The sequence below is a fragment of the Euleptes europaea genome, chromosome 19 (assembly GCF_029931775.1).
Source record: "Euleptes europaea isolate rEulEur1 chromosome 19, rEulEur1.hap1, whole genome shotgun sequence".
NCBI lineage: Eukaryota > Metazoa > Chordata > Lepidosauria > Squamata > Sphaerodactylidae > Euleptes > Euleptes europaea.
The window spans coordinates 18,782,878-18,925,986 of record NC_079330.1 but is presented as its reverse complement, the minus strand read 5'-3'; the positions used below and the strand labels follow the sequence as shown (position 1 = coordinate 18,925,986).

At 48.4% G+C, this 143,109-nt stretch overlaps 3 protein-coding genes across 3 annotated transcripts in view; 1 reads left to right on the top strand and 2 right to left on the bottom strand.

The window, feature by feature from the left end:
* The window catches only part of GAS2L2 (growth arrest specific 2 like 2), a 15,655-nt gene extending 2,317 nt beyond the window's left edge, over positions 1-13,338 (top strand). The window contains exons 3-6 of the mRNA XM_056864984.1: positions 479-586; positions 5,458-5,554; positions 9,282-9,588; positions 11,526-13,338. Coding sequence (XP_056720962.1) covers positions 479-586; positions 5,458-5,554; positions 9,282-9,588; positions 11,526-13,338 — 2,325 coding nt within the window. The remainder of the gene's footprint in view (positions 1-478; positions 587-5,457; positions 5,555-9,281; positions 9,589-11,525) is intronic.
* A 15,448-nt stretch (positions 13,339-28,786) lies between these two features.
* On the bottom strand, positions 28,787-52,020 carry RASL10B (RAS like family 10 member B). The gene is made up of 4 exons (XM_056864846.1): positions 51,896-52,020; positions 41,075-41,446; positions 30,540-30,664; positions 28,787-29,071 (listed from the first exon to the last, which is right to left on the bottom strand). The coding sequence occupies exons 2-4, from the start codon at positions 41,288-41,290 to the stop codon at positions 28,801-28,803; spliced, it is 612 nt and encodes a 203-aa protein (XP_056720824.1). The 5' UTR covers positions 41,291-41,446; positions 51,896-52,020; the 3' UTR covers positions 28,787-28,800.
* Positions 52,021-62,420: 10,400 nt separating this feature from the next.
* AP2B1 (adaptor related protein complex 2 subunit beta 1) lies at positions 62,421-142,675 on the bottom strand. Its single transcript, XM_056864842.1, has 21 exons — positions 142,619-142,675; positions 138,379-138,484; positions 135,334-135,469; positions 134,883-135,128; positions 123,850-124,040; positions 122,200-122,421; positions 121,840-121,960; positions 120,984-121,079; positions 120,615-120,730; positions 119,164-119,329; positions 117,575-117,673; positions 109,983-110,242; positions 104,638-104,830; positions 91,137-91,178; positions 86,620-86,766; positions 85,586-85,731; positions 84,609-84,738; positions 75,900-75,984; positions 74,671-74,757; positions 63,265-63,419; positions 62,421-62,511 (listed from the first exon to the last, which is right to left on the bottom strand). The coding sequence occupies exons 1-21, from the start codon at positions 142,653-142,655 to the stop codon at positions 62,437-62,439; spliced, it is 2,856 nt and encodes a 951-aa protein (XP_056720820.1). The 5' UTR covers positions 142,656-142,675; the 3' UTR covers positions 62,421-62,436.
* Between the last annotated feature and the right edge of the window lie 434 nt (positions 142,676-143,109).

Sequence of the window (143,109 nt, the reverse complement as noted above, 5' to 3'; positions counted from 1 at the left end):
TGTCTGGGCAGAACTGTGAATACCATGGCAAACCCAGAGATACTGGCCATCCCATATTTATTTATTTAAAATATTTACATCGTGCATTTTGGGGGAGGGGTGCATTTGCAAGGAAGAACAGAAGAACAGGATAATGTGCTTCTGTCTTCTCACCGAAATCCTTCAACCACTGGCAGGAGGTTTTTGGGATGGAGCCAGAGGAGGGCTGGGTTTGGGGAAGCGAGAGACTTAAATGCCATTTGCCAAAGCAGGCATTTTCTTCAGGGGAACTGATCTCTATCAGCTGGAGATCAGTTGTAATAGCAGGAGATCTCCAGCTAGTACCTGGAGGTTGGCAACCCTGTCACCTGACCTTGCTGAAGCCATATACTGTTGGCACCTCGAGAAACCCTCTCTTTCCCCCGTGCTTCCTGCAGCAGCCTGTTGCTGCTCTTTCCTCCATCTCGGGCCGATCTTAATTTTTCTACTCTCTGCAAAGGTGCAGCACCTGGTCAGCCGCTGTACGTGTCCGGTCCAGTTCTCCATGATCAAAGTGTCCGAGGGGAAGTATCGCGTGGGCGACTCCAACACTCTCATTTTTGTCAGGGTGAGTCTGGCTGAAAGGTACCTTTTTGTGCTGATGGAGCGCTTGGGTGGAAGATGGAAAATCAGGAGAGGACCACCACTGAACTTACAGGGGGATTTCTCAGTGAGCCTCTGACCTGGCAGGCGTTTGGTGGCTGCAGTGCCGGATTTACGTATAAGCTAAACAAGCTATAGCTTAGGGCCCCACTCTCTTGGAGGCCCCTAAAAAATTTAAAGGAAAAAAAAACTGGATGTACATTTCCAAAATATAAGATAAAAAACAAAATAAAACCTACATACAGCAACAGTGCTTTGTGTTGTGTAGGCTCCTATGATGTAAGTAATGGGCCCCGCCTGCTAGCCTGCTCCCTAAAATATCACTGGTTTGCTCATTTCTATATATAGGGTGCCTACATTCTGCATGGACTGGTTGCATGGCCACATGTAGCATGCAGCTGCAGACTGCAGTGTAGCACCGTTGAATGTAGGTCAAGCTGTTGTACCTGTTATCTGGACGTATAAAAGGCCCCATTACCTTCAATAGCTTAGGGCCTCATCAAACCTAAATCCGGCGCTGGGTGGCTGTCTAACTTTTAGCATCACAGTCAGGGGCCATGCAGGGTGGCTTGACCCAGGCCTATATTGCCTGCTCCAGCAGAAAGATCCAGCTAGAAATAAAGGATCTAGAAAGCATTAGAGCAGGCGTGTTGAACTCAGTTATTACGAGGGCTGGATAAGACATACATGTCACTTGGTCGGGCCATGCCTTGCCAGCCCAGATTGAGAGTGGGGGTGTGCGTGGCTGCCTCGGCTGGCTTGCGGGCCGGATAAGAGCTCTCAAGGGGTTGGATCCGGCCCGTGGGCCTTATGTTTGACACCCCTGCATTAGAGTGCTGGTACTGTGTTGGCTGGGGAGATGGTATCGAGGGTCCGCGTGGCAGGGCATTTGCTGTGGCCCACAGGCAGGCAAAGGCCCCACTGCGGTTCAGAGATGCTTGCTTCACCATCCCGAACTGGAAGGGGCAACTGTTCCAGAGGCTCCTGTGATGTTCCTCAGGCCTCTGGGTGGGTTCATCTACTACTTTCAGGTGGGAGTGGAAGCTGGAGGAAAACAATGTTTTCCACTTTTTTTGGGACCCTTCCAGCATTGGTAAAAGTGTTGTACTCCGCTGCCTTCTCCAGAATGGTGTAGAGAGCCATCACGGTGTAGTGGTTAGAATGCCAGACTCGGATCTGGGGGACTCCAGTTCAAATCGACTGCCCCACCCCCGAGTACTGGGTTGCCAGCCCTGCTCTGTCGAAAAATGCTGGGAAATTTGGGGGGGCGGGCAGTGCCTGGGGAGGGGGGCGTTTCTGGGGAGGTGACATCACATCCTCCATGACACTCTAAGGAATCTTCCTTAGCTCTATGGTAAAGATCAGATAGATTGTAGGGATTCCTAAACCATCACCCAGACATGATGTCACATTCTTCAGCCCTCCACCCAGGAGTTACGTCACTTCCAGGTGACTCTCTAGGAATCACCATCCTTGAGCGTCATCAGCCGCATGATTCTTTTTCTCTCAATTCCCCCCCCCCCCCATCCCTCAAATTATTTATGGCAGGGGATTGGGGCTGAGGGCAGGAGTTGGCAAGCCTAGATCTGTACAAAAAGACATTACACAGTCCTTCACTTCCAACAGTTCCTTTCCTTTTATTTCAAGCTCATCTGACCAAAGATCTTGAGTGCAACATACATAAGATAAAAACAAAATTTACAACAATTCCTGGTCATAGTGTTTGGAGGCACTTGCTGCATCAGACAAAATGTGCACATTCATTTTATTTTCACAGCAATGCTCCCCCTACATTAGCTACAAGAACTTCTAACTTCTCTACATGCATAGGGTTGCCAATTTCCAGGTGGTGTGCTAAACAAAGGTTAGCGTGCTGTGGGATGCTCAGCAAACTAGAAACAGCACTTCACACAGCTAGACACAATGATTATATAGTAGTGGTATTTAATAACATTTCTACCACTGATAGTGTGTAGGCAAAAACATGTGTTGTTAATTATTGCCTTAAAAGTATCGCCAAAAAGAGGACTATGCCTTGTTACAAACAAATAACAACATTATAGGTAAGTCCATGAAAGGGGTGCCAACCTCCACAGATATGCTTCTTGAGAGTAGTAATTCAGTAGTACAGTTGTTCTCAACAGAAGCCCGGTGATCTTTCTTGGCCAACGCAGAGATTGTTAATAACAGCCAGCGTTGGTCCCTGAAGAAGGTGTCAATCGCCGAAACAGAAAGATCACCGGGCTTCTGTTGAGAACAACTGTACTACTGAATTACTACTCTCAAGAAGCATATCTGTGGAAGAAAGGGAGGTTGGCACCCCCTTTCATGGACTTACCTACGTTGTTGTTATTTGTTTGTAACAAGGCATAGTCCTCTTTTCGGCGTTACTTTTAAGGCAATAATTAACAACACATGTTTTTGCCTACACACTATCAGTGGTGGAAATGTTATTAAATACCACTACTATATAATCATTGTGTCTAGCTTCGTGAAGTGCTGTTTCTAGTTTGCTGAATTTCCAGGTGGTGGCTGGAGATCAGATTACAACTGATCTCCAGGTGACAGAGATCAGTTCACCTGGAGAAAAGGGCTGCTTTGGAAGGTGGCATTATAGCCTATTGAAATTGCTCCTCAAACCTACCCTCCTCGGGTTCCACCCCCCAAATCTCCAGGTATTTCCCAAAATAGAGCTGGCAACCTGATACATGCAAGGTTTGTAGTGATAGTGAGCAAACTCCATGGAAGTCTTGCCACAAAACCAAACCAAAAAACAACAAAAATGTTACTGTCAAAACATTATCACCGTGCGTTTCAGCAAGCACATTTTCCGTAATTACATACAATACATACAATCCAGCCAGAATGAAACATGTTTAGAGCTGCTGTAAAGCACGCCCAACCAGAAATTGTTTGACGTGTTTTAACTGCTGTAATAGATGCTTTCACGGAGTTATGTTTTGAAGTGCCAATGTTGACCCATTTTGATGGCTGCCAGGGAAGTCAAATTGATCAAGAAGCAGGATATATTTTTGTTTTCCACCCCCCACCCCCAAATACATAAATAGGGAGGGCAGCTCACAAGCCAGGGATGAAACGGACAACCTTCTTTTTGGATGACAGAGGTAAACTGCTTCAGACCATGGAGGCCCCGTTTAGATATGACGTGTAGGATGGCCAGGTCCTGGTTGGGAAATTCCTGGAGATTTTGGTGGTGGTGGGGTTTTGGGAGGGAAAGGACTTCAATGGGGTATAATGCAGTAGAGTCCACCTTCCAAAGCGGCCATTTTCTCCAGGTGAACTGATCTCTATTGCCTGGAGATCAATTGTAATAGTGGGAGATCTCCAGCCACCACCTAGAGGTTGGCAGTCCTAATGTTGTCCAATAACTATTCTCCAAGAATTGATCCTAATCCTTTTAGAAAGCCATCTGTTATCTACATATGGAGAAGGAGGAGGCTGGAACTTCCGGAAGTGGTAGATTGTGTTTATGAATACTTCCAAGGAAGGTATTCTTAATATAGTTACATCAAGCATAAGCAGGGAGTTGTTCCAAATTGTCCTTCCTGGGATGCTTAGAAAGCTCACTATTCACAGTCACTCAAATGCACTTGGGTTTCTACAAGAGGGATATAGGAATTCCCATGTGCTATGAAGACATCACAATCAGGAGGGTATATTTAGATAGGAAATAAGGTGGTAGTAAAGAGGAACTGTTCAGTAAAATGGAATTGTTCAAGAGTGCTCATTTTATAAAAGAAATAGGATGAAAGTTTCATTAGATATTTTTCTCCCCCTTTGTACTTTTTTTCTTGGATGGATCATATTGTTTTTATTTCGTTGTTCCCTAACGTCATGTTGTATCGCACTGTTTGTTGTATGTCTTTATTGCACCGTTTCCAGATTACAGAGATCAGCTCCCCTAAAGAAAATGGGTGATTTGGACAGAGGCGTCTACGGCGTTTTATACCCCACTGAGCTCCCTCCTCACGTTCCACCCTTCAAATCTCCAGGAATTTCCCAACCCCGAGTTGGCAACCCTACCTGGGGTGGGGAAGGTTAGGGTTGCCAGGTCCCTCTTTGCCATCGGCAGGAGATTTTTGGGCGGAGCCTGAGGAGGGCGGGGTTTGGGGAGGGGAGGGATTTCAATGCCATAGAGTCCAATGGCCAGGGGCATTTTCTCCAGGTGAACTGATATCTATCGGCTGCAGATCAGTTGTAATAGCAGGAGATCTCCAGCCACCACCTGGAGGATATATTCAAAATGACACTTCTGTGTGTAACAGAACGTAGTACAGAATTGTACACAGAAACCAATATGCACAATGGGTATAACAAAATGCAAAAGAGTATTATATGACAAAGGGCAAAAATATTGCCAACTATGTACAAAGACTAAGATATAATATATATGAAAGTCCCCTGTCTGTCACTCTCTCCCCAATATTCTTGTTATGTAGGTGCTGTTTAGAGACTTTTTCAATAAGATATATTTTGGTGTGACCCCATAATCAGGGAGGAAGAGGAAAATTAGGGGGTCACACCAGAATACATCTAGTTGAAAAAGTCTCTAAACTGCACCTACATAACAAGAATATTGGAGAGAGAGTGCAGACAGGGGACTTTCATATATATTATATCTTAGTCTTTGTATATAGTTGGCAATATTTTTGCCCTTTGTCATATAATTCACTTTTGCATTTTGTTATACCCATTGTGCATTTTGTTATACTCATTGTGCATGTTGGTTTCTGTGTACAATTCTGTACTACCACCTGGAGTATGGCAACCCTAGGGAAGGTACTTTTTCACACTGGTGTGTTTTGCTTGCTCTAGATCCTGCGGAATCATGTGATGGTGCGTGTGGGTGGCGGCTGGGACACCCTGGAGCATTACCTGGACAAGCATGACCCCTGCCGTTGCACCTCACTGTGTATGTCTCCTTGTACCTCTTAATGTAAAGTAAGACTGCGTCTGCCTCTCTCGAGCCAAAGAACCATTCCCCTATTTAATCCCATGATCACTTCTAGAACCCACAGTGTGTGGAATGGAAATAATTTAATTTGATACTTAAAGAGTTAACCCAAACTGCTCATTTCCCCAAGAGGTGGCTCATAGTGTCTCTGCATGGGTTTGTGCTCTGGCGTGGCAATCTTCCAATCCGACTGACGGAAGATGGTAATTCTTCTGTGTCTCCCTCTCAGGGAGCGATGATTCATACAGAGATGCCACAGGCAGGCTCTGCTCTGGGCAAGTAATTCTACTGCTTATCTGAATCAGGGGGTAACTGATCCTATAATGTTCAAAGCAGAGAGACAGCAGAAATAGTGTAGAAATCACACTGCCTAACCTACCTCACAGGGCTGTTGTGAAGATAAAATAGAGGAAAGGAGAATGATGTAAACCGCTTTGGGTCCCCAATGAGAGAAAGGCAGGGGCAGAAGTGAAATAAATAAATACAATAAATCCTTCTTGGAGGCTGCCTGTAGCACAGGGGTGGGGAGCCTTTTTTCCGCCAAGGGCCATTTGGATATTTATAACATCATTTGCAGGCCATACAAAAGTACCAACTTAAAATTAGCCGACCAAGCCCCAAGCAGGCAGCTGCCCCAGATGACCCCCCGCTGCCACTTCTGCCCACAGCCCTCTTGTAGTACAGAGGGAATACGTTTCTCCATGGCCCGGGTGGGAAAGGGTTAACACAGTTTCTTGGGCGGTCCTAGCAGCTCCATAGCTAATGACTCTTCTGCAAGGGGGAAAAAAGGTTCCTTTTCTCGGCGAAACAAACTCACATCCGCCTTGAATAGAGGCTATTACTGTTTGCAGGAGTGGGTGGATCACCAGTCTTAGAGCCTTCTGAGCTAGAGATCTGCCAGGACCCACAAAGGCCTTAAACTGCCCCCCCCCCGGGCCTGACGCTCCCCACCCCTGCTGTAGCATCTATACGACACCCTCTTCTCTTGGCTTCTCTTTTTAAATTAGAAGGCACATTTAACTAGAGACACTCATGCAGAAGCACAGGGAGTTCATTCCTGAGAGGCCACACAGATCTTTTGCACACAGCCTCTGGGACGTGAGCCCATTTTAATTCAGAAAAAAAATGTGTTATGGCTATGAGAAATTTAACCTACCGTAGGACTGGAAGGTGATGGATTATTTGCCATCTTGCTGAAGCTGAGCAGGGCAGAATGTAGTCAGTGCCAATATAAGAGACCTCTGGGGACATTTTGTAGGCTGCCCTGAGTTCCATGATGTATAGGGTTGCCAGGTCCCTCTTCGCTATCGGCAGGAGGGCGGGGTTTGGGGAAGGGAGGGACTTCAATGCCATAGAGTCCAATTGCCAAAGCGGCCATTGTCTCCAGGCGAACTGATCTCTATCGGCTTAAGATCAGTTGTAATAGCAGGAGATCTTCTGCTACTACCTGGAGGTTGGCAACCCTAATGATGTAATAAACAAAGATGTAGCTGACCTCACAGGGTTGTGAAAATAAAACTGAGGAGGGGAATAACATGCCTATCATGTTGAGCTTCCTGTATGATGGGTAGGATAAAAAGGTGATAGGTATTTATATATTTGTTTTATTAACATTATTTATAGTCCACTTTTCTCACTGAGGACAGATTGCATAATAGAAGTCAAAGACGATTAACAGGACGGGCCTCCAATAAACAGTGCAATATGATTTGTATTGTAGAAATCTGAAAACTAGCAAAAAGAAGGGAGTGTAGAGAGAGCTGCTGTGAAACTTTATGTTGCTTCTTTGCGTATGGCTTTAAGGGACAGATCCTGCCCTTTTCCTCCACTAAGCCTACATCTGGCATTAACAGCTTACCTGGGGTGTTGAGCTCAATTATTATGAGGGCTGGATATGACATAAATGTCACTCAATCGGGCCAGGCCATGCCTCGCCAGCCCGGATCGAGAGTGGGAAGGTGGTGGCTGCCTCGGCCGGCTCGCGGGCCGAATAAGAGCATTCAAGGGGCCGGATCCGACCCCCGGGCCTTATGTTTGACCCCCTTGGCTTAGTCCAATAGATCAAGCACCCAGCAGTAGACTGCGTTTGCCCATTGTTTCCGGCACGCATTGCGAAAGAAATTATCTGGTCCTTCGAAAAGCGCCGGGGGACGGGGAGCTGGACTGAGAAAAGAGAGTAAGTTTAGAAGCGGGGAGGCTTGCTAGCTTTGCAACCGATCCCTTTCCCAGAGCCTCCGACAGATGTTTGATCGGTGGCAATTAGCAAAGGATAATATTGGCCTCCAAGTCGGAGCCCTGCTTCCTAGCAAAGTGATGATAAGGCAGGCTGCTTTCTGCAAAGGCGCGCCCGTGGCCACCGGAGGGCAGGCCTGTTCTGCAGATGGAGAGAAACAGGGTCTGTAGGGAGGACTCAGTTCTGTTCCGTATTTGGAGAACCCGAACAGGATGGGTTGAGAAAGCAGCCGAGCTGAGCAAACTCTGCCTCACAGGGGCAGCTCGGCTCAGAACCTGACCCCGGGAGTCATAACGGTGCAAAAATGCTTGCCTCTGTCCTGCTACCAATCTCCTCCTGTCCTGCTACCAACTGGGTCTGAGCTAGGGTTGCCCACCTCCAGGTACTAGCTGGAGATCTCCTGCTATTACAACTGATCTCCAGCCGATACCGATCAGTTCACCGGGAGAAAAATGACCGCTTGGGCCATTGGACTCTATGGCATTGAAGTCCCTCCCCAAACCCCGGCCTCCTCACGCTCCGCCACAAAAATCCCCCGCCAGTGACGAAGAGGGACCTGGCGACCCTGGTCTGAGCTAGGACTGTCATCTCCCGTTTGGGAAATACCTGGAGATTTTTTGGGTGGAGGGACTTCAATGCCATAGTCCAATTGCCAAAGTGGCTATTTTCTCCAGGTGAACGGAGCTCTGTCGGCTGGCAATCAGTTGTAATAGCAGGAGATCTCCAGCTAGTACCCAGAGGTTGGCAACCCTACTCCCAGCTGGGGTAGGGAAAGGGGCAGTGGCTTGGCCAGCTGGTGGGAGAGGCTGAAGAACTATGATAAAGGTGTGGTGCAGGAGGTGGGAATGATGCAGGTAAAAGTAACACCTCGGTAGAATCGCTACCTGCTATGGTTTATGACTCTGCACCTTGAACAGCTGCTGAGCGGCAGGAACATCTACAGGGAAAGTTTGTCTTGGCACCATTAGCAAAAGCTTCACCAGTTGGTTTTTCTGCCATTTGTGCAGATGTTGGAAGCACCGAGCCTGGGGGTGGGAGCATAGAATCATAGAATTATAGAGTTGGAAGGGACAACCAGGGTCATCTAGTCCAAGCCCCTGCACAATGTAGGAAATTCACAACTATCTCCCCCCCACACCCCCAGTGACCCCCCAGAAGACAGCCAAGATGCCCTCCCTCATATCATCTGCTTATACCTTAGGGTTGCCAACCTCCAAGTACTGGCTGGAGATCTTCCGCTATTACAACTGATCTCCAGCCAATAGAGATCAGTTCACCTGGAGAAAATGACCGCTTTGGCAATTGGACTCTATGGCATTGAAGTCCCTCCCCTCCCCAAACCCCACTCTCTTCAGGCTCCGACCCCAAAATCTCCAGGCATTTCCCAACCTGTAGCTGGCAACCCTACTACCCTTGCTGCGTGAACACTGACCTCCAAATTAATTTCTGCAGCTCACAAGCAGTGCTTGAAGTCAACCAGCCTTCCACGAACACAAGGCACACCGGTCCAGCATGAAATCACAGCCCGCCTCACGCCCAGGACAGCCAACCCCAACAAGCCTCAGCCCGCTTTAATCGTGAGCAGATCCCAAAGCCCGCTGCCCCCGGTAGAGTGGAGGACCTACACGGCCCACGGTCTCGGCACTGGCCGGAAGGGTCTGTCAGCTTCGCCCCCAGGCCACGGTGGAAGCATCAAGAAGACTCCAGGAGTCCAGATGTCCCGGGACCACTCGGAACCCAGGAGGGTTCCATCAGCCAGGTGATGGAGGATAATCTGTGACAGTCATAGAATCATAGAGTTGGAAGGGACCACCAGGGTCATCTGGTCCAACCCCCTGCACAATGCAGGACATTCCAAACTACCTCCCCCCCATACCCCTAGTGACCCATACTCCATGCCCAGAAGATGGCCAAGATGCCCTCCCTCTCATCATCTGCCTAAGGTCATAGAATCAGCATTGCTGACAGATGGCCATCTAGCCTCTGCTTAAAAACCTCCAGGGGAGGAGAGCTTACCACCTCCCGAGGAAGCCTGTTCCACTGAGGAACCGCTCTGTTAGAAAATCCTTCCTAATGTCTAGACAGAAACTGTTTTGATTTAATTGCAGCCCGTTGGTTCTGATCCGACCTTCTGGAGCAACAGAAAACAACTCCGCACCATCCTCTATATGACAGCCCTTCAAGTACTTGAAGATGGTTATCATATCACCTCTCAATCTTCTCCTGCTTTGATTCCTCATGCACAAACCCTTTTCACGCACTCTTAATTTCTGGGCAAACCGAGTGCACTATGGGGAAGTGGAGAAAAATGGGATGGTTTCATGCACGAATGAACAGGTTGCTTGAATGCCATTGGTATTCCTACAAGGAATTTGCAACACCTCCGGAGAAAGTTAGACCAAGCGTCTTTCCATATGGAGGTGTTCCTATGGATTGGGTACTGACCTGCGGCAGTTTTTCATGTGCTTGTTCATCATTTGTTGCCCTTCCACTTTTTCCTCGTTTTCCCGTGCTTTCTCAAACCACCTTTGATCTGATTTGAGAAAGCACGGAGAACTGAAGAAGAAAGGACAGAAGGAAAATAAACGGAAAAAAGGACATGAGGAAACAAAGAGGGGGGAAAATCATGCAGGTCAGCACCCAATCCATGGGGAAACCTCCATATGAAAAGACCCACTGAGAGATGGTAATTTCTTGAAGACCCACTTTAAGGCTGCGCTGAAAGCCAAATCCAGTCATATTCTAATGACGAATGTTGGACATGAAAATAAAATGGAACCTCCATGGTTAAGAGCATTATACCTGCAAATTTTGGTTGGCAAATTACAGGGAAGGCTGTGGGAAAGCCTGGGGATGTGCAGAGTGCCCCCTAAGCTGGCTGTTCTTACTCTAACTCAATACCTAGAATCTTAAAAATCCATAAGCTGCCTCCATTCAAGCAGTTCACTGGGTGGATGAAGTCACCTAAAAACCACCATTTTTGAGATGAAAGGCTTCCAGTGACATCCATTCAATCCTCTTAGGAAAACAGTGAGCTCCAATATTAACTGGGGTGCGAATATTGTAGGCGTGACTAGAATAGTACATGTGGGCAGGTGGAATATTATTGTGAAAGTCCAGGCGCAGAACGATAATGAGACATTTTAAAGGATTTAATGTAGAAGAAAATTTGCACAGCATGTCCAGGTGGGGGGGGGGGGGGAAACCTTCTAAAAACTGGCAAAGACAGGCCAAAATAGAAAAATGGACTTTACCGTGCTGAATTTTACCAGATATAAATCCAAGACCTACCACATATAAATCCAAGACCATCTGTCAGCAATTCTGATTCTATGACCTTAGGTAGATCATGAGAGGGAGGGCACCTTGGCCATATTCTGGGCATGAAGTATAGGTCACTGGGGGTGTGCTGGGGGGGGGAGGTAGTTCGGAATGTCCTGCATTTTGCAGGGGGTTAGACTAGATGACTCTGGTGGTCCCTTCCAACTCTATGATTCTATGATTCTATGACCTACAAGCATCATCCTTTTTTCTAGACTATTTTCAAGCTGGGAAAAACCCAAGAAACAGGCCACTGCCGGTTGTTTGTGGGCTAAACAGGGCAATAATTTGACTCTGTAGAAGGCAATTTAATAAGTTGTCTATTTATGTCATGTTTCCCACCTTCATATTTTTGATATTTTTTTTCTCTTGCAGGGTGAGAGAACGGTCTGCCACTCCTTCTTCAAGGCTGCTGGCCCCTGCAGAGAAGCCGGCATCCAACCAGCATGCTCAGAGTGGAAGAGAGACATGGCAAGATCAGTTCTCCTGCCGGCAGAACGGAAGCGCAACCTCACATCCTTCAAAAGCCCTTCCAGAACCACTGCGAGGAAGAGAGACCAAGAGAATCCAAACGGCGGCTCTGCAGAAGGAGAAAGTCGAACAGTTGCCGCCATCTGTTACAGCTATGCCGAGGGACCGATCGTCTCATTTGCCGGGAAGTGTCCATCAGGAAGCAAAGGGCGGGGCCCCGCAGCTCCGTCCTTCCAGCCCGTCCAAGCAATTGCAGCCCCCCACCCAACTGGCTTCCAAGACCCAAGCAGAAAGCTCGAAGGGGCTGGGAGAAGGAGTGATGGGGTCACAAGAGTGGAGGAAGCCCCCCCTAACCAAGCGACCACCCTCCCCAGCAAAACAAGCACACCGGGTTCCCAAAGAGGACAGCAGCATGAAGACCGCAGAGAAAGCCAGACCGACTTACTGTAGGTCCCCGATTCCTAGTAAGAGCTACCAAAGGGAGGTCTGCTTCGGAAACAGGGATAACGCCATGCCTAGAGACCTCTTGCAAAGGGAACCAGCCACAAGAGATGTGGTCAGTCTTGAATTGGGATGGGGCAAGATGGGCAATCTGAAGTTCTCTCCTGGTAGACAAAGAATAAAGGATACTCTAGCATCGTTGAGGGAGGAGGAAGCCCCCAAAGGTCCTTGTGAAGACAGCAAAGGGGGTCATGGATATCCTGAGGAGAAGGAACGAGTCTACACCCCGTTACCCATTGACTTGGCTGAAGAACAAGCTCTCTACCAGAGTCTAGAGGAGGAGATTTTGTCCAATATCAAGGCGCTGGAGGTAGGTTCTGATGGCAATCCCCATCACAAAGAGAACCAAATGAGAGATTTTAGGACATATTGTGGTCTGGGGAAGGAGACCCTGGCCGTTGGTTGCAATGGCCCGAGGTTGTCCACGCGCACCCTATCCTGTTTGCCAAGTGCCAAGAAGGCCTTGGGCTATGGTGAAGCCGTGCCTCGGAGTGGAGTCTATGTGCCAGGCTGCGATGCAAGATGGCCGCCAGCGGGACTTCATTATGACAGCGTCATCCAAGAGCTCTCCAGGACATTACGTAGGGAGCCTGTGGAGGCTGAGAGAAATTCGCCTCAGTTAAGGCCCTCGCTGGTTAACGGAGACCAGGCTGCTGAGATGGTTCTGGAGGACGTCACCGTTCATGAGAAGAAGTGTGGGGCTATTGAATCAGAAGCCAATGAACCATCTCACCACCCCTGTGAAAGACATGTGGAAGTCAACAAAAATGGTGATGCCTTTGAGCCTGAGGTGATATCTCACAAAGCCGCTAGTTCTCTAGCAAGCTCACCAGAGAACGCAAAACTGCCTCAGAATAGACCGAGAAGGTCTCTGAGGAAACCAGAGCGAGTGCCGTCTATTTACAAGCTCAAGTTACGTACCAAGATCCGACCACGCAGGGACAGCAGGCCCGGGAAGAGGCCTTCGAAGATCCCCAAACCAGTGGTGTACAGGCACTCCCAAAGAGCATCCAGTGCCAAAGCCCAGGCAAAGACCCCCAGCTCTGAACGCCCAACCCAGAACTGTCTCACTTACACGAGGCAAAACACCGCACCGGATGGAGGGTGTGTAGAAGAGGTCCCTCAGCACAGCCCAAACGGCAGGCATTCTGGGAAGAAAATAGTCACACCAAAGGGGAAAACAGGGCTTGCAGATGAGGACGAATCCTGGGTGTGACATCAGATGCTAGTTTTGACTCTTCAGAAGCTAAGGTGCCGCCATCCTTGATGGGACAACATCAAGGGCCAGAGTCTCCACTCCGTTTCAGAAGGATGCAGGAGGACACTCAGTTTCTTCACACAATGCATAGTAAAATTGTGGAACTCTCTGCCCCAGGATGTGGTGGTGGCTGCCAACTTGGAGTGGACGTGTTCATGGAGAAGAGGGGTATCCACGGCTAGTCAAAATAAATACTAGTCATAATACATACCTATTCTCTCCAGGATCAGAGGAGCAGGCCTATTCTGTTGGGTGCCGTGGAACACAGGCAGGATGGTGCTGCTGCAGTCGTCTTGTTTGTGGGCTTCCTAGAGGCACCTGGTTGGCCACTGTGTAAACAGGCTGCTGGACTTGATGGGCCTGGGTCTGATCCAGCAGGGCCTTTCTTATGTTCTTATGTTCTTATGGCATCTGCTGAGTAGCTGGAAATTTCTGACGAATATTATGGATGTGTTCTGTGAAGGACTTGAGTCCAGCTTAGTGATTCCTGATTCCAGGGATGCAATATCACACACTCAGATTTCATTCATTTTACCACAGGTCCAAGAAACCAACTGTTTAATGAGTTAACTTCAGTTTCACTCCATTGTAGGGTTGTCAACTGCCAGGTAGTAGCTGGAGATCTCCCGCTATTACAACTGATCTCCAGCCGGTAGAGATCAGTTCACCTGGAGAAAAATGGCTGCTTTGGCAATTGAACTCTATGGCATTGAAGTCCCTCCCCTCCCCAAACCCTGCCCTCCTCAGGCTCTGCCCCAAAAACCTCCCGCTGGTGGCGAAGAGGGACCTGGCAACCCTACTCCATAGGGAGAAACCGTCTCAATTTTAACTTATTATCTTGCAGACTGCTTCCACATGGGGATGATTCCTTGTTGTACGCTTGTTGCAGCTGTGAATGCAGGGCATCCTCTCTGGTGACAAAATGCCCACAGAGGGGCTCCACTGTATATTCCTTGGTACTTCCTCATTGCCCACCAGTTCCCCTACTGCATAGCCTCGAAGGTAGGGTTGCCAACCTCCAGGTACTAGCTGGAGATCTGCTATTACAATCACCTTCCCTTCCCATCCCCACAACAGACACCCTGTGAGGTAGGTGGCGCTGAGAGAGCTCTAAGAGAACTGTGACTATTTCAAGGTTACCCAGCAGGCTTCATGTGTAGGAGTGGGAAAACAAATCCAGTTCACCAGATTAGCCTCCGCCTCTCATGTGGAGGAGTGAGGAATCGAACCCGGTTCTCCTGATCAGAGTCCACCACTCTAAACCACCACTCTGGAGAGAGTGATGTTTTATAATTTTGCTAGAATCCCCGGCTAGCCTGATATAATCAGATCTCAGAAGCTAAGCAGGATTGGCCCTGGTTGGATGGGAGACCACCAAGGAATTCCAGACTCACTACCCAGAGGCAGGCAATGGCAAACCATCTCTGTTAGTCTCTTGCCTTGAAAACCCTATGGGGTCACCATAAGTTAGTTGCGACTTGACCGCACTTTCCACCACCACCAATGACAGACAATGGGTGGCTCACAACACCAGCGTGGCGTAGTGGTTAAGAGCGGTGGTTTGGAGCAGTGGACTCTGATCTGGAGAACCAGGTTTGATTCCCCACTCCTCCACAGGAGCGGCGGAGGCTGATCTGGTGAACTAGGTGTGTTTCCCCACTCCTACACATGAAGCCAGCTGGGTGACCTTGGGCAAGTTACAGCTCTGTTAGAGCTCTCTCATCTCCACCTACCTCACTGGGGATCTGTTGTGGGGAGGGGAAGGGAAGGTGATTGTAAACCAGTTTGACTCTTCCTTAAATGGTAGAGAAAGTCGGCATCTAAAAACCAAGTCTTCTTCTTCAGCCTCCCATTGAAAACCAGCTATCAGCCACCTTTCTAAATTGGGCTGATGCCCTCCTGGAAACTTAAGTTCTGAGGTGTGAAATTCTGAGACCACACCTGGTCAATTTGGACGCATGGGGAGTACATGGACTTAACTTGGGGTCTGAAATGGCTCTAAGCTGGGGCGGGGTAAGGCAAGGGTGAAAAATTACCTGGTCATGGCATGTTCCCTACTCTCATCCTTAGCTGGCCAAAACAAATTGAGATGGAAATCTGCATGATTTGCAAGAACAGTTGTGTTGCAGAAATGCACATGTGTGTGTGTGTGTGTGCAAAATATAAAAGGCCTTGACGTGGAGCAAGGTCAGCGGAAAGAAACATGCCAGGTCCTAGAAGCCCCTGGGCTGCATTTTCTCATTCAATGAGTTTCCTCATTTGTCAATAAAACACCTTCTCTGTATGAAATACACCTGTACGACAGGCATGAAAATCCATTTTGTACGTGATATGACTCTCCCCCTGAAAGCTGAGCGCACACACCTTTGTGAAGAACTGACGTTTATATATGGGGAAGTTCCAAAGAGTATTTTAAAAGGGGGACATGGTTCAGAGATGGTCAGAAGGATCCCGTGGTCTGAAGTGGGAGGGGCTGTGGCTCAGCGGTAGAGCCTCTGCTTGGCGTGCAGAAGGTCCCAGGTTCAATCCCCAGCATCTCCAGTTAAAGGGACTAGGCAAGTAGGTAATGTGAAAGACCTCTGCCTGAGACCCTGGAGAGCCATGGAGAGGGGCTGTGGCTTAGTGGTAGAGCTTCTGCTTGGCATGCAGAATGTCCCAGGTTCAATCCCCGGCATCTCCAGTTAAAGGGACCAGGCAAGCAGGTGATGTGAAAGACTTCTGCCTGAGACCCTGGAGAGCTGCTGCCGGTCTGAGTAGACCTTACTGACTTTGGTGGACCAAAGGTCTGATTGAGTAGAAGGCAGCTTCATGTGTTCACGTGTTCATGTGAGGCACAGAATCCAATCACGGTTGGTAGTCATGGGGGTCTCTGTGCTTTTCTGGGATGCTGACCTCGGGCTTTCCCCTGCCATCAACATGGATGACGGCACTTAACACACACACACAGTAGGTGATGTGAAAGACCTCCGTCTGAGACCCTGGAGAGCTGTTGCTAGTCAGAGTACTTTGACAGATACCGACTCTGGTAGACCAAAGTCTGATAAGGCAGCTTTGTGTGCATTCACAAGGTTGCCAACTCCAGGTTGGGAAAATCCTGGAGATTAAGGGGTGAAGCCTGGGGAGGGCAGGTTTGGGAAAATCCTGGAGATTAAGGGGTGAAGCCTGGGAGGGCAGGTTTGGGACAGAGAGGGACCTCAACCGGGTATAACGCCATAGAGTCCACCCTCCAAAACAGCCATTTTCTCCAGGGGAACTCACCTACGTCACTTGGAGATCCATTGTAATTCTGAAAGATCTCCAGGTCCCACCCGGAGGCTGGCAACCCTATAAGCATTCGCTGTACAAAGCCCTGTTGTGTGGGGACCATACGCTCTAAATTTCTTCAGTGAGGGAGGCAGAAGAAAGAAGGCGAGGGGCAGCAGGGGAGTTTGCCTGAACGTAGCGAGATGTGAAGTCCTTCGTTCCGGATTGACGATGACGGAGTGATTCAGCTGACAACATCAGGAAAAAAGGTAGGTCTTGAAGAGAGGTATGAAGCAAGAGAAAGTGGCAGCAGCATCCAGGAAATGCAGGAGAGACTTCCTGGGAGAGGAGGCAGCAAAGAGGAAGAGCATCATTCCTTGAATGTGGGCCTGGCAATCCTGAGCAAAATTGCACCTTTCCCAACCTATTGACTTCAATAGACCTAGAAGAATACAACTGTGCTTAGGATAGCACTGTAAACCTTGCCTTTTTCTTTTCTGCACAGGACAGCAAATTCTTCCGTCAGCATTTTTAAAAAGCCGGCTCCGGTTCCCCTGTCGTTTTCTATAATTTCTGCTGAAGTGTGTCTTCAGATTGAGAATTCGGAAAGCGGGTAATTCTTTTCCGTGAGTCATCGCCCAATTCTTCTTAAGCTTGCTTTCCCTCCTCCTCCTCCTCCTCCTCCTCCTCCAGAAAGTGTAGCAGCCTCTCTCAACAGGGAGTACTTGTAAGCAATAATTTCAGGATTGTTGTAAGTGGAAAGGCAAGGAAGAGGCTCTGGACTGTGACGCTGGAAGCAGGGAACTGACTGAGTCAGAAGCAGATGTGGGGACGCTGCCGGAAACTCAGAGAAGCAGGATTTGAAGGCAGGATTTGGATTTCACCCAAGTCGGGCCCCAAATGGGGGTACCGTTGCGTTGTGTGTCATCAGAATGCCAGATAAGGGTGCTTGTGAATGGGTAGCCAGAAGTGCCACATTAATTTGTTAAATCCTGGCCTCTTCCAATCTTCTCCACGGGAGACTGTGTGTGTGCGCGCCTGGTATGAAATGGGAAGGCAACCCTTTGCTGGCCCTGTGCTGGAAAAAAAAATGCATCAACCACTCCCTCAAAGTTTTTCTCCCAATTCTGGTCACAGCTGAGAGAGAGAGCGACAGCAGATGACACAAACACAATCCCACATGCTGAATAATGCACTTTCAATCCACTTTCAATGCACTTTAGAGATGGTTTGCAATTGGATTTTGCCGTTTCGCAGAGTAAAATCCAGCTGCAAAGTGCATTGAAAGTGGATTATTCAACATGTGTGAAAGAGCCCTCGACAGTCTCTTGGTTGATGTTCTGAGCCACAGAAGGAATTAGCAGAGAAACAATAGGGAAGCATAGTTAAAGTGTGGGGACTCCCTGCCCCAGGATATGGTGATGGCTGCAAACTTGGAAGACTTGAAGAGGGGAGTGGACATGTTCACATAGGAGAGGGCTATCCATGGCTACTAGTAAAAATTGCTGCTAGTCATGATGCATACCTATTCTCTCCAGTACCAGAGGACCATGCCTGTTATGTTAGGTACTGTGGAACACAGGCAGGATAATGCTGCTGCATTGTCTTGTGAGCTTCCTAAAAGCACCTGGTTGGCTACTGTGTGAACAAACTGCTGGACTTGATGGACCTTGGTCTGATCCAACATGGCCTTTCTTATGTTCTTAATTTTCATTTTTTTTTATATATAACAAAACCCTTATGAACTAAGCAAATTTGTACTTTCAACCAGGTCTCTAGGAACTTTGGCAATATTAGGATTCCCAAAGAAGCTGTCCAGGCAGATGCTGGAAACACAGGCTCAAGATGTTGCCCATCCTTGGGCTAATGCACGGAATAAAACAGCTAGCTGGAACTGAAGAAGTAGGCTTAGCAGCTGAGGTTAGAGGACTAAATTCATGATGCTCTACATGTATATTTGTGAATAAAGGAAATAATACAAAGAGACCAGCATATATCTTACCGTTCCACTCCGGACCGGCCTCACCACTAGGCAAACCTAGGTGATTGCCTAGGGTGTCAAATTTTGAGGGGCAATTAAAAAAGTGAGTGGAGACTCCTCTATTGGCTTGAAGGGACACTTGGCATTTACTGGCTTCTAGAATCTCCACATCTGTTGACTCTTGTCTTCTACAACTGTCACAATGGAACATGGAGGGCTTTTGGAAGAACTTACCTATTCTTATTTTTTTGTACATTGTTCATTCTGAATGCCCAGTAAGCAAAACATTCATTCTAGAGACTTCTCATTTTGCTTTCTATTGAATGGGGAGGGGGGGGGGCAAAGTCATAGTTCACCTAGAGGTGGGCAGTGCCATCAAGTCCCAGCTGATTTATGACGACCTCATAGGGTTTTCATGGCAAGAGACTGATAGAGGTGGTTTGCCAGTGCCTTCCTCTGCATAGCAACCCTGGACTTCCTTGGCTGCCTCCCATCCAAGTCCTATGAGGAAAGGTTGAAGGATCTGGGTATGTTTAGCCTGAAGAGGAGAAGACAGAGGGGATATGATAACCATCTTCAAGTACTTGAAGGGCTGTCATATAGAGGATGGTGCTGAGTTGTTTTCTGTTGCCCCAGAAGGTCGGATCGGAACCAACGGGTTGAAATTAAATCAAAAGAGTTTCTGTGTAGACATTAGGAAGAATTTTCTAACAGATCAGTTCCTCTTCCTTGGGAGGTGGTAAGCTCTCCTTCCCTGGTGGTTTTTAAGCAGAGGCTAGATAGCCATCTGTCAGCCATGTTTCTATGACCTTAGGCAGATCATGAGAGGGAGGGCATCTTGGCCATCTTCTGGGCATGGAGTAAGGGTCACTGGGGATGTGTGGGGGAGGTAGTTTGGAATTTCCTGCATTGTGCAGGGGGTTGGGCTAGATGACCCTGGTGGTCCCTTCCAACTCTATGATTCTACGATACTATGATTCTACCAGCAAGGGCTGACCTGCTTAGCTTCCAAGAACTGATGAGATCAAGTTGGCCCTAGGTTGCCCCTCAAAAAACTTGGGCTGACCCTGACTTTGCTCAGCAAAATCTGAAGCCTTCCTTCAATGTTAAGGGGCTCTATCTTAAGCCACTGAAGAAGGCTTACTAAGCTGGAGGAAGATTTCAACCTTTGCTGAAGGGAGCAGTGGAATACAAGCAGACATATGTTTTTGATATGCTCCCTCCTAATGGCGCAGAGTGTTAAAGCTGCAGTACTGCAGTCAAAAGCTCTGCTCACGACCTGAGTTCGATCCCGACGGAAGTCGGTTTCAGGTAGCCGGCTCAAGGTCGACTCCGCCTTCCATCCTTCCGAGGTTGGTGAAACGAGTACCCAGATTGCTGGGGGTAAAGGAAAGATGACTGGGGAACGCACTGGCAAACCATCCAGAAAACAAAGTCTGCCTAGGAAACATCGGGATGTGACATCACCCCATGGGTCAGGAATGAACCGGTGCTTGCACAGGGGACCTTTACCTTTTAATGCGAAACTAAACCTGGCAGAACTGTCACAGACCTTCAGGAACGTAATTAACAGGCATGGCTCGGTGGCACTGCTTTTCACGCGGAAGGTTCCGAGTTCAATTCCTGGCACGAACAGGTAAACCATCTCGAGTAGCAGGTGTAAAAAGGACCTTTCTCTGCTGGAGACCTGCAGGTAGGTGGGCTAAGGGCCTGAACTCAATGTAAGAAAAGTTTCTGTGCTCCTGTTTGAACAGAGGAGGTTACAAATTGAATTCCTGGCATCTCCAGTCAAAGGACCTCAGGAAGGAGACAGCACGGATGAACTTCCTTTGCTACAGCGCAGCTGCCGGAAAATACTGAGCTAGACGGAGCCATGTTCTGTATACAAGAGTGTTTTTTTTTTATTTTTACAATATCCCAAAGCCTGTTCCATCAGTCGCTTCCTGTCCGTGGTCCTGAAACGTTTTTTTTCTTGGAGTGACAAGAGACTGATTTACAGAATAAGAGAAAACATACCTGATTATTTTATTTTTTTAAAAAACTTTTGATCTTGTAACAGGAGCGTGGGTGTTTTACAAGTTTTATGGAGGAAGGGAGGGAGGGAAGGAGGGAGGGAAGAAAGAAATCTCCCGCTGAAAAATCGAAGAAAACCAGAACACTATAAAATAAATCTCATCCCAAATCAGCAGGTCCTTTGGAAATCAAATGAAACCACTCTCTTGAGACATCTCTACCCTCCCTTTATAAACCATTTGCTACATTCTCCATATCTTCCTTGAAAAGGATCGCTACATCACAGAGGTGACCCCGGATTCTGCTTCCTTGGCGCAAGAAAAAGAACAGGGGTGTTGTAGACGCGCTGAAAGCAAAACCACAGCTCGTCCGCCACCTTTTCCTTCGCCCGTGGGCCGGCAGAACTAATCTCTGCGAGGAATCTTCTCCCCGTCTTCCCCTTATGATATTAGACCAGAAGGGACCCAAGACGGAGCCGGCCTCCTCAGCAGGGCGACACCACGATTCTGGCATATTTATTCCCAAAGCTGCAACTCATAAACAATAGTGGGACAGAGGGGAGGTCCCAGTTGAACTTTTGCAAGTTTGGTTTAACTGTCGGGTCATGAAGCTTCCAGCGTTCTCCCAATTTGTAACCACACTAGGACCCCGTGCCTAGTGGCAGAACGTATGCGAGGGAGTTAGCTGATGTTTACCTGCTGAGAACCAGATGCAATCTGTGTTAGTGTAACTCTGCGAACTGTGGTCTTTTGGGCATGGCTGTTTCCCTCGCCGTCACCCCTCCGACGACTTCAGGTGTTGGAGACTGTCAGAGGTTGCCTCGCTCTTCTCCTGTGCTTCCCCCTGGTTCTACCCCCATTTTCAAATTCAAGATAAAACAGGTCCCCGAAAACACGGGCAAAACACGGGGAAACGCAGGGGGAGCGCGAGGCGACCTCTGACAGTTGCAAACGGCACGCATAATCAAATCAAAGACTTGAAGTCGTCGGAGGGGTGACAGCAGGGAAACAGCCATGCGTAAAAGACCTATGTGAAGCCATGTGTGTGTGTAAAGTGCTGTCAGGTCGCACCCGACTTCTGACAACCCCTTTTTGGGGGGTTTTCATGGCAAAAGACTACCAGAGATGGTTTGCCAGTGCCTTCCTCTGCACAGCAACCCTGGTGTTCCTTGGTGGTCTCCCATCCAAATACTAACCAGGGCTGACCCTGCTTAGCTTCTGAGATCTGACAAGATCAGGCTAGCCTGGTCCATCCAGGTCAGGGTATATAAAGCCATAAATCCCCAATAATATACAGTCCTCTTGGGGGACTGCTAGCTCTCCTGTATATGGGCCATTTGGAGACTGGACAAGATTTTTGACTTAGGGGGAGACCTCATCTCCTCTCTTGCTCCTTCTGGTGCACTTTTCTGTGCTTTCCCCCACGGGGGATGGTGTATCTCTCTGAAGATCCTCTGTGATTAAAAGGAACAGAGCTGAGGCCATCTGGATCTTCTTAGCAGGGGATACGCCGGGCTACAACATTTCAGGAATGTGGATGCAGAAGGGAAGAACGAAGACGATCCGATTGGTCACATGCGCCGCTCTGCATGCACCCAGTTCTCCATCATGCGCGGCTCTCTGCTTGCAGGAGGGATGCTGGGACAGGGGCTCTCAAGTAGGGGGGTTAGTGAGGTAATTTTAAATGAATGTTTGCCAAATTATGATTGCCTTTTGAGATATTGTGGGCAAGCGACAATTTAATTTTCCGCCCGCCCCCCCGGATTAAAATGTTTTCCCCCACATAGACCTGTCCGAATGCTGATGCCACCTGCAAAGATTCTCCTTCACTGTTCAAAGTTTGATCTACAGCTATCAGAGGATGGGCTTTTTGTGACAGCAGAATGGCAACTCTGGAACTCACTGCTGATGGAGTTCCATTTTCCTCCCATTGGCCATTTGGTGTATTTTTATTTAAAGGATTTTGGCATTTAAACTGCAAAGGTGCTACAGTTTGGGAGAGAGCAATTATTGTGTTGACTGTTGACTCTTTTGTTCAGCTGGCTTGCAGTTGGTCTTCGCTAGCTTTAATTTGGCTCTCTCTTCTTTTTTAACCCATCCTGTTTTAAGTATTGCAGGAAGCTGCCATGGAGATCCTGCAATGGTTGGAAGGTACTAGCTGGAGATCTCCCGCTATTACAACTGGTCTCCAGCCGATAGAGATCAGTTCGCCTGGAGAAAATGGCTGCTTTGGCCATTGGACTCTATGGCATTGAAGTCCCTCCCCCAAACCCCACCCTCCTCAGGCTCTGCCCCCAAAATCTCCAGGTATTTCCCAACCTGGAGCTGGCAACCCTACTGGAAGGGCAGGGATGCAGCATTTAAATAAATAATGCCTAAAAATATAAAAGAAAAGGCCATCTTCAATGTGTGTGTTTCTCTTTGACCCTTCTGCACACAAAATGTGCCCAGTGTCAAAAAATAAACAACCACCCTGTAGGCTTAGTGGTGCCAGCATATAGCTGCCAACTCCAGCTTGGGAAATTCCTGGAGATCTAAGGGAAAGGCCTGGAACGGGTGGATTGTGTGTGTGTGTGTGTGTGTGTGTGTGTGTGAGTTCTGCAGGGATGTGATATCATAGAGTCCATCCTCTGAAGCGATCATTTCCTCCAGGGGAACTGATCTTTGTGGTCTGGAGATCAGTTGTAATTCCAGGAGAACGTCAGACTCCACCTGAAGGTTGGGCGCTTGGCAACCCTGTCATGAGTTTGGGTCAAAGGTCTCTTCATCTCCCATGCCTCTCTGGTCCCAGCTATAGATAGGGTTGCCAACCTCCAAGTACTAGCTGGAGATCTCCTGCTATTACAACTGATCTCCAGCCAATAGAGATCAGCTACCCTGAAGAAAGTGGCCGCTTTGGCAATTGGACTCTATGGCATTGAAGTCCCTCTCCTCCCCAAACCCCATCCTCCTTAGGCTCTGTCCCCAAACCTCCTGCCGGAGGCGAAGAGGGATCTGGCAACCCTAGCTATACAACTTTATTTTCATGGCCTGTTGAATGACAGTCCGTTGGCTATCACTGAATTTATTTTCAATCGCTATAATTTGTTTTAACTTTTTTTAGCAGGAGGATTACTGCTGTTTGTTCCCTTTATTAAAAAGAATAAAGAAGTGAAATCTTAAATAAGTTTCCATTTCCCTCCCTCCTCTTTGTCAAATTTGGCAGGATTGTAACTAAAATGCAGTGGTTCTTTGTTTTATTTCTTTGCAGTATAGTGGTTAGAGTAGGATTTGGAAGACAAGAGTTCAAATCCCTCTTCAGCTATGAGGCCTACCGGGCCGGGTCACTCTCCACCTAACCTACCTCATGGAGTTCCTTCACAGGTTTGTGAGGAATTAAATAAATACATAAAATGGAGGAGAGGAGAACCATGTGCACTCCCTGGAATTCCTCAGAGGAAAGAAGAAACCTGTACTAAATAAAAATAAAAAGTCCTTTCGTTCTGGCTTTGTAAGTTTACATGTTGGGGGATTTGTCATCAGAACTATTTTAGATCTTAACCAAACTGTGAATCAAACAATCTTCTCCCGGGGAGAACTTCCACACACCCCGAACAAATTGTGTACGAGAGAACACTGTTACCGAAACTTAAAGAAAACCCTGTTCGACATTCATGGTGCAGTCCTAACTAGAGTTACATCCTTTTAAGCCCACTGACTTCAATGGATTTGTGTGTGTGTGAAGTGCCGTCAAGTCGCTTCCGACTCATGGCGACCCTATAAATGAAAGTCCTCCAAAATGTCCTATCTTTGACAGCCTTGCTCAGATCTTGCAAATTGAAGGCTGTGGCTTCCTTTATTGAGTCCATCCATCTCTTGTTGGGTCTTTCCATTTTTTGTGTGTGTGTGTGTGAAGTGCCGTCAAGTCGCTTCCGACTCATGGCGACCCTATGAATGAAAGTCCTCCAAAATGTCCTATCTTTGACAGCCTTGCTCAGATCTTGCAAATTGAAGGCTGTGGCTTCCTTTATTGAGTCCATCCATCTCTTGTTGGGTCTTCCTCTTTTCCTGCTGCCCTCAACCTTTCCTAGCATGACGGTCTTCTCCAGTGACTCTTGTCTTCTCATAATGTGACCAAAATACGACAGTTTAGTCTATGGATTTAGAAGAGTATAACTCTCATTAGAACTGCACTGTGTTCTGTCCTCATGGCTGTCTTCACACATGCAAGAAAGTATGTCTTTACAGGCCTATCTATCTGGTTGGCGTGGAGTTTTGGACACCTAAGGCATCTCTTCTTGGTCTTTTATGCATGGCTGTTTCCCTCGCGGTCAGCCTTCCAACGGCTTGGGGTCTTTGTTGTGATTATTATGCAAGTTGTTTCCGACCGTCAGAGGTCGCCTCGCTCTCCCCCTGCGTTCCCCCGGGTTTTCAGGAACCTGTTTTATCTCAAATTTGAAAAAGGGGGCGAAATGCGGGGAAACGCAGGGGGAGAGCGAGGGGACCTCTGACGGTCGGAAACGGCTTGCATAATCACAACAAAGACCCAAAGTCGTCAGAGGGGGAACAGCCCTGCATAAAAGGCCCCTGTGCGTTTGGCTTACCGCTGTATCATATCTGTCTGTCACATTTTGATGCTGCCATTCCTGAGGGGGACACTCGTCTTTCCCCCCCTCTCCTCCTTCCTCCTCACGACAACTCTTTGAGGTAGGTAAGGCGAACAGAAAACGACGGGTCTAAAGTCACCCAGTGAGTTCCATAGCTGAGCGGGGATTTGAACCTAGTTCACCCCCCACCCTCGGCTTATAACTCTAACCCCTGCGCCATAGCGACTTTATGGGCACTTTCGCACATGCCAAAAAACGCACTTTCAATCCACTTTCAGTACACTTTAACGATCGTTTGCAAGTGGATTTTATGCCAGTTCATACAGGCCATTTTTGCATGGTAATTAGCAGCGCGTTCCAGGCTGAACTGCCCCACAGATTTTTTGGGATTTTGCACGCTGAACCATCATTCCGGAAGTGACTGTGAAGCCGGCGCAGACCTGCTTCGCATTACAAAAGAGTCCACTTAACGCGACCTTTTGTCTTTGCTCCGCTGCTGCTGCGAAGAATAACCAGAGGGAACCATGCAAAACAACAGCGGCACGTTAGCTATGCACATGCTAATAGCTATGCAAATGAATGAAGGAGCAGGCGGGTGGGGGGACGGGGGGAATTTCTCCTTTTGCGTCGGGGCCGTGAAAAGGCTTTAAAGCCGCATTTTAAAAAAGCGCTTTGAATGAGCTTCAAAACTGACCATGCATAAATGGCCACAGTAAAATCCAGCTCCAAAGTGCATTGAAAGTGGATCGAAAGTGCATTATTTGGGCTGTGTGGAAGTGCCCTGTCTTATGGTTTGCTCCGATTTTTAAAAACATTTTAAAGTTCCTGCTTTCCTAACCATTTACTGACTCAGCTGCTGCTTGGACAGACATTTTAAGGCTTTTTGTGACATTCTATTCATGCAACTTGCTTGCTGCTCTTTTAAGGTGCTTATTAGATTTTATGGGTAAAGTAGCCATTTAATTGTTTCTCTTAAAAAAGGGTGTGATGATGGCATCACCAGCCCCCTTGAACTGTAAACCAATAGAGCATATGGGTCTGAAATCTGCTGAATAACAGTTCTTTTCCACCCTGATCACCTTGGGTATAGCAGGCTATCACCATCCGCTTAAATAACCAAACCAGAAACCTTGGAAAGTATATGTGATTAGATTATTAAAAAAGTGGGGGGGAGAGGTCTTTGCTCACCTCTTAGAGAACCCCCTCCATTGGCAAAGATGGATCAGGTAATATCAGCATAGTACTGGTGTCCCTCCGCACCTGATGGCTTTTTGCTGTACATCAAAAATGTTTTGTGTGTGCCTGAAAATGTAAAATGTACACAAACCCTGATCGCGGAGCCGGGATCGGCTGCAGTTCCATCTGGCTCGCACGTACCAGAGGGCTCAGCTACACGTTAGTTTCCTCCACGTTTATTTTGAATAGGGTTGCCAACCTCCAGGTACTAGCTGGAGAGCTCCTGCTATTACAACTGATCTCCACCCCGTAGAGATCGGTTCACCTGGAGAAAATGGCCGCTTTGGCAATTGGACTCCAGGTGAACTGGCATCGAAGCCCCTCCCCTCCCCAAACCCACGCCCTCCTCAGGCTCCACCCCAAAAATCTCCTGCCGGTGGCGAAGAGGTGGGTTGCCAGGTCCCTCTTCACCCCCGTTGGGAGGTTTGGGGGGCAGAGCCTGAGGAGGGCGGGGTTTGGGGAGGGGAGGGACTTCAATGCCATAGAGTCTAATTGCCAAAGCGGCCATTTTCTCCAGGGAAACTGATCTCTATCAGCTGGAGATCAGTTGTAATAGCAGGAGATCTTCTGCTATTACCTGGAGGTTTTGGGAATCAGCACAGGAGCGAATGAACATTACAAAACATTTGTGTTACCCTACATGGGAACTGGCTGAAATTTATCCTGCTTGAATTTTTAGCAAATATGCAATATGTATGCTGGATGATTACATGATGGCTGATTTTTGAGGGACTGATGAAGAAATTTAAAGGCAAAGAATTTGAAATGGCCGTATCCCCTCTTCAATTTTTGGCATCATCTCACGGTAAAGTCAGAAATACTATTTAAAAGCTTGAAGAAGAACCAAGAACTTCCCTGTGATGATTGAATATGACCTAAGGACTATACCTATACTTTGAATCTTCAGTCTGGTCTGTTCCAGCCTGATTATTGTAACATACATTGTATATAGTAGGATAGATTGATTAGGTTGTTAGTTTCAGTTAGTGAATAGTTGTGACTCTCTGTTATATGTTGTAGCGATTTATATAAATATTTGCACTTTGTAATATCCATTCGCTCCTGTGCTGATTCCCAAACCCTCCATGTATATGCACAGTGGTGTCTTTTTTCTTTCCATTACCTGGAGGTTGGCAACCCTAGCAAAGAGGGACCTGGCAACCCTAATTTTGAAGGATTCTTTCTTTTTTTTTCTTTTACAACTTTAACTGCTAGGATCGCTTTATCGGAGAGAAGAGCAGCATGGCGAGAGAGAAAGAGAGAGAAGTCTTTCTTCCCTTGCCCTTTCCTCACTGGGAACCCCCCCCCCCAACACACAAACACACACTGCTTTTACTCCTTCTGGGGAAAACGTACAGGTACCGGTATTGTTCCTTCCAATGAGAAAAGAGCAGTGGGTTAAAGGGTTAGAGTTAAAAAAATTCCCTCCCAGTCCCTTCTCCTCTTTCTTCTTCCTGATAAAGCAATTCAAGAGGCTGCTCCTGTAAAACTTTTTTTAAAAAGTTGTTCAAATGTTGTAGCTGAGCCCCCCCCAGTTGCCAACCTAGACTCGCTGTACTTAATGTGTGACGTGGCCCTCCATGCAAATGTATTGGGAAGTACTGCAAATGCACTTTTCGATTCTCTCTCTCTCTCAAAAAATAAAATCCCGTACTTCTGTGACCTGAGGTATCACACTTGCTTGGTCCTTGTCAGCTTCTTCCTGCCTTCGCCCGAAAGAGGCCCCTTCCTGTTCTTCATGGATCCATCCAGTCTTCTCCCAGGCCATCTCCTTTGCTCTATCCTTCATAAGCTCCCTACACATTCCCATTCCCGCCCCATCTCCTGCTCACTCCTCAATGGTTGACCGCGGAAATGCAAAGGAGCCAAAACTAGTGGGCTTCCGGCTACTCCACACAGCGGGGGCATTTCGATCTGACCAGGTTTCACTCCTGCATTTCTCAAGGGCATCTCCCCAATTGATGGGCAGCTTCCCCCTGCTTCCTACTCTTAACTAATTCCAGACTTGGCCAGCCAGACATCCCCCTTGGGGGCACCTTCGTGGACAACTCCCAGCATCCTCCGCTCCACCAGAAGACGACCCCATCTCTCGGTTTGCAATCCAGAACAGGAAGGCATTTCAGATCCAAACTTCCTTCCGTCGGGAGCTTCAGCAAAGGACCAAAACAAACAAACGAATGAACAAAAACCCACGTGGCTTCCGAGGAATCAGGGCAGCCCAGGGGCATCCGGAAACGGAGTTGCTCACGACCCCTTTCTCCTGGCACACCTAAATCCAAGGACAGTTCCTGTACATGTGTGTGGGGGTCAGTTCCCATCCGAGTCAGGGCAGGGCAACGGGGGGGGGGGGGGCGTCAAAACCTCACATGATGGTACATCGGCTCCTTCGCAGGGCCCCCTGGAAGCGGATGGTGGTGTGGACGTGCTTGCAACGGGCGCAGCCCACGCTCTTGAGGAGTTCGCTGAAGAGCAGGAGGATGTGCCAGTTGTATTTGGCCGAGCACTCGATGTAGCCGCACTTCCAGGTCTTCTTCACCAGGTTGGAGACGTTCCAGCGCGGGATCACCCGGCCCTTCTGCAGGTCCCGCTTGTTCCCCACGATAATGATGGGCGTGTCAGACGTGCCGATGACCCTGCCAAGAGAGAGAGAGAGGATGTAAAGGGGTGGCAATCGAGTTGCCAAATCTGGGTTGGGAAACACCTGGAGATTTGGGGGGGTGGAGCCTGGGGAGGGAGGGGTTTGGGGTGGGGAGGGGCCTCTACTTCTACATTTGAAGCCAGCTGGGTGGCCTTGGGCTAGTCACAGCTCTCTTATAGCGTTCTCTCACCTACCTCACAAGGTGTCTGTTGTGGGGAGGGGAAGGGAAGGTGATTACAAGCCGGTTTGATTCTTCCTTAAGTAGTAGAGAAAGTCGACCTATAAAAACCAACTCTTCTTCTTCCTTTTCTAAACTATTGCCTTTTATGCAGGGATGTTTCCCCATGGTCACCCCCACCGATTGCTTTGGGCTTCCTTTTGGTTATGCATGCCTTTTCCTCCAGTCAGAGGTCGCCTGACTTTCCCCGTGCGTTTTGCCTGCATTTTCCATATTCTGGCTAAAACAGCATCGGGGAAACACGGGCAAAATGCGTGGGAAGAGCGCGGCGACCTCTGACTGGCAGGAAAGGCATGCATAATCAAAAGGAAGCCCTGAAGCAATCAGCAGGGGGTGACCATGGGGAAACATCCCTGCATAAAAGGCCATAGAAAAGGAAGAAGAAGAAGAAGAGTTGGTTTTTATATGCCGACTTTCTCTACCACTTATACTGAGTCAGACTACTGGCCTATCAAAGCCAGTCTTGTTCACTCTGACCAGCAGTAGCTCTGCAGGGTCTCAGGTGGGATTCTTCCATATTACCTATCCCCTGATCCTTTCAACTGGAGATGCCAGGGGTTGAACCAGGGACCTTTTGGGCACAAAGCAGATATTCTACGACTAAGCCATAGCCCTTTCTTTGCATGTGATTTATGAGGCGACCTTATTTACCTCTGTGCCAAAAAAAGCTTCAGCGGCCCATTTCCTCACACGAAGCCTCCATTAAAGGGGCAAGACATATTTCCTCCAGACGGTTGGCAACGCCGTCAAAGGCAGCAGCAGGGGAGGGCAGTTGCCCTCATGCTCTGACAGAGAGCTTCCCAGAAATACCTGCCTGGCTACTGCTGGAAACAGGATACTGACCTGGATAGTCCGATCCAGCTAGGCGCTTCCTGTATTGGGGATCAGACCCTCCATGTGCAGATGCAGTCTATCACAGAAAACCAAATGCCAGGGGACAAACCAGGGGAGAGGGCTGTTGCCTTCCAGATAGTCCCTGTTTGTGGACTATCTGGAACTATACAGCTGACCACTGATAGAAAGGGGGTACTGGACAAGGTGGACTTTTGAGGTCTGACCCAGCAGAGCTGTCCTCCTGTTATTAACCTCTCCAGGCAGAAAGTACCTACAAACAGCCTGCTGTGTATATCCAGGAGCTCTGATGATAGATTTCTGCATCCCTCCCTCGTTCCCTTTCTCCAGCCAGGCCCAGGACGGGACGAGGCATTATTATTATTATTTTTACCTCGTTTCTAGGATCTGCTGCCTAATGGTTTTGACATACTCAAAGCTGTCAAAACAACAGATGTCATAGACCAAGATGTAGGCATGAACGCTCCGGAGGCCTCGGCAGCACACGTCCGCCCACTCCTGCAAGACAGACAGAAAGAGGGACGGGATCAGGGAACACGCAGCTCACAGCTCCCCGATGGCGTCACCCTGCCCACCCAGCGAGCTCTCGGTCCGGGGAGAGGTTTTGCATTCCCGTTCAGCAAGGCATCCAGTGGCCAAAAGGCAAGAAGGCACCCCTGTCTCTTCCAGAGGTAGCAGGGTTTATTATCTACCAAATTTATAGAATCATAAAGTTGGAAGGGGCCATACCGGCCATCGAGTCCAACCCCCTGCTTAATGCAGGATCAGCCTAGAGCAAGTGTTTGTTCAGCCTCTGCGTAAAGGCTGCTAGTGAGGGGGAGCTTACCCCTTAGGTAGCCGATTCCACTGTCGAACAACTCTTACCATAAAACTTTCCCCCCTAATATCCAGCTGGTAGCTTTTTGCCCTCAATTTAAAGTCCTATCCTCTGCTGCCAACAGGAACAGCTCCCTGCTCTCCTCTGACACCCCTTCAAATACTTAAAGAGAGCGATCATGTCCCCCCTCAACCTTACTCTTTTCCAGACTGAACATTCCCAAGGCATAGAATCATAGAGTTGGAAGGGACCACCAGGGTCATCTAGTCCACCCCCTGCACAATGCAGGACGTTCCGAACTACCTCCCCGCCCCCACAACCCCAGTGACCCACACATGATGCCCAGACAAACAGTTATCGAAAATGAAAAACGGTTATTGAAATGATTTTTTAAAAGTCCCTCAGCCTTTCCTCATAGGGCTTGGTCTCCAGGCCCCTGATCACCCTCGTCACTTTCCTCTGCGCCTGCTCCATTCTGTCATGCTGAGATGCTGAGATTGGTACAGAGGGGGGTCCCTCCCCTAAGGCATCTCACATCGCCGGAGACAAAGCCAAAGAACTGCCCGATTCTGCAGGAGCCCCCCAAAGCTGCAAAATCCTGCCTTGTGGTTCTTCAATCCACTCCATGTACAGTATCAGGAAGGCAGCATGGTACAGCCCGATTTCATCTATCCTTGGAGGCTTAGCAGGGTCTGTACGTGGAAGAGAGACCATCAAGGAAGACTCCGCAGAGGAAGGCCATGGCAAACCACCTCTGCTTCTCACTTGCCTAGGAAGTCCCTAGCTGGGGTCGCTGTAAGTCAGCTGTGACTTGATGGCACTTTACACACACACACGTATTGTGTCTCTGTGCAATCGTTACGACAACCCTGCAAGGCAGGTCAGGATTATCGCCACACCAGAATGCAAAGGCAGGGTTCAGAAAGAAAGAGAAGAAGCTCTCCGAGTAGGGTTGCCAGGTCCCTCTTTGCCACCGACAGGAGGCTTTTGGGGGGAAGCCTGAGGAGGGAGGGGTTTGGGAAAGGGAGGGGCTTCAATGCCATTGACTCCAATTGCCAAAGCGGTCATTTTCTCCAGGTGAACTGATCTCTATCGGCTGGAGATCAGTTGTAATGGCAGGAGATCTCCTGCCACCCCCTGGAGGTTGGCAACCCTATCTCCTAGCCCACTTAGTTATTTTTCAAAATCATTTTCAATCCACATTCTCAACCACAGGAAAAAAATAATAACGACAAACAGTGACTGAAATGATTAAAATCAGTTTTAACCAACTCTGTGGTTAAAACCAAAAACAGCAATTAAAAAAGCTGGTTACAAAAGCATCAGAGAAAGGCAGAGACGGAAATGAGACGGAGGCGCAGTCTCTTAGGTATGAGGCGAATGGAGGTCTCAGAGTTTCATCTGCCCTGCAAGACAGACAGCTGTCTAGTCCCTCTGACATACTGCTTCTGAACTGTGGCTTCCGAAGTGGGCTGCAACCTAAAATATCTTCGATAACACCATTAAAAAAAACCCCCAAAACAAGGAAACTTTAGCAGAACAGACGCAGCAACGGCTGGATAAACTCCAGATTTAAAAGGCCCTGGCAGTAGGGTTGCCAACCTCCAGATAGTAGCTGGAGATCTCCTGCTATTACAACAGAACTCCGATAGAGATCAGTTCCCCTGGAGAAAATGGCTGCTTTGGCCATTGGACTCTATGGCATTGAAGTCCCTCCCCAAACCCTGCCCTCCTCAGGCTCCGCCCCCAAAATCTCTAGGTATTTCCCAACCCAGAGCTGGCAACCCTACCTGACAGAATTAAAAGCTCTGAAAGGAGATGAATTGTAGAGGATAACAAACCACAGTGAAGACCACTTGGATGGCTCTGAAAGGGGGTTAAGAAGGATTCTTGGAAGATGGGTCTATCATAGGTCATGAGGGCTAAATGAAAACTCCATGTTCAGGGGCAGTATACCTCTAATGGCCAGTTTTAGGTGGGTAGCCATAGGAGGCAGCTTTGGCCTCTGTGTGCTCCGCTTGGCAGCCTCCTTGGGGCATCTGGCTAGCCACTATGGGAAACAGGTGGCTGGCCCGGCTGGTTCTTTGGTCTAAGTCAGCAGGTCTCTTCCGCTGTTAGGGCTGCCAGGTCCTTTTTGGCCAACGGCAGGAGGTTTTTGGGTGGAGCCTGAGGAGGGCGGGGTTCGGGAAGGGGAGGGGCTTCAATTGCCAAAGCGGCCATTTTCTCCAGGGGAACTGATCTGTATCGGATGGAGATCAGTTGTCATAGCAGGAGATCTCCAGCTAGTACCTTGAGTTTTGGCAACCCTATCCACTGTTCTTCAATTGGCCTCAGCGGCTTAAGAGAAGCCTGAGCCCCTGCACATCCTTGATCACTGACGCAGTAGGTGAAGTCGCGCTGAGCCATGACAACCCCTTGCGCTTCCTTGTTATAAGCTTCATTTCATTTTTAATTTTCAGAAGGAACATTTGGTGAACAGCTGGGGTTTCCCGATGCAGAACAATCTGGATTCCATGTGTCTTGCAGAGGTGGAAGTGTCTCCCCCCCACCAAGCACCTTCTGGTTTTGTCTCTTTCACTTTACAGCTGCTTTACACTAACCACTTCATTCAGATGGTAATGCAAATTTCCGCATGGCCCGGCCTGTCATTAAGGGTTCTAGCGAGGCTCAGCTTCGCTGAAGTCAAGGGCTGCCAATCTCCAGGTGGTTAAACCAAAATTCACACGGAAAACAAATATTCCAAGCAATTTCAATATAATTCCAATATTACCATCATAAGGCAAAAGTTATATCCAAGCACAGGTCATAAATGACAAAGTCACATGTATTGTTCACAAGTAGGTGCATACAAACAGGTAAGTGTATAATCCTGGTTTTAAATATAGGTAAGGAAATAATAAAGAAGACCCAACAAGAGATGGACGGACTCAATAAAGGAAGCCACAGCCCTCAATTTGCAAGATCTGAGCAAGGCTGTCAAAGATAGGACATTTTGGAAGACTTTCATTCATAGGGTCGCCATGAGTCGGAAGGGACTTGACAGCACTTAACACACACACAAGGAAATAATAATTCTAACAATATTTTTTCTTCTTTTTTAGCAACAATATATTCATCAGAAGTCAGACAGGTGATGAATATATTGTTGCTAAAGAAGAAGAAAAAATATTGTTAGAATTATTATATACACGTGATGCGTTTACTTACCTATATTTAAAACCAGGATTATACACTTACCTGTTTGTATGCACCTACTTGTGAACAATACGTGCGACTTTGTAATTTATGACCTGTGCTTGGATATGACTTTTGCATTATGATGGCAATATTGGAATTATATTGAAATTATTGTCGAAGGCTCTCACGGTCAGAGTTCATTGGTTCTCGTAGGTTATCCGGGCTGTGTAACCGTGGTCTTGGTATTTTCTTTCCTGACGTTTCGCCAGCAGCTGTGAAATTGCTTGGAATATTTGTTTTCTGTGTGAATTTTGGTTTAACTACTATATACACAGAAGTGTCTATCTTTATATTAATCTCCAGGTGGTGGCTGAGGTCTCCTACTATTACAACTGATCTCCAGCCGATGGAGATCAGTTCACCTTGAGAAAATGGCTGTTTTGGCAAATGGACTCTATGGCATTGACGTCCCTCCCCTCTCCAAACCCTGCCCTCATCAGGCTCCACCCCCAAAATCTAGGTTGGCAACCCTAAACCCACCCAAAGTGGACAATGGAGGGATTTTTTTGTCAACACTAGCCTGTCCCTTAGCAGTGAACAGAAACCACGGAGAGATGATTATCAACCTAACTGGCATAAGCCCTCTTTGGGTTCGGTTTCTGGGTCACACTAGAGGGTGACAAAGCGACAGGACCCAGGAGGTGGCTTTCATATTGATATATGTCACTGGAACCAAACTTGGCATTAAAAACAGATTCTGGTGTTGACCGCTGGTCTCTCCGTATCAGGGTGGCCAACCTCCAGGTGAGACCTGGAGATCCCCCAGAATTACAACTGGTAGCCAGACTAAAGAGATCAGTTCCCCTGGAGAAAATGGCTGCTTTGGAGGGTAGACTGTATGGGATTATACTCTACTGAGATCTTGCCCCTCCCCAAACCCTGCCCATCCCAGACTCCACCCCCAAAATCTCCAGGAATTTCCCAGCCCAAAGTTGGCAACCCTATCTGTTGGCCCCTGTTATTCATGCTCATAAGGCCTTCACTCAGACCATTTCCCCCCAGAAGGGAAGCAGCAAAGTTTGATCCATAAGTAGATTTGCCAGCTCCGCGTTGGGAAATACCTTGAGATTTGGGGGGCGGAGCCTGAGGAGGGTGGGGTTTAGAGAGGGGAGGGACTTCAATTCCATTGAGTCCAATTGCCAAAGCGGCCCCTTTCTCTAGGTGAACTGATTTCTATCGCCTGGAGATCAGTTGTAATAGCGGGAGATCTCCAGCCACCACCTGGAGGTTGGCAATCCTATTGATAAGTGTTTATTATTTCTTTAATTTAAAAAAAAAAAAGAATGAGGGGGCTTTGATCTAACCGGATAATCGTCTCCAAGATGAGACGGACTGCACAGAAAGAGCCAGCCGTAGACATCTGTCTGCCGTATTAATGAGGAGTTCATCGAGCAGTGTTAAGATTTGATTGCTTTTGGCCCGAGGGAAAGAGGGAGCACCGGCAGGCCTGCCAAGCGGCCCTGCGCTGCGGGTGACAAAGTGCGGAGAAACGGAAGGCTCGCAAGCGAATTTCAATAATGTACAATTTATACCCACTTAGATGAGTTTAAACGGCCTTCCCTGATCCCGAGGGAAGCCTTGCTACATGGATAATCGTTTTCTGGTGGCAGTAGTCCCTGGTTGAACACCTGGATAGCAGAATGCAGAATTAAGTTGCAGAATTCGCTGCCGCAGGACGTGGGTATAGCCACTAACTGGGATGGCTTTGAAGGGGATTAGATTCAAAATGGAGGAGAGGTTTATCCATGGCTACTAACCCTAACGATAGGGTTGCCAGGTCCCTCTTCGCCACTAGCGGGAGGTTTTTGGGGCGGAGCCTCAGGAGGGTGGGGTTTGGGGAGGGGAGGGACTTCAATGCCATTGAGTCCAATTGCCAAAGCAGACCTTTTCTCCAGGGGAACTGATCTCTATCGACTGGAGATCAGTTGTGACAGCAGGAGATCTCCAGCTATTACCTGGAGGTTGGCAACCCTACATAATGGCTAAATGGAACTGCCATGTAGAGCAATTGATGGACAGAGAAGACTGTTGTCTTCGTGCCATTCCTGTGAATTTCCTCCCCCAGGCCGGTGGGATCCAGGCCGGAGGGCTCTTCTTGTATAATTTGTGGGTGTCAGTTTAGTTATATTAAGATCATTTGGGCAGTGTACTTAGAGTTGCCAGCCGGGTGGTAGCAGATCTCCTGGTATTACAACTGATCTCCAAGGGACAGAGATCAGTTCCCCTGGAGAAAATGGCTGCTTTGGCCATTGGACTCTATGGCATTGAAGTCCCTCCCCTCCCCAAACCCCACCCTCCTCAGGCTCTGCCCCAAAAACCTCCCGTCGGTGGCGAAGAGGGACTTGGCAACCCAAGGTGTACACTTTACACTAACAAAAATATTTAAAATGATGTACCCAGGGAATGTGAGATGGATTGACTCTATAAAGGAAGCCACAACCCTCACATTCCAAGGCTGTTAATGATAGGATGTTTTGGAGGATATTGATTCATAGGCTCGCCATGAGTCAGAAGCGACTTGATGGTACTTAACACTCCCCCCACCATAGGGAATCACATTCTATAACATGGTACACAGAACTACAATTCCCAGAATTCTTTGAGGCAGGCCATGACTAGTACAGTTGCCAACCTCCAGGTACAAGCTGGAGATCTCCCGCTATTACAACTGATCTCCAGCCGATAGAGATCAGATCACCTGGAGAAAAGGGCCGCTTTGGCAACTGGACTCTATGGCATTGAAGTCCCTCCCCTCCCCCCTAATAACTATTAAAATGGTATGAAATAGACAAGACTTTGCTGTATAGATAGGATGTAGGCACAGCTGTAACTATTAAATAAGATTATAAAAAATTAGGGTTGCCAGTGCTGGGTTGGGAAATTCCTGGAGACCTGGGAGTAGGATTGCCAACCTCCAGGTAGTAGTTGGAGATCTCCTGCTATTACAACTGATCCCCAGCCAATAGAGATCTGTTCATAGGGTTGCCAGGTCCCTGTTCACCACCGGCGGGAGGTTTTTGGGGCGGCGCCTGAGGAGGGCGGGGTTTGGGGAGGGGAGGGACTTCAGTGCAATAGAGTTCAATTGCCAAAGTTGCCATTTTCTCCAGGTGATCTGATCTCTATCGGCTGGAGATCAGTTGTAATAGTAGAAGATCTCCAGCCACCACCTGGAGGTTGGCAACCCTATCTGTTCACCTGGAGGAAATGGCTGCTTTGGCAATAGGACTCTATGGCATTGAAGTCCCTCCCCTCTCCAAACCCCGCCCTCCTCAGTCTCCTCCCCAAAAACCTCCCACCAGTGGCGAAGAGGTACCTGGCCACTCGGGAGAGGAGTTGGGGAAGGGTGGGCCTCTGCGGGGATGCGAAGCCATAAACTCCACCCTCCAAAGCAGCCTTTTTCTCCAGAACTGATCGTTGTAGTCTGTAGATCAGTTGTAATTCCGGGAGATCCCCAGGCCCCACCTGGAGGATGGCAGCCCTAAGGCAAGGTGGCAATAGGGGCATCGTTTTTGCTGTCTGCAACTCAGCAAGAGCTCCTTTTGGGCAAGTTCCTCGCTCTTAGTCCTGCTTTGCAGGGCTGTTGTGAGCAAAACACAGCCATCAGACTGCATAGGTTGCCTTGAGCTCTTTGCAAGAGAGGTCGGTCAGAGATGTAAAGTCTCCTTTGGGTGTGGAGGATGGTGGCCTTCTTAAGGCACCAGCCGTACGGTTTTCTGCATCGCCATGGAATTCTCTCCCTTTCTTCAGAGCCTCCATCTGCTCCTGCTTCCCTCCCCCACTGCATCTCAAGGCGTGGACCCAATTCGGCATGTTGCTGCCTTATGCCTCTGTTGATCATTTATCCTCCGCTATTTCCGTCTGTCTCATCCACCGACCTTTCTTCTCTGCATGCAAAGCTTCGCTTTCATCCTCCTCCCTTCCGGAAGGAGAGGCAGCCTTCTATCCTTTCTAGGCATTTGGAAGGGAGAGAAAGAGAACCCTCCCCTTCAGACCCTAGGGCTGCCAACCTAGAGAGAGGGGCTGTGGCTCAGTTTGCAGAGCATCTGCTTGGCATGCAGAAGGTCCCAGGTTCAATCCCCGGCATCTCCAGTTGAAAGGGAATAGGCAAGTAGGTGATGCCAAAGACCTCTGCTTGAGACCCTGGAGATCCTCTGCCGGTCTGAGTAGACAATGCTGACTTTGATGGACCGAGGGTCTGATTCAGTATACGGCAGCTTCATGTGTTCAACCTCCAGGTGATGGCTGGAGATCTCCCACTATTACAGCTGATTTCCAGGCAACAGAGATCGGTTCATCAGGAGAAAATAGCCACTTTGGAGGGTGGACTCTATGGCATTATACCCCATTGAAGTCCCTCCCCTCACCCAACCCAGCCCTCCTCAAGCTCCACCCCCAAAATCTCCAGGTATTTCTTAACCCAGACTGGACTCTATGCCATCTGGACTCTATGGCATCGAAGTCCCTTCTCTCTAGGGTTGCCAGGTCCCTCCTTGCAATCGGTGGGAGATTTTGGGAGTGGAGCCTGAAGAGGGCGGGGTTTGGGGAGGGGAGGGACTTCAATCCCATAGAGTTCAATTGCCAAAACGGCTATTTTTCTGCAGGTGAACTAGTCTCTATCGGCTGGAGATCAGTTGAATAAGCAGGAGATCTCCTGCTACTACCTGGCAGTTGGCAACCCTACTTCTCTCTCCAACCCTGCCCTCCTCAGGCTCCATCCTTCAAATCTCCAGGTATTTCCAACCTGGAGCAGGCAACCCTACGCATAGGCAGGGTCAGCACACCCATATCTATTCCCCCTATTCACACTGATTGAATGTGTGAAGGAGTTGTGTCTAGGGTTGCCAACTGCCATGTAGTAGCAGTGTCCAAGCCCATAATAGTCCCAGTGGTTTCTAATAGGCATGGACAACTGTGTGGGCCCCCATTTTGGCTTGGGGCTGCAACCCTGGAGGAGGGGGGCTTCACAAATCAAATCAGAGGGGGCCCCATTCTGTTATTAGTAGGGTTGCCAGTTTTAGGTTGGGAAACACCTGGAGATTTGGGGGGTATGGCCTGAGGAGGGCAGGGTTTGGAAAGGGGAGGGACTTCAACAGGGTATCATGCCATAGAGCAGGGGTGTTGATCTCAATTGTTACGAGGGCCGGATATAACATAAATGTCACTTGGTCAGGCTGGGCCATGCCTCACCAGCCCAGATTGAGAGTGGGAGGGGGTGGCTGCCTCGGGTTGCCAACCTCCAGGTACTAGCTGGAGATCTCCTGCTATTACAACTGATCGCCAGCTGATAGAGATCAGTTCACCTGGAGAAAATGGCCACTTTGGCAATTGGACTCTATGGCACTGAAGTCCCTCCCTTCCCCAAACCCTGCCCTCCTCAGGCTCTACCCCAAAAACCTCCCGCTGGTGGCGAAGAGGGACCTGGCAACCCTATGGCTGCCTCAGCCGGCTCACGGAGTTTGCCTTCCAAAGCATTTTCTCCAGGTGAACTGATCCCTGTCACCTGGAGATCAGTTGTAATAGTGGCAGATCTCCAGCCACCACCTGGAGGATGGGAACCCTATGATAACAAGTGGAACAATGGACCTCTGGGAGGCATAAAACTCCCACTGCACACCTGATGAATCAGGCATAACAGCCATATGCTAAGTTACCTTCCCCTACACCTTGCAACGTTGAATCCCACAAGGTAAATTACGTGTCATGTGAATCAGCATGTCCAAGTTTCTCACTTTCTCATTTGCTCCTAACAGGGACCCTTTGAAGTAGGTTATGAGACAGAGAGACTCAAAATTGAGCGGTCAGTGGGGATGGACTTGAACCCAGATCCTACCCCCACACTCTGATCACTATATCGTACAAATCGCGCTTTTATATAGCCCTGAATACTCCAAAGCCCTTCAGATCGAGCATCAGTAGCCAGTGTGACTGAAAAGGTACACCACAAATCAAGACAAGTCTGAGAAATTGCATCATACTCTCTAACAACACTTATACCAAGAAGCGCTATGTCAAAATTAAAATTATTTAAAAACATTAAAATAGCACAATGGCATTTCCTGAGGTTGATGACTGTAACCACATGCCAGACGTGTTTCGGCCTATTTGGCCTTCATCAGTCGTCAATTGAAACCCATGTGAAACCTGCACACATTTCCAGAAATATATACATATATTAACATATACATATATATGTGTGTATGTTTCTGTAAATGTGTGAAGGTTTTACATGGGTTTCATGTAAAACTTGCACACATTGTGCTATTTTAATGTTTTTAAATAATTTTAATCTTGACATAGCGCTTCTAATAAATTATATTTTAAATAATTTTAATCTTGTCATAGCGCTTCTAGTAAATTATATTTTCATTTTACCCAATCTTGGGTACTCAGCTCAGATGTCTTTCATCATAGATACGTAAGGATAGAGCGATGCCGTTGAGAACCACCCCTGCTACTGGTGGCTTTCAATCCACTACCAAAAACTCGCTCTGTGTGATACTGGCCTTTTCCTCATCTCTATGGTTAACCTGGATGGTCCAGAATGGCCTGATCTCATCAGATCTCAGAAGCGAAATAGGGTTGGTCCTGGTACTTGGATGGGAGACCACCAAGAAAGTCCAGGGTTGCTATGCAGAGGCTGGCAAAGGCAAACCACATCTATTCATCTCTTGCCTTGAAAACCCTACGGGGTCGCCATAAGTCAGCTGAGACTTGGCAGCAATGTTCACCACCACGGTTATCCTAGGAACCGCCGGGAGGACCATGGCGAATCCTACAGGCTGTCTCATCAGTGAGTAGACTGCAGGCGGCCTCCTCTTTTCTGACTGCGGACAGCCCAAGCGGGCGACACCTACCTGCAGTGTGTTTACTGGGAAAGAGGTGATGGGTGGGAAGTCCATGATCTGTAGGTCGTGGACGTGGCCGTTCATGACCACCGCAGGCAGGTAGATGCGGCGGGCCTTGGTGGGCACACAGACCTCGCTGAAGTCGTTGTAGAGGAACTGGCGGACAATGGCACTCTTCCCGACCCCTTGAGCACCCAGCACGGCAATCTTGAAAGTTGTCACCATGCCTCCCGGCCGTGGCCCCCGCGCACGACGTGGTGGTCGGCTCCTTGGCGCAGTCCGCTGCCTTTGCGCTGCCAGGAAGGCCCCCGGGCTGCATATTCCGGCAGCTGCGGTTTCAGCCAAGGACAGGAACCATTTCCTCGTTGGCTTGACCCGTCACTGGAAGACCAAGAGAAATCTCGTTTGAACAGAAGAAATGGCTTCGTACCCAGGCAGGCCAGGGGAGGGGCTATGCCGTAGAGATAAGGCATCTGTTTGGCAGGCAGAAAGCCCCTGGTTCAGTACCCAGCATCTCCAGTTAAAAGGATCAGGGAGCAAGTGATATGAAAGACCTGACACCCTGGAGAGCGGCTGCCAGTCAGAGCAGGCAATACTGACCTTGATGTACCCATCGAGGGTCTGATTCAGTACGGTCATTTATGCATGGGAGTTGTACCTGAGGTTCATTACTCACTGGCCCCACACCTTCCTGTTGGGAATCTATGCACCAGCAGCCTCCAAGCTCAAATCAAGTCCCCTCCCCTTTAAATGCTGCTTTGTAATTGGCTTACTTTGTAGTGCTTACTGTGAGAAAATCCTGCCCTCAAAACCCAATTGCCAAATAAAAAAAGCATTTTAAGAAGAAAAAACAAAAAACAGAGCAATCTGAAGGGGTGTGTGTGTGTGTGTGTGGGAGAAATCTAAGCTTCTGTTTTAAAAAGCCTTTCTTCTGCTCAGAAAGAGCTCCCAGGAAGCAGGAAGCATTTGAATCCCTGCCTCTTTACGTGCTGCTTTGTAACTGGCCGTGAGAGAAACCAAGCTTGCATGTCCCGCGCTTTGCCTTATGCACAGGGATTTCACCCGGGCTGAGCTCAGGGGAGAGGGAAGAATTGGGTTAACAGAGGAACGGGAAGGTCCTGGATTTGTGAGGGCTGGCAGCGAGGTAATCTCTAATGGAGGGAAAACTCATGCAGAACTCCAAGGAACATCTGAGACAGAAGGGGGGGGGAACGTGAGTGAAAGTACCCATGCATAAACGACCTATGGCAGCTGTACATATGTCCATCTAGGTCAGATTGGTCCACTGGAGCCGGCCATAACTTTCCAAGACCTCGAGGACAGAAAGCTGAGATTCTTGAGATTCTTTTAATTGGAGATGCCGGGGATTCAACCTGGGATCTTGTGTGAAGACAGTAAGTGCTCTACCACTGAATCACCAACTCTGGCCAAAACATAGCCAGGTTACACTTCTGGCCCATATAGGTAATTTATGCATGGGAGTTTTACCTGAGGTTCGTTGCTCGCTGGACCCACACTTTCCTTTTGGGAGACTATGCACCAGAAGTCTCCAAGCTCAAATCAAGTCCCCGCCCCTTGAAATGCTGCTTTGTAATTGACTTACTTGTAGTGCTTACTGTGAGAGAAAATCCCCCCCAATTCATTTGCCAGGCTTAAAAAAGCATTTTAAGAACAACAAAAAACAAAAACGGAGCAATCTGAAAAGGGGGGAGGAAATCCAACCCTCCGTTTTAAAAAGATTTTCTTCTGTTCAGAAAGAGCTCTGAGGAAGCTGGAAGTATTTGAATCCCCCGCCTCTGGACATGCTGTTTTGTAACTGGCTGTGAGAGAAACAAAGCTTGCGTGTCCCGCACTTTGCCTTATGCATGGGGATTTCACCCGGGTTTTGCTCAGGGAAGATGGAAGAGTCGGGTTAACAGAGGAATGGGAAGACCCGGACATTGCGAGGGCTGGCAGCGAGGTCATCTCTAATGGACAGAAAACTCATGCAGAACTCCAAGGAACAACCGAGACAGACCGGGGGCGAACGTGAGTGAAAGTACCCATGCATAAACAACCATAGTCTCATCTCCCTGACAGCAGCTCTCCAGAACCTCAGGGGAGAAAGGTGTTCTCCAGCACCAGCTGCCTGAGACCTTTCAAGTAGGGGAGACCTTACTTTTTTATGAAAAGCATTTGCTTTCATTACGGATCCAGACCCACCAGTCAAGCAGTACTGCCCGGAGTCAGCACCGCACTGCCTCTCTTCTCCATAGGAAGTGGTTTCCCAAATAATTAATAATCATGAACTAACGTATGAAAACGAATTAAGCATTACCCGTCACTATCTCTGTGGTGGAAAGGGTCATCAAGTCGCAGGTGACTTATGATGACCCCGTAGGGTTTTCAAGGCAAGAGACTATAGTGTTGCCAGGTCCCTGTTCGCCACCGGCGGGAGGTTTTTTGGGGTGGAGCCTGAGGAGGGCAGGGTTTGGGGAAGGGAGGGACTTCAGTGCCATAGAGTCCAATTGCCAAAGCGGCCATTTTCTCCAGGGGAACTGATCTCTATTGGCTGGAGATCAGTTGTAATAACAGATCTCCAGCTAGTACCTGGAGGTTGGCAACCCTAAGAGACAAGCAGAAGTGGTTTGACATTGCCTGCCTCTGGGTTGCAACCCCGGATTTCCATGGGGTCTCCCACCCAAAGTATTAACCAGGGCTGACCCTGCTTAGTTTCCTCAATCTGATAAGATCGGTCTCACCCTGGCCATCCGGGTCATGGCCCTACCTTTGTACCAAGATTAAAATCCAATGTATTTATGCTAAGAAAAGGCTATCTCTTTATGCAGGGCCTCAGGATGCCACGTGCTGGTCTCCTTTCTCCATCGTACCCCCCCACAACAACCCTGTGAGGTAGGTTAAGTTGAGAGAGATTCATTGGCCCAAAGTCACTTGGTAGAAATCATGGCAGCATTGGTATTTAAAACCGGGGGGGAGGGGTTACCACACTTTGTATTCCCAGATATGTATTAAGAGTTTGAAAACGTTATAAAAAACATCGCTTTAAAAGGGTTTTTGGATACCACGGCTTATAAATGGTTGGAAGACATCTTCACAGCTAAAGGGGCCAAACAAAGTGCGAACAGTATTTTTTATAACGTTTTCACACTCTTAATACATCGGTGGGAATACATAGAAAGTGCGAACAGTATTTTTTATAACGTTTTCAAACTCTTAATACATTGCTGGGAATTCAAGTGCGGTAACCCCCCAGGTCTCCCAGATCCTAGTTTTTCACTCTGACTGTTTACATCACACTAGTCAGTAATAAGGTAAAGGTCCCCTGTGCAAGCACCGGGTCATTCCTGACCCATGGGGTGACGTCACATCCTGACGTTTCCTAGGCAGACTTTGTTTGCGGGGTGGTTTGCCAGTGCCTTCCCAGTCAGTAATAAAGACCCTGGAAAAAAGAGGTTAAAATACTTCTTTACCCACTTTGAGCTCTTCTAAACCTGAGCTGGTGCAATGCAGAAATTAAAACACACAAAAAACCCCACTCTTCATTTTCCATGCAAAAAACAAATCAAATAATGTCTGCTTCACCAGCTGTGTCAAAGGCACGGGAACAGAAGAAATGAGCAAGAGTCCAGTAGCGCCTTAAAGACTAACAAAATTCCTGGCAGCGTATGAGCTTTCGTGAGTCACAGCTCACTTCTTCAGATACTGTCACAGGAACAGTGACAGTAAAAAAATCAATAAGTTAGCAACTAAACCAGAAACACATGAACACATGAAGCTGCCTTACACTGAATCAGACCATCAAAGTCAGTCTTGTCTACTCAGACCGGCAGCGGGTCTCCAGGGTCTCAGGCAGGGGTCTTTCACATCACCTACTTGCCTAGTCCCTTTAACTGGAGATGCCGGGGATTGAACCTGGGACCTTCTGCATGCCAAGCAGATGCTCTCTCACTGAGCCACAGCCCCGCCTATATATGTTGTCGCCAGATATGCTTAAATTGGGTCCAGTTTTATGCTTTTACTTGTGTGTTCTAATGTCAATGTATTTATATGTATCTATATGATATATTGTATTCATTGTTGGAAGCTGTCCTGAGCCTGGCGGTGCCGGGGAGGGCAAGGTATAAGCTTAATAAATCATCATTGCTCCCTATTAAAAAATCTGGTTTGCCCTGAAGTCTGGGAAAGGCTATCAAGGTGGGAATTAATCTATTAATCTCAAAAAAAGTAGGCTGAACTTTCCAATAGCTAAAACGGCAATGATTTGAGGCGCTTAAGCAATACCAGCAATTTTTGCTTGCATTGTGGAAGTTACAGATATATGTTCCTGGCTACTACTGGTGTCGCTCCAACGCGGACCCGAATGTGCAAAGGAGATATAAACACGCAGTTGAGCATCAAAACTAGGGTTGCCAACAGGACTGGGGGGGAAATGTCCTGCCCCTTTAATAGGGCTTAATATGTGGAAATCAGCTTTTCAAGGTATAGAGGTAATAATTTGGTAAATAATAATGTCTCTATGAAAGGGACAGGACATTTTTTTTCTCCAGGCAGCTGGCAAACCTGGGCACCTGACAGCGAAGAGTGAGCCAAGTGGAGTAGGGGTTAGAGTGTTACACTAGGACCTGGTAGATGCCAGTTCGAATCCCCACTCTGCTATGGAAGCTTGTTGGGTGACCTTGGGCCAGTCATTGCCTTTTAGTGGTTAAGAGCGGTGGTTCGGGGAGCGTTGGACTGTAATCTGGAGAACCAGCTTTGATTCCTCGCTCCTCCACATGAGCAGCGGACACTAATCTAGCGAACTGGGTTGGTTCCCCCACTCCTCCACATGAAGCCAGCTGCGTGACCTTGGGCTAGTCACATATCCCTTAGAGCTCTCTCAGCCCCACCTATCTCACAGGGTATCTGTTGTGGGGAGGGGAAGGGAAGGTGATTATAAGCCAGTTTGATTCTTCCTCGAGTGGTAGAGAAAGTCGGCATATAAAAACCAACTCTTCTTCTTCTTCGTCCCACCTTCCAGAGTTGTTGTGAGGGGCGAAAATAACAACGGAGAGGAGAACAATGTTGTAACCATGTCTCTCCAATAGAGAGAAAAGCAAGGTATAAATATCTAAATAAAGAAAATAAATATACTGGTGGGGACGGATGCACTAGTCCCTGAGAGAAAGCCCTTGGACATTAAATAGATTTGCTTAGAATCGGGACTGGATTTAGGTTTGATGAGGCCCTAAGATATTGAAGGTAATGGGGCCTTTTATATGTCCAGCTGTCCTTTGTCAACAACAAATTGTTGCTGTTTTTTGTGTTGAATATATGCTATATGGTAATTTATATATAGAAATGAGCAAACCAGTGATATTTTAGGGAGCAGGCTAGCAGGCGGGGCCCATTACTTACATCATAGGAGCCTACACAACACAACACACTGTTGCTGTATGTAGGTTTTATTTTATTTGTTTTTTATCTTATATTTTGGAAATGTACATCCAGTTTTTTTTTCCTTTAAATTTTTTGGGGGGGCCCAAGAGAGTGGAGCCCTAAGCTATAGCTTGCTTAGCTTATACGTAAATCCGGCACTGCTTCGAATCCAAGATCATCAGCTAATGTTTGTGATTATTTTGAAAAAAAAAAACCTAATAAGAGAAATTTGTGGCGCTCCTTGCAAGGAAAATTGAGCTTTCCATCATTGGAACTCTCCAACCAGGGATGGCCTGGGAAATTCCAGGTGATTTGGGGGTAGAGCCTGGGAGGGTGGAGCTTGGGAAGGGGAGAGCGCTTTCCGAAGCCGTCATTTCCCCCAGCTGACCCCTTTAGTTTGAAGATCAATTGCAATTCTGGGAGACCTCTAGCCCCCCACTTGTGGCTGGTAACCCTATCTCCACCCCTTGAGGACGAAAAAGCAAAACAAGAAAAGCAGATTTGGAAAACAAACTGAACACGGGTATATTACTTCCTCTGGAAAGTTTGTCACGAACCCCTGCAGGAAGTCAAGGAGAAAATTCACTCTGGAGCCTTTCTAGCAGACTGCCTTTAGCAGCAGCTGGGAAATTGAAATCCAGCTGCTAACGTCTCCTGTACCCAAGGTCTTTAGGTTAAGCTTCGCCAGAAGAATATCTGTCCGTCATTCCAGCTGCCAAAAGAAAGAACGTATATATGAACATATGAAACTGCCTTATACTGAATCAGACCCTGGGTCCATCAAAGTCAGTATTGTCTACTCAGACTGGCAGCGGCTCTCCAGGGTCTCAGGCTGAGATCTTTCACATCACCTATCTGCCTAGACCCTTTAACTGGAGATGCTGGGGATTGAATCTGGGACCTTCTGCATGCCAAGCAGAGGCTCAACCACTGAGCCACAGCTGAAGAAGAAGAGTTGGTTTTTATATGCCAACTTTCTCTACCACTTAGGGAAGAGTCAAACCAGCTTACAATCACCTTCCCTTCCCCTCCCCACAACCGGGTAGGTGAGGCTGAAAGAGCTCTAAGAGCTGTGACTAGGCCAAGGTCATTCAGCTGGCTTCTTGTGTAGGAGTGGGGAAACAAATCCAGTTCACCAGGTTAGCCTCCGCCACTCATGTGGAGGAGTGGGGGACCAAACCCGGTTCTCCAGATCAGAGTCCACCACTCCAAACCACCGCTCTTAACCACTTCACCATGCTGGCTCTCTGGATGGACATTAAAAAAAAGGAGAGGGCAGCTCTTTGCTTCGGTTACATCTTGAGACACTTGCAGACTTTGAACAAAAAAGGCAAGCCCAACCAAAGTTAATTAAAGTCTCTGTTCTGTCCCCACTGCATGTGTCTAACGCAATCTGTTCCTACGGATCTTCCCGAAGCAATCAAGTCAGCCGAGGTGTTAATTTAGGAGGCCTGCCCTTCGGAAAGATCTTTCACCTTTTCTTCGCTCTGCTATCAATCCGTTGCTACAGTGTCAAAACCCATCCTCCCCCCCCACCCCAGCATCCAAGAGTGCTAATTCTGGATCTTTTATGGCAGGTTAGTTACCTCTTAACCCCCTTTTTCAACATCCCTTCCCAGTTGGGGCAATCCAATTAAAACATGGCTTTTTCCGTCGTGTACCTTAAAATAAACGCTGGTTGGAAAGGCCAGGTTTTTTTTTTTTTAATTGACGTTTGCCTTTCATTTTGATTCATGGGAGCCATGGTTTTAATCAAAAAGCAGGCCAGTAATAACACTGATAACATGGAAGGGGCCATGGCTCAGTGGTAGAGCCTCTGCTTGGCATGCAAAAGGCCCCAGGTTCAATCCCCGGCATCTCCAGTTAAAGGGACTAGGCAAGTAGGTGATGTGAAAGACCTCTGCCTGAGACCCTGACGGTCTGAGTTGACAATACTGAATTTGAGGGACCAAGGGTCTGATTCAGTATAAGGCAGCTTCATGTGAGCATAACATAACATAGGGATGCCATCCTCCAGGTGGGGACTGGAGCTCTCCCAGAATTCTCTCCACTTTCTGCACACCGTACAGCATTTTATAAACCATTTTCTAAACCGCATTGTTTACTAAACAGTGTTCCTTCTCTTAGTCTTTCTTTTTCTACTTAGTTGCCTCTGACTTACCACCCTTGCCTGAAAAATGCCACACACTCATTTCCTCTGAGCAGAACCTTCCTACCTTTTTTTCATTCTGCAAACATAAATGGATTCTTCCCTCACTAGGGTTGCCAACCTCCAGGTACTAGCTGGAGATCTCCTGCTATTACAACGGATACCAAGCCGATAGAGATCAGTTCCCCTGGAGAAACTGGCCACTTTGCCAATCGGACTCTATGGCATTGAAATCCCTCCCCAAACCCCACCCTCCTCAGGCTCCACCCCAAAAACCTTCCGCCAGTGGCGAAGAGGGACCTGGCAACCCTATCCCTCACCCATTCTTGGGAACTCGCACAGGAGTGGCTTGGCGCAATTCTGTTAAGGATCCCAACATCTAGTAGATCCCTTACAGGCCTCTTCAAATTGTGCTATTCTCCTTCATGTCCTCAGGTTGCCAGCTTTGGTTTGGGAAACACCTGGGGGTTGAGGGTGGAGCCTGGGGAGGGCAGGGTTTGGGGAGGGGAGGGACCTCAGCAGGGCATAATGCCATAGAGTCCACCCTCCAATGCCGCCATTTTCTCCAGGGGAACAGATCTTGGTCATCTGGAGATCAATTGTAATAGGGGGAAATCTCCAGCTGCTACCTGGAGGTTGAGTTAAAAGAACAGCAAGCACTATGACCTAACTAATGATATAAATCCTGCTGGACTACAATTCACATAATGCAGCTGGTACAGTAAACAAAAAGGGGTTTCTTCGGGGATGAGAGGCAGCTATTCGGAAACACTGGAATGTGGTTGGAAGCTGGAGTAGAGAGTCATTACTTGGGGAGAGCACTTGGCATTCCATAAGAACATAAGGGGAGGGGCTGTGGCTGAGTGGTAGAGCATCTGCTTGGCATGCAGAAGATCCCAGGTTCAATCCCCGGCATCTCCAGTTAAACGGACTAGGCAAGTGGGTGATGTGAAAGACCCCAGCCTGAGACCCTGGAGAGCCGCTGCAGGTCTGAGTAGACAATACTGACTTTGATGGACCAAGGGTCTGATTCAGTATGAGGCAGCTTCATGTGTTCATGTGTGTGTGTTCAAGAAAGGCCATGCTGGATCAGACCACGATCCATCAAGTCCAGCAGTCTGTTTACACAGCGGCCAACCGGGTGCCTCTAGGAAGCCCACAACTTCTGAAGCACACTAACTTGGAACCTGAGCACATCTAAGGAGTCCAGCCTCTTTGTCTGGAGAACTCAAAGCTAAAGTTTGGTTCACGCATGCCTGGGTCATTATGTGATGATTGGAACATCACACAAAGATTTGTATGTGTGGATGGGCCATCCCAGACACACAACGGCCCACTGCAGAACACTCATGTTTATTTCAAAGACAAGGCCTTTTCTGGCAGTTCTCATAACCTCCCTGGTCATCTAGTGCCAACAAACCAAAGGGCAAGAAGGTTAACGTGTTTGTGTGAACCAGCAATAAATGCCATAGCCAATTGATGAATGCACCATCGGGGGAGGTGTTTCAAGGATCCCAAGGTGAATGCATGCCAGCAGCGGGCATTGGCACATCTGTGCGCACAAGGCGCACATCAGTGCGCCCCAATGGAGGAAGCCACATTTGCCAGCTGATATTCAGTAGGTGTGCATGGGGGCCTTGTTCCAGTTTCCCATGCATCGATCTCCCTAGAGCAGGGGTGCCAAACTCAATTGTTACGAGGGCCGGATATGACATAAATGTCCCTTGATCGGGCCTGGCCTTGCTTCACCAGCCCCGATCGAGAGTGGAGGAGGGGTGGCTGCCTCAGCCGGCTTGTGGGCCAGAGAAGAGCTCTCAAGGGGCTAGATCCGGCCCTCGGCCCTTATGGTTGACACCCATGCCCTAGAGCTTATTCCTGTGAAACCAGACAACGAACAATCAACATGGCTGAGGACAGTTTCCCCCATGAAAGGGAACTGCAGAGGATACTCTTTCCAACCTCACAAGTCAGCCTATCAACTACGAATCACTGGCCCCTCTGCCGCTTATTCCTGTTCATGCATGCTTGGGAGTAAGGCCCATTAAACTCCACAGGACATTCCCAGGAAAAGAGGCGTCACAACGCAGCCTTGGTGAAGGGTTCCCTGCTGATACGAATTATGGCAATCAGCCCAACCTTGCGCATAAGCACACAGGCCTGCCGACGTTTGATTGGGGTACCGATCTACACTACCCAACGCCCGGCCCCAACACGCAGTAAGCGAGCCCAGGGCCACATTAACCTCAGTGCGCTCTCACGGTGCACAGGGACACGAGGATGAGCGTTACAGACAAACATGTACGCGAGAACATGCACCGAGCATGCACCATCTGAGCCACACTGCTGTGTATGGAGGGAGTTCGTGTACATGGGGGGGGGAGGTTGTATGTCTGCAGGAGAAGGAAGCAGCTGTCCCATCTGCCAGCACACACAACCAGAGAGTCCTGGCGGGCCTTACGCAGATCCACTTTGCAGCGTGGTCCGGGTAGGGTGGCCGTTTTCCTTGCGAGAGGCAAAGGCCTCCGTGGAGGAGGAGGTTGACATTTCTCTCCCGAAGCACCTGCATCCTCTCCAAACGGGCAGTGTGAATGCCCAAGGTTTGGAACCCCTTGGGACTGAACCTCTCCTGACTTTCAGGGCCATCCTCCATTTCCTGGCCCTGCAAAGGGGATGCTGGTGGTGCAGAAAACCCACTGAAAAGTGCTGATTATGCAAAGGAGGAAGGAGCAGCGGAAGGGAAAACATCTCTGGCAATGGGCCTGAGGTTGCTTGCATCGCGCTGGCGATGGGAGAGTCACCCAGAAGAGCTTGTCACGGGACCTTCAAATGCCCCCCCCCGCTCCCCCTTCTATCTGCAGTCGCCAAACCCCTGCTTTCTTGGGGGGGGGGGAGATCCAGTTTACAAGCCACAGATCTCTAAAAGGACTGTGTGTATGTGTGATGGGGGGGGGGTGAAGTCTAGGTATAGAATTGGAACCCCCCCCCCCACAGTTCATCAGTCCTGCAATCCTCACCTCCCAAATGCCTGAGGTTGCAACAATTTTAACTTTGACCCTCGCCTCATGTTCCGCCTCCCCTTCCTCCCAACTTCATGTGAGCCAAAGGACAGGTATGGTCGAGGTCTCACCTGTGCGGCTCTCTTGCCCTCCTCCATACCCACCTGCTGCAAGGTGAAAAGGTCTCCTCCCTCCCTCCTCCTCCTCTGCAACCGTCCACCCCACCCCCCGTCCACCCCCATGCAATTCCACCACTGGTCCTTTCCTTACCTTGCAAGGATGAGAACGCCAAGGACAAACTCTCCCCGAGGCAAAGTCTCTTTTGTGGCGGACCCCAGATCCTTGGAAAAAATGGGGGGCTGCCCCAACAGGCTGCAGAGTTAGGAAGATATTCCATCCAGTAATCCCACCCAGTTCTTGGGGGGGGGGGAGGTTGCTGTACTCTGTGTTTTTGCAGAGGACCGGGGGATGCAGTCAAGGGATCTGGCTAAGAGAGCTGTGGGGGTTTTTTGCCGGGGGGGAGAGATGTTTTCCCGGACTAAAAGGGTTTCTCCGGGGATCTCATCTCTCCTCTGCTGTTTTGGGTTTTTCCCAACGGGCCGTCTTCCTTCTCCTTTTCTCTCTCTTCCTTAGGCATTGCAGGCTTGGCTGGAGAGATGAGGCTGTGTGTATGTGTGTGTGTGTGTGTGTTGGGGAGGAAAAGGGGGGGGGTTAGGAAACCTGCCACCGATTGCAGGAGCTCCACGGGGTCGCAGAGCCTGACATGTTCAGGAGGGAAGCAGGCTACCCTTGGCTGGCTGGTCCCTCCCGAGTTTATTTTTAGCAGGCGGCAGCGTGGAGGAGCAGTAAGGCCCAGGAGGAAGGTGGATGGGCCGGGGGATTCTCTGGTGTGCCTTTCCTCATGTTGCCAGAGGTTGCAACGTGCATATGTTCCCATCGATGACTGGTCCTAGGGAGCATGGCCACGGCAGGGTTCAGTGTGCATGTGTGTGTGCGTGTGTGTGTGTGTGTGGGGGGGGTTCAATGCTCCCCTTCCTACCAGATCATTATCATTAGAAGGACATTGGTTTTGAGACCAAACGCCTCTTGTCATTTTACTGCTCTGCTTAAAGAGTTAACTTGCAACGACAGCCATGCGCAGTGGCGGGGGGAATTCAATGTTGCCCTTGGACAGGGGAGACATGGGTTCGAGGCCCTGCTTAGCCACAAGGGCCCCTTGGAACTTTTGAGCCAGCGTGGTGTAGTGGTTAAGAGCGGTGGTCTGGAGCGGTGGACTCTGATCTGGGTTTGATTCCCTACTCCTCCACACGAAGCCAGCTGGGTGACCTTGGGCTAGTCACAGCTCTCTTAGAGCTCTCTCGGCCCCACCTACCTCACAGGGTGTCTGTTGTGGGGAAGGGAAGGAGATCGTAAGCCGGTTTGATTCTTCCTTGTGGTGGAGAAAGTCGGCATATAAAAAACAACTCTTCTTCATCATCATCTTCTTCTTCTTCATCTACCTAAGCCACCTCACAGGGCTGTTGTGAGCATATAATGAAGAGTGAAATGAATTAGTAGTGAAACAAAGGTCTAGGGAGGAGTTTTACACTTATCTCGTCCTTCATCCGAGGAGCTCAGGACATTGGTACATTGGTCCTCCCTCTGCCATTTAATTCTTACAACAACACTGTGAGGTAGGGCAGGCTGAGAGAGAGAGTGCGACCGGATCAGGATCACCTGGTTAGCTTCATAGCTGAGTAGGGGTTTGCACCCGGCTCCCCCAAATCCTAGGCCAATGCTTTTACCACTACACCAAGGGATAATTTAGTGGAATAACAGTGTGATCCTAAGTGGAGATCATAGAATCATAGAGTTGGAAGGGACCACCAGGGTCATCTAGTCCAACCCCCTGCACAATGCAGGAAATTCACAGCTACCTCCCCCCCTACACCCCCAGTGACCCCTACATGCCCAGAAGATGGGGCGGGGAACCCTCAAGGATACCCTTCTCTTAAGTGAATAGACTTAGTCAATAGAAGAGCATAGGATCACACATTAATACAGGCTACTGAATTCACAAGCACCAGATAACAATTCTTGGTTAAAAGCAGAGTCTGTTGACAATTTGCAATCTAGCTGTATTTGTTTGCTGAGTACATTTTTCTCCTGCCCTTCCCGCAAGAAGCTCGAGGCAGTATATTCTCCCCTGGTCCATTTTATCCTCACAACAACAACCCTATGAGGTAGGCCAGACCGAGAGCGACTGGCCCAAGGTCATCCAGTAAGCTTCCACATCAGAGTGGGGAGTGGACCCTAGGTCTCCCCAATCCCAGTCCAGCTTCCTTATCACTACACCAGGCTGTAGTGGTTTTTCCCAGGGTTGTTATAATTCTGCTTTAATACTGTTATACATGTTGTATTATGTAATGGTGTGCATTATGTTATTAGACCACTGATGAAGGCCAGGGGGCCGAAACGCATTTGAATTGTGGTTTTAGTTTATCAACCTCTATTAGTTGCCATTGTGCTTTCTTTTAATATAATAGTTTAATGTTTTTAATAAAGATACCAGCACCTTAAAGTAAATATATTTCTTTACATAATTGAGTCTTTCCCCACCCAACCTTTGGGTACCCAGCTTTGGTTTAAGGTTGGGTCTTTCCTTCCCCCTTTTGTTTTTCGTCTGTTGTGGGTTCCCCCCCCCCCCCGTGCAATCTTGCTGTTTCTCACCCCACCTTCCCGGCCTCTAATTTTGGGTACAAAAGCAGTCCCCAGGATGATACAAATCATCAGTAAGCAGTAAGGAGCGGGATGTCCTTTTTGGTGGCCTCTGTAACAAGGAAAGCAAGTTCTCTCCCCTTTGACTGTGTCTTGTGTGTGCAAAGTGCCTTCAAGTCGCAGCCGACTTATGGTGACCCCTTTTGGGGTTTTCATGGCAAGAGACTAACAGAGGTGGTTTGCCAGTGCCTTCCTCCGCACAGCAACCCTGGTATTCCTTGCTGGTCTCCCATCCAAATACTAACCAGGGCTGACACTGCTTAGCTTCTGAGATCAGACGAGATCAGGCTAGCCTGGGCCATCCGTTCTCTGTATTGCTGTGTGTTTAGTGCCATCAATTCACTTCCGACTCATGACAACCCTATGAATACAAGTCCTCCAAAATGTCCTATCTTTGACAGCCTTGCTCAGATCTTGCAAACTGAGGGCTGTGGCTTCCTTTATTGAGTCAATCCATCTCTTGTTGAATCTTCCTCTTTTCCTGCTGCCCTCAACTTTTCCTAGCATTACTGTCTTTTCCAGGGACTCTTGTCTTCTCACAATTGGATGTGACCAAAATACAATAACTTCAGTTTAGTCACCTTAGCTTCTAGGGTCAGTTCAGGCTTGATTTGACCTATAACCCACTGATTTGTTTTTTTGGCAGTCCACGGTATCCGTAACACTCTCCTCCAACGCCACATTTCAAAGGAATCTACTTTCTTCCTATCAGCTATCTTCAATGTCCAGCTTTCCTACTTCTGTATTGTTAAAAAAAAGGTAAAGTTCCCCCGTGCAAGCACCGGGTGATTCCTGGCCCATGGGGTGACGTCTCATCCCGACATTTCCTAGGCAGACTTTGTTTATGGGGTGGTTTGCCAGTGCCTTCCCCAGTCATCTTTCCCTTTACTTACAGCAAGCTGGTACTCATTTTACCGACCTCAGAAGGATGGAAGGCTGAATCAACCTTGAGCCCGCTACCTGAAACCGACTCCCGTCGGGATCGAACTCAGGACGTGAGCAGAGCTTGGACTGCAGTACTGTAGCTTACCACTCTGCGCCACAGGGCTCCTAACCTCTGTATTGTTACTGGTCCAATAATGTTTTGTATTCCTGTGATCTTCACTTGGCAAAGACCAGTTGCCTTGCAATGGAAGAGTACCTAACAAGCATTCGATGGACCATCTTACCCAGCTCACGGTTGGTTTGTTGGTTTGCTGTCAAGTCACATCTGACTTCCAGCGACTCCGTAGGGTTTTCAAGGCAAGAGATGTTCAGAGGTGGTTTGCCATTGCCTGCCTCCGCGTCACGACCCTGGTATTCCTTGGAGGTCACCCATCCAAATACTTGCCAGAGTCGACCCTTCTTTGCTTCTGAGATCTGAAGAGATCAGGCTAGCCTAGGCTACCCGGGACAGGGCTAGGGGTAGATCATTATTATGAAGCCTGACCACTGGCAGGTGTTTTGGGGGTGTGTGAGGAAGGAATCACTTTGTGAGATAGTATATGCTTATGTCCTCCCTTTCTGGGGAATAGAATCATAGAATCATAGAGTTGGAAGGGGCCATACAAACTATCTAGTCCAACCCCCTACTCAATGCAGGATCAGCATAGAGCAGGGCTTCTTAAACTTTTTCCACTCATGACCCCTTTTCACCCGAGAAATTGTTACACGACCCCGGGAACATAGGTATATAAAATAGGTATACAAATCAAACATTTACTGACAATTAATTATCAAATTTATTTTAAAACTTTTACTGTTGCCAAATTTTTCACGACCCCCCACATTCCGTTATGCGACCCCATATGGGGTCGCAACCCACAGTTTAAGAAGCTTTGGCCTAGAGCACCCCTGACAAGTGTTTGTCCAGCCGCTGCTTAAAGACTGCCAGTGAGGGGGAGCTCACCACCTCCCTAGGAAGCTGATTCCACTGTCTAACAACTTTTACTGTAAACGTTTGTTTCCTAATATCTAGCCGGTACCTTTCCGCCTGCAATTTAAACCCATTATTGTGAGTCCTATCCTCTGCTGTCCTGGATCATCCTTGTTGCTCTCCTCTGCACCCACTCCATTCTGTCCACATCCTTTTTGAAGTTAATAATGATGATGATGATGAGTTGGTTTTTATATGCCAGCTTTCTCTACTACTTAAGACTCAAACCAGCTTACAATCACCTTCCCTTCCCCTCCCCATGACAGACACCCTGTGAGGTAGGTAGGGCTGAGAGAGATCCAAGAGAGCTGTGACTAGCCCAAGGTCACCCAGCTGGCTTCGTGTGTAGGAGTGGGGAAACAAATCCAGTTCACCAGATTAGCCTCCGCCGCTCATGTGGAGGAGTGGGGAATCAAACCTGGTTCTCCAGATCAGACTCCACCGCTCCAAAACCAGCAGACCTTTTTAAAGTAAGGGACAATTGCCTCACGCCTCACACATTGTAGGGGTAGGGTTGTCAGCTCTGGGTGGGGAAATACCTGGAGATTTGGGGGGTGGAGGAGCCTGGGGAGGATGGGGTTTGGGGAGGGGAGGGACTTCAGCAGGGTACGACACCATACAGTCCACCCTCCAAAGCAGCCACTTGCTCCAGGGGAACTGATCGCTATCTCCTGGAGATCAATTGTAATAGCGGAGGATCTGAAGGACATACCTGGAGGTTGGCAACCCTAGGGAGGGGCCACGTCACCACTGATAAACAGTAGATTGCCAAGGGGCCTTTCACACAGGGATGATTCTTGGAGGTTTTCTTGGTGCCACAGGAGCTGCCAAATCAGCTCAGTAGCAATGGGACTTCCAGACAAGGGGTTTCTTTGCTGTTGCTCTGCCCCATCTGCCCCACGACCCTTCTCCACCAACACTGGAGGGCTTTTTACAGAGCCAGTGCCGTATCATGGTTAGAAGGCCAGACAAGAATCTGGGAGATCCAGGTTCGAATGCTAGTTGACAGGGCTGTCCCAACTCCCAAACCAGGCCTGCCTCCCTACAAACATTAAATAGGCAGGATTTTGACATCCTCTTTGAACAAGAACTGGTTTGGAGCAGTGGACTCTGATCTGGAGAAGCAGGTTTGATTCCCCACTCCTCTACATGAGCGGCAGAGGCTAATCTGGTGAGCTGGATTTGTTTCCCCACTCCCATACACAAAGCCAGCTGGGTGTCCTTGGGCTAATCACACTCTCTCAACCCCACCTACCTCACAGGGTGTCTGCTGTGGGGAGGGGAAGGGAAGGTGATTGTAAGCCAGCTTGATTCTCCCTTAAGTGGTAGAGAAAGTTGGCATATAAAAACCAACTCTTCTTCTTTCCAAATACAGGACATCTTTTCAGAATGGGGTGTCTACATTATAGACCGAAACCTGTTCGCTAGACATATTTTTCTTTACAGAGAAAGAGATAATGAATTCAGGGATGGAAGAGGCAACAGAAAACCCCCAGTACCCTCCCCAAACTAAAGTTCCCAGGATCCTTTGCAGAGAAGGCATGAGTGACACAAAATCCAGGAAAGTGTGCAGTGTCAATCTGGCCTGGTGGTTCGTACAAATCCTGAACAGGATCGGTAATCCTCGAGCAGCACTCTGCATAGGCGGCAAAAACCAAATAAATAATTGGGGTGGGGGGTTCATCTATGCTAGACACTAAAAGAGGTATAACATGTGCCACTTTTAAGACACAGGGGGCAGTATCCAAACATCTGTGCATGGAGGTTTTCCCACGTTCCTCCAAACCTTTTTGATACCTGGAAATATCATACCTGAGGTTCCAGAGTCTGCGTAGGCCAGTAAGGAGGGACAAAAGGGATGAAATTGACCCATTTCTCAGAAGCGCTGCATTTGCAGAAGGGGGAGCTGCTGCAATTTCACCCGTTTGCCATGGTGGTTAAGAGCGGCAGACTCTAATCTGGAGAACTGGATTTGATTCCATGCTCTTCCACATGAGCGGCGGACTCTAATCTGGTGAACCGGGTTGGTTTCCCCACTCCTCTACACGAAGCCTGCAGGGTGACCTCGGGCTAGTCACAGCTCTCTTAGAGCTCCCTCAGCCCCACCTACCTCACAGGGTGTCTGCTGTGGGGAGGGGAAGGGAAGGCGATTGTAAGCCGGTTTGAGTCTCCTTAAAAGGTAGAGAAAAAGCGGGGTATAAAAACCAAATCTTCTTCTGGGAATGATCTTTCCAGGAATTGGAAGAGTCCGCAGGGGCTCTGTGTTCTGCACACGGAGTAGAAGTCCACTGCCTGCACGGTCAAGAACCCTAAGAAGGGAGAAGTCCAATTCCCACTATCCCCTTATCCCGGTACTATTCCACCCTGAAGACATACAGAGACAGCCAACTTGTGTAAATGACATTTATTGATGATACAAGGCAAAGCTTAACCCTTTCCATTCCCCCCCCAGTCAAATGACAGAACGGCAGCAAGCGTGAGCAACCTCCCCTCCCCCTCCTCCCCGACTCCACACTTCCCCCACATCACAGCATGCAGACGACGGATGGCACAGGCCTGGCAGACAGATGACGGAAAGGCGGGAGAGGTTTCTGTGTAGGCTGAAGGCTTGATCCACCGTTTTGTTCCTCTCCCGTCTTCCGATGGCGGCTTGAGCTACACTAGGCCCCGTTTCACAAAACCACAATCTCCCGCCCAAGATTTCACGTTGTATGAGAAAGAATCTTACCACGGTCAAGTCGCAATGACCAGCAGACTACAAATGCTATGGAGGGGTATTCCTCGGATATTTAAAATTATTTACTGCCCGAAAATCGAGGCACAAAACCAACAGCAGGGGTGTACGTGTGATTCCTTTGCCTCAAGCGTTGGCGTGGATCGATCCAGGATGTTTGACTGAGATGGAAGTTCAACCTCTGATCTTCCTTCAGCTTGTCCGCAGGAAAAAACCCTCAGCCCTAAACTCAGGGAAGCGTGAAGGGGATCCGGCCCGGATTGCTTCCTCAAGATCAACCTCACACTCATTTTTCCCCCTTCACATTCGCCATCCTTGAATGGCGAACCTTACTGTGGGCGGCCTTCTCGATGTTAATGCAAAATCGTTGGCCGGCTCCCTCCAGCCTTTCGTTTCAAACTGGGGTTCCCAGCTGAGTGGCCATTTTGAATTTCTCTCAACCTGTGCACCACATAGCGGTATTACCTCAGCACGGCTAAAATGGCTGAGGCATGTGGCAGACTGTGCTCCCTTTGTTTTGGCTTTTGCCACATGAAGGCCAGCAGGTCTGTTGAACCTGTGGCTCACCAAGCCGAGTGTGGTCCCGTATGACGTGGAAGAGGAGGTTTCAGTTGGCCGAGGGCTTTGCCCACCATTTTGTTTTGCTCTAGGTTTTTTCCGATAGCGGTTCAAGCTGTGTCGTGGCCTTCCGGGTGCTCAGCAACCCTCCATGTGGGTTGGAGTTAGACTCTATTTTCCACTAACAGAAGTGGAGGGCCAAGGCGCCCGGCGGTTACGACGACTATGGCATAAGCTGGCAGACGGAAGGACCATCAGGCTTGCGCTGAGTTCTTGTGAGAGCTCAACCCGGGCCTGCCAGCTAGAAGAAACTGGACCCTGCCTACTTATAAGCGGAGCATACTGACCAGATGGACTTCACGGAGGTTTGTTTGGTGAGTGTTTTCATTCACCCCATGATGAGTTTTTGTTGTTCCAGTCAACAGGTTTTTGAGAACCAGCCCTACTCCCAAGACTGGTTTTTGCCAGTTTTCCTCTGGCTGATTTCCATTTAAGGGGAGACCAATTCCCCACTGAACATGGTTCGATCTCTGCCATATCCTGAATTCAGACCACAAAACAGCAAGTGGATGGATTTTCTAGGCCTAGTCAGTATGGCAAAGGGTGTGTGAGTGAATGAGGTTGGGGTGGGACGGTCCTTTTCCCAATAGTTCGCATCCTCCGTGGTTTCTCTTCTGGGACTTAGGGAAGTGGGGGGGGGGAAGCCGTTGGTAGCCACTTCTTTGAGACTGCATGTGCTCAGAGGACCTCTTGATGTCTGTGAGGGTGACGAGCAAGGAAGAGGAGGAGGTAATGTGGAAGGGACAACCGTAAGAGGTTGAAACAGGAGCATGAGCAAGAAAGAAAGGGCAACGAGGCGGCTGACTGACATGGAAAGAGGGGCACAGCTGTATGAGTCCCAAGTAATGGGATGCATTTCGATGCTGCTGGCTAGAACGGGTCCCCCAGTTAGGGACCTTTGTTCCAAGCTTGGTCAGGGAAATGCTACTCAACCTCAAGGGAGGGTCAAGAAGCTGGGGCCAGAAAAACTCCTGATCTACAGCGCAGAGGGACAATGGTGGTAGCCGTGTCCTCAATTTAGCTATTCTGGGGTCCTGCTCTGGTCTAGGGGACTAACCAACTGCTGGGCCTCCCTTTAAAAGGGCATTGTATGGGACACTATGTACATCTGGCAAAGGCAGAGGCAGGTGGTCTGAGATCTTTGGGGATCTTCCCCAAAGACCTGAGACGGCAGCAAGAGATCTCCTGCCTCTCTTGCGACAAGGACCGGCCCCGCAAACTAGGAGAAGAGCAACTGAATCGGCAATTGCCCGACAGCTCGCTCAGCCCTGGTCACTTCCCCTTCCCTGCAAGCCCCCATGCCTTGCAGGCCTGACCTGGCTGCCATATTCCCTTGGGGATACTACACGCGCAATCCATGCGCGCGTTAATATCACCACAAGGCAATGCCGAGCAGCCCCTGGGAACGATGTGGGAATGTGTCATGCTCTGCAAAGACAAAGCAGAACTGAGGATGGCATGGCTCTCCCCTATAGCTTTTGAGCCCAGGAATCCGTAGCAACGGGAGGGTGTGTGTGTGTGGTCCTTCCCACGATGCATCAGTGTCGCTTTGGTTAGTCCTCCCTCGAAAAACAAAATGACAACCGAGGTGGCCAATGGGGTTTCAGGGGATATGGCTTAGGGTTGCCAAATGCCAGGTGGTGGAGGGCAAACCCCCGCCAATACACCTGTCCGCCCACTGACCAGCTGAGGGTCGGAGGGCAATCTGTGCAGGCAGGGACAGGTCACTTTGGGTTTACACCCGGAAGTGCTGCATTGCAAGGGGCCGGTTTCCACTCAAACACCCAGTTTGAGTGGAAAAGGCCTGTTGCGATGCGGCACTTCCGGGTGTAAAACGCATCACAAGGGGCCCCTTGTGGTGCGTTTTACACCCAGATGTGCCGCATCGCAACAGGCCTTTTCCACTCAAACTGGGAGTTTGAGTGGAAACCGGCCCTTTGCAATGCAGCAAGGGTGTAAACCAAAAGTGATGAAGCACTTCCGGGAGCGCGCAAACCGCCCCCCCCCACCTCCACTCCAAAAACCTCCAGCCGAAGAAGAAGAGGGACCTGGTAAGCCTAGTGTGGCTGGAGGATTTTCAGTGCTGGGGTTGGAGGGGAGGTGTGTTGGGGGGAAGGGGGAGAACAGCATACCATGGATCAAAGGGTTACAAACCAGTAACCAGCTGTGGAACCCTCAAGGTCTCAGGGACAATCGGTACCCAGCGCTTTCTTCTATATAACTGATAATGGCAGGTCTGTTTTAGAGGGGGGGGCCGGTATCTTTTCGGCTGCAGGTTAATTTTAAAAACAAATCCATTGGAAATACACAAATACAAAAAAACAGTAAAGTGCAGTGAATGGTTCTCGGGTGCCTTTGCCTCGACGGAGACCGCGGGTGTGAGTCGAAACGAGGGTGCGCGTTTACAAAATAGCAACTAGGGGACTGAAGTGGTTTTTAGAAAATGCACGGCGTTGGCACGAGATGGAGCAAGCCCACGGGAACGGACCAGACAAGACAGACGTGGTACAGGCACGGCGACGCGTGACGCAAAGTGGTTACAAACTTCTCACGGATGCTAAAAGTATCAAACGGGTCATTCTCTACAGTTACCGGCACGTGGACACTACTCGCTACCTTGGTTTCGCCTCCAGCTCGCCAGGGCTGGGGGCATAGACACGACACAGAGCTGCTTTTTTCCACACTGAGAGAGTTCTGGGCGTGCTCGAGGGGGGCAGCAGCGGGGACCGGGTCTCGGCCCCGCCCTAGATCCCCGCCACGGCGAGGCTGGCGGTAGGTTCCAGTGTGTTAGTTTTTCAAAATGCCGTCGTAGACCTGGTAGACATACTGAGACACTTCGGGAGCCCGGCATTTCAGCGAGAGCTGTGGAGAGAAGGGAGAGGGAATGAAGAAAGGACCCGGGAACACGTGAAGCTGCCTCGTACTGAGTCCGAGGGTTCCTGCAATTCAAAAATGTTACTTCCTCATGAGACGTAGGAACTTTTTTTTTTTGGACCTGTGAGGGTTAGTTTTGTCAGAACCGGTAATGTTGATACTACCTGGGCCTTCTTCCAAAGATCACAACTGGCAAAGCAGAAGAAGGAAGGAAGACTGCAACCAGGGTTGCCAGCTCTGGGTTGGGAGATACCTGGAGATTTGGGGGGTGGGGGGTGGAGCCTGAGGAGGGCAGGGTTTTGGGAAGGGAGGGACTTCAATGGGGTATGAGGCCATAGCGCCCACCTTCCAAAGCGGCCATTTTCTCCAAGTGAACTAATCTCTGTCACCTGGAGATCGGTTGTAATAGCGGGAGATCTCCAGCAGCCACCTGGAGGTTGGCAACCCTATCTGAGACCCGAGAGCGCGCAGGGCAAACAAAGTCCTCTCTTCCCCTTGCACAAAAAACACATGAAGCTGTTTCCTACTGTGTCAGACCCTTGGGTCTACCGAGGTCTGTATTGTTTACTCTGTCTGGCTGTGGCTCCCCAGGGTCTTGGACCTAGAGGGCTTCTACTGCCCGATCCTTTTAACGGGAGATGGCAGGGACCGAACCTGGACCTTCTGCGTTCGAAGCAGATACTCTTGCCACTGAGCCACAGCCCCTCTCCACGGCAATCCTGCTAGCTGGCGAGGCCTTACCGTATAGTTGGGATTCCCCGGCTGAATGCGCAGCTCGGCCAGGATCCAGATGCCGTTGGTGAGCTTCAGGGACTGGTAGAGCATATCCTGGCCCTCCACGTTCCTCTTGGCAATGGTGTAAACATTGTTGTTCTGGAGTTTGCTGGACACGGTGTCTGGAAGGAAGGAAGGAAGGATGAAAGGAGAACACGTGAGGTCAAATAGGCAAGGAAGGAAGGCTAAGTGCGCAGCTCAAAGCTCGGCTGTAAGGCGAGGCGGCTAACTTGGGGCATCGTGAGATCTGGCACGTGCAGTGCAATCTGCCCTCAGGTTTTCTGGAATAAGATTCGACAACATCAACGATGCCTATCAAGGGGTTTGCATACAGAAAACCCGGACAGACCGCGTCTCTAAATTGACAGGAGAACGGTCCCCTACCTGGTCTCCCACATCAATCACACCTATTCAAACTTACTTTATTTTATTTATTTATATCCTGCCCTTTCACAATGAAGTTAGGCTCAGGGTGATGAACAACAATATATTCAAATATGCGTCAATATAAATTAAAGCGGGTTACTTCACAGAATCATAGAGTTGGGAGGGACCCCCCCAAGGACATCTAGCCTTCCTCGCCCCACAAAATTTTAACTCGGATGCTGGTATGCCTCGGTCTTCCCTCCTCTGCGTTACCCACAACACAACCCCGTCAGGCTGGGGTCTGGTGGAAAGTGGGAGACTAACTCAAAGTCTCTTAACGGGCTTCAGGGCAGAAGGTGCATCTGAACCCAGGACACTCTGGCCTCCATCCCACACTGGAAGTATACGGGGCCCTACGTTGACTGGCCTCATGTCAGGCGGGAGGACAGGCCATATCATATATAACTCACCTAGTATGGCCACAATGTATTATTCAATGTAGAAGAGCCCCGTGGCACAGAGTGGTAAGCTGCAGTAATGAAGTCCAAAGCTCTGTTCACAACCTGAGTTCGATCCTGACGGAAGTCGGTTTCAGGTAGCCGGCTCAAGGTCGACTCAGCCTTCCATCCTTCCAAGGTCAGTAAAATGAGTACCCAGCTTGCTGGGGGTCAAGGGAAGATGACTGGGGAAGGCACTGGCAAACCACCCCATAAACAAAGTCTGCCTAGGAGATGTCGGGATGTGACGTCACCCCACGGGTCAGGAATGACCCGGTGCTTGCACAGGGGACCTTTACCTTTAGTATGGCCACAATGTATTATTCAAACTCTTATATTCAACATAGACAAAACGTATACATACAAACTAACACACCTATGTTGCAACAGATATCCAGGGAGGAACGTGAAATAATGCAAGCAGCATGCTACACTACTGAGACCTTGCATAGAAATACACAGCTGGAAACTATAATCCAAGAAAGGACAAGAATAGAAAACAACTGAAGAAGTTATATATACGAAATGGCTCGGGTGCCTCTGGAGGAGAATGTCCGTCTTATCATGAATGTTCTTTCCGGGTATGCCAATAAAGGTGTTGAAATTGAATGTTCCTTCTGGACTTGTCATGAATGGACTTTTTTTCTTGGACTGGCTTTGCATATTTCTGGGCTGAGTTGAGCAAGCTGTCGGCATAATGCCATTAGCGGATATCTGTATAAGATTTGTATAAGAATTGTGATGATGTGATATTAGGCTATGCAGCCAATAATTTATACATGTAATATTGTAGGTTATATGTAAGTGTACATTTATACATGTAATATTGTAGGTTATATGTAAGTGTAAGGGTGTTAGTTTGTATGTATAAGTTCTGTCTATGTTGAATATAAGAGTTTGAAAAATACATTGTGGCCATACTAGGTGAGTTATATATGATTGATATAGCATAGATAGGGGAGGACAGGACAGACAGCAAAGCGTTGAGAGAGGTTCCAAAAGAGCTCGGTTGTTGTTCGCTTTATGGGGGGGGGGTACTCGTGCTCTCAACGGCCCAGCGTCTAAAACCGCCCCCTGAAAGGAAGTCCTTGAAAAAAGCTAGAAGCCCCCCTACACACACAGCTTTTTAAAAATATATATTTTTTTATTAAGAATTTTCAAAGGAAAAAAACACACACTGTCAGGCCTTTGCCTTTTAGCTGGAGCAAAGGCTCTTGACATGAGTCAGGCCAGGTTCTGGCCACACGTCAAGTCCTTGGTTCTCATGCCTATGAACGTCTGTGTACAGTTTCGCTCATCCTGTTTTCTGCAGCTGTGATAATGTTTAGTCTGTCTTCCTGGGAACCGCTTATTTCGGGGTTGCCTAGCAATGTTTACTTTTTCAGTCCATAGTGTCTTAAGCATGTAACCTGCCTGTGTTCACCATTACTAGCCTCACCTGTCTGTAGGCAGTCAGTCCTTTAATCTGTCTTTTTGCTCCTAATAAAGTATTACTGCTTCAGAGCTACCTGCCTGGATGAGTTTGCTTATGGGATGCTAGGGACAGATGCCTGATCCTGACACACACATTACATACAAAATCATTCACTTGCATACAGTATAGTCAGTCTTCCAGGGAGTTCGTTTTGAGTTAATCGTCATATCATGCTGGATATTTGTTTAAATAATAATCAATTAAAAACCTATCTCAATATTTCCAGTGCTCTCAGACTATCAATACAATACTTAATGCGATTCATATTACCCATTCTACGCATTGCTTTTATTCTTGATCTGCTATGCTAAACTTAACAATTTCTTACACAGGATAAGTCCACCGCCTTTATATTACTGTTCTTTTACATATTAGTAAACCTCCACCCTTCTTTACTAAGTTATAATTTCTACTTCATTTAATCAAAATATAACTCCCATTTAGTGTTATACAGAATAATTACATACTAACGGGACAACTAAATAAGGTTATGATATATGAAAGCATTTCATCAGCTTTAACTTTTATTTAAAAACAAAAACAAAACACCTGCCTTTTAAATTCCATATAAGATAACTTTTGATATCAGCAAATTGAGTTTAATTCTATTAACTCTTCATTGATATGAAAGTATAACGTTTTAGTAAGAAAAAATACATGGATAAATATATAGCAGGTCAAAGTAGTTTTAACCAAGCAATATTATGTCGTGCAAGCAGTTAATAGTTTTATATCAGTTTCAGGTTAGAAGGATTATAAGCCCATTCCAGTCATTCACAAACAGTAACTTGTCCTAGAGATGTATCGACAGGCAGAATTGTGACGTGGTGTGGTTTGTATGCTTTTTTGTTGTATGTTGTTGAATGTTTTATAATATGTTGGGGGGGGGGATTAATTTTAAAAAAGAAAATATAACTCCCATTTTTTCATCCGTTTACAGCTGGATCAGCTCGGGGCCAGTCGAGAAACGCGCTTCGGTCCCACATCAACGCTGAGCCCTCCAGGAAGCGGAGCGTGCGTCAACGGCAGGCCTTGACCGGTGCTTCGCACGGCTAGTAGTAAAAAGCCCTGCGTCTAGCAGCCAAGCGCATGCTTTGGTGGGGGGGGGGCTTTCGTCGCTTCCATTCACAGTGAGCGCGTGACAAGGCCCGGTGTCGGCTCCTCGGTGGAACGGGCAGGGTTGCTAGGCAACGCTGCCAGGCAGTGCCCCGCACACAAGGCCCGGCCACGTGACGAGGGGGGGTGTCTCTCCTTAAAAAACAGACGCGGCCTCTGAGTTGCGGCTGCCAGGCGCGGGACATTCGGCGGAGAGGGGAAGCCCGAGGCGCCCCAGAACTGGGCCCCGTACGGCCATGCAGCTCGGGAGGGATGCAAAGACTCCTTCACAGCCACCGTTTCTCGGTCTGGCTAAGGATTTGTGGGTTCTGAGACTGTGCCATTTTAGCATGGAATGGGGTGGGGAGCAGTCATCAGTGGCACAGTGCCAGCGTGGTGTAGTGGTTAAGAGCGGTGGTTTGGAGCGGTGGAGTCTGATCTGGAGAACCGGGTTCGGTTCCCCACTCCTCCACATGAGCGGCGGAGGCTGATCTGGTGAACTGGATTGGTTTCCCCGCTCCTCCACATGAAGCCAGCTGGGTGACCTTGGGCAAGTCACACTCTCTCGGCCCCACCCTACCTCACGGGGTGTCTGTTGTGGGGAGGGGAAGGGAAGGTGACTGTAAGCTGGTTTGAGTCTCATTTAAGCGGTAGAGAAAGTCGGCATATAAAAACCAACTCTTCTTCTTCTTTCCACCGGGGAAGATCCCAAGTTCAATGCCTGCTGTCTCTAGTTAAAGGATCTCAGACAGCAGGACTCTCACAGCAGACAAAACGCGGCTAGACGGCTCTAGGCGTTTGCTTCATGGAGGCATTCAGAACGCCTACTTTAAGCACTGGAGTTACCCAGGTTCAGTCACTAGCATCTCCAGAGATCTCCTACAGGTAGCTTGTGAGTTGGCACTACCTCGCTGACTGCTTCAGAGGAGCTGATATATCCCCTGGAAGACCCAAGCAAAGGCTGCAAAATGTACTGCTCTTGGCTTTTTAAAGAAAGCTTTGATTTCACGGGGGATTTCCTCTCCGCAGCTTAGCCGACAGCTTCATTTCTGGCGCTTTCCCCTAGTCCGTGTTATGTTTCGAGGAGCATCCTTTCCTTTTCCCTGCCTGGGGCCCCGGTCAGAGGAGACAACAGTAGGTTGATGGTGGAAAGGATGCTGACTTATGGCGACCCCTTGGGATTTACAAGGCAAGAGTGGTTTAGTCGTGGTTTGCCACTGCCTGCCTCCGCGTGGGCTGAGAGAGTTCTGAGAGGACTGTGACTGGCCCAGGGTCACCCAGCAGGCTTCATGTGGAGGAGCGGGGAATTGAACCCGGTTCTCCAGATTAGAGTCCAGTGCTCTTAACCACTACACCATGCTGGCTCTCACCAGTAGGTCAGCCAGACCAAAGGTATGACTCGGTGCAAGACAGCCGGGGATTGTAATAGAGCAGATCCATAATGATAGCTAAAAGATCTTGGGTAACAGCTACTGGGAAGAACCTCTGAAGACTGGAAAAGAGGTTGCCTGTCTGAGCTTCCTGCTTATGTGGGCACCACAGTCTTTTGCCTCAGCTGGCTGTGGCTTTCCACAAGCCTTGCCAACTCTCCTGCCCCACAAGTACTTGTTTGTGGCCTAAAAGGACCCCCCCCAAAGCCAACTTTTACAAAGATCCCCCTTCCTTGGTAGCCTGAAAACGACTTCTGCTCACCATAGCAAATGGGGGGGGGGGAAAGGCCTCTCAACACATCCGCCAAGAGCGATCCCAAACAGCTCGGCATCGAGAGAATTATGCTAAATAAAACCTCATGATAACAAAAGCATGCAGAAGGACCCAGGTTCAGTCCCCGGCATCTCCAGTTAAAGGGACTAGGCAGGTAGGTGATGTGAAAGACCTCTACCTGAGACCTGGAGAGCTGCTGCCAGTCTGAGCAGACAATACTGACTTTGATGGACCGAGGGTCTGATTCAGTAGAAGGCAGCTTCATGTGTTCATATATGAAAGCAGAAGTGAACACATGAAGCTGCCTTCGACTGAATCAGACCCTTGGTCCATCAAAGTCAGTATTGCCTACTCAGACCAGGAGCGGCTCTCCAGGGTCTAAGGCAGAGGTCTTTCACATCACCTACCTGCCTAGTGCCTTTAACTGGAGATGCCAGAGATTGAACCTGGGACCTTCTGAATGCCAAGCAGATGCTCTACCATTGAGCCATGGCCCCTCCCCAAATAAATAAATGTGTTGAACACATGATGCTGCCTTCTACTGAATCACACCCTCGGTCCGTCAAAGTCAGTATTGTCTACTCAGACTGGCAGCGGCTCTCCAAGGTCTCAGGTAGAGGTCTTTCACATCACCTACTTGCCTAGTCCCTTTAACTAGAGATGCCGGGGATTGAACCTGGGACCTTCTGCATGCCAAGCAGAGGCTCTACCACTGAGCCACAGTATGCCTTGAATTTGCCCAGGCTGTCTTGCTGAGGTTTCTGGAGGCTGCTGGCATTGCGCTGGGCTTTTTTAACTTTGGGGCCGCTGAGCCGAGGCCGCTGTTGGGGCCGGCGGCTTAGTCGAGGTCCACACAGGGGAATGGGCAGTCTGTGAGCAGCCCTTCTTCAAGGAAGAGAAAAATTGCCCGCACAGAGGAGCTAGATCTGAGACAGCCGTTATGCAAGGCCACTGGGGACCCTATTACTTTCTGGAGTCACCTGATCCCTCCTGGGCCGAAAGCTGCAGTACGCCTCCTGACCTGCTCCAAGGGTGGTGCTACAGAGCCACAAAGCCCACCGGTTTCCTCCGCTGGCATGCTGCTCTGGTGGTATGCAAAGTAAGGCAACCGAGGGCCGCCGGAGGTGAGAGAAACTGTCCTCTGGCTCCTGACAATTGCTTTAGGGTCTCTTCAAAAGTTTCCCAGAATCCTAAACTGCGCCCTAGATGAACCTGCCTCATCTGGCAAACGCCTGTTCTCGAGCGCCGCGCTGATATTTAAATAGCTGTCTCTGTTGCGCTCTGGGCGGACCAGCTGGGGAGAAGTATTTTTAGCTTGCAGCTAAATGGGTGGCTCTTGCGGAGCTGCACTCAGGCAAGCCGGGGGTTGGGTTGGAGCCTGACGACTTCCAAAAGGGACTCAGTGCTGCGAGCGCGCAAGCAAGGGGACCCGTGTGAGAGCGGATTTCATCATTCCCTACTCACACCTTCAAGATACCAGAACGAAAAGACCTTGAGTAAGCTCTCGTCAGCTTTTATCTGCAAGAACGTCTATTTAAAATAGTCGTATACTGTGTTCTCCGATAGACCAGAGGATTGCGAAGAAAAAACACAGAACATGGAACAAAACTGGAACAACCAGGGTCAAAACTATAATGAGCTAAACCAAAACGACAAAGCTTAACTACTCAGAGCCCAAATCCTAAAATGGCAGTGCACAGCAACACAAAACAGCTGCATAAACACATAGGGAAGTGTGTTTGGTGGCTGAGGGGGCCGCAACTGAAAAGGCCCCGCACTTCAACGGCCACCCATCTCACTTCCAAGGGCAGTGGTCCACATGGAAAACTCAACATTAAGGCTGGTTTGTACGGGAACAGGTAGTCCTTTAAGAACACTAGTCCTAAACAAGGCCTTTAAGATCAGAACCAGTACTTTGCACAGAGCTTGATAATGCATACGCAGCTGATGAAGATCTTTCAGTGCTAGACCTACACTGCCTATTCATCATTGCCAGCTAGAGGAAAGGCTACTTCCTTTTGTACCAATTGTAATTTCCAGGCGACCTTCCTGGTCTACTGTGCGATGCTACCATCACTGTGCCCTGACCGGGATGGCCCAGGCTAGCCTCATCTTGTCAGATCTCAGACGCTAAGCAGGGTCAGCCCTGGTTTGCACTTGGATGGGAGACCTCCAAGGAATCCCAGGGTCATGACATGGAGGCAGGTAACGGCAAACCACCTCCGAACATCTCTTGCCTTGAAAACTCTACGGGGTCGCCCTGAGTCGGCTGTGACTTGCCAGCACTTTACACACATATACACACACAGACACACCCCGCCTCCAGCTCCCTGCTGGCTTGAGCTCAGGTCTGAAGCTCTGGAAGGAAGGGAAGGAAAAGAGGGCAGCCGAAGCAACATCGGTAATTGCTGCGGAAGGGAAGGGAAGCCAGCCTGAACTGATAAAGAGCCACGAAAGCCTTGTTTATCAGATGTGACCCACTTTCCAAGCTGTACACAGGCAGAAGAAGAGTGGCAGATCCGTCACATGCCGAAGCCTCCCCAGTGACGGCTCGGCTCTCAAAGAAACTTCCTCTTCCTCCTACAAAAAATCCTTTGTGTGTGTGAGAGAGAGAGGGAAAATAGTGAGGATTTCCCTTCTCGTTTAGCTTGAAAGATGGCTGCAGATAACGTTTGGCAGACCAAAACGCTGTGTTCCCCACGGAACATGGCAGCACGGAGACGGGGTCAGAGAACTTAAGCCGGGGCTCTGCCGTGAGTCCGTGGGGCCCTGGGGCGGAATCCGATACCGGGTGCAAAAAAAGGGTTAGGGTTTTTTTTAAAGTAAGGTTCTAGCCCCTGTGAATGTAAAAACAGGCTTCACATCGAGCTGGCAGGGACTAATCCGAATCAGCCGTTAACGTTTGCAGGCTTGAGAGGAAAACCACGTTTCTATCTTGGGGTCACGGTGGAGAGAACTTTATTGAGTACAAGAAAACAGGAGTGTGAGAAAGCCCCCTGAGGAGCTTACGCTAAAATGTGATATAAGGGAGGCAACGGTGGGACAGGAGAGCTGCCATGGTGTAACGGCGAGGGTGTCATACTAGGACCCGAGACAATCAGGTTCGAATCGCCGCTCTGCCTTGGAAGCTCGTCGAGTGACCCTGGGCCTGACAAAATCTGGTGGCCCAGCCAGGTTGTCGTTGTGAGAATAAAGTGGAGGAGGGGAGAATGATGCGACAAGCCGCTTCGGGTCCCGATCAGGGGGAAAAGCAGAACGTAAGTGAAAAAAAGCAGTAGGCATCAGCAGGAGAAGAAACAAGCACCATGCTTGCTGCAGATTCATTAGGCTTACTAGGGATAGGGAAGGGTGCTTCAAGGGTCACACCAGGCTTCAAGGCAAAGGTGAGATCTGAGAGGCGCCAAGGAGGTGAGAGAAACTTCATAATGCGCATGGTTCCAGTCATGGCTCCTGATGGTCCCCGGCCTAAAGAATGTCCCTCTGTCCTCGACCAGGGCCAGGCCTTTTTCGGCCCTGGCCCCGGCCTGGTGGAACTCTCTTCCCAGTGAGATCAAGGTCCTGCGGGATCTGAAACAATTCCGCAGGGTCTGTAAAATGGAGCTGTTCCACCAGGCCTACGGCTGAGGGCAGCTACGGTTCTTCCATCTAAACTGGCCTCCCTTGGAGCAGTGGATTCTCATCTGGAGAGCCGGGTTTGACTCCACACTCCTCCACATGAGCGGCGGAGGCTAATCTGGTGAACTGGATTTGTTTCCCTGCTCCTACACACGAAGCCAGCTGGGAAGATGACTGGGGAAGGCACTGCCAAACCACCCCGTAAACAAAGTCTGCCTAGTAAATGTCGGGATGTGACGTCACCCCATGGGTCAGGAATGACCTGGTGCTTGCATAGGGGACCTTTACTTTACTTTTATCTGTTAGTTATCTGTTGATGTTTACAGAATTTGTATAGTTTTATCATTTTGATGTGATTATTTTATCATATTTACGGATTGGTTAGCTGCCCTGAGCCCGTCTTCGGCCGGGGATTGTGGATGGATATAAAATTAATGATGATGATGATAAGGGGTTGCAAGGGAGAAGAGGTGGAGTTGAAAGACAGAGAGACAGCTAAGGGTGGCGGAATTACAGGACTGAAGGTCACAGACCGTGATGGACCGGGACAGAAAGATCAATCAGATACGCACATGCATAGATACATGCATGTGCCAAGATGCTAAAGTTGCTAAGACTGTGCATAATTACTTGGGTGAAACCTCACTGGACTCGGGCAGACCTTCATTCTGAGCAATCGGCCACAGGAATAAGGCCCACAATTTGCAAGGTGGCCTCCGCCTTGCCCAAGGGTGCCTTTGTGCAGAGTTTCCCCCGCAAACTGCCAAGGGCAGAACGGAGCCTTGTCGAGTCACGTATGTAAAATCTACTCGCCCGGTTTCTTCCGAGGGCAGAATCGGATTTCGACGGAATGGGACATCTCGTTCCTCCTTTGTCTCGGCGCCGTTCCGCCCCGCTCCCCGCCGGCGGCTCCCTGCCCGCCCACTTCCCTCGACATTGTTCCATGTTCCGAAAGGCCAAGTTTAATCGGCCCGCACAAAGGGGGCCTGCGGTTTCCAGAGCGGGAGGGTGGTATCATGGCAGGCCCCGGGGGCGGCGGATAAAAGATTTCCAGCTCGACTGACACCTGTTCCCGGATCCGGCTCAGAAGCCTTTGGTTCCAATCCAGGGGCCCCAGCCGATAAACAGCAGGGCTCGGAGCAGGCCGCCCGTTTCCCCTCTCTCAGGCTGCTCCCCTCATTCGCCGCCGCCTACCCACCCTCTTCGGCAATTACAAGGTCACCCTCCGAGGAGGACTCGAAATGTGTCAGAAAGCCACAAACCTAACAATTAGCCAACAATGCCGAGGCAATGCCTTTGTGTTCCTCGCAGCCAGGGTTGCTTCTGCAGATGTCAAAAGAATTCCTTCGAGGAGTAAACAGGGTGGGGAAGGCGCTATTTAAAGCCCTGTCGCTGTGAGAGCTCAGAATGGGAACGCAGGGCTGGGTAGGATTTTGAAAGTGTTTGCTGGAAGAGCGGGGACACACACACACACACACACACACTTTTGGATACCCACCCACCAGAATTCAGCGCCTGCTTGTGCAGATCTAGCAGGGACCGGTACTGAATCTAAGAGAAGCTAGAGGTGGTGGATAGGAGCGGGAGCAGGAAGCGTTCTGTTGACCAGTCAATTATGGGACTGGCCAATCCAGAAGCTCCACACTGGTGGCCAATCACAGGGACTGATACTGGATACCCTTACTGCCTTGCGTCTACACATACAAATGAACGCGTGCAGCTGCCTTCTACCAAGCCAGACCACTGGCTGCCAAGGACAGTATTCTCTACTCTGACTGGCAGCAGCTCTCCAAGGTCTCAGGAGGAGCTCTTTTCGCATCACCTATTGGAGCTGTTGGAGACTGAACGTGGAACCTTCTGAATGCAAAGCGGGTGCTCTGCCCTTGAGCCACAGTGGCACACTGTCTAATCCACTGTACTTCATACCATTCTTCTTGTTTCTATTTTGTCTTCACAGCCACCGCCTTGTACAGGGGAGGTCTTAGCCAGGGGGCAACAAGGGAAATTGCTCCTGTCCCTGCACTGGGGACCCCCGACCATATAGACTTCCCCTGTTGCTGGCTGCTGCCCTAAAACTCTTGGAATACTCCCCTCTCTTGGTATGCTACATTCCTGTGGTATCTCATGAGTCATCTCCAACCCCAATCTTCCCTTTCTAAGGAAGAGAGAAACGGAACCTCCTTCCCATATGAGCCAGTCCCACGATTGAAATGGCCACATTTTGATTCCTCCTGCTTTTCCACCGCTCTGCCCTGCAGCAAAACTATCAACCCCTAATTATATCACTTTGTTACAAGTTGACGGAACACCCCTTAAGCCCTCTCGAGTGCGTTGCACGGATATTTTCTTAATCAACTATAGGGAGCAAGGGGAGCTCTTCGATGTTAGAAACAGTCTAGCTAATGCCAGCAAGGCTTAACACGGACGAAACAGGAGAACAGTGAATCCCTCCCCTTCAGCACTAATGGGTAAGAGGAGAGCCCCAGCTAAAACGGGAGCTTCTTTCCAGCCATAAGTTGGGTTTACAAATCATACCTTGAGACACAGATGCATCACTAAGATAAGAACAGAGTGCAGCCCTAAGGAGTAGAATCTCTTTCAAATGGTAGCTCTGCTACTCACCAGCGTTCAGGTGGCACTCTTTAATTTGAAACTGGAGCTCATTTTCATTTGGAATATCTTTCCATGTGGCAAGGAAGACCTGGCGTTCTACCAGAGAAGAAAGATGGAAACACAAGAGTGAGCGCCAGCCATTTGAGACAGAAGGGCCTCGCTACGGAGGCGCAGGCAGTTGCTGGGAGGGGCTTGCGTTACCGTGCCCTCTCTACCGAGGGGAACTTTTGACCCTGATCAATGGACCATCTGACTGCACTCAACCAAGCTGCAGAGATCCTGAAACCTGATGTCCAACGGAAGGATGTTACAGAGCTGATAGATCACATCCTTCTCTGATAAACATAAGAAAGGCCATGCTGGATCAGACCAAGGCCCATCAAGTCCAGCATTCTGTACACACAGTGGCCAACCAGGTGCCTCTAGAAAGCCCCCAAACAGGACAACTGCAGCAGCATCTTGCCTGTGCTTTACAGCAGGGCTTCTTAAACTTTTTCCTCTCGCGACCCCTTTTCGCCTGAGAAATTTTTTACGTGACCCCGGGGTATACAGGTATATACGGTAAAATAGGTGTAGTAATCAAACATTTACTGATAAAAGGTTCAGTTTATGCTCGAGCATAAACCTGAAAAGGTTCAGAAACCTTTTACTGTTGCCAAATTTGTCACGCCCCCAGATTGCTGGGCAAGGCAGCCCGCAGCAGTGGCACAAGCGTGGCGTAGTGGTTAAGAGTGGCGGACTCTAATCTGGAGAACTGGGTTTGATTCCCCACTCCTCCACATGAGCGGCGGACTCTAATCTGGAGAGCAGGGTTTGGTTCCCCGCTTCTCTACATGAGTGGACTCTAATCTGGAGAACTGGGTTTGATTCCCCACTCCTCCACATGAAGCCAGCTGGGTGACCCTGGGCAATCACAGTTCTCTCAGAACTCTCTCAGCCCCACCGAACTCACAAGGTGCCTGTTGTTGGTAGGGGAAGGGAAGGTGATTGTAAGTCAGGTTGAGACCCCTTTCGGTAGAGAAAACCAGGGTATAAAAACCAACTCATCTTCTTTCTGATCTCAACTGTTCCCCCGAAGGGTACTCCTCCCTCTCCCCTGCTGCTCCCTTCCCCGGGATCCCATTCTGCGCCTGACTTTTCTGGATCCAGCGGCACCCACATGAGATATCACCCCCTTTTGGCAACAGCTGATCTCCCAAGGGCAGAACCTGGAGAGGCTACTAAAAAGTACCACTGACCCATTTTGCCGTCCTCTACGAAAAGCACATTGAGAGGGATAAGGCAGCTGAAATAGAAGACGTCGATGTTGTTCTTCACGGCCACCTGAATGAGAGGGGGGGGGGAAGAGACAAGAGAAATGGTTATTTATCCAGGTTTAACCCTGCTTTTCTATCAAGGATCCTGAAGTAGCTTAGAAAGAGGAAAGCAGCTTGCCATAAGACCGCTAAAAGTAGAGCTTAGCTGAAAGGGAGTGCACTTGACGAAAACCCTTCACATTTCTTGGCTATTTCTCCATTCGCGGGGAAAGCAGCAGATAGCCAGACACCTCCCCATTGTGCTGGGACTGAGGCCTTGCTGAAATGATATTCCGATACACGTACTAGCTTGGGGAGCAAACGTTTGGTCGACGAGCGGGATAAAACGATAGTGCGTTCATAAAGTCGCGATTAGCCATAGTGTGAACTTGAAGCCCTGGGGTTTCCTCCCTCAGGGTTGGAAATGCTGCCACGAAAGGAGACACGGCTGGGCTAGACAAACTGGTGGTCTGAGCCGGCAAATGGCAACGTTACGAATTGAGGGGTGCGGCCTAGCGGAGGAGCAGAGGGGTTGCATGTTGAAGGCCTCAGGTTCAACACTTTTGGATCTCAGGTAGCAGGTGCTGAGAAAGGCCTCTCCCAGAATGAGACCCTGGTCGGAGGAGATGACACTGATCTAGGTGGAACCAACGGGCTGACGTGGTACAAGCTGACTTTGTGCGTTTATATACAAAATCCCCCTCCCACACACAATTCCTGATGGACAACTTAATTCTAGGATAGCGCAGTTTTTGGAAATTCCAAAACGGGTCATAACTTTGAAAGAGAATTAGACCTGTCCTCCATGAATCTGTCATTCATTATAATTTATCGCAGTCCTTGACCAGTATTACAAAGTTAAAGCATCATTAAAACAACAATAGTTCAACACAACAACAACAAAAATAGCTCCATGAACATTTGAGCTAGTCAAATGGGTTTAAAACTCTGCATCAGCTTTAATATTGTTTCCCCGTGTCTTGCATATCCCTAGACAGAATTTGGCTACTTGTCTGGATACCCAGTGGTTTCTATCAGACAACAGATATTCCTGTTTGGCCGCATCAGATTAATCAAGAAGCCCAACTAACACTGGCTGGAGATATTTTAATCTGGCCTCCTTGTAATATGGACATCTCCATAGTTTCCACCTCCCCCATCGAGCATAAACATAATCTTTCTGCATATGGGATCTTTTTGAATCTCCCTACCAGCATGGCAGAAGGAAGTGCCGCACACCTTGCCAAGGTAAATCTGTCTATTGGCGGCTACTAGTTATGGTGACTAAAGGGAACTTCCACATTTACAGGCAGTAAACTTCTGAATCCCAGTGCCGGGAGGCAACATCAAGGGAAGGCCTCTGCCTCTATGTCTCAGTTCTCCAGAGTAACTGGTTGATCACTGTGTGAGACAGGGTGCTGGACTCGATGGTCCACTGATCTGATCCAGCAGGGCTCTTCTGATCCTCATGTCGTTGTCAAAGCTCCCTTCATTAGATACCTCTGACTCTTGAAAGCTCATACCCTGAAAATCTTGTTGGTCTCTCAAGGTGTTACTGGACTCGAATCGAAGTGTTCTGTTGCAGAATACGGCTGCCCTCTGAAATTAAGTCTATTGATATTTGCAAAATTTGCTCTGCGAGAGTATCCACATTCTATACATTTCTGACATTCATTGTAACACTTATCTACAAATCTCCACAGAATGTTCAGGTGGGTAATTTGGACCCAACAGACTTTGCATTCAAATCTCCTCTCATTGACGGAATCAGTGTAAGTCAGGGGTGGGGAACCTTTTTCCCACCAAGGGCCATTTAGATATTTATAACATCCTTCGCGGGCCATACATTATCAACTTAAAAATTAGCCGACCAAGTCCCAAGCAGGCAGCTGCCCCAGATGATTCCCCCCCCCCCCGCACGGGCAAGCAGGCAGGCATCCAACCGGTGGCACACTCACCCACGTGGTGGCACAGGATGGTCTGTTGCACCAGCTAGGCGTAGCCATCCAGCCACACCCCAGAGTTGCTCCTGCTCTGCATGGTCGGGGCCGGATTCTACACCCGGCTCCTGCTACCTCCGTTTGCAGGAATGAAGGATGAAATGAGGACACATTGGCTAAGAACTCCCTCCCCCCCGCACATTCTGGCCCTTCCCCTTTTTACTCCTCCATTGTCGCCACTTCCGCCCCCAGCCCTCTTGTAGTATAGAGGGAATACGTTTCTCCATGGTCCGGGTGGGAAAGGGTTAACACAGTTTCTTGGATGGTCCTAGCAGCTCCATAGCTTTTCTCAGCAAAACAAACTTATATCTGCCTTGAACAGAGGCTATTCCTGTCTGTGGGAGGGGGCGGATCACCAGTCTTAGATCCTTCTGAGCTAGAGATCGGCCAGGACCCACAAAGGGCCAGACCAAATGATTTTGAGGGCCTTAAACGGCCCCCGGGCCTGACGATCCCCATCCCTGGCATAAGTTAATGTGAGACTTGGCATGCTAAACACATGGTTCTGCACGCCTCAGAGTCCGCACTAGGGCTGTGCGAATTTTTGGGAGGCATTTTTCGGGTTCGGGTTTGATAAACCCTGAAATGTTCAAAAAAGCTGTAAACGCCGAATATAAGGGACTTGTCTTTTTCGAATACTTGAAATTTTTGGGTTTCGTAAACCCAAACCTGAAAAATACGCAGCACAGAGCTGAATGCTGGGCTCCATGGAGCCCAGTATTCAGTTCTGCACCACCTGCCCTCCCCCTGAAGTCCATGTGGACTTTCGATTATTTGAAAAAGCCAAATCCCGTATATTTGGCTTTTTTGGATTTTTCCACGCGGACTTTGGAGGCGGCAAGCGGTGGTGAGGACTCAGCCAGCAGGTAAGTAAGGGGGAAGGGTATTGCCGCGGGGCCAAAGGGGCATTATTCGGGATCTGCTTTTTTGGCTCCCTTTTATCTCTGCCATTTCTTTACCGCTAAAAAAACCCCCCAAACAATCCAAAAAGCTTTAGCCGAATGCACACCCGCACACGTGAAGCCCAGAGAGCCAGCATGACCGGAGATTCTGATCAGACTACCAGTCCCGACTTGGCGAAAAACAAACTCCGCAAAGCACAACTGAGAGCCTTGATGTTCCTTCCCCAGCCTAAAGCGCTACAGCTCTCTGGGGAACGGAGCGTCTAAATCAGCAATCAGTGGCTTCCTGTTCCCTGGCATCCCCTGCTATTGATCGCAAGGGCTCACAGCAAGAGCGCCGGTGGTGGAAAGCGGCATTCCCACAGGGCAGAAGAAAAAGGGAAAGAAACCAAATGGCTGCCCTCCAGTTCATCCCCAAATGTAGTCGGGGCTGATTTGCAAGCAGTTAGAATCGATTTGTTTCCTTGCGGCTGCTGCCAGCACTGCCCTTGGAACGCTCTGCAAAAAAGCATGGCCCGGGGGTTTGGCTGCTATCTCTGAGCCTCTGCCAAGACACGGGGCAATGCTCAGGCAGCCTGGCAGATCCAGGATGGGACAGATCTGCCACTGAGCCATGGCCCCTCCCAACAGTTAGGGCCTTGGAGGACAAGTTTCTGAGATCTGTTTCCCCCTACAGATAAAAGATTCCAAGACAGCTCCATTTCCACTTGCAGTACCAAGTACTACGCTTAGGGGAGGGGCCGTGGCTCAGTGGCAAAGCATCTGCTTGGCATGCAGAAGGTCCCAGGTTCAATCCCCGGCATCTCCAGTTAAATGGACTAGGCAGGTAAGTGATGGGAAAGACCTCTGCCGCTGCCAGTCTGAGTAGACAATACTGACATTGATGGACCAAAGGTCTGATTCAGTATAAGTATAAAGGTCTGATTCATTTGGTGAGCGTCTGTGGCTCAGTGGTAGAGCATCTGCTTGGCATACAGAAGGTCCCAGGTTCAATCCCTGGAATCTCCAGTTAAAGCAGGGGTGGGGAACATCAGGCCCAGGGGCCGTTTAAGGCCCACGGAATCATTTGGTCTGGCCCTTTGTGGGTCCTGGCAGATCTCTAGCTCAAAAGGATCTAAGACTGGTGATCTGCCCCCTCCCACAGACAGGAATAGCCTCTATTCAAGGTGGATGTGAGTTTGTTTTGCCGAGAAAAGGAATCTTTTTTTCCCTTGCAGAAGAGTCGTTAGCTATGGAGCTGCTAGAACCGCCCAAGAAACTGTGTTAACCCTTTCCCACCCGGGCCATGGAGAAATGTATTCCCTCCGTACTACAAGAGGGCTGAGGGTGGAAGTGGTGACAATGGAGGGGTTAAAGGGGGAAGGGCCAGAATGCACGCGTGGGGGGGGGGGTAGTTCTTAGCCAGTGTGTCCTCATTTCATCCCTGCAAGCGGAGGTAGCAGGAGCCGGGTGTAGAATCCAGCCCCAACCATGCAGAGAAGGAGCAACTCTGGTGTGCAGCTGGACAGCTATGCCCAGTTGGTGCAACAGACCATCCTGTGCAACTAGGTGGGTGGGTGAGTGTGCCACCGGTTGGATGTTATAAATATCTAAATGGCCCTTGGTGGAAAAAAGGTTCCCCACCCCTGAGTTAAAGGGACTAGGTAGGTAGGTGATGTGAAAGACCCCTGTCTGAGACCCTGGAAAGCCGCTGTTGGTCTGAGTAGACAATACTGACTTTGATGGACCAAAGGTCTGATTCAGTAGAAGGCAGCTTCATTTGGGGAGGAGCTGTGGCTCAGTGGAAGAGCATCTGCTTGACATACAGAAGGTCTCAGGTTCAATTCCCGGCATCTCCAGTTAAAGGGACTAGGCAGGTAGGTGATGTGGAAGACCTCTGCTTGAGACACTGGTGAGCCGCTGCCGGTCTGAGTAGACAATACTGACTTTGATGTACCAAGGGTCTGATTCAGTATCAGGCAGCTCTTCATGTGTATGCTTGCAAAATAGCAACATCTGCTGGCTCCCAACAGCAGAGGCAACTCGCCCTTGGTGTTTTCTGCTTAAGGGGGAAGCGATCTTGCAGCTGCACCACTCGGCCTAAGCTGGTGCTCCGCAGCACCAGGTGGCCTGGAAGAGGCTGAGTAAGTCACACGAAGAAAATGTTCCTGAAGTGCTTGGCAGTGATGAAAATCAATGCAACAGGCACATGCTGAGTCAGAAGGACCGTGCCCGGCTGGTAAAGCACACTTGGTAGGTTAAAAAAAAATATATATATTTGGATCCACACGTCGCTGTCTGTTTTGGTAACGCAATCAAGCAAACCGTTTCTTGATGCGATCACGTCAACTGTCAAGCTGACTTCTTGGAGTGGAGCCTCAGGAATGCCTTGGATGCAATGCTCTTCCTAGTGTTTGTTCAGCCATTTTTCCGGATGTGGCAAGCCAGGCGGGGAATGAGCTGTTTCTCCTGCTCGGCCGTTTGGGTCCGATGATCGTTTAGCTCAGCGGCTTCCTAACTTCCTCCCTTTGGAAAACTCTTCCAGGTTTGCCGAGAAACCCAGGAGCATCTGCCGTGGGAAACAGGACGAGGGGAACACAGAAATGCCCTGCAGCCAACCAAATTCCTCAATGGTGCCAGCAAGAAAAGCTAGGTCTGAAACGCTCTTTCAGAGCAACCATTTTGCCAGAAAACAGCACGCGCAGTTCTAGGGGGCCCTGCCCTGGCCGCAAGCGGGCGAGATCCTCGAAAGCGCGGCCATGGAGAGCTGGATGACCTTGGGCTAGTCACAGCTCTCTTAGAGCTCTCTAAGCCCCACCTACCTCACAGGGCGTCTGTTGTGGAGAGGGGAAGGGAAGGTGATTGTAAGCCAGTTTGACTCTTCCTTAAGTGCTAGAGAAAGTTGGCATATAAAGCCAACTTGTCGTCGTCGTCTTCTCTGTGCGGCAGCTTTGGTCGGAATTGCATAAAAACAGCCTTGGCTTGAGAGCTGTTCTCTTGAAGTACCAGATTCTCTGACCGGAACTAGGGAATAAGTGCTAGACTCAGTTGAATGCACTGGCAGCAACACTATATGCATTATTTTGCCGTGCAATTAGGATATGTGTGAGGGATTTTTATTTTTACAGGATATAGCATTTGGCCTTTGTAGCTTGGGTAACGCTGCAATTGTGAAGCAGACCAATAGAAAGCCTGTAGGAAAGGGTGCAGTGTCCAGGTGCATGAAAACCTCAGCTTTGGTTGTTATTTAAGTCATGGTGCTCCAGCCCTTATGGTCGCAAAGATATGCTGGCTAGCTGGCATATCTTTGCAGCCATAAACACAGGCCCACTCGGCGACTGCGCCCCATTTATTGTGGCTTGGATCCTAGGCGACGCAAGCAGAGTTGCGCTAGAAGAAGGCAACTTCCCCGACTCCGTGCTCTCGCTGTAACCTATCCCCTTCCCCCCTCCTCAAAATCCTACTTCTTTGGGTCAGTGGACGGGAAGAACAGTGCGGGTGGCATATCGGGAGTCAGGAGCAGAAGGGAGGAAACCGGCCCAAACCCTGCCCAAACCACCACCCCAACTCTGCAAACGACAAAACCAGAGAAGCCACCGCCGCACCATGGAACTGCACGACGCAGGGTCTCACCCTCTATACTTGGATCCCCCTGGTCACCTCAAGTTAGCTCCCCAATTGGGTCGCAGGAAAAGAAGGACCAACTCTGACGTCCCTTACAGTTTCTCTAGGTCAAACTTTGATCCATGCAATATTGCTCCACCGACCGATACCAGTCATGGTGGTTGAGCTCAGCTCAGTTGCAGTAGAGTTGAGAGCCAGCGTGGCATAGTGGTTAAGAGCGGTGGTTTGGAGCGGTGGACTCTGATCTGGAGAACAGGGTTCGATTCCCCACTCCACCACACGAGCGGCGGAGGCGAATCTGGTGAACCGGGTTGGTTTCCCCACTCCTACACACGAAGCCAGCTGGATGGCCTTGGACTAGTCACAGCTCTCTTAGAGCTCTCTCAGCCCCACCTACCTCGCAGGGTGTCTGTTGTGGGGAGGGGAAGGTGATTGTATGCCGGTTTGAGTCTCCCTTAAGTGGTAGAGAAAGTCGGCATATAAAAACCAACTCTTCTTCTCTGAACACCTGCTACAAATGAGGGAAGGGTAGGCTTTCATGCTCTGTGCGGGAACATGTGCCTGCCCGCTGCTGCAAACGGGATGCCCGATGGCCCCAAACGGCAGATGATACGAGCAGAGACGGCACGAGATGGGATGTCCCTCTCCCCTGTAATGTGGCTGATTATTCAAGCACGGCGAGGGCACCTCTCCCCGCTGAAGGGCAGCACAGGCCCCTTGGCTGCAAACCCGCCAGGTTTCATCACAACGGCATGGGGCAGCCAGTCCCTGCCCAGTGTGGGGCCACAAGCTGCCCTGGCAGATTCTTGGGCAACACAGTCTGCACAGAAGGGCTATCTGTTCAGAGGGGGGGGGGTTCCTCTTGTTTTTGCTTGTATGCTGAACTTAGGACATAACAACCCTGCACGAAAATGGAAGGTTGGTGTTTTCTTTCTCTCCAGCACCTTCATTAAATTTTTAGCAGCCAGCTGTCCCCTGCCAGCTTTCATCTCAAGGAGCAAAGAGAACAAAATCTCACACCGCCAGAGCTTGGGGTTTTTCTGTCCCGCTGTTTTGCAGAAGGAGCACAGACTCGGTTGCACGAAACTTCGAAGGCAAAGCAGGGCCTTTTCTACGGTGACCCCGGGTTCCTGGGACACCGCCCTTCATTTAACTCCGCCCTCTGTGGAAACCTTTCAACAGCCGTTAGAAAAACCTGTCCTTTTTCAAGTTGCTTTTGGCAACTGGAATATTTCTTTCTTTTACTTTTTCATCACATTTCTGGCATCAAGCATTCGGCTTTATGATATTTTCAAGCTGGCTGGTTCTAATTTTCTTTTTCAATTATTTTCCAAGCTGCTTGATAATATTGGGGTGTGTTTTTTTGTGTGTGTTTTTTGCTGAAAAGCTGACATAAAAATCTTTTAAATATATATAAAAAAAATCTTAGGAACCAGGCTCACCGAAGGGAGCATCTTTGATAACAGCCAAAACTTTCACAACATTCTAGTTCAGGATCTCTTTACGCCATCAAGTGCCAACTACCTTTTTCATTGCAAATATGGAAGGTTCCGATGGAGCCTGGCAACCTGAAAGATGCTGCTCATGAGGCTCACTGGCAAGCATCCTTTCCTTTTTTGACTTTCTTAAGGAAGCTGGATTCAAGCCCCGGAGCACCTTAGAGACAGACAAAACTTTCAGGTTTTACCTGACAAAGGGAGCTTCGACCCTCAACAGTTCATACTCCCCCACCCCTCCAAATCTCGTCGGTTTCTACTGGGCTCGAATCTAGTTGTCCTACTGCAGTCCAACAGGGCCACCCTCTGAAATTAAGAAAGTTGGTAGACAAAGAAACATTGTGTGCGTGTTACGTGCAGTCAAGTCGCTTCCGACTCATGGCAACCCTATGAATCAATGTCCTCCAAAGTGTCCTATCCTTAACAGCCTTGCTCAGGTCTTGCAAATTGAGGGCAGTGGCTTCCTTTATAGAGTCAACCCATCTCTTGTTGGGACTTCCTCCCTCCCAAAAAAAAGTTTCAAAGACTGAGCAGCGTTTCTTTCTTATCCCCCAGCGAACCTTTGGCAAAGCCAGGAATCTTGCCCCCGTCCCCACGCCCAAACCTCTGAAGACCCAAGCCTCTTCCACCCCTCGATCACACCGTTCAGACCTGGAGGTTGTTCAGGGGCTCCATCTTCATGACCGGTCCCAAAGTGTTGAGGGGAAGGGAGACGTCGATGCTCTGGTTTGGCATCAGCGGAGTGTGGATGGCCAAAGGAGTGCTGGGAATGACTCCGAAACTGCGGGGGGGAAAGAAGGTTATTGAAAAGGCATGTCGAAGCATCGGGAGAACCTCTCCGCTTTCGTTTGAGAGGGGGAAATAAAAAAAAAAGACAGTTTTGCGGACTGGTGGTTAGAGTGTCAGCCTAACCTACCTCACAGGGTTGTTGTGAGGGTAAGAACATAAGAACATAAGAAAGGCCCTGCTGGATCAGACCAAGGCCCATCAAATCCAGCAGTCTGTTCACACAGTGGCCAAAATAATAGGCATGCTCCTCTGATACTAGAGAGAATAGGTATGCAGCATGACTAGTTTCCATTCTAACTAATAGCCATGAATACCCACTGCCTGTGTTCCACGGCACTGGAGGGAAAGGGGTTGAAATTAAATCAAAAGAGTTTCTGTCTAGACGTTAGGAAGAATTTTCTAACAGAGCGGTTCCTCAGTGGAACAGGCTTCCTCGGGAGGTGGTGAGCTCTCCTTCCCTGGAGGTCTTTAAGCAGAGGCTAGATGGCAATCGCCCTGACCTGGATGGGCCAGGCTAGCCTGATCTCGTCAGATCTCAGAAGCTAAGCAGGGTCAGCCCTGGTTAGTGTTTGGATGGGAGACCACCAAGGAATACCAGGGTCTCTGTGCAGAGGAAGGTCACTGGGGATGCTGCCTTCCGACAGTGCTCACCACTGGTAAAAACAGGATTGCAACCACGGCACTCCTGCCCATGGGAAATGTGCCAGGCCTCCTCTGGTAGCCTTTTCAGGTGGGCATGAAAAGCCAGAAGAGCTGCTTTGGTGGATTCAGACAAGAAGCAAAAGCATGAATTGGTTAGGCACGAGGTGGGAACAACCACTGGGTGCCACTGCCCTTACCTGTTCTTATTAAACTGAATGGCAAAGTCCGTCATGTGCTGGAGGGCCTTGTTGCTGAAGCTCATGTCCATGTAGATGTGTCCCTGCCGGTGGCCGAACGTCCCGGAGATCTCCAGCCCTTTGGCCTTCACTGCGGGCAGCCAGACCTGGGCAAGCGATTTGGGAAAACAGTGATTGAATGAATGATTGAAAATTTTATTGTATATAGCCAATGGCCATCACAATTTGCTAAAACAAATAAATAAAATACAAATACCATAATTAGCAAGTAAAATATTAAATAGATAATGAGATATACTAAAACATTTCATTTTAAAAGAAAGGACCCTGCTTATTCCGATACCACATTAGACCTTATTTTCTTTGCTGCAAGAGCAGACAGAGAGAATATATATGATGCATATGCATCAATATCTGATAACAGAAATATAATTTTATTTGCATCCAAGTGTGTATTGATACCGGATAATATTCCTGTCAAAAATTTAGAGCTGGGGCCTGCATACAATGGGCAAAATAGGATGTAATGGGGCAAGTCCTCCAGAGCTGAGGATCCACAAATACAAACACGTTGATCCCTTGGTGTTCAAGAGTAACGCCCCACCAATATAGCTGTTGGCATAGTCTGGAAGCGCAATGATGTGAAGGACGCTCTAAGATAGTAAATTTGCAATGTCGGCTAAGTAGGGAGTTCTAAAGGGGTCATTTTTAATCGATTGGGAAAACAGTGGTCAAGGCTGAGCAGCGCTTGGCTCAGGAAACCGCCAACAGCCCCGACAAGATGTTCAGCGTGGTTAGCTCACAGCCTATTGGCCAGGAGCTGTACCATTTAAGGAAGGAAGGATTAGATCTATTTTGATTGAGAGAGAAAACCCATGGCAAGCCTGGGCCAAACATTTGCTCTCTGGAAAAGTTGCAGGTGCCCGATTTCAGTGAAGCTGATCAGAAGGGGAGTGTGAATAACCACGGGAAACTGCTGTGCGACACAGAGTGGGGGGGGGAATCTGCGTGGGGGCTGCATTAGTCTTGCGTACCGATTTGGGGGACACGTATCCGCCGGGCGCCATGCCGATGCCGGAGGAGAGCTCGAAGAGGTCGTTGAGACCGCTGCTGACCACGGCCGGGGTCGGCGAAGGGGCAAAGGTCGCGGGCACCGACGAGGGAATGAAGGTTTGTCCCACCTGGAAGACGTTGCGGGGAAAAAGGTACATGCTTAACATTTCGCATGTGGCAGATGCCTTATTAAATAAAGCATGAACTCGCGCAATATCCTGAATATTTTAAAGCTCTTTACAGGCAGCTCACTGAATTATCAGAAGTGTTAAATAATGCATATGCATTCCGATGCACTCCAGGACTTCATCCCTGCAATCATTCCCCCATCACCTTCGCCCCATGATTATCCTCGAAACCGCCACTCATAGTTCCTCCTATCTTCTCGGGCACAAGACATCTCTTGAGGGGAACGCTTTTTTTTGGGGGGGAGCATGCTTAAAGGAGCAATTTGGCCCCAAGACGAACTAATCAGCTTCTCTTCCAGGAGCTCATTACCATTCTGAGTTCTTGAGCATGTGACAAAATATAGCATATATTTTTAAAAAATAATGCAGATATCTGGGAACAACAGACAACAGGGAAGCCAGAGTCCAGGAGCTAAAAGACGGGGTGACGGGGCTGCTGAAGAGGGCAGGGGCCTGGTTTCTCTTCCTCCCTGCTGCTTCCTCTTATTGAACACATGATCACATGAAGCTGCCTTCCACTGAATCAGACCCTTGATCCATCAAAGTCAGTATTGTCTACTCAGACTGGCAGTGCCTCTCCAGGGTCTCAGGCTGAGGTCTTTCATATCACCTACTTGCCTGGTTCCTTTAACGGGAGATGCCGGGGATTGAACCTGGGACCTTCTGCGTGCCAAGCAGATGCTCTACCGCTGAGCCACGGCCCCTCTATTCCCCACAGCCTGGCTTCATTTGCTCCCCAGCTCAGTTAAGCATTCCCAGCCCCGCTGTAATTTCGGCACAGGTAAGCTCAAAGAGATCTGACTTCAAGGTGGAAAGCGGGATAACTGACTAAGACACCCCCGAGGGAACAGTATCTGTCCCTCTCGTTGGACTGCTCAGGTCTCTACCTCCCCCCTCCCCCCTCCCAATCCAGCACCTTGAAAATCTTAAAACGGTTGCAACCCCGACGTGTCTGCAAGGCACTCTGAAGCATTTGATGTCCAGTAAAGGCAACCCGGAAGCCGGCATGGTGCAGTGGTTAAGGTGTCGGACTAGGATCGGGGAAATCCAGGTTTGAAGCCCCACCTGCACTGAGGAAGCTTGCTGGGTGACCTTGGGCCGGTCACACCCTCTCAGCCTCGACCCTGGCAAGCATTGGGATGGGAGACCGCCAAGGAATGCCAGGGGCGTGATGCAGAGGCAGGCAATGGCAAACCACCCCTGAATGTCCCTTGCCTTGAAAACTCTACACCGTCGCCATGAGTCAGCTCTGTGTGTGTGTGTGTGTGTGTGTGTGTGTGTGTGTGTGTGTGTAAAGTGCCGTCAAGTCACAGCTGACTTACAGCGACCCCTTTTGGGGTTTTCATGGCAAGAGACTAACAGAGGTGGTTTGCCAGTGCCTTCCTCTGCACAGCAACCCTGGTATTCCTCGGTGGTCTCCCATCCAAATACTAACCAGGGCTGACCCTGCTTAGCTTCTGAGATCTGACGAGATCAGGCTAGCCTGGGCCATCCAGGTAGGGCAGTCAGCTGTGACTTAATGGCAAAAAAAGGGGGGACTTGCTCGGGGTCCCATGATTAATTGGCAGATGGATCACAGAATCATAGAGTTGGAAGGGACCACCAGGGTCATCAAGTCCAACTCCCTGCGCAAGAAATTCACAAATACCTCCCCCCTACACACACCCAGGGACCAGAAGATGGCCAAGATGCCCTCCCTCTCATCATCTGCCTAAGGTCACAGAATCAGCATTGCTGACAGATGGCCATCTAACCTCTTCTTAAAAACCTCCAGGGAAGGAGAGCTCACCACCTCCCGAGGAAGCCTGTTCCACTGAGGAACCGCTCTAGCGGTTAGAAAATTCTTCCTAATGTCTAGACGGAAACTCTTTTGATTTAATTTCAACCCATTGGTTCTGGTCCTATAATCCTATGAAATCTGTCAAACTTGCTTGCGTCTGAAAACTTGCATGCATCTTGCAGAGCACCGTCTGTTCTGTAGATAAATGGTGCTACGCGACTGCTCCCCCCCACCCCATGCACACTTCAACACTCTTGTGTGCTTGAGGACAAGGAGCCTCCTCAAGGGAAACGGGGGATCTGTGCTGTGACCCAACCTCTCTGGCATCAGCCCATCCCACAGCAAGGAGGGGCCAGGATCAGTTACCCATAAGACTTCCCAGGCTTCCCATCATGACAACCTCCTGCCCCTGCAGCTCCAGCTCCCTCCCCCCCCCCCCCGTGCTCCACAGAGCAAGACTGGGGAAAAGGAGAAGAATAGTTGGTTTTTATATACCCAGCTTTTCTCTACCATGGGGAGCCTCTCAAAAAGAAGACTGAGAGGGGATGTGATAACCATCTTCAAGGACTTGAAGGGCTGTCATATAGAGGATGGTGCTGAGTTGTTTTCTGTTGCCCCAGAAGGTCGGACCAGAACCAACAGGTTGAAATTAAATCAAAAGAGTTTCCATCTAGATGTTAGGAAGAATTTTCTAACCATTCAAGTGGTTCCTCAGTGGAAGAGGCTTCCTCGGGAGGTGGTAAGCTCTCCTTCCCTGGAAGTTTTTAAGCAGAGGCCAGATGGCCATCTGTCAACAATGCTGACAGATCATGAGAGGGGAGGGCATCATGAGAGGGGAGGACATCTTGGCCATCTTCTGGGCCTGGAGTAGGGGGTCACTGGGTGTGCGTGGGGGAGGTAGTTGTGAATTTCCTGCATTGTGCAAGGGGTTGGACTAGATGACCCTGGTGGTCCCTTCCAACTCTGATTCTATGATAAAGGCTTACAATCGCCTTTCTCTCCCCACAACAGACACCTTGTGAGGCAGGTGGGGCTGAGAGAGGCCTGAGAGAACTGTGGCTGGCCCCAGGTCACCCAGCAGGCTTCATGTGTAGGAGTGGGGAAACCAACCTGGTTCTCCAGATCAGAGTCCGCTGCTCTTAACCACTACCCCACGTTGGAGGGGGAGAATGACATCACAAAATGCTGTGTTGTCATTTCCTCCAGTCTTTGTCCCCCCCCCAATTCCCCCACCTGAAGAAAGGACCTGGCAGCTCAGTTTGGCCCAGAGGCCTCACTGCTCAACCGGCTCTAGTGGGGGGAATGGATGCCCACTTGGAAATGGGCATCCTATGTGCTTAGACCAACTCATGCCACCTCTCAAAACCGAAGGGGGTAGCGCAAGGGCTGTACGCTGGGCCTGTTTCCAGGACGGTGGCCAACCGCCGGATGTCCAGAGTGTGTGTTGGCAGCTGTGGGGTGAAGTGGGTTATCCTCATGCTCCTTTACCAGCTGTGGACACGGAGTTAAAACCTGGATATGTTTTTGCTGCACTCTTCCTCCAAACACCTGAGGGCAGGTTCTTCCCTCGCCTCACAACCACCTCCTGACGCAAGTTGGGCTGAGGGAGAACCAGCCAAAGGCGACGTAGCAAGTTTGGAATGCTGGTCTCCCCGGTCCTTTTGTGACACTCCAAGCCCTGCACCACACCGGTTCTCAGTGGTCACCTTAGCAAACAGATCCTTCTCTTTCTCTTGCCAAATTAGGGAGGCCTGGGAAGTTCGTAGTTGTGACTTGGGGCAGGCCTCCCATTTACCCATTCACAGCCCCAATTGCATGCCCCCAAGGAACTGAGCAGTGGGAGAAGAAAAAAGGATTCCATATAGCGATGTTCTAGGAATTTCTCCCAGTCTCCAAAGTAAAGACTCTAGCGACTAGGGGAGGCGGCCTAGAGCATCACCTGCAAGTGATGTCACATCCTTCCCAAACTCCACTCTCCCCAGGCCCTGTGCCCCCTGAATCTCTCAGCATTTGCCGAGGCAGTGTTGGGAACCCTAACCTAGGGATACCCACAATAACAGTGTTTTAAGAACCACTAGATTCTAGCAATGTAGAAGAAGAGTTGGTTTTTATATGCCAACTTTCTCTACCACTTAAGAAAGAACCAAACCAGCTTACAATCGCCTTCTCTTCTTTTCCAGACAACAGACCCGAGGGGTAGGTGGGGCTGAGAGAGCTCTAAGAGAGCTGTGACTTGCCCAAGGTCACCCAGCTGGCTTCATGTGGAGGAGCGGGAAAACAAGTCCAGTTCTCCAAATTAGCCTCCGCCGCTCATGTGGAGGAGTGGGGAAACGAACCCGGTTCTCCAGATCAGAACCCACCGCTCCAAACCACCTCTCTTAACCACCACACCACGCTGGCTTTGTTTTCGCTGAACACTTTGCTTAACTAAGTTTCAAGTGCTCGGGAGGGGGGGAAGCAGGTGGGGGGAATATAAAGCACACCTTTTTTTTTTTTTACAAGAACCGAAAAATGAACGGTGAGCACTTACTGCAGGGCTTCCTCCAATTCCCCCGGCAAGGTCACTGCCAAGCTGCAAGAGAGAGAGAGAGAGAGAGAAGGAAAGAGAAAGAGACAGAGAGAGACATCAGGCATCAGAAAATAAAGAGTGTGTGGTTCACGAAAGATGCTGCAAACACACACGCCCCACCTCATCCATTCACCACGAGTGGGGCAGGGGCACAGTGAGTGCGGGGAACGCAAAACACAGCAAGGAGAGAATTGGCCGCAGCCTGGAAACCCAAAAAGCTCGCGGGGAGGAAAGCGGGTTTTGGAGAGTTTGACAAAAGCAGCCCCGCCACCACTGCACGTGCGGGCCAGTCGGCAGGGCAACCGTCGGGAAGTCGGCCCTGGTCAGTACTTGGATGGGACACCGCCAGGGAAGACTCGGGCTGCAGGGGAAGGTGACGGCAAACCACCTCTTCTCGTCCCTTCCAGCAGTCCTTATAGCCCAGACTAGCCTGATGGAGCTCCAAAGCGAAACAGGGTTGGTGCTTGAAGGGGAGACTGCCACCCTAAATATTACTTAGTATATTACCACCTGATCTACCAATGAAACTTAAAGATGTTTTTAAATATGTCACAACTGCTGCAAGGGTAGTATTGGCAAGAACTTGGAAACAAATGCAAATTCCTGATATAGAAGAATGGAAAGACAAAATGCTTGAATATGCTAATATGGCCAGAATGACCTTTATGGAAAATCCTATTTACAATGAAACCATAGAACCGTTCAATGAGAAATGGGAACCATTTTATACTTCTATGTCAACAGATTGATTATTATTGTAACACAAAAAGCTAGAAAAAAAATATAGACAAACGTATGTGACTTGGTAGCGGCACACTGCCTCTGCTCTTCTCTTGCCTAGAACGCCCCACGGATGGCGTCGGCATGAGCTGGTTGCAACTCGACGGTGTGGTCGTAGTGGTTAAGAGCGGGGGACTCTAATCTGGAGAGCTGGATTTGATTCCCCACTCCTCCTCATGAAGCCTGTCGGGTGAGCCTGGGCTGGTCACAGTTCTCTCCGCACTCTCTCAGCCCCACCTACCTCACAAGGTGTCTGCTGTGGAGAGGGGAAGGCGATTGTAAGCCGCTTTGAGACTCCTTAAAAGTAGAGAAACGCGGGGTATAAAAAACCAACTCCTCTTCTTCTTCAAGCAAGCAAGCCTTGCTCAAGGGTTAACCGCAGCAGAGGGAGAACCTGAAGAATGGCCGGTGACTGATTCAAAGTGGCCAATGTTAAAACGAGCCAAACCTCCACGTTTCTCACTATTCTGGGACAAACTGTCGGGCCTGCCCTAATGTGGGGGACGACAGATATGATACTCTGTTTTGTCCCCCCACACACACAATTTGGCCGAATGCTGCACTCGAGTGGAAAAAAATCCCTGACTGCTTATTGTGGATTTTTCCTTGCAGAAGTAACTGCACGTCATTATTGCTTCTCTTCAATCGATAGCCTCAAATTGTAGGAGAGAGCAAGTCCCGGGAGCGTACAGCAAAAGGGGTGGGGTGGGGTGGGAAATCCTGAAAAGGAAGGGAAAGGGGATTGGGTGTGAGACCCGAGCAGATTGGATTTCGGCTATGTGAGTGACACATGGGCCCCTCCCCAGGAGAGGGGGGGCTCTCTCGGGATTATCCCCAGGGGAAATCAGAAGGGAGGGGGGGAAGCAACCCCCGTTAAGCAACGAGCTTACATAAAGCGAGGCGGAAACGGTTTGTGAATAATTCTACATAATGAAGCCAGATGTTTTTATCAGCTTTTGCCGGCTCCTTTGCCAAGCTTATCTCGAAAAAGCCACAGGCTGGGAAGCCAAGCTTGAAAGACACAATCAAGGCTTCACATCTCAGATATTGGCATTTTCGTTTTCTCTTATACCCACATTACACAAAAAAAACCTGCCCCTGGGGTTGAAGCCCTTGACAAAAAATGAGGGGTGGGGTAGGGAAGGAAAGGCTTTCAGAAATCCTGTCCCTGGACCCAACGATCTCATGAGATGGGACTGGAAGAAGAGTTGGTTTTTATATGCCACTTAAGGAAGAATCAAACCGACTTGCAATCTCCTTCCCTTCCCCTCCCTACAACAGACACCCTGTGAGGTAGGTGGGGTTGAGACAGCTCTAAGAGAGCTGTGACTACCCTAAGGTCACCCAGCTGGCTTCATGTGGAGGAGTGGGGAAACAGATTGAGTTCACCAGATTAGTGTCCACCGCTCATGTGGAGGAGCGGGGAATCAAACCTGGTTCTCCAGATTAAGAGCAAGCTCAAAACTGTCAGACAGGTCTTGCTGCGGGGGTCACTGTTTGCGTTTTGTTTTTCTTGTGTCCTCTTGCAAGTCTACGCAGCACCATTCCGGTATGTGGAGCTTTGCAGAGCAATGCAAGTGATAAAAGACAGGACTCTGCCCCGAGAGCTTACAATCTAAGGGCTCAGAAAGAAACCGAAGGCTTGGCTCAGACGTCAGGCTGACCTATGGCTGGTGCTAAGTCAGAAATCCAAATCATGGCTTGAAATTTCAAGCAGGGCTGGAGGGATGCTTTTGTTTGACAAACAAATGGAACGTTCCATGAAAAACAAAGCATCAAACAAACCCGTTGGCTTTCATATAATAAACCCGCTAAGACAGGTATTAAATTTTCTATCAAATGAGCAAAGCAGAATTGAGCATCTTTGAACAAATGCTGCCAACATGCAAACAATCTTGAATCCAATCGGCTCTTCTTGCTGGTGAAAAAAGGAGCAGGTGGATCGTCTTTGAAGAAGAGATGGTTTTTATATGCCGACTTTCTCTACCACTTAAGAATCAAACTGGCTTACAATCACCTTTCCCTCCCCACAACAATCACCCTGTGAGGTGGGGGGGGCTAAGAGAGTTCCGAGAGAACTGTGACTAGCCCAAGGTCACCCAGCAGGCTGCATGTGGAGGAGTGGGGAAACCAACCTGGTTCACCAGTTTAGAGTCCACCGCTCATGTGGAGGAGTGGGGAATCCAACCCAGATCTCTAGATTAGAGTCCACTGCTCTTTTTTTTTTTTTTTATATGAATTTTTTTATTATTTTCATAATAAACACAAAAAAAAGAAAAAAAAGAAAAAAAAAGAAATACAAAGTACATATACATTTAAAAAGAATAAAAAATAAAAAGAAAAATTACAAATTCAGCGCACTGTTTCTCCACTAATACAATATTCAAATCTCTCTATAAATCATACCGTGCCCTGAATCCAAACCACATCCCCCCACCACAGTGCCCTCCACCAATTGACTTCCGATGGAGTGTTATGACATATCAGAAAAAAATTCTATTATTATATCATATTTAAAATCATATTGTACTATAATTCGTTAACTATACTTTTAAAATCCGTTTTTGCCACTTTATCCCAATATGCGGTGGCCTTTACCCATATACATTTAAATTCCTCCATATCTTTATCTTGTAAAAATGCTGTAATTTTGGCCATCCGCATATACATCCATAATTTTTCTCGCCACTCTTTGATTGAAGGTTTATTTGTTAGCTTCCATTTTTTAGCAATTACAATTCTTGCTGCAGCAAAGCTATATTGGCATATGACTCTATCACCTTTATCTAGATCTCTTTTTGGAATACCCAAAAGACAAAAGGCGGGGTCTTTCTTAATTTTTAATTTAATCAAATTGTTGGTTTCCTTCAGAACTAATCTCCAAAACCTCCTTATTTTTTTACAAAACCACCAAACGTGCATAAATGTACCTATTTCCGTACCACATTTCCAACATAAAGCTTCATCATCCTTCTTCATTTTACTTAGTAGTACTGGGGTTATATGCCATCTATAAAACATTTTATACAAATTTTCTCTTATTTCATTTGAAATTGTAAAGTTAAATTCCTTTTTCCATAACTTTTCCCAAATTTCTAAGTCTATGTTATAACCTAAATCTCTCATCCATTTCAGCATCACAAACTTAATCCTTTCTTGTTCCAAATTTGTTTCTATAAGTAGTTTATAAACCCTACCTATCAATCCTTTATTTCCCTTGGATAATATAATCTCAAATTTTGATTTGGTTTGGTTAAAACCCAGCTTATTATCTTTGTTAAAAACATCTCTTAGTTTGTAATACATAAACCAATCTTTAATCAGAATTTCTTCTCTTGATTTCAATATCCATATACCGTCTTTATATTCCGTTATTTCTCTATAATTGTTACAATCCAAATTTAAGTGTGCACCTCTTCTCATAAATGCTTCTATAGGGTTAATCCAGCCGGGTGTTTTACTTTCAAAAACTTCTTTATATTTATTCCATATTTGTAGTAAATTTTTTCTAATAATATGGGAATTAAATTCTTTATTTACTTTCTCCTTTTCATACCACAAATAAGCATGCCACCCAAATCTCAACTTAAAACCTTCTAATTCTAATAGTTTCGGATTCTCTAAGAGAATCCAATTTTTAATCCAGGTGAAGCATGCTGCTTGATAATACATTTTCAAATCTGGTAATCCAAATCCTCCCGTATCTTTTTGTTCAATTAAATTATTATATGCAATTCTGTGTCTTTCTTTACCCCAGAGAAATCTCATAATGTCTTTTTTCCAGACATCAAATATCTGTACACCCTTAAGTATTGGGAGGTTTTGAAACAAAAAAAGCATTTTAGGTAATAACATCATTTTAACTACTGAAATTCTTCCCCACAATGATAATGGCAATTTTTCCCAATTTACCAAGTCCTTTTTTATCTGTTGCCATTGATTCACATAATTGTCTTGGAATAAGTTAAGATTATTGTTTGTTAGCCATATTCCTAAATATTTGACTTTATTTTCAATAATGAACCCCGTCTTTTTTATTAGTATTTGTTGTTGTGAAAGAGTCATATTCTTAGTTAAAATCTTAGTTTTAATTTTGTTAACTTTAAATCCTGAAAGCTTACCATAAACCTCCAAAATTTTATTCCATCTGTCAATTTGTTCAATCGGATCAGTCAAAAAACATACTATATCGTCCGCATATGCTTTAAGCTTATAATGATTTTTACCTATTCGTAGACCAACTACATCACTTTTTCTAAAATTATACAATAATAATTCCAACACTAAGATAAACAATAAAGGGGAAAGAGGACACCCCTGTCTCGTTCCCCTTTGAATCTCAATTTTGGGTGATAATGACCCATTTATAATCAGGTTAGCAAATTGCTGTGTATATATTCCTTTTACAGCTGTTTTAAAATTCTCACCAAAATCCATAAAATCTAATATCTTGAACATAAACTGCCAATTAACATTGTCAAAAGCTTTTTCAGCGTCCAAAAATATCAAAGCTATTGGTGTTGTATCTTGCTCTGCATATTCTAAAAGGTCAATTACCACCCTCACGTTCTGACTCATCAACCTTCCTGGTAAAAAACCAGCTTGATCTTCATGTATTACTTGATTTAACACTCTTTTTAATCTTGAGGCTAAAATTGTAACAAATAATTTATAATCAATATTTAACAATGAAATTGGTCTAAAGTTTTTAACTTCCAATGTATCAGAATTTGCCTTTGGTATTAATGCTATATTTGCCTGTTTCCAAGTTTGAGGGATAATTCCTTCTATCAATCCTAAATTCATTACTTCCAATAAGTAAGGGATTAACTGATCTTTAAATATTTTATAATATGATGCATTAAATCCATCTGGACCGGGAGATTTATTTAATTTACTTTTTTTTATTGCCTCTTCCAACTCCTCTTTAGTAATTGGAAGGTCCAAAAAGTCTTTATTTTCTTGTGTTATTTTTCCCAAATCTCCTTTAGTAAGATACATATTCATTTCTTCCTCTGAAGATACTTTTTTACTATATAAGTTTGTATAAAATTCTACAAATGTTTCAAGTATCTCTTCTTTTATTCTTGTAATTTTACCTTTCCTTTTAATTTGAATTATTGGTATTTTTTTCTCCTTCTGCTTTAATTGCCATGCTAACATTTTCCCCGGCTTGTTTGCATGTTCAAAAAATCTTTGTTTGTTATACATAAGTTTTCTTTCTATTTCTTCTGCGATTAAGAATTCATATTGCTGTTGCCAGTTTCTAATCTTAATCTGCTGTTCCTGTTTAATTACTTTATCTTGTAGAGTACTTAAATATCTTTCTCCTTGTTTTATTTCTTCTAATATATGTTTTCTCTTATTCTCCCTTTCCCTATACCATCTTGTATTTTGTTGAATTAATAATCCTCTAATTACTGCCTTACCGGCATCCCATACTATATCTTCCCGGGTACCTTTATCTGTATTTTCTTTAAAGTAATTCATTATTTCCATCTTCAATTTATCAACTATTTTAGTATTTTTTAAAAGGAAGTCATTAATTCTCCAGGGTTTATATCCTCTATCTCCCAATTGAATTTTAACTGAGATCGCATTATGATCTGACAGAACTCTAGGTAAAATCTCTGAGTCCTCAGCTTTCTCTATTAAACCTTTCGATAACCACAACATATCTATTCTGGAATATGTAAGATGTCTTTGTGAAAAGAAAGTATAACCTTTCTTATTTCCATGTGCCAATCTCCATACATCAAACATATTCCATTGATCAGTAAGAACATCAAAAACCCCTGGTAATTTTCCTTCATTGGACGCTTTTTTCTTTTTTCCAGATCTATCTATCTTAGGTACTTTAACTCCATTAAAATCCCCCATCCATATCATTTTTTCTGTAGCATATTCGGCTAATATTATTGCTAATTTATCATAAAATACTTTTTGATTTATATTAGGTGCATATATTCCCACGAGCATTATGTTTTGAAATCCAGATGTTATTTCAACTAGTAACACTCTTCCCTCTGTATCTTGATAGACAACTCTTGGTTCCAATAAAGCAGGTATATACATAGCTATTCCATTAGTTTTTCTAACATTGTTACACGCCGTGAAAAGTGTACCCAACCTTAAATGTTCCAATCTAAATATATCTTTTGGAAGTATGTGAGTTTCCTGCAAACAAATAATGTTAGCATTACTTTTGTGTAGCTGGTGAAATATTTTTCTTCTTTTATTAGGAGAATTCAGTCCATTAATATTCCAAGATAAGACCTGTAACATATCAAAAATCAATTAGATCCTATAATCCGCATTCAGCATTAAGAACCATGTCATTTATTGCCCCCCTTCCCCCCATTGTTTAGTCTTCAGCTTCATCAATTGAAGAGTCCTCCGCAGAATCCATTGGCATTGGCAAATCTCCACCTCCAGCTGCTTCAGATGCCTTTTCTTCTTCTGTGGATTCTCTGGTTGGAACTTGCTTGTTTGATTTAGTAGGTTTGGCCAATTCTGCCTCATATCTTCTTAGGAACTGCTCAGCTTTGTCCACTTCTGTATATTTGAATCTTTTTGCCTTGAAAGTGAAGGATACACCTTGTGGGTATTCCCATCTAAATTGGATTCCATTAAATCTTAAGTATTGAACAATTTCCATAAAATCTTTCCTCTTCCTCAGCAGTCTAGCCGGTATTTCTTTCATCAGTCTCAAAGGCTCATCTCCAACTTTTAATGGTGTCTTGTAGTGTGTGTTTAATATCAAATCCCGATGGCTCCTCGAAAATAATTGAAGCAGGCAATCCCTGGGTACTTTGTTTCTGGTTGCATATGCAGAATTAATTCTGTAGGCTGTCACAATCATCCCTGCAATTACTTCTTCAGTTTCCTGTAAGAAATCTACCAAAAGAGCTGTCAGGTATCCACGTAAATCCCGATTTTCCACTTTTTCTTTCAGTCCACGTATGCGCAATGAAGATTCCTTTATCTTAAGTTCAATCATTGCTATCTGGTCTTGTTGCCTCTCATCTCTGTCAGATGAGGCTGTTATTGCCATCTCAAGGGTATCCACCTTCTTCTTGGTTTCTTTAATTTCCTGTATGTTTTTCTTGAGCTTAGTTTCAACTTTGTCTTGTCTAATAGTCAGGGATGAAATTGTGTCTTGCAGAGTAGCTATTGCAGCAGAATTTTGAGATGTAGTTGCAGTATTCTGGGATAACTCCTGCTTCATTTCTGTGACATCTTGATGAGTCTTAGTTAAAAGTTCAAAAACAGAATTCAGTGTTACTTCTGGCTTTGCTTTTGGAGGCATCTTAGCAATAACAGATGTTGATGTAACTGGAGACGTTATCTGTTTAGGTGGAATTTGAGTTATTGAAAGCCTTCTTTGAGGAAGCTGTACAGCCAATTTTGTATCCTTAAGAATGTCTTTGGAGTGTTTCTCTTTTTCTCCCATTGAAAAACTGTGAGTGCTGAAGACTAAACAGCTGGCAATTGTAATCCAAAAAAAAAAAATAGGAGGGTGGGGGGGGCAGAAACTTTCTTTTAGATCATTTACACAAAAATTATTTCAGATGGAAGAATCCCAGTCAGAGAAAGCAATCACTATGACATCTTAGATAGTATTATTCCATATCACTTGATTGTTCTCCAACCCTTTACTTTTATTTCCAAGTTCTTGCTTGATAAAGAAACTTTTTTTTTTAAAATGCGTCACACAACTGGCAAAAAGCCCAAAGTCTCAGAACAGAGCGTAACAGAACTATAGATGATTGTAAGTAATGTCTTTCTTGAACAATACTGCCACACACCCCAAGTTAATCTTTTAAGTGCAAAGAAACTTTTATTTTGAAAGAAATGTGAGAAAAAAAGTCGGATCCCACCTCGCTTTCTTCTTGCTGCTCCTTTAAGATGGCGCTGGCCATTCAGCGGATTCCCGTCGGAGCGACCGCCGCCGATTTCAGGGCGGCTATCGCTCGGATGACGGGTCCGCCACCAGCACCCGACTCTGCATCCCCTCTTACTCCGAGGGGTGCCGCTTGCCGGATCTTCAAGGGGCTAATTAATAGCCCCTGCGGCAGCGAGGCAGCAAGAGCACGGCTCCGTGCTTGCGGCGGGGGGGGGCGATCCAACCCGGAAGTGAGTCCACTGCTCTTAACCACTACACCATGCTGGCTTTGACCATGCAAAAAGGCTATGCTGTGGTCCCCTAGGACCTTCATGGCAAAACCCATGTGAGTTGGGGGCTGTAGTATGGAGGGAGACTTGGGTGAGTGCCAGAGCTGGCTGGATCAAACCCTTCGGGGTTTTTTGGACACTATCTAACTCTGCTTCATTGCTTTGATAGCTCTTGATGACCTAAGCCCATATACTGTATCAAAAAGATTTGTGCTGTTCTTTTGCAACACTGAATTCTGAAGGACAGTTGGTTTTTATACCCCGCTTTTCTCTACCTTTAAGGAGTCTCAAAGCATCTTACAATCACCTTCCCTTCCCCTCCCCACAACAAACATCTTATGAGGTAGGTGGGGCTGAGAGAGGTCTGAGAGAACTGTGACTGGCTCAAGGGCACCCAGCAGACTTCATGTGGAAGAGCGGGGAATCGAGCCAGGTTCTCCAGATCAGAGTCCACTGCTCTTAACCACCGCTCTTAACCACTACACCACGCTGGCTCTTGAAATCCGCCTTGAGAATCAGTGAGAAATGTGGATGATATAGTAGCTAAATAAATAAAGTGCCCTCTTTTGATTCTAATTACTTACTGTATCTACTGACCACTTTTAACACAGAAATAACAAGCTGGAGGAAGGCCAGTTCTCAGCTAAAGCTGGATCTATGCATCCTGGAGGGGTGTCTGACTGCTTCCTGTCCACCCCCCCCCTGCTATTGAACACATGAGCCTGCCTTATGCTGAATCAGACCCTTGGTTCATCAAAGCCAGTATTGTCTACTCAGACTGGCAACAGCTCTCCAGGGTCTCAGGCAGAGGTCTTTCACATCACCTCCTTGCCTAGTCCCTTTAACTGGAGATGCCGGGGATTGAACCTGGGACCTTCTGCATGCAAAGCAGATGTTCTACCACTGAGCCACGGCCCCGTTCTGGAATGCCAACAGATCACAAGCCACAGCTTGCCTATTCAGATATCAGATTGTCCCACCAAGGTCTGCTGTGATCTCGGAGCTGAGCTGAAGGGGCCAGAGGCGAGAAAGGCGCAACCGGAAGCATCGGAACGAGGGACGCGCACACTTTGTGCTCACGGAAAACTCCCAGTTCTGCATCCAAAGAACGCTTCTTCCCGCCCCCCGATTTCTGCAGCTTATCACAAGTCATGCAACTGGAACGACCGTGAACTCTCTTGCATCTTTCGCCGCTTATTCTACAATTTTAACTCTCTTGATTTGTTTGCTTCGCCTCAGCTAGTCACTCAGAGGGAGCTATCCAGAGTGCTGAAACTGTGCCCTATGATAATGGGAAACGAACGCACCCTGTCCCCAGTTGGGAGAGTGGCAAATTTAGCTCAGTGCCGCCTCCCCTGACTGGCAGCAGCTCCTGCGGCACAGAATGTGCTTTCCTTTTACCTGCTATCTAGAATCATAGCATCACAGAGTTGGAAGGGGCCACACAGGCCATCTAGTCCTACCCCCTGCTCAATGCAGGATCGGCCTAGAGCAGTGGTTTCCAAACTTTCCAGGCCGCTGCCCCCTTGGTTCCATAAACTCAACCCCAGTGCCCCCTACCCTATCCTATCAACAGCATGATTCAAAATAGGGGTTTGCATGATGCACTAAAGAAGATAATAACAAAATTTCAAAACAGTAACAATTAATTGCACATCTATTCAAAATCAAATTTAAACTTTTTAGTTGAAATTTATTCAACAAAGCTGATGAACTTGATCCAGTGGGAGTAGCTCTTCAAAGTCTGGGGGGAAATTCTGATATTTCCACCAAATTTGCCAGCATGGTGCCTTAGCTTGATCTATTGTAAATTAGTGAACAACACAGTTGAAGGGGCCAACCTCTAGCGCCCCCCTGCTGCCCCCTTGCCTCTTAGTGCCCCCCTAGGTAATCCCATCGCCCCCCGGGGTGGTACCGCCCACTTTGGGAACCACTGGCCTAGAGCATCCCTGACGAGTGTTTGTCCAGCTGCTGTTGAAAGACTGCCAGAGAGGGGGAGCTCACCACCTCCCTAGGTGACTGAATCCTCTGTTGGAATAACTCATACACGAAGGCAAATAAAGAGAGGGGGTGGCCCGTGTTTCTGGATTCCACTGCTTCAGACAATGGAAGGCTCGAGTGACTGAATACTCCTCTGTTCCAATCAGCCCATCATTCCCTGGATGAAGATTTATGAAGGCTGGGTGCCTCTCGCCCTTGACATGCTAGCTTTCTAGCTGCAAGGAAGTGTTTGTTTATGAGGAGGAACCTTTTTAACTGTCTGAGCTCCACGCCTGCAATCTGGTGGCACTCTCCAGGCAACGGGCTTAACCTCCTCATCTGCAGACTATAAGAACCGGGCATCCAACTGGGTACGAGGGGCAGTCACCGAAGCTGACCAAGGGAAGAGGACAGACTCATGCATGAGCAGCCAGTTTTGGAAACAACCCTTTTTTCGATTTGCAAAGCTGGGCCCCGTTCCCTCTGAAGATGTGCCATGGTTGAAGAGAGACTGTCCTGCGAGTTAGTTCCAGCTGCAGCGGTTTCTCTTCCACGTGCCATCAACACCAACCTTTGCTTGCTACTTTATGGCCTGGGCCTGCATTTCAAACAAGGCACCTCCGTGACCGCCACGCCACAGGGCCATCAAAATCCTGCAGTGTTACATGAAGAACGTGGGAGAATTCAGTGCAGCATGTCATCTGTCATGCAATGCTGATTCTATGACCTTAGGCAGATGATGAGAGGGAGGGCATCTTGGCCATCTTCTGGAGAAGGGGTCACTGGGGGTGTGTGGGGGGAGGTAGTTGTGAATTTTCGTGCATTGTGCAGGGGGTTGGACTAGATGACCCTGGTGGTCCCTTCCAACTCTATGATTCTATGATTCTATTCTATGGTTCTATGAGAAATAGTGTGTGTGTGTGTGTGTGTGTGTGTGTGTGTGTGTGTGTGTGTGTGTGTGTGTGTGAAGGAAGCTGCAGAATCCCGATTAAAAAGCTGGGCGGCCTTGCCGCTCGCAGAGGGCAAATGCGGCCAGAGAAGAAGCGGAGCTTTAATTGGACGGCTAATGAGTCCAGGGAGGCTTTGCCTGTCTTGACAGCCATGTGCCCGGTTGACAGAGTGGAAGGAAGGTCAGGAAACGCCTGGGCTCCCTCGCTCCAAACGAGGCCCCAGTGGCAGAGGGGTGGATCCTACTCTGCAGCTGATTTTTTTTTTTTTTTTTGCACAGCACAATGCTTCAGTTCTGCAAAAGGTGCAAGAAAATCACAGAATCTGACAACTTGGGGAAGGGGACCATTAGTTTTCAACTAAAAAACAACAACAAACCAGCTACCGCCACCAAGTTTCTAGCTCTTACGGAGGTTACCGTGACCTCTGCGGATCAGCAGAACCAGGATAAATCACTCAGATTCAGAGGTATTACATATAATATATGCATTTGAGTTGCAGGACTTGGATTTTCTTTGCCTACAATTGCAGCTATTTTTTAGCATGGAGCACATGTGGTTCCTATGGAATCGGTTCACCGGTCCATTGAACCCAGTGTCTAACCGACAGCTGCTGGCCAGCTGTCTCCAATGGTGGTCTCTCCCTGCCAGAGATTGAGCATGGCCCTTTCTGCGTGCAAAGCAGGGGACTGACTGCAGAATCACAGCCCCTCCCACAAATGCATGAAGCGGCATCGTTGGCAACATGTTTCCACAAACTCTGCTTCACTGAAGGGGGAGCTCGCATTGGGTCACACTTCTGTTTTACTCGATGTCACCAGTGACGGAAGAGGAGACTCAGGGTTGCTGTTTTCTATGGCAGGCATGTGTTTCCCCATACTGGCTAGTTCTGCTCTAAGTACTTTCCAGTATACTCAATGCTGCTCGCTGTCCAGAACAATACTGGGAGGGCTGATCTCTGATCTACAATCTGCAGGGCTGGAGTGGAGCAAAGGGGAGTACCCCCACTTCTGGGAGTACACCGAATCACAGCCACAAATACATGAAGCGACATCGTTGGCAACATGTTTCCCCATACTCTGCTTCACTGAAGAGGGAGCTTGCATTGGGTCCCACTTCTGTTTTACTAGGTGTCACCAGTGACAGAAGAGGAGACGCAGGGATGCTATTTTCCACGGCAGACACACGTTTCCCCATACTGACTAATTCTGCTCTAAGTAATTTCCAGTATATCCAATGCTGCTTGCTATCTAGAACAACGCTGGGAGGGCTGACCTCTGATCTACAATCTGTAGGCTGGAGTGGAGCAAAGGGGAGTACCCCCCTTCCATGTTTCTGGTTTTATCTGGCTAAGGGCCGTAAATAAACAATCTGAATCTGGGGAGTACCCCCCCCCCCATTTCCTCTGAGGGTCAGCTACCAGACTCTCTCTCTGCTAAGGAGGCGCTGAGATCTGTGCTTTTTCAACCACTCGAAGGAAGGATAAAACCAACAGGCAAACACTGGATTTTAGAGCCCCAGAAATTCACAGTGGTGGTGTTAAAAACATCATCACCACCAGGAGCACAACTTCTACTCACCAGGCTATCCAGCCCTCCTCCGAGAAGGTCCACGGCACCCATCTGCATGGATGACACCTGGGGCACGTTCACCGGAGGGCCGAGGTCGAGGTTCAGCAGGTCGCCCAGGAGGTCCCCCTGGGACGGGATAACCTGGGGCTGCTCCAGGTTCGTCGCAGTCGTGGCTCCCACCGGGCTGTCTCCAGCATCGGTGCTGCAAGGGGAGAGAGGAAACGGGAAGGCTCGTTTGTGGAAAGTGAGGAGACGGATTGGAAAGAGGAGGACTGATCCTCTCTGGCTGCTCTGTGATGCCTTGGCACTCGGGAAGCGAGCGAGGGCAGCACGAGGGTCGGGAGCCGCAGCTCTGAAGACCCGAGTTCAAGTTCTCGCCTCAGTCAGGAATTCACCAAGATGGCGGCACACTGTTATGTGTCATTTGGGGTGGCCCTAATACAGGATATTATGGTGGATCCCAGCCTCTGGGCCAGGGACCTCCAGGGAACCGTGATAGCAAGGGGTCCACAAATCCATCCAGCTCGGGCAGGTGTCCACCTTCCCCCACTTGTGCCTTCCCCGCCAGCCTCACCTCCAGGCCGGCCGTGACCCCCCAGCTCTGGATGGGCTTCATCCACTAGCCTCCCCAACTAGGCCCACTTCTCTGAGCCCCCAGCCAGGCCTATGGTTGAGGCAGCAACGGTTACATCGCAGCTGGCCTTATGCTCAGCTGTTCTTCCTTATCTATAAGGTGGGTTTTGGTTGTTGTTTCCCTTACCTTCTTCTCTGCCCTTTCCCGTTTGATGATCCCTTATTGTTGATGATTAGGGAGTCTTTTTTGAATTTTGGTATGTATAAGTTTTTACATTTTATAATGTGCATTTATTTGGAATTGTTTTCTCTGTTGGGAGCTGCTCTGAGCCTGACTGTAGGCAGGAAAGGGCGGGGTATAAATCTAATAAAAGAAACAATAAAAAAATAAACCTCAGCCAGGGAGCAGCAGGCCAGCCTCAGCCCGAGGCCACCCAAATGTGCAGCAGCCCAGTTAGTTGTAGTAGTAGTAGAACAGTAGTAGTAGAATAGTAATACTACTACTAGTAGTATAGTATACTATAGTATACTAGTATACTATGCTACCACTACTAGTATACTATACTACCACTAGTATACTAGTAGTATAGTAGTAGTAGAAGAGGAGGAGGAGGAGAAGTTGGTTTTTACATGCCTACTTTCTCTACCACTTAAGAGAGAATCAAATCGGCTTACAATCACCTTCCCTTCCTCTCCCCACAACAGACACCCTGTGAGGTAGGTGGGGCTGAGAGAGCTCAAAGAGAGCTGTGACTAGCCCAAGGTCATCCAGCTGGCTTCACGCATAGGCGTAGGGAAACCAACTCGGTTCTCCAGATTAGCGTCCATTGCTCACGTGGAGCAGTAGGGAATCAAACCTGGTTCTCCAGATCAGAATCCGCCAGTCTTAACTGCTACGCTAACAATCACCTTCCCTTCCTCTCCCCGCAAGAAGCACCTTGTGAGGTAGGCGGGGCTTGAGAGATTTCGAAGAGATCTGAGACCAGCCCAAGCAGTTAGGGCTGCTTGCTTACTCGTGAGAACTAACTCTCATGAGAGGAAGACGTGCCATCACTAAGGTGGGGGGGGGGGGGGAGAGGAACAGCCAGGCATCCCTTGATCGTGCCTGGATCCATCACAACTGAGAATTTTCCGTGCAAGGAACATTTTGTATGGCACTTGAATCATTGTTCGTGATAGAGTCTGACACCTGCAAGCTCCTTGGGAAGCCAACTCGCCGCTGAAAAGCAGAGCTGAAGTCAAAATAAATAACCCTCCGCTGACTGTTCTCTCAAGGACTGGAAGTTCATTGGGTATCCGAGCGAATTCCCATGAGAACAGGCTAACGGCTGGGTTAGCACTCGGGTCATCCCAGGCAGAGTCACACCTGTAACTGCAGACTAAGCAAACCCATGACGCTTTCGCATGCCGTGTCAATCACTGGTCTGTAATGTCTGCCTTTCAACCAGACTTCCAATCTCTGAAAAGCCCCAGAACCGTGCCAGCTGTCTCATTAAATGACTCGACATAATAAATAAGCAAACATACCTTCTGAGGACCGAATAAATAGTATGTCTCACACGTACGTGGATTACTGTTTTTCAAATGTACGTAGAGACTCTGTTGGGATTAACAAATGCTCACTTTAAAACGCTACTAAATTGTGGTGGCTTTTTTGTCATTATGTATTTTCTCAACCGACGGATACCAACAGTACGATTATTATGCAATGTTTTTGAATGTTAAGATAGGGCTCTCAGACGATTTTAAGGTGAAATGGCAACCAGTATATGATAAATATCTTGCCAGATGTAGGATATAGAGACATGTTATTTACCGGTATTAAGTATTAGAAAATGACAGTTGTAGTTTATTGATAGAATTAAGGTTATTAATTTATATTGAGGCATCAGATTTTCAATTAATTATTACCTACCTAGTGCTTTTAAATTTTTTTTAAAATTTTGTAATCTGTAAGAGAAGAGTAAATTTCACAAAGGGCATTTTAAAGTAGTTTTAGACTTTAAGGGGTGAGACTGAAGTTGATATATGAATGTACAATTTTGTCAATGCTTGGACACAGGCTTATGTTTGTTCCCCCCCTTATCTCCTTTTGTTTCTGTATCCCATTATATATAAATATATATAAAAATAAAATTATATAAAAAAAGGAAAAAAGGAAGAGCTCTCATACTGAAATTGGTTGGGAGCCACAGAGGTTTTATATATTTGGCTTCCATTTTTCGGTTTTGCAGCAAAAGAAGCATCTGGCCATGAGGAAGCTCCTTGAACACACATGAAGCTGCCTTATACTGAGTCAGACCATAGATCATCAGTGTCACCACTGTCTCTTCAGACTTGGCAGTAGCTCTCCAGGGTCTCAGATGGAGGTCTTTCACGTCTCCTATTGCCTGGTCTTTTTAAACTGGAGGTGCCGGGGATTGAACCTGGGACCTTCTGCACATAAAGCAGAGGCTCTTCCACTGAGCCACGGACCCTGCTTTTCTATGTCATCATACAGCACAGAAACCAACAGCTTTGCCCAACATCCCATAAGTTCTCCTCACTGATTTTACCAATTTTATTCAGTGTAGCATTTAAGGGAGGAATCTGCAAACCAGGAAGACTGTGGTTTGAATCTCGTTTATGCCACATATCTACTTGGTGGTGTCAGGGAACGCCCTTTGCTAAGCTGCAATATGCAACCTTATTTATCCTCTTCATTTATATCCCACTTTTCTCCCCAAGTGTTGACCCAAAGTGGCTTATAACATTCCCCTCTTTTTGATTTAACTCTCACAACAACCCTGTAAGGTAGGCTGAGAGCACGTGACTGGCCCAAGGTCACCCAAGCCAGCTCCACGGCACAGCAGGGATTCAAACTTGAGACTCCCAGATCCAAGTCCGACTCTCTAACCACTACGCCACGCCAGCTCTCACCTTACGAGGTTGCTGTGAAGATTACACTAAGACAACTTGAAAGTGCTAGGCTAATGCACCGTATTATTACTTAGAGGCTAATTACACGTTACACAAACACGTAACGAAGCTGATGGTTTTTTCTTTTCTTTTTAGCGTAAAGGCGAACCAGGGACAGAACAAGGCAGAAAGAGGGATGTTCGACCCTTCTATTATCAGTCATTTTTCTGCCACGCCAAGTGGTTTTTCTTCCTCCGAGGAGGCAGACGCAGGTTTGCAAAAGTAAAGATGTGATCTGGGAAAGGAGGGAGGTGGGACAGCAAGGGTGATTTAGAGCAGAAAAACCATTCAGCCACCAGGCCAGCCTCAACCGGATACAGAACATTTAATCAGACAGCGAGCAGAGACGGGGCTTCTTCGGGGGTGGCACCTCTCTGGTAGGATGCCCTTCTCCTTGAGGCTCACTCTGTTCCCACCTTACTCTCTTTTAGGCCCCAGGCTAAACATTTCTTTTTACCCAGGATTTTAATTCAGCAGTCTTTTAAAATTGTTTTTAGGCTCTGCTTCTAGCCTGTTTTATCAGAAAACCTCTGATTTCATGACTACTGGACAAGTTAAGCTGCTTTTATGCTCTGGCTGGGTTTTTAATAGTTTGTTGATTTTTTTAACTCTGTTCTCAATGAAATAGTCTGTAAAGCACAACGGCTTTTGGACTTACCCAGGCCCAATACAAACATTCAGTAGCATGCAATGCACCGATAAACACAATTAAGAATAAAAAGGTTCACATAATAAAAGGATGGAAATACAGGTAGAGTATCCCTTATCCAGACATCCCATATCTGCACTGATCTGAAAACTGGACCCTTCAAGCCATCATGTGGGCAGATCCATGCTGCCGGCTTTCAATGTTTCCTCTCACCTAAAAACATTAAATACAGTGTGCACTGCATCTTAGGTGGAGACTGAAAGACTGCCATTGTTAGTTTGTTGTTGCTCTTGTTTAACAGATGATACAGGTATTCTGGTCAGAAAGTTACACACCTTTGCTTTCTAATGGTTCAGTGCACGCAAAATTATCAAAAATACTGTTTAAAAATTACACTCAGTCGACTTGTAGAAAGTGTATATAAAACATAACAGGATCCGGGTCCCATCCACAAGATATCTCATTATGTATATGCAAAAATTTCAAAATATTCTAATATGTGGAAAGATCTGAAATATGGACCACTTCTGGTCCCAAGCAGTCCGGATAAGGGATACTCAAACTGTAGTACATTTTAAAAGCTAGCGAAGATATCCGTACACCTACTCCAAGAAATTGGAGCCCCGTGGAGCAGAGTGGTGAGCTGCAATACTGCAGTCCAAAGCTCTGCTCATGACCTGAGTTCGATCCCAACGGAAGTCGGTTTCAGGTAGCCGGCTCAAGGCTGACTCCACCTTCCATCCTTCCGAGGTCGGTAAAATGAGGACCCAGCTTGCTGGAGGTAAAGGGAAGATGACTGGGGAAGGCACTGGCAAACCACCCCATAAACAAAGTCTGCCTTGGAAACGTCGGGATGTGATGTCACCCCATGGGTCAGGAATGACCCGGTGCTTGCACAGGGGACCTTTACCTTTTTATACTCCAAGAAATAGACCAAAGTACTCAGGACCCGGTTAGTCAAAGACAGCTTTAGGACTTGGTCGCGGTGTTTTCGTGCCCGTGACATAAATTTTGCCACTATTCTCAAGCAGTATTATGTTTTACCATGTTTTTTTTTACTTGGTAAGCTGTCTCTAGGAGGTTCATCAGAGTGGCAGGACAGAAAATTTCCTAAGCAAACAAACCAATAGATAGACTTTGTTCAGATGCGGCAGGGTGGTCCCTGAGCCCTTACCTCCCATGGTGGATGGGCAAATGCTTGCGGTGGATTCCGTGACTGCCCTCCACAAAGGCGTTGGGGGGCTTGTGGTACACGGAGGCCAAGGAGCCAATGTGGCAAATCAGCTCATCCAGCAAGGTGGGCTCGATCAGGTCGGTTTCCTCGGAGATCAGGGGCTTCTCCGACAAGACCACCTCCTTGGCGGTCACGGGGTCTGTGGAGAGGAGGCGCCAGTAGATGTAGCCACGATCCCGCAGGTCTGGGTTATCAGAATCCTAAAAGGTTAAACACAGAACGTCCAGGTTGTTTGTCTGGTTAGGATTTATGCAGCAGCCCTGATGTACACGGTGTTGTAATGGTTTGGGAAGGGAAGGGAAGGTCTCTGCCTCCATGGATCCTGCAAACTGACAACAGGGAGAAAAAAACAAATACTTGGATCGGTGACGAATACTGGAGGTCATCATAAGGGTGTTCCTGGCTCATCACCAAAGGAACTGAAGAAAAAAGGGGGAACAAAGAAACTCCACCTAAAAGTCAGAGGAAACCAAAGGGGGTTGAGCTAAACACTACCTAATATACCAACCAACAAATCTATTTTTATTATTTATTGTGCACTGTCAGGTCTTCACTGGAGTCAGGCTCGTGTCATGAGTTCAGGCCAAATTCTGGCCACGAGTCAAGTCCATGGTTCTCCGGGCTTTGAAGCTCTTGTGTATACTTTCGTTTGTACTGATTCTCACAGCTGCGGCGTGTTTTGTCTTCACTCATGGGAATCGCTTATCTCGCTGTTGCCTAGCAATGTTTATCTTATTCTCTCGGACTAGTGTTTTTAAGCAAGCAACCTATAAGGGGTCTCTATTGCTAACCTTGCCTGCCTGTGTGCAGTCAGTTCTTTTATTTGCCTTTTAGTTCCTAATAAAGTATTACTGCTTCAGATCCACCTGTCTGGATGAGTTTGCTTGAGGGATACTAGAGGCAGACGCCTGAGACTGACATTAGGTTAGCAATCGACTTTTTTGGGCAGAGGCACCGTATTCTCCCCAACACCATGGGTGACGACAGGCCAAGACTGACATGCACAATTGTATTTTAAAAAGACGGGGCCTAACATACAGGCTTCCAAAAAAGCATAAACATAGTTACAAATATTACCAACACATAACAATTGATGCTAGTACATAAAATGACCAAAATGTGTACAACGTCAACAACATGAAGGAAATAATGTTATTTTCGTCACATTTGTTGATGTTGTACACATCCTGAAACACTGGACAACATAGACAAGGTGTGAGCCGTGAGCAACGTTTTAAGACCCATGGACTATTTTAATATAAAGCCACACAGAATAAAAGGCTTTTATATATATTTTTACTGTGTACGATGTTTGTGTTTATGTCAGGATGTGTATTGTAAAATTGTGCATACGACCACTGAAGAAGGCCCGTAAAAGGCTGAATCGCGTCTGGTCAGATTTTGGTCATTTTATGCACTAGCATCAATTGTTATGTGTTGATAATATCTGTAACTATGTGTGTGCTTTTAAGAAAGCCTGTATTTTAGGACCTGTGTTTTTAAAATACAGTTGTGCACAATATATAATAAAAATACATTTATTGGTTGTTGTATTAGATAGTGTTTAGCTCAACATCACAGGCCCATCTGGTCCAGCTCTTTACTGTGGCCAACCAGATGCCTCCAAGAAGCCCACAAGCAGGTTATCTAGATAGCAGAATACACCCCCAGCTGTGTAACCCCCCACCCCTCACACAACTGGTATTCTGAGGTACCCACCTCTGAACACAAAGACTCCGTTTAACTGTCGTGGCTAACAGGTGTCTCCTCGGCCGTGAAGTGGCCTGATCCCTCTCCACCTGCTCCTGATGTGTTGTGTGAAGAAGTACTTCCTTTCATCTGCCCTGGTCTTCAAGTTACCTGGGTAACACCGCCCCCTCCCCCCGCCTTAGGAGAGATGGAGAAGAAATTCTCCCTCTCCACACTGCTTGCTATGTTGTAATCTTTCCAGTCTTTCACAATGTTGTACTCAATGTTTCCTCCCCCCGCCCCAAACACACACTTTAGGGAATGTGTCAGACATCACCGTGGGAAGCTGAAGCAATCAGCAACTCTCTACGGCATGTTCTTGTGGTTTGAAGAAATAAGCACACACGATCTTGGAAGGATGGGGCTGTAAAAAAATTCATTGAGTAAACTAGCTGAACGTCCGCGCTGCATCCACAGAGTTGGGTGCAAAAGGAATGCATTTAATTAGCACCGGAGAGCTTTAGCGACAAACCAGAATCCACCATAACAGCAGACAGGATGGAGAAATGTTGAGGGTCAGGAGGGTGGTAAGATGGGGACTACCCACAGAGAAGGGAACGTCTCAGGACGCACAAAAATATTTGCTAGTAAGTTACCCCCGAAAAGGCCTGATGAGGACTGAGAATGCTAATTTCCACGGGAACATTAAGGACAGGAGACTATCAGTTGAAGGGCAAAAGCGTTGGGGACAGTGAGGGGGAAATGGGCCTATTCAAGCCCTCAACAGCTTACAGCAGGGGTCCCCAACCATTTGGAATTCTGACACAGCATGGGGGCCACAGCAACAAAATGGCTGCCACAAAATGGCTGCCGCAGAAGGCGGAGCCAGCCACACAATGATTGCCACAGCTTACCGGCAGTAACACAGTGCAGATCTTTGTGCTGTGGTGACAGCTGCTGCCAAAGCAACATGTACAAAAATCTGCACAGCCAATCAAATCTCCAATAGTCAATCAGAAGCCTTGCTGGGCAAAAGCTCCACCTGGCCCCACCCACCACTTTCTAAAAACACTTGGTGGGTACCAGACACGGTGTCGGTGGGTGCCATGGCGCCCACAGGCTCCACATTGGGGGACCCCTAACTTATAGTATCCTGGAGAAGGCGATAACAAATAGGGAGGGGTATTTACTGATCATTGGCTGCCTCCCCACAATTCCTTGCAGGCTCCCATCATCTTCATCATCATGAAGATGAAGAAGAGTTGATTTTTATATACTGACTTTCCCTACCACTTAAGGAAGAATCAAACCGGCTTACAATCACCTTCCCTTCTCCTCCCCACAACAGACACCCTGTGAGGTAGGGGGCGCTGAGAGATCTCTAAGAGAGCGGTGACTAGCCCAAGGTCAACCAGCTGATTTCGTGTGTAGGAGCGGGGAAACCAACCCGGTTCACCAGATTAGTCCGCCGCTCATGTGGGGAACCAAACCCGCTTCTCCAGATCAGAGCCCACCACTCCAAACCACTGCTCTTAACCACTGCACCGCGCCGGCTCTCCATGCAGACGCTGGCTAGCCGTGCAAGCCATACCATGCAGCGTTCCAAAATCATTCTGCCTCTTCTATTTCCCCCTTCCCCCGAAAATCTACTTGGGTGATGAAAAATAAGAGTACACACTTGACAACCACACCTTCATACAGATGATATCCCTGCTATGAATCTCCCAGCCTGGTTCCTTGAGGGCCCTGATGAATTGGACCGAATGGCCCTGGTAGAGCCAACCCCTGTGGCTTGGTCATCAGACATGCCGGGGCCTCCGAAGAGGCTTCACGTTCAGCTGTCACAACTAACAGCTGTGGATCCAAGTCCCGTCTTGCAAAAGCCTCTTGCGCAACTGGACACCGTTATCGTGCCGTGGCCAAGAATTCAGCACGGCTGGTTGTACGGCGTGCATGCAACCATGTACGCATGCGCGCGCACCACAATACATCTAAAAGGCCGAACAGCCCGCAGATCTCCCGCAATAGAGAAAGTGCCTTGTGAACACACAGATCTTAAAATCAACTAGATAGAAGGCAGCCGAAGCGTTTGAAATCGTCTGTGTGTTTTTCACCTCTCCCCTGATGAATATGTTCCCCAACTCCGGCCATTTCTTCTTTCTTCCATGATTCGGCAGTTCGTCCTTTCAGAGGCAGCTGTTGTGTGTGGTGCCAGCGTGGTGTAGTGGTTAAGAGCGGTAGTTTGGAACGGTGGAGTCTGATCTGGAGAACCAGGTTGGTTTCCCAGCTCCTCCACATGAAGCCAGCTGGGTGACCTTGGGCTAGTAACAGCTCTTAGAGCTCTCTCAGCCCCACCTACCTCACAGGGTGTCTATGGTGGGGAAGGGAAGGAGATTGTAAGACGGTTTCGTTCTCCCTTAAGTGGTAGAGAAAGTCGGCATATAAAAACCAATTTCTTCTTCTAGTTAGAAGGTGCAAGTACACTCCAGGCAGCTTCACAGTAATCCCCGTTCAGGGATCCTTCCAAGGATCCCCCCCACCCAAGCAAACTCAGGGGGGAACATGACACTGGTTTACAAAAGTACGCAAGAGGAGGAAAAAAGTAGAAAATGGTACTTTCTATCTCCCTCTCCTGTAATACTAGAGCTCGGGGGCACCCAATGGACTTGATGGGCAAGGGATTCAGTATTGACAAAAGGGAAATTCTTCTTTCTTCCACGAGTAATTAAGTTGTGGAAATCACTGCCAGTGGACATGGTGATGGCCATGAGTTCAGATGGCTTTAAAGGGGGGATCAGATGAATCACAGTATCACAGAGCTAGAAGGGGCCATACAGGCCATCTAGTCCAACCCCCTGCTCAATGCAGGATCAGTCTAGAGCATCCCAGACAAGTGACTGTCCAGCCTCTGCTTAAAGACTGCCAGAGAGGGGAAGCTCACCACCTCACTAGGTAGAAGATTCCACTGTCGAACAACTCTTACTGTAAAAAACCTTTTCCTAATATCCAACTGGTACCTCTCAGCTCGCAATTTAAACTCATCATTGCGGGTCATCTCCTCAGCTGCCAACAGGAACAGCTCTCTGCCCTCCTCTAAGTGACAGCCCTTCAACTACCTAAAGAGGGCAATCATGTCACCCCTCAACCTCCTCATCTCCAGACGAAACATTCCCAACTCCCTCAGCCTTTCTTCGTAGGGCTTGGTCTCCAGGCCCCTGATCATCCTCGTCGCTCTCCTCTGCACCTGCTCCATTCTGCCCACATCCTTTTTGAAGTGGGGCCTAACCAATGCTGTGTACAGTGGAACTATGACACCTTGCAATGGATTTCTGGAGGAGAGGTCAGTCCGTAGCTACTAGCTATGGTGGCAAAAAAGAACCTCCTTTGTCCGAGGGAGCAAATCTCTTAAAAACAGTGCCAGGAGGCAGCATCGGGGGAAGGCCGTAGCCTCCGTGCCGTTTGCTAGCCTTCCGGAGCCGCTGGTTCGCTGTCGTGTGAAACGGGATGCTGGACTAGGTTGCAGTTCCAAGTTTATTGTGTCGGGCCAAAGGGCCTTGCAAAAATTAGGCCCCAAACCCTACAAATTCATACGACAGTCTTTGAGAACATTTATATTCACATTTACATGTTAGCACCAAAGCGACTAACAATCTCCTTCCCTCCCTCTCCCCGCAACAGACATCGTGTGAGGTAGGTGAGGCTGAGAGAGCTCTAAGAGAGCTGTGAGTAGGACACCCAGCTGCCTTCACGTGGAGGAGAGGGGAATTCTTGACCTTTCCTTTAATGGTACAGCTCCTAGCCAACAGGCTGTGAGCTAGCCACACAGAACCGAGTGGGGAATCAAACCAGGTTCTCCAGATTAGAGTCCAACGCTCTTAACCACTACGCCACGCTGGCTCTCATGCCCGAGGACTCCCAGGAGGATCTGAAGCTCACCACCCATCCTGCACTTGGCCAATGCAATTTATCATGGGTTGATGTACAAATGTCCAGAAAAATTGATAATTCTACAGCAGTGTGAGCAACTGTCCATGTGGCCAGACCCCTGATTTGGGTTAAGAGTTTACATCAGGCAACACTAGATGTACGAGACAAAGTATCTCACAAGGTTCATTTTCGGATGTGTTTTTAATAATCAGTTTTTGCATTTATGACCACTGAGAAAGGCCTATTCAGGCCGAAACACATATGGTCCAGTACACCAGCAAGCGTGATGTAGTGGTTAAGAGCGGTGGTTTGCAGCGACGGAGTCTGAGCTGGAGAATCGAGTTTGATTCCCCGCTCCTCCACATGAGCAGCAGACGCTTATCTGGTGAACTGGATTCGTTTCCCCACTCCTACACAAGAAGCCATCTGGGTGACCTTGAGCTAGTCACAGCTCTCTCAGCCCCACCGACCTCACAGGGTGTCTGTTGTGGGGAGGGGAAGGCGATCGTAAGCCGGTTTGAGTCTCCCTTAAGTGGTAGAGAAAGTTGGCATATAAAAACCAACTCGTCTTCTTATATTGAATGTATATCAGCTGCATATGAGGTTTTTGTAACGGATGTTTTTATACGTAACCTGCATTTTAGCAAATGAATTGTGGACACCTTGTAATAAATATAATTATTTTGCTATAGTTTACAGCTTCCAGCTCAACCATTGAAGCTCCCTGTACTTATCTGGTTAAGCCCCCCCCCCCTTATGTTGTTCCGGCTTATGTTGCTCCAGGAGAGCCATCAGCTCCATTACTCTTTGCTTTGTCAGGGAAAGGGGAGCCGGATCTCTCTGCTCCTATGAATCAGAGCCCTGGAACGACAGCACGTTCAGAAGAGGCTTGTTTTGATCTGGCCTTCTCTCCCCCCCCCTTTTCCCCTTTGTTCAGCGCGGCTTGCTCGAGAACGAATCAAGGTTCAAGACACATAAATAAGCCGATGACGATCCAAGGATGCTATTAAATATTTTGTGACTCAGTCGAGTGGGTTCATCCTTGGCTCGCACGGCGGATCCACACTCTTGTTTGTAGGGGGCTTGGATCTTGCTATGGGGGGGATTTGTCTCTAAGGCGCCTGCTACACGCAGCAGAAATGGACGAACAAGCTAGCGACTGGGCCAGCCTGCCCAGAAATTAGCGGTCCTAAGTAAATTTGACAGTTTTGTCATTCTGCATGGTGCCAACTAGTATTGGTTTGGTCTTTTAACACTGCGCAGGGCTGTTTGGTTGAAATGTTTTAGTTCCTTCGCTGTCTGCTGGTTTATAGAGTCATAGAGTTGGAAGGGACCAACAGGGTCATCTAGTCCAGCCCCCTGCACAATGCAGGAAATTCACAACTACCTCCCCCCCCCCACACCCCCAGTGACTCCTACTCCATGCCCAGAAGATGGCCAAGGTGCCCTCCCTCTCGTGAACTGCCTAAGGTCATGATCTGCCTAAGGTTTAGATTCTTGCTGTGGATTAGTCTCAGGTGGCTAGCCGTGTCCGCCTGCAGCAGGAGAGCGAGAGTCAAATCCAGTAGTACCTTAAAGTCCAACAAGATTTCCAGAGTATAAGATTTCAAGAATCTGACTAAGGGAACTTTGACTTTCCAAAGCTTATACCCTGGAACTCCTGCTGGTCTTTAAGGCGCTACTGGACTCTAATCTTGCTCTCTTGCTCTGGATTGTTTCAGACCTGTGTTTTCAACTGCTGCTTTAGTTGCAAAGCTTGATTAAAAAAAATTAGTGGGTAGTTTTTGTTTTGAACTGATGCAAATGCACTGCCTTGGATATTATTTGTAACCCAGCTGTTGTGAGAACAACATGGAAGGAGAACCACACCGTCTGGGGACACTGTTTCTCTCCCCTACCTACGACACGATGCTTACCTGTGTGGCGAGACTCAACACCTGTTGAACCAGCTCCTGGGTCTCCGACGGCTTCTTCAAGAAGAGCTTCACTATGGCGGTCAGTAAGGTGAGCTGCACCTGAAGCCAGGAAAGAACAGGCCGGTCAGAAAGGTTTGCCCGGGCTTTCCACCAGCAGTGGGCTGGCTTGGTCCCTCCAAGAACTGCAACTAATCATCTGTAAGACTTGTCACCTAAGTTAAAAAAATTTCCATTGGTTAGCTGCATGAGTTTTATCTGACCAATAAATCCACTTAAGAGCAAAACGGTATTTCTGAAGCAAAATGAATACCTTTAGATGATGCACACTGACACCATCTTAGAAGAGGCATTCCCTCCTGGGCAAGAAAAGTTCTCTTCTCAGATGGTATCTGCTGAGACATATGCTTGCATCATCAAGCAGAGCCAGTGCGTGCTGATGTCGCCCCAGAAGAGGCATGCCCTTCTGCAAAAGCAAAGGACTACCTCTTCTCAGACAGAGCCTACCATTTAAAAATCAGCTTATTAACAGCCCATTCCTGACAATTGGGCCAAAACTTCTTAGGAGGCTGCGTGACCTCGCTGCCAGCATAAGTGCATGTAATCGCGTGTTTAAACACACTTATGCTGGGGGCGAGGCCAGTCCCGCTGGCGGCAGAGCACCGCGAGAGCGCGCCTCCCCTCTCCGCCAGCGCGGCCTCTCTGTGGTGCAGGCCACGGCGTAGAGAAGCTGCGCCGGCGCAGGGGGGGTGTTCTGGGGGCATTCCGGGGGGAGGAGCTACCAGGTAGGTGGCTTCCTATCCTGTTTCGGCCCTCGGCGCCAGGAACGGCAGTGCTGCGCCTGCTTTTTAGCAGGCGCAGAGTCGCTGTTCCCTATGGGGCAAAAGGCCCCGGTAAAACAAAACAAAAGCCGCAAAACGACTTTTTTGTTTTGCAGCGTGCGCGATTTGGCTTAGGAAGAGGCGCCGCTGCGCCTCTTCCCCGCTGACTCCGCACACTGCATTTTCAGGAATGGGCTGTCAAAAGATCGGGTAACTCAAGCCTATCAGTAATCAGGCCCATCTTTTTACAAATCAATCAAAATATTTTTACATCGATCAATTGACTCGACACTGCAGCCTATGTACTGGTGTAGCACTTAAAAAAAATGGTGCACAGAGAATGAAAAAAAAAAAACAGCACACTGGATTGGTGTGATACAACTCCCTGAATGCTTCTGGCAATCTGAAAAGTGCTCCAGTGCAGCGGAAAACAGTGGCCACCTAGCTCAGGGTCCTGGATAGAATAGTGCCCATCTTGTTCTGCTTTCAGACTACCCCTCTTCTGCGATCGTAATGACCTGACAGGCTGGCTTGCACAGTTTACTGGGCCTTGTATGGACATGGACCATCCACTGAAAACCAGCGAGAGATAGTGGATAAGAGTGTTGGACTAGGATCTGGGTGCAGAGACTGGGCAGAACACCCGACAGCTTATGGGAGAACTAGAAACACGAATGTGTTTTTCGGCTACACCCGGCTGCTCAAATAAGCGGGATGCTGATTGCTCCCAAGTGGCACTCGGGACCCGAGAGGGCTGGATACACAGAGTACCTGGGTGCTTTCATCATGAAAGCCCTCCAGAAAGCTTTCCAGGAGTTCGTCCGCATTGTCAATCCTCTCCGCGTACTCGCCCACGATCCAGATCATGGCTGCTCGGGCGTCTGGCTCGTCGAGAGAGTCCAGGTTCTCGCACAGGGTGGCGATGATGCTCTCGTACCTGGTTGACACAAGGCAGAGCTTAGCGGTCCTTTAAACTGCTAGTGCTCTCTCTCTCTCCAATTCTCTTCCCTTTCCCTAAACTGTGCTCCATATGATCCCTTTGGCCCTCACTGTTCCCACTTTTGATACTCGGTGAGACTGTGGATGAAACAGACTTTGGCCTGGCCCAGAAAACGTTCCTGATCTCTTAAGCATAGGTAGGAATGAAGTCTTGCTGGCTCTTCCACACCGCAAATTCCCCTCTCCCTTCCCTTATCAGAAAGGACCACAATTCAGAAGAAGAAGAAGAAGAAGAGTTGGTTTTTATATGCCAACTTTCTCTACCACTTAAGGCAGAATCAAACCGGATTACAATCACCTTCCCTTCCCCTCCCCACAACAGACACCCTGTGAGGTAGGTGAGGCTGAGAGAGCATGACTTGCCCAAGGTCACCCAGCTGGCTTCGAGTGTAGGAGCGGGGAAAGAAATCCAGTTCACCAGATTAGCCTCCGCTGCTCATGTGGAGGAGTGGGGAATCAAACCCAGTTCTCCAGATCAGACTCTACCACTCCAAACCACTGCTCTTAACCACTACACCATGCTGGCTCTCATTTTTTTTAAAGGATTTGAAAATGGAGATTTGAATTCACAATCATATCTACGATATTAACATTAACCATGGTTAGCTTTAACTGAACTCAAACCAAGGTTTCAAATGACGTTCAAGCCTGGGTTTCGTGCTACCTATAATTAGCATTAACAAACATGCAGATGCAATGCTGTGCCACAGTTAGCTACAAAGGAGGGGGGCCATTAATAAGAACATAAGAAGATAAGAAAAGCCGTGCTGGATCAGACCAAGGCCCATCAAGTCCAGCAGTCTGTTCACACAGTGGCCAACCAGGTGCCTCTAGGAAGCCCACAAACAAGACAACTGCAGCATCACCATCCTGCCTGTGTTAGAATCATAGAGTTGGAAGGGACCACGAGGGTCATCTAATCCAACCCCCTGCACAATGCAGGAAATTCACAACTACCTCCCCCCCCCCCCCCACCCAGCATATTAGGTGTTCCACAGCACCTCATATATTCGGCATGCTCCTCTGATCCCGGAGAAAATAGGTATAAAACATGACTAGTATCCATTTTAACTAGTAGCCATGAATATTCCTCTCCTCCATGAACATGCATGCGGAGGGGGAGCCCATGGCACCAGACGATTTCCTAATTGCAGTTGAAGATCAGAACAGTCATGTCTTCCTCTGACATTTTGTAGCCAAAAGGCTCCATTTCAGCTACTTACTTATTGGGATATTTGCGGAAGATGTCCCGGATTACCACAATGGCTTCCTGGACAACGTAATTGACCTTTGTTTGGATGAGATCCAACAGGGTGCTCACGCAGCGCTCGGCAGATTGCTGTGGAAAGAGGCAGAAAAGAAGAGCGGGTCAGGCGAAGCGCTGGATCCGGCCACCCATGCTGCAGCCAAGAACATATAATGGCAGAGGATCACCCAGCAGGGATGCTTGCAAACACGATATAAGCGATGACTGCTATAGAAAATTGACACAGAAATTGACACGCCTTGGGCCGATCTCCAGTGAAACGCAAGCAACCCTGGAGATTAAAAATGAAATCGGGGGAAAGAAGCAACGGGAGTCAGGTACTCGCCTCCACCTTGATGGCGCATCGGCCGATGGCACGCACAGCCTTGCGGACAAAGTCCACGTCCACCTCCGTGGCATATTCTTTCAGTTCCGCCAGGACCTGTCAGAAAAGCAGAACAACCAAAACAATCAAGCTTTTCATTATGCTTCGAAGATGTCGGTATTTGAGCTCTTCTCTTACACTGGCCTACTTCCATCCGAGGAGGAGGAGGAGGAGGAAGAGGAAGAAGCGTAGGTTTTTATATGCTGACTTCCTCTACCACTTAAGGGAGAATCAAACCGGTGTACAATCGCCTTCCCTTCCCCTCCCCACACAACAGACACCCTGTGAGGGAGGTGGGGCTGAGAGAGCTCTCAGAGAGCTATGACTAGCCCAAGGTCACCCAGCTGGCTTAGAAGTGGGTAGAAGTGGGGAAACAAATCCAGTTCACCAGATTAGCCTCCGCCGCTCCTGTGGAAGAGTGGGGAATCAAACCGGGTTCTCCAAAACAGAGTCCATCGTTCCAAACTAACGCTCTTAACCACTACACCATGCTGGCTTTAATCATGAGTCTTAAAAAAAAAGATTCTAGCCCTCATGATTACAGAAGGGGAGTAACAACCCTGAAAATGTGTTCCAAGCCAACACCCAATTAGTGGAGTGGCTTTTTAAAAAGCTGTACCAACTGTGGCTCTTTATCTCCCCTGGCTAGTTTATTGATATCTTTTTATTCCACCCTTCCTCCACAGACATTTACAGCGCAATCCTCAAGAGTTAGACTCCAGTCTAAACTCATTCATTTCAATGGGATTAGAGTGGAGTAACTATGTGTAGGATTGCACTGTTGGAGCCGCCCATGCGGTTCTCCTCCATGACTGACCTGAGCAATGTTGGCTTGGGAGGCCAAACGGATCATGATGTCCAGCTTCTCCAGTTTGACGTAGATGGGGTCGTTGTACTTCACAAAGAAAACCTTGATCTCTTGCTTCAGGATTTCTGGCCTGGAGAGGGGTAAACACACATGCAAAATCACTCTGAGCAATTTTCCATTTCAGGGTGGGCAGCGCAGTATTTATTTGGAATGTTAGCAAATCTGCAAATCTGGCGTGGTCAGACGTGTTTACATGGGGGTTGCTGTGTATCAGGACCAGTCTTCCACACATCACATAACCCTGCCTTATAGGCGGCAATTCAAAGGGGAGGTTCCGGAAAGGCCCGTCCGGGAAGGTGGTTCTCTCACCTTTTCTGCACAATTAAATTGATGTTCCTCAGGGCGACGTACTGGACTTCAGGCTCTCCGGACAAGAGGGTGACCAGAGGGGGAGCCAGCTTCTTCAGCAGCATGTTGTAGTAATCGGAGTCTTTCGGGAGGAGCTCCAGGAACTTCATGAGGACCTTGACGGCCGACAGCACCACGGCAGAGTTGGCGTGAGAGAGGCGAGGGGTCACTCGCTCGCAGATGCTGCGGGGAGAAATGGGGGAGGAGGCCAAGGTTTGTGCTAGGCCAGTTTCCACAATGACTACTGGGGTCTGGAAAAAAAGGCATTTTGACATACGACGCTCTTTCTGACCCATCCCAGAGATCTCTGGCTATGCTGGGAGGAAACATTCCCAGGTTCCAGGGACCCAGGCAGACATGCAGTGCAGGGCATTCCAAAGGGTATGTTCTGCTTGGCCCGTCCCATCCCCAGGGCCACAGTACAAGTTGAGTATCCCTTATCTGGACTGCCTGGGACCGGCAGTGGTCCATATTTTGGATCTTTCTATATTTTGGAAAATTTTGGCATTTTTGCAGATACATGAGATATTTTGGGGATGGGACCCAAGTCTAAGCACAAAATTCCAAGTCTAAGCCAGCATGGTGTAGTGTTTAAGAGCGGTGGTCTTTAATCTGGAGAACCGGGCTTGATTCCCCACTCCTCCACATGAGCAGCGGACGCTAATCCAGTGAACCTGGTTGGTTTCCCCACTCCTACACATGAAGCCAGCTGGGTGACCTTGGGCCAGTCACAGCTCTCAGGCCCACCTACCTCACAGGGTGTCTGTTGTGGAGAGAAGGGAAGGTGATTGTAAGCCGGTTTGAGTCTCCCTTAAGTGGTAGAGACAGTCGGCATTTTTAAAATAACTTTGTGTACGTTGAACCATCAATGGCACAGCTGAGGGCCTGTGAGTAAGGCCTGCATGCCAGCTCAAAAGGTCTGGTTTTCGGATCAGTTTGGATGTCCGGATAAGAGATATTCAACCTGTATTATGAATTTATTTACTTATAGCACAATCCTATGCAGAGTTACTCCAGTCTAAGCCCATTCATTTCAACATCAGTTGTTTTCTTCCATACTAAGGAATACCCAGGGCAGCGTAGATCAACCACAAAGGACATTAGTCCCCACAAAACACAATTCTTTTTAAAAAAATTAATTACTAATACCCCCAAATAAAAGCAACGAACGCACTAGGGAGTGTTATGTTTCAATGGATTCAGTACAATTAGCTAAAAATATAAACTAGTTCTGCACTGGAAATAATTCAATTCTGCAGCTTTCAAAGGAATGCCAGAGAAGGAATGCAAGTAGAGCAGGACAGGCACAATCATCCCTTGCTGATTTCCTCCGGCGTCTGGAACTCCGAATTATGCTGCCTCCACCTGTTTGCCCAAACCTCACCCTACGACCCACAATTTGCCAACATTCTAGGATTAAAGCCGACAGCCACAGATGGCCAACGATCCCAACAACATCCTGCAGCAATGGGTTCCACAGGATTCAAATGGGCATCAAAAATGAGAGACGCCTCACGCATCTGCCATGATGCCAGATGTGGTGAAATGCCGGAGAGGAGCTGAGCCAAGCTGCCCGGAGCCTTAACGTTGGGCGACCTCAGGCTAACCCACCTCTGGGCTTCGCGGTCATCCTTCGGGTTGTAATTGGAGAGGCAGTCCAGGATGAAGATCTGGCCCCATTCGGTGCACTCATTCAAGGCCGTCAACAGCTTGTTGATGTTCTGCGGGTTGAGATCCAGCAAGTTGCTGTTGGGGTGAGACTCACTGATTTCCGATAAAGCGGCTACGGCGTTGGCTACCACCTAGAGGGGGGAGAAAGAAGGCTTCAGAATTTGGGGTCTGGGCATATCTCCGGCCAATGTCTTTACTTGCCACTTCTCTGTGAATTACAGCTTACAGCACAAGTTAGTAAAAAACATTGTTTTAAAGTTAAGATCAACAAAACCAGCATTTTGTTCATTCTATCCCGTTTGGAGCTGGTCCATGGGAGAAAGGGAGGGTAAATCTAGGATCTGAACTCAGATCTCCCAAGGAAAACATCCGGCTGTTGGCCTATTGGATGACAGATTTGCAGCAACACCAGTTAGCCGGCTATGCAAGACATAAGAAAAGCCCTGCTGGATCAGACCAAGGCCCACCAAGTCCAGCAGTCTGTTCACACAGTGGCCAACCAGGTGCCTCTAGGAAGCCCACAAACAAGACGACGGCATCAGCATTATCCCGCCTGGGTTCCACAGCACCTAATACAAATAGTCATGCTCCTCTGATACTAGAGAGAATAGGTATGCAGCATGATTAATATTCATTTTGATATAGCCCTCTCTTCCTTGAACATGTCCACTCCCCTCTTAAAGCCTTCCAAGTTGGCAGCCATCATCACATCCTGGGGCAGGGAGTTCCACAATTTAACCATGTGTTGTGTGAAGAACACACGAAGTTGGCTTATACTATATCAAACCCCAACAAAATGACCCCAAGATCCACTGGAAGTTGGGGGCTGCCATGCCGTTTATCTGTGACATGCTTTTTCTCCAAATATCTTGAACCACAGGCCATGGTCGCCAAATGACATGAAAACAACCTGCAGGCTGGAGAGCCAGCGTGGTGTAGTGGTTAGAGAGGAGGACTCTGATCAGGAGAACCGGGTTCGATCCCCCACTCCTCCACATGAGCAGCGGACTCTAATCTGGTGAACCGGGTTGGTTTCTCCACTCCTCCACATGAAGCCAGCTGGGTGACCTTGGGCTAGTCACACTCTCTCAGACCCACCCACCTCACAGGATGCCTGTTGTGGGGAGGGGAAAGGAAGGTGACTGTAAGCCGGTTTGATTCTTCCTTAAGTGGTAGAGAAAGTCAGCATATAAAAACCAACTCTTTTTCTTCAGAGGCAACTGTGCTCACGCTTTGGTTTTTAAACAGGGCGAAGCAAGGGCAATTTGCCAAGCAAGGTTTCGGCAGGCCCAGGGGGCTCAGCCTCCTAACCTCTCCTTCCCCCTTAGGAACAGATGGATAATAGCCAGTGCGATGAATGCCTCCCCCTCCCACACCGCTGAACAAACAAAAATGAGTTTCCAAACAGCTGGGAACAGAAAGCCTGGGCCGACACGCAGAGAAAGAACACCTGCTTGGCTCACAGCAGGTCCCAGGTTCAATCCCCGGCATCACCAGACAAAAGGCTCAGGTGGCAGGCAACGTGAAAGAGACCCTGGGGAGCCGCCGTTGGTTAGACGACGGCGCTGGGCTACGCCGATCAGGAGCCTGATTCAACGTGGCAGACTCACTCCTTCTTCATAAGAAGAAAAGTTGGTTTTTATACGTCGACTTTCTCTACCACTTAAGAGAGAATCAAACCGGCTTACAATCACCTTCCCCTCCCCACAACCAACACCCTGTGAGGTAGGTGGGGCTCAGAGAGGTCTAAGAGAGCTATGACTAGCCCAAGGTCACCCAGCTGGCTTCATGTGTAGGAGTGGGGAAACCAACCTGGTTCCCCAGATTAGAGTCCACCGTTCCAAACCACCGCTCTTAACCACTGCAGGGCTGAACTACCAGGTAGGAGGGTCCCCTGGATTCTCAGAACAATTAAAGCAGCAGTGGGGTACACGTGGAGGATTCCTCCCCTGATCCACACCCATTTCAATTTACTCCAAACTGCAAGCTTAGAGGTGCCGTAAGATATCGGCCACTGATTTTAGACTTTGCCAAGCGCTCTGAGCAGTTTGGCAGCGGGAATAGCCTGGTGGCAGAACACCCGCTTTGCATGCAGCAGCTCCCAGGTTCAATCCTCACCCACCCCAGTTCACCTGCGGGAGCAGGTAACGGAAAAGTCCTCTTTTTGCGAGAGGGACAGAGCCTGAGCTAAAAGGACCAAATGAGCTGATTCTGCATAAGGCAGGCCCGTCGTGGACTGGGACCGGCACATCGACTAGGTCAGTGCTCCCAATACGTTCCACTGAGGTTGCTCTGCTCACCCTATCAATCATTGCTTAAAAATCCCATGATGCCCTCAAAGTCAATCAGTGTTCTGTTTCTAGCCCTTTCTGTGGTGGCCCCCAGTGGGTAAAACAGTCTCCTGAATGCTGTCTGGAAGGGTCCCCGCCCTATAGATTTGTTGAAGGGCAACACTGAATCTCTCCAGCATGCATTTTGCCAATGGGCTCTGTAGGGGGGTTGACTCCAGAAGACTTAGGATTCCAGCCCTAGTCTGATTTTGGTACCCAAGTTATGCTGTCGGCGTTCTGATTATATTGTTATGCAGCATCGTAAACCTCTTCTTGTTCGAGAAAGGCTGATTGAAAAGGTCATGATAATAATTAAAATATGGTCCACGCTTCAAACCCCCCTCCAAAGCTTTTCCACCCAGCTCTGTCAACACTTTCCCAACTGAACCACATAAACTTTACAGACACACACCCGGGAGACTTTGATGGGAAGACAGCAAATCCCGAAAAACTGGAACCAACTTTTCATCCGGGGTTAAAACGATAGCAGGGGTTATTTGGGTTTTAACTTTTTGGGGGGGCAACGATCAGAATGGGGCTTTGCAGGACACTAGGTCAGGGTAACGTTTAATTCTCCCGTGCTCACTGTCGAGCCGGAAACTTATCAAAAGCAAAACGAAAGAACAAAATAAATTAAAAAGCTTCTCTGCCCCCTTTGTCTTACGGCGTCAGCTTTCGCTTCTCTTTTATAGCAAAGGAAAAGAGGACTTTTCACATTATATATAGCAGCCACAAAAGGACGCTGGTATTACCAACGCTTCTGGGAAAGAAAAACGCAGCTGGCCATCCCAGCGGCTCGAAGAACGAAACACCCCAAACAATGCAGCCTTTCAAAGTGCCGGCTGCATTCAGCGTTAAAAATAAAGCGACGCGCAGTGGCCCGGTGGGAGAGGCAAAAGATTAAGGGGGCGAACTCGACGGGGAAGGGCTGTGGTGCTATCCAGAGGATCAGCGGGTGGCGATGACTCAAGGCCGTTCTGAATGACTCCAGCCCTGGGACTGCTTCTACGCTCCCTGCGTGGCTTCTGCAACCGCGCGGCGAGGAGGTTCACGGCCCCCGGCTGTGCGATGCGGCCGTTGCTGCCCCCGTTCTGCCCGATCTGTAGAAACGTGGCATAAAACGTGGCATGAGGTTGCCGAAGTGGTCGTTTGAAGCCACTCTCGAGCGGGCGAAGCTACCTTAAACTGAGTTAGGCCGCTACAGGCCAATTATTTTGTTAAATATCCCTAGTAAACTGTAGGCGAGGAGTCTCCTGGATAAACATACTAGCTGGCTCGATCAGGAACGTCTTATCGCACGAGGTTGCCGAAGCAGTCGTTTGAAGCCACCCTTGAACGGGCGAAGCTACCTTAAACGGAGTTAGGCCGCTACAGGCCTATTAGTTTGTTAAATATCCCTAGTAAACTGTAGGCGAGGCGTCTCCTGGAAAAACTTACTAGCTGGCTCGGTCAGGAACGTCTTATCACAGTGGAGCAAGCGGGATTTAGGGAAGGTAGATCTACAAGAGATCACTGCCTGACTCTACAACATCTCATTGAAAAATACTCCTCTACTAGTCCTCCCTCACTATTCGCCGCTTTTGTGGAGTTAGACGGCTGGTCCGCCCAAGCCCAGGTTGTCCGCTCAGACTGACGGAAGCCCTACGAGGTCTCGGGTGGAGAAAGATCTCTCTTGGACATCTGCAGCAAGGGTATTGAAACTGGGACCTTCTGCATTTGCCCCCTTCTTCCATGACCTTAGCAAAGCCCTTCCTTCCAAAGAATCACCCTGGCAAAGGGGAACAAGGGCCCATTTTGCCCCTCATTCTGATAGAGGCTGGCCAGATGCCTCCGTGAAGCCCACAAGCTGGTTACAGAAGCAGGAGCCCTCCCCTTGGAGCTTATCCCCAGCATTTGGCATCCAGAGGTATACTTCTTTTAAATACAGAGGTTCTATTTAGCCACCATGGCTAACAGATGTCGCTAGGCCCTTCCTCCGGGAAGGTCTCAAACACAAAGCCATCTAAGCTTGGGGGCAGTGAAGTGCACATGACGAAATCACTTACAATGCAACCATCAGCTAGAGGATGGCTACACAACAGAGCCCTGGGAGCACATAAAGCTGCCTTATGCCGAATGAGATCATTGGTCTGTCAGCTACCTTGAGCCCGACTTTGGTTGAGGAAGGGAAGGGAAGGGAAGGGGAGGGGAGGGGAGGAGAGGAGAGGAGAGGAGAGGAGAGGAGAGGAGAGGAGAGGAGAGGAGAGGAGAGGAGAGGAGAGGAGAGGAGAGGAGAGGAGAGGAGAGGAGAGGAGAGGAGAGAAGGGGAGGGGAGAGGAGAGGAGAGGAGAGGAGAGAAAGTGGAAGGAAAGGAAAGTGGAAGGGAGGGAGGGAGGGAGGCAGACCAGCCTAGGCTGGGAAGGGTGGGGATAGAAATGTGATTAAATAAATAAATAAATAAAGCTGTTTTCTTTGATTGCCAGCAGCTTTCCAGAGCCTCAGGGAATCCTTTTACATCAATAGTGATCTGAACCTTCTAAGTGAAAGTGCCAGGGATTGAACCTGGGGCCTCGGGTGCCAAACTGCCGCAAAGCAGTGGAAGCCAGGCATAGTCTGACCTGCCATGGCACCCGGGGCTTAATGTTCTCCCAGCCTGCAGCTTCTCCTCGCCAGCCTCTTCCCCCGTGGGAGATGTGCACTAGATGCATACTGGGAAAGGCAACTGGAGGAGGGGGTTGCAGGGGAAGTGTTAAGTGCCCCCTCCCCGTTTCCCCTTTACAAGTTGCCAGCCTCCTGGCTCTACCTGGAGTCCCTCTGCTATGATCTAGAGAAGCTCAACGCCACACAGTGGTCGGGTGCTGCCCCCTTGTGGTTCATCACTGATGAGACCAGGAGAAGCAGCCCAAAACTAAGAAGGCTGGGGTGGTAACCTTTGAGGCTCCGATGCGGAAGAAGGAGGCTGAACCCCAGCCCAGTTCTCTGCTTCCATCAGCCGCCTGGGTATGCAGTTTCTCCCAGGCAGGCAGAAAGGGTCCCTCTGGATTTGTGAATGGCCCCACTTTGATGCATGACTGGCACACTTTGTTGCATGACTGGGGAGGGGCTGTAGCTCGGTGGTAGAGCATCTGCTTGGCATGCAGAAGGTCCCAGGCTCAATCCCCGGCATCTCCAGTTAAAGGTGATGTGAAAGACCCCTGCCTGAGACCTTGAAGAGCCGCTGCTGGTCTGAGTAGACAATACTGACTTTGATGGACTACGGGTCTGATTCAGTATAAGGCAGCTTCATGTGTTCACATAGTCACCACTATTACAGCGAACAAGAAGTGGACCTGTGAAGAACATACATCACCAGAGTGCGGAAGAGGTTTCATTAATTTTGGTTGAGCTAAATAGTAATAGTAGTAGTAGTAATATTTATCTATAGATGGCCAAAGGCCTTTACAAAGTAAATTAAACGGTGAAACAAAAAAAGTATACAATAAAAATAAATGCCATATAAACTAAGATAAAATACAGCATAATCAGAGTATATCCTAGCTGGCCATCAGTTCCAGCTGGTTACATTCTTTGCCACCAGTTTAGCTCTTATCTATTTAGCTGCCAAAGCAAAAAGTGACAGCCTATAAGTGATAAATGAGTTGTCTGACAACAAAAGTACAAATTTATTAAAATCAGGAAGTAAATTTAGCCCAGTTAATATTGTACGAAGGAATTTTGCCCTAGGTATTGCGTGAAGAGGACAAGCTAAAATATAATGGAGTAAATCCTCTATAGCAGAGCCACAGACGCAAATACATCCTGCTAATGGTACTTTATTATATCGGCCATCCGATACTGCAGTTTGCATTGTCTGAAAATGTAAAGATGTGAAAGCCATTCTGAGCTTTTGGACTGAGATGTCAACTAGATGTTTGGTTCTGAAATGGTCTTTTTAAAATTAATTTAAACCATGGAGAAGACTTAGACTGAAGAATTAATGAACTATCAATCAGAGCATCACCCTGGTATACCCAATCACGCAGAATAGAGCTATCTGCTGAAGCACCCAGCAGGTCATCAGGGATAGAATAACGAATAAGAATCTTATTAATAATACAGAGGCGAGTTGGATCCTTGCTCAGCAAGACATTAAAGGATTGCTCCCTAAACAAATTTGTATTAGCATTTTTTATTTTTCTTCCAAAGTTTTAAAATGGCTAGATGAACACAAGCTCTGAGAGAGGGAAGAAGAAGGAGGAGGAGGAGAAGAAGAAGGTTGGTTTTTATATGCTGACTTTCTCTGCCACTGAAGGCAGAATCAAACTGGCTTACAATCACCTCCTCTTCCCCTCCCCAGAACAGACACCCTATGAGGTAGGTGGGGCTGAGAGAGTGTGACTGGCCAAGGTCACCCAGCTGGCTTCATGGGTAGGACTGGGGAAACAAATCCCGTTCACCAGATTAGCCTCCGGCGCTCATGTGGAGGAGTGGGGAATCAAACCCGGTTCTCCAGATCAGAGTCCACCGCTCCAAACCACAGCTCTTAAACCACTACACCACGCTGGAGGAGGAGGAGGAGTTGGTTTTTATATGCCAACTTTCTCTACCACTTAAGGCAGAATCAAACCGGCTTACAATCACCTTCCCTTCCCCTCCCCACAACAGACAGCCTGTGAGGTAGGTGGGGTTGAGAGAGCTGTGAATAGCCCAAGGTCACCCAGCTGGCTTCATGGGTAGGACTGGGGAAACCAACCCGGTTCACCAGATTAGCGCCCGCCACTCATGTGGAGGAGTGGGGAATCGAACCTGGTTCTCCAGATCAGAGTCCACTGCTCCAAGGCCGAGTTCAGCTCCAGGGCCGCAGAGGACCCCTTTCATCCCAGTATTCATATCCCCCTTCTTTCCCTGTGCCTTGAAACAGCATCAACGCAGAACCCTGTTTGGTAAGATCACATATTTTTTTTATCCTTTCTACCTGCAACCTTTACAATAGACAAATAGTTTTGTTTTTTAGAAAAACACGAAAGGACATTTCCCTTCTGCTCCCTTACTGCAAGAGACGGCTGCTTTGATGAGAACGTGGAGTCCCTGAGAGGACATCAATATTCATGTGAGGACGACTGCACAGAACTGTCTTGGAGAGATGCCTATTGAGAGCCAGACGGGCGTCTGATTTTCTAACGCTGGGTGGATGGGGGGAACCACCATCAAATTCCAGGCCAGCGACGGCAGACACCTTAAGCTTTGCCATCTCTGAGGAAAGCCTCGGAGAGATCGATCAGAACGGCCAGTCCTGCCGCTCATGAGTCGGGAGAGGCCCTGGCCACGTAAGCAGCCACAATGGAGCAGCCAGGGAGATGCGGGAGGCGTTCTGATCCATTTGCTCTGCTTCGTTTCCTGAAGAGACAAGGCCAGGTGACCGCAGGGATCACCAACGGTGGTCTCTGCTGCCACTTGAGACCACCTCAAGTCTCAGATACCCAGATTCAAATCCCCATTCGAACAGGGTCTTTGGGCCAATCTCTTTTAGAGTTGCCAGGTCCCCCTTCCCCACCGGCAGGAGGTTTTCGGGGTGGAGCCTGAGGAGGGTGGGGTTTAGGGAGGGGAGGGACTTCAATGCCATAGAGTCCAATGGCCAAAGCAGCCCTTTTCTCCAGGTGAGCTGATCTCTGTCGGCTGGAGATCAGTTGTAATAGCAGGAGATCTCCAGATAGTACCTGGAGGTTGGCAACCCTAATCTTTCCCTGTGTCTAACCCAACTCCAAGGCTTGAGGTGGGCGTACAAAGGGGAAGAAGGACCTTTGCACAGGACTCCAAGCTTCGTGGAAGAAGGGTGGGGGGAAGAAAATTCAACAGAATGAAAAGGGGCAAACGTGCTCAAATCGCAGGCCCCATGTCTGAACAAGGAAACAGCCAGGACTGGTCGCCTGGGGGGAGGTTCTTCTTTTCTTAATCGTTGCTCAGCTTGGTCATCTGCAGTTAATGGTATCAAAGTATTTGGTGGACTCTCTGCTGTTTTAAACTGATTGTCTGATAGTTTCTACTGAAAAGTGAAATAGAATACATTTACTATAATAAACAAACAATGGGTAGACAAAGAAGAAGAGGAAGAGGAAGAAGAAGAGTTGGTTTTTATATGCCTACTTTCTCTACCACTTAAGGGACCGGCTTACAATCGCCTTCCCTTCCTTTCCCCACAACACCCTGTGAGGTGGTGGGGCTGAGAGAGCTTTAAGGAAGCTGTGACTAGCCCAAGGTCACCCAGCTGGCCTTATGTGTAGGAGTGGGGAAACCAACCCGGTTCTCCAGATCAGTGTCCGCTGCTCAGGTGGAGGAGTGGGGAATCGAATTCCGGTTCTCCAGATTAGAGTCCACTGCTCCAAACCACCGCTATTAACCACTACACCACGCTGGCTCTCATCCTGGGCGCTGGACAAATGAAATTTAGAGAGGAGACAGAATAAAAGCCAGAGAGGGTGGGAGGTGAAGAGAGAAGAGTCTAGGACCGTCAGTCATTGACCTGCAGACTTGGGGGAACATAAAGAACGGTGCGCATGGGATTCAGCTGATGGAACCTGAGAACTCCTGGGCTCCCTGAAATCCACACTGCTGGCACTAAGCTCTCCTTGTCATGCTTGTAGACAGATGAATTCGCTCTGCATCTCCCCGGAGACAGCAGAGAGATCGATGATTCCCTTAAATTTCCCTTTGGTTCCAACAACTCGTTTAACCTTACTGAAAGAAGGGCATCGGGGTTTCGATGGCTAATCCGAGCGCAAAATGGCTCAAGCTATTGATCTGCCGAGCCCAACAATAACAGGAAGCCTACTCAAAGTAATGGCTGGTCGACATGAAAAACTGCCTGGGAGGGGGCTGCTGACGTGCAGGAAAGAATGGGGCAGAGACGTGGCATTGTGCCTCTGCAGGGAACAATCACCAGGCATCCTGATAATCCTACTTGTACCCCCCCACACCTTTTCAAATCAGCTTGAATAAGGCTAGATCGGTCATCCTGCCAAAAGAAAAATCCCAATGGATATGATTCCCCAAAGAAACATTTTCTGCCATGGTAGCTTCAAACTTTGTGGCGAAAAGCCAAAACAATCAAGGCTGCGGCGCTTTTCGCGCTGCAAAGAACAAATTATGCGCTCAGGAACCTCCAATCCTTCTTGGCGGAGGATCTGCATCAATTAAGCCATTTTTTTCTCCTGTTCTGAATAGTCTCGTCCGCTCTCATCATCACCCTGTCTTTAAACTTTTTTTAATTAAATTTTTACTTTCAAAACAACATACACAGTACATGCAATGTACAACTCATAACACATACAACACACTCCCTTATTGTTTCATGTTTTAATGAGGTTTTTATCATTGATTTATTGTTTAATGAATATGCATAACTGATTATAGGATGCTTTTAAGTGCTGCTACCCGCCCTGAGCCTGGCTCCAACTGGGGAGGGAAGAATAGAAGTTAATTAATTAATTAATTAATATATAATCAATATTCCATGTCTGCAACAAGATCTTCATCCAATACCCTATGAGCAGGGCTACATCATTCTATACTATCTAGCACTGATCTTTAAACCTTTAGAATAAATCTTTCACACAAAAAGGGACATATGAAATTATTCTCAAACCTCAAGCAAATTAATGGCATTGCGAAACTTGATTAATGTCGCTTTATACTTCTATCATTTACTAGCCATCAACAGTTACATCTAGAAAATCGGTAGTGCTGCATTATTTGTTATTGTTGAATCAAAAATAAAAATATACCTGTACATATATGCCTATTTTAAAACTATGAGCTATACAGAATCAGCCCCTCTGCCCACCCAGCAACTGTCTATTCAGACCCAGAGGTTTCGACAAGCAAAGAGGTTTTCCATACCCCTGCTCCATGGAAACTTTTTAACCAAAGCTGTACATGGTCTACACTAGTGGAAGAAAAAAAGGAGGGGAATAAAACCCAACCTAAAAACAAAACCCAGCATGGGTACCCAGCATGGTCTACACTAGCCCAGAAATCTCAGTGGGTTTCCAAGGTCTCTGGCAGACGTCCCTCCTAGCTCAGCAACCAGAGATCATTTTTATTCATGTATGTATTTATTTTAGAATTTATAACCCGCTCTGTCCCAGCCGAGGCCGGGCTAAGCAGCTCGCATCGTTACAGCATCATTACATCAGTCAGATATATTAATATGTAAAAATAATTTATGACTCAAACCGCAGATGGCAATTCTAAAATCTAGCTGGTGCATAATTTATAGCATGCAGGGAAGAGGCCAGCCCGGAGGGGAATGGTTAGGGTCCCCAGATCAGTCAACCCAAATAAAATGAAGGAAAATGGGGGGGGGGGGAGGCCCAGCTACAATGGAAACCGTTGCTGCCCTCAACCATAGGCGTGGTGGAACATCTTGGTCTTACAGGCCCTATGGAGCTGTATCAAGTTTCACAGGGTCCTGGTCTCAATGGATAGAGAGACAGTCCGGGGCCAGAGCAGAAGAAACCCTGGCCCTGGTTGAGGACAGCTGGTCGTTTTTCGAGCGGGGCTGGAACCTGGGACTTTCTGCACATAAAGCTCTACCCCAATCTGTGGTCCCTCCCCAAACCCGAGCAAGACCGCCTGTGGTTCCAACCATATTGCAAGGTGGGGCGTTCTGCAGAACAGGTACGTTACCATGGGGTTGGAGTCGGCAATGAGGTCGCGCAGGGAGTCCAGGAACCCTTGGTCTTCCACCATCTGGGCATTGATGTCGTGCAGTTTGGCCACGCAGACGGCCGCCGTCTTGCGCACATACGGGTCCTCATCCTTCAGGCACTTGCGCAGCGGCTCACACAGGTACTCGGTGATCTTGTCCACGCGGATGCAGCCCATGGTACGCACCGCCAGGGCGCGGATGAGAGGGTTGGGATCCTCGCAGTCCTGGGGGTCAGAGGCGGGGAAGCGGAAATGGGTTTCGTTCGACACCCGGACTGGGCCCTTTCACCAAGGAGAGCAGGGCCCAAATCCGTCCACCGGGAGAACTCGGTGAGTTTTGGGATAATGTTTGCTCTTTTTCATTATAAAAGAAGATGGTTTGAAATACACACCCTCCCCCTTCCTTTTCAAAGATGCGGCCCTGGGTTACCTTCACAAAGCTGTTGACCGCCATGATGGCCATGTCAGGCTGGCTCTTGGCATAGTTCATCAGGTAGAGGTAGACCAGCTTCTTCAGCTCCAAGTTGTCGGTCTGCATGCAGTTCACCACATCCGGGAAGAGAGAGCTGGAAAGAGAGGAATAGACGGCCAGGGTTAAAACCGCTATTTAGAAGGACACCCAAACACCGCCTCATCCGTATGGGAAAGGCTTCTCCAACATCTCAGGATCATCTGCTCTGCTATCTGAGTCCCTTGTAACCGCTACCTGGATCTGGAATTCCCTGTATGTGAAACGTGCTCAGCCACTGATCATGGACCTTTCCAGGCTTTTAAGAAGAGGAGTTGGTTTTTATATGCCGACTTTCTTTACCACTTAAGGAAGAAACAAACCAACATACAGTCGCCTTCCCCACAACAGACCCCCTGTGAGGTCGGTGGGGCTGAGAGAGCTCTAAGAGAGCTGTGACTAGCCCAAGGTCACCCAGCTGGCTTCGTGTGTAGGAGTAGGGAAACAAATCCAGTTCACCAGATCAGTGTATGCCACTCAGGTGGAGGAGTGGGGAATCAAACCTGGTTCTCCAGATCAGAGTCCGCCGCTCCAAACCACCGCTCTTAATCACTACACCATGCTGAACTTCCACTAGTCCAAACTGCACCTCGAAGAGGGTTCAGAGGGGGCATCATTCTACCAACCAGAGGGTCTGCTTTGTCCAACCCCCATGCTTTCAACACCCTCGGAAAAGTCCACAAGCACGGTGAGAAGGCCACAGACGGTTCCAGCAACACTTACCCAGAGACAGACTGCCTCTGAACATGGAGGCTCCCTTTTAGCCCTCAGGGTGGACACCTACGGCTAACCTTCCGTGAATGTGTTTAGCCTAAGTGCCCGAACTCATTCCCCATCGGCTCCACTGGAGGACTCCTGAATTTTGACACTGTGGATGGGGCAGAAAAAGCTTTCCACACTGCACAGATGTCAAGAAATGTCTATCGTGTTCCCTCCCATCCAGTACTCTTTTTTTCTAAATTAAAGAACAAGTGGTATGAATCAAGACCCGGATCTTGGCCCATACGTGAACACCCACCCACCTGGGGAGAGAAGAAGAGACGAATTGGTTGTTGTACCCTGCTTTTCTCTACCGAAAGGAGTCTCAAAGTGGCTTACAAGCACCTTTCCTTCTCCCTCTCGCAACAAACAACTTGTGTGGTAGGAAGGGCTGAGAGAGTTCTGAGAGAACTGTAACTGGCCCAAGGTCACGCAGTAGGCTGCATGTGGAGGAGTGGGGAATCGAACCCAATTCTACAGATCAGAGTCCACCATTCATGCGGAGGAGCAGGGAATCAAACCCCGGTTCTCCCGATTAGAGTCCGTTACTCTTCACCACTATACCAAGCTGGCTCAAAAAAATGGTTCCCTTTTCCCTTTATGCCACAGAAGATTAACTCTGGTAGATGGAAGCAGTGAGAGCTTTTTTGCGGGCCGGGCAGTTTAGAAGACTCACTGGCAGAGAGAGCAACACTTGACTTGGGCCTGCCAGCGCCTGCCAGCCGTACTGCAGAGCCCGGCAGAGCTGGGAAACAGTTCTGGGAACAGGGAGCTGAGCTGATCAGAAACAACCTGGTGCAGCAGACCCTTCTCTTCTCCCTCCCTCCCCCCGCCCCCATCGCCCTCCAATGAAGTCATGCTGCTGAGACTGCAAGTTTGCAGTCACTTCCGACCACTTTCTGCAAGCTCCCCGAGACTTCTCGCTCGGGCTGGCTTTTAGCAGCTGAGGTTACAGCAGACACGAGGATTCATCGATAGAAAATAAAATCTCCAACCGGAGGATTTCCCCCCGCTGTGGATTTAACGATGTTGCTCGGTCCCGGACCCTTGGGGAGGCTCAAAATTCAAACCAACCAAGTCTTTAATAGACATAGACACACACATCATTTAAATTTTGTTTTGGGGTACTTAAACAACCATGGCGAGTGACATAGGTACAACCTTGCATGCGCAGGTACTGTCAACTTAGGGAGACCCCCACCCAGATCAAGAAAGAGACCATAATTTCTGTTTTACTATTCTATTTACATCCAACTTTTCTTTATCTAGGAATTTGAGGCAGAAGAGGGGCTTTCTCCAGAGGTCTCCCATCCAGGCATGTACCAGACTCAGCCCTGTCTGCTTTCAGCAAGGGGGCTGCATCGTAAGCCTTTGGACCATTCCTTGGGGTCATACACAGACCCCCAGCAATAGGAGAATGTGAGAACGGCCCTGCTGGAATCAGACCAAATGTCCATTTCGGCCAGCATCCCATAGCAGCCACCGGGATGCCTCCAGGAAGCCCAAAGGTGGGTATGAAAGCAACAACCCTCTCCAGCTATGCACTGCAGCAACTTCTGTTCAATGGTATACCACTCCTGAACATGGAAGTTCAATTTGGCTACCAAAGGGAATAGCCATTCCTGGACTTCTGTTCCATAGATTTGGCATTTAAAGCCCTCTAAGCCAGCTGCTCTGACCTGGATGGCTCAGGCTAGCCCGACTTTGTCAGATCTCAGAAGCCAAGCAAGGTCGGCCCTGTTTAGTATTTGGGTGGGAGACCACCAAGCCAGCTGTCATCAAGGGGCAGGGAATTCCACAAGCTACCTACGCAATGTGTGAAGGAGGACATCTTTATCTCTGTCCTCGGTCTCCTGCCTGTCCAAGTCACTGGTTGCCTTTGTATTCTCGCATTTTGGGAAAAGGAGCAACAGTTCTTCCTCCACCCCACGCATGCCGTTCTCTGCCTCTTTAGGACATCCTTTCTGAGATGGGCTGACCAAAACTGTGGAGTTCTAATATTATGGAAGGGGGGGGAGGTTGTCTCTCTACCCACTCTCTCCACTTTATGCTTAATTTTACGAACCTTTGTCATATTCCACCCGCCTCCCCAGCTGTCTCTTCTCTAAGTTCAAAAGTCCCAAACACTTCAGCCTCTCTGTGTATAAGAGCCGCTCTGACCTCTAGGATCATCTGGGCTGCCCTAGTCTGCAACCCAAGAGGTATTACCTGACGTCCTTCCCCACCGTCATGGCAGCAATGACCTTCTTCACTGCCTCCTTCCTCTTCTCCTTCTTCTCATTGTTGAGCTCGGCTTTCAGTTCAAAGATCTCCCCTGCAAAAGAAACCAGAGAGGCTCCATCTCACCAGGGGTGGAAGGGTTGAAGCAGTCAGGGAAAACCAGCCTAGCATCTGACATACTCCTCCGATGTCAGTCATTTTGTGGTGGGCCTCCTGTGATAGTCATTCTCTTGCTCCATCTACCAGCCTGTTCCAAAGACGTCCACAAGCTCAAAAAGGTTGGGGACCCCTGTTCTGGCCCAAACTTCACACCGGCTCACCATTTGTCTACTGGAGAGCCAAACTTTCCTGATCTCTAACCATGGTTAACAGTTTTGGTTAGGAGCAAACTATGAATCTGCACAGTACCTCCCTGTCTCCTTTCCCCTCTTGTGAATTACTTTCCTGAAGATCTAACATAAAGCCGCAATTCCAGCTCGAACAGGTATTTGGAACCAGAGTCTGAACTTGGTTTGCAAAACCTGGTTCAGACAGAACTGGATTCCCATTAACCCTGGTTAAGGTACGGGTAAGCAAATCCATTCAGCAGGCCTTGGGTGGGGGAGAAAGCAGGCCTTTTAGGGGAGGGGCTGTGGCTCAGTGGTAGAGCCTCTGCTTGGCATGCAGAAGGTCCCAGGTTCAATTGCTGGCATCTCCAGTTAAAAAGACTAGGCAAGGAGATGATGTGAAAGACCTCTGCCTGAGACCCTGGAGAGCCGCTGCCAGTCTGAGTAGACAATACTGACTTTGATGGACCAAGGGTCTGATTCAGTATAAGGCAGCATCATGTGTTCAGAAGAAGACGGAGATTATTGGGGAGAGCAACGGGGCAATCTCATGGCCACTGCTGATCTCTTAAGCATAGTGAAAGATTGGGGGTGGGCCTTATGTCTACAATAACCCTTTGAGCTTTGGTGATCCACAAATGAAGTTAATCAATGTGGAGCATGTGTGTGTGCAGAAGTCAGCTCTGTTTAAAGCTTGAAGCCCTAAGATAAGAGTCATTTGGCAATCTCAAGCAGCACAAGGTTGAAGAAGCGAGATTTTGATCCGACAGGAAGAGAAGCAGCAAATTGCCAAACAAGTCGCTAAAATACAGGAAAAGCTGCACAGCAGCTGGACTGTGCCACACAGCAGGCGGAAGGGGGAAAATGTGATTATCTCAGCTGCTGAGAATAAAAGAAGGCAACGGATCCGAGAATAGCTGAAGATGCGCTAAAGAAAGGGGTTTGTCAGAGGCAGGGACTACGAAGGCACCTGGCAACCGAGGATCGATGATTTCAGAGATGCTCTTGTGCCAAATGGCAATTTTAAGGAGGGCCCGACCATCAGGAAGGCTGGTGCCACTCATCTTCCTTAATGGAAGCCTGGCAGCTCGGCAATTCACAAACGCCAGCAGGTGCTGGGGATCTTAATTACCCGAGAGTGGGAAGTCGAAAAGGAGAAGCAGTTAAAAAAAAAAAAGATAAGTAAGGGATCACTCTCCAACCACCCCGATGTCGCAAGGACCTCTCTCGGCAGAAGCATGGGTCCGCATTTACCCTGCGGGCCTGTTTGCCGGCCTGTGCTGGGGGAGGAACCGGATCAGCACCGGGCGAGGCTGGTCTTGGCCAGCCAGGCCCGGGCCTTCCAGAGGCAGCGGGGCTCGGCCAGCCTGTGGAAGCTCGGCGCCACGTAATGGTGGACGGTGGCGGGCTTGCCACAGCTGTGGCATCTTCCTGGGTGGGAATCTCTACCCCCCCCCCGCCCGCTGCTCGCTGTTCTACAACCCGCCCCAGATTCAAACGGGCCAATCGGACCCAGGCACAACAGGGCTGGGCCCTGGCCAGTGGGATGCAGGCCTGAGTTCTTCACTGCCGGCCAGAAACAAAAAGAGTCCTCGCTCAGAGCTACTTGCCTTTGGATCAGAAATCTGGGCAGGTTAGAATCACCAGGATATGAGAGGCAGAATTGTGCAGCGGTTAGAGGGGCGGGGTTGGCAAGCTATAGCTCCTGAGCCAAATGTGGCTCAGTATGAAACTGGACAAGACCCTTTAAAAGAAGAAAATGAAATCTTTAAGTTAAGGTGGAAGAAAATTTCGAGTCCGGTAGCACCTTAAAGGCTAGCAAAATTGTCCAGGGCGTATGCTTTTGTCAGTGAAAGCTCATTTTGAGTGGAAAATTTTCCTGGTTTTTTAAGTTGCTACAGACTAACACAGCTACTCACCTGAAGTTAAGGTATGTCGGAGGGATAAGGTGGAATGTCAGAATAACCAGTATGTGAAGGCAAAGATTTTTATGGGACTAAAGGGATTTCTTAAGAGATGCTTCACAGATAGCAAAATGATAGAGGTGAGCAGTTGCCAGGAATTTGTGTTCAAACCATATGCAGATCTACTCCAGTGCACTAAAACAATCACGCAGGATCCTCCAGGGTATGCTTATTATTTATTACAAGATGTCACGTGGTCTACTTCCTAACAAAGGCTTTGCAACAACCAGTTTTTGGGCTGCCGAAATGTTATGGGTTATTAATCAATATGTCAATAACCAGTAGGGTTGCCAGGCCAAGCCTAGCAACCAGCGAGAGGGTTGGAAGGCAGGGACATGGGGGAGGGGGGGGGGGCATGTGAAATCAGTAACTCCCTGGAAGTCTCAACTAGTAGCTCTAGGAGTTGCCGGAAACTCTATGGTAAAGCCATGGAGTTTCCAGGTATTCCTACAGCTACCCACTGTCACCTCTGGGTTGTATGTGGTAGTACACAGGCTAATAGTAGGGTTTTTTTTTTCTCCCATTGCTGCTCAGAGTGGTGGCAGGCAATGGTGATAATCAGCGGGAGGCCTCCCACCATAATGGGAAGCCCAGCAACTCTAAAAGCCATCAATCTTAATTTGTACACTTTTAGTTATGACAATGGGCTCTCTTATACTGGATCTTTGTCGTGGTCTTCTGTGAATTTTGATGACGTTTGGCTCTTTGCTTATGAAAGGGTGCAGACCCCTGGATTAGAGTGTCAGCCAGGAGAAACCCAAATATCTTCTCTGGTATGATGTGATATTACTGCATTGGCTATACTTCCTTCCAATCGACCTGTGCCGGGATGGAACATTCCCCCGTGCTCAATGGAACGAATTTATGCCCTCCCAGAAGAGACTGCCCATTGCATCTCTTCGTGAGACTCTGCTCTGATAGTCTTCCATCCAATAAAGTGATATGGAAGTCACGCAGAATCACAGGGTCGGAGGTCCTCTAAGAAAGAGCAATCCTCGATCCCATTGAAAAGCAAAGTTTCAAGGCTATAACAGCTATGGGCCTCTAAAAGATCCAGCTACCAGAAACCAAAAGGGAGACTGCAGCCAAGAAATCAGAAGGAGATTGAGACTGGGAAGGGCAGCCATGAAGGAGCTAGAAAAGATTTTGAAGTATAAGGATGTGTCACTGGCCACCAAGACTAGATTAATTCATGCCATTGTATTCCCTATTACTATGTATGGGTGTGAAAGCTGGACAGTGAAGAAAGCTGATAGGAAGAAAATAGATTCCTTTGAAATGTGTTGGAGGAGAGGGTTATGGATTCCGTGGACTGCCAAAAAAACAAATCAGTGGGTTATAGATCAAATCCAGCCTGAACTGACCCTAGAAGCTAAAATGACTAAACTGAGGCTGTCGTATTTTGGTCATGTCATGAGACGTCAAGAGTCACTAGAAAAGACAGTCATGCTAGGAAAAGTTGAGGGCAGCAGGAAAAGAGGAGGACCCAACAAGAGATGGATTGACTCAATAAAGGAAGCCACGGCCTTCGGTTTGCAGGATCTGAGCAAGGCTGTCAAGGATAGGAGATTTTGGCGGACTTTCATTCATAGGCTCGCCATGAGTCGGAGGCGACTTGACGGCACTTAACACACAAACACATACACCAGAAACATGGCTAACAAGTTGCTTGAGACAGCAAAATCCTGGGGAATATTAACATGCATCCACAGAATGGCAGGGGAAAAAATTAGTTGTATTTTCCACCAAAGTTTCTGGACCTCATGACCAGGAAGAAATGCTCACCCCATGCCACCCCCGCACCAGCCTTCCCATATCTCCAGTATGAAGGAGAGAGTAGCAAAGCAGCAATACAAGCGGATGGAGTCCATGTTATTGAGAAAGTCTTTCAAACCACCCCCCTCCAGTGAGAACCTCCAACGTTACATAAAAGCTAACCTTTTTTATTGGTGGTGAAGTACTTGGAGTCCGTCATGGTTTTAATTTCTTCTCGCACCTGCAAAATTAAAGAAAAAATATTTTCGCTAAGACCATGCTTCTCGTAACAGCAATACAAAAGAAATGGAGCCTTCAGCTACTTCATGCATTACCAAACCAAGACGTCTCGCTGTACGTGACGGGCCTTTTCAGGATGGGAATGCAGGAAATGCACTGCTGGACCAGGCCAAGTCTCTCCAGCCTGTGCTCTGAAAGTTACCAGCCAAATGCCTCTGGGAATCCTTGCAAAGAAGGATGATAAACATTTCTGTTAATTCTGCAGAGCTATCTAATTCTTCTGGGGAGGGAAGGCAGCATGGTATAGCCCGATCTTGGAAGCTAAGCAGGATCAGCCCTGGTTAGTATTTGGATGGGAGACCACCAAGGAATACCAGGGTTCATCGGTTCTTGTAGGTTATCCGTGCTGTGGTCTTGGTATTTTCTTTCCTGAC

Excerpts from the sequence above, each read along its gene's own strand:
- AP2B1 (XM_056864842.1), bottom strand. The coding sequence starts at position 142,655 with ATGACGGACTCCAAGTACTTCACCACCAATAAAAAAG. Across the intron at positions 84,739-85,585 it reads ATTCAGTTTAATAAGAACAG|TTTCGGAGTCATTCCCAGCA; the intron begins GTAAGGGCAGTG and ends TCCCCCCCGCAG. Across the intron at positions 74,758-75,899 it reads CGTAGAGGACGGCAAAATGG|AACGCCAGGTCTTCCTTGCC; the intron begins GTCAGTGGTACT and ends CTTCTCTGGTAG.
- RASL10B (XM_056864846.1), bottom strand. The coding sequence starts at position 41,290 with ATGGTGACAACTTTCAAGATTGCCGTGCTGGGTGCTCAAGGGGTCGGG. Across the intron at positions 30,665-41,074 it reads TCCCAGTAAACACACTGCAG|GAGTGGGCGGACGTGTGCTG; the intron begins GTAGGTGTCGCC and ends TCTGTCTTGCAG. Across the intron at positions 29,072-30,539 it reads CAGCAGATCCTAGAAACGAG|GGTCATCGGCACGTCTGACA; the intron begins GTAAAAATAATA and ends CTCTCTTGGCAG.